Raw genomic sequence first — 123,860 nt, 5'->3', positions numbered from 1 at the left:
TTATTATCAATAATTATCTCTTAAAAGAAAAAACTTATTGTAAAAATCAAATTTCTTCCTAATTATCTCTTTGATCATCTCTTTTTATATAATTTTTTGTTATTTCTTGTTCTTCCTCCTGTTTTAACCTATTTATAGATTTTTTTTTAATTTTTGTAATCAACCTATATCACAGGTTAATTGTATTTATCTACCTATATAACAAATTTTTTTTCACAGTCAACCTATCATAAATTAATGTGTGTTACTTGTAGGTATATTATGTTTTTTTTCTACCTTTTAGTTAGGTTTCATATCTCACTTATAGCTATAATATACATTCATATATTTTGCTACTTGAGTTAGGGTAGAATGTTTTGCAGATAGATTTATGTTAGTATATTAATTTTTTTTTTGTTTATAAGATATTAATTAGATATTTTGGGGTTGAAAAATGCATAATATTAAAAGATTTTAATTGATTTTTAATATTTTTAGAAAAATATAAAAGGAGTATAAAAGAAATAAAAACATATAATTAGATAACTGGAGTCACTCCTAAAAACACTCTATGTTTTTGGACCTGGATCTAAAAGCCCCAAATAAAAAAGGACAATGTGTTGATGCTAGAAAGTAATAACTTGAATCAAAACAGTCACTTAGTACTACGGTCTAGTGGTACTTCGATTCACTTGAAAGTGAGGTCTAGGTTCGATTCTCGTTAAAGGTAAATTTGAACAACATTATTATGATTGGCCAATTATGAGGCTTAACTCACTCTCACATCCCCTTAATGTAGGTAATATCGTTTTGTTGAAATAAAGAAAAAAACACTTAAATCAAAACAAACTTTAGGATTCACTTGCACTTCAATCTTAAATAACCAGGCAAGAAAAAAAACGCTTCAAAAACTCTAACTTCAATGTTTCACTTAAATACATAGCATTATTATATAATAAAATTGAAAAATAAAACTTTTTTAGAGTGTTGTTATTGGTACTTCTTGTACATCTTAGTTTTACTTCTGTTATATTATGATTGCCACAGAACGCTTGAGTATAGAATTAATTCTGATGGGAAGCCTCAAGGTCTACACTTAAGGCCCTACAAAGGCACATATCTGGGTTCGTTTTGCTCTTCGGGCTCGGGTGATTAAAGTATAACAGTTGTAAAACTTATACAACAATGAAACAACCACTATATGTTCGAGTACTTGGTTAAGTTTTGATTGCAAGCCTCAAAGCTTACACCTAAGGCCCTACAAAGGCACATTTCATAGCTAACTTGGTCTCTCGGGCATATACAATTAAACTAAACATCTGTTTTACATCTGTCATGCTAAAGATGACAGTGGCACGCCTGAACACCTAAAGTTAATTTTGATTGTGGGCCTCAAGGCCTACACCTAAGGCCCCACAAAGGCACCTTTCAGAATTAACTTTGTCCTTCTCTTACAGCCGCCAATAAGCAGAAGCTTGACAGACAATATCAACCGGCGCCAACCTCTTGGGGAGCTGTGTACTCGTTGGCCAGGAAACATCCTCATCGGAAATTCCTCCAGACGAACATAGTTTTGGCACGCCCGGTGAGACCCTTGATCAAATCTTACTTATCAAAGAAATATGTCAAAAATACCTGAAGATTTAAAAAGGTCGGCTGTTCCAAAAATAATAATTAATGAAGACTTGCAAACTACCTTGTTGCAAATGCTGCAAAGATTGGAAAACGCCTTCGTAGGCTTCAGAAGGAAAACAGACCTGGTTATGAGACCAACTATTCCCATATCTTTACCTCTACTTGGGGAAAAAGATGATGGGGAAGAAGAAAGAAAAAAGTTTGAGGCCAGCTAGCCAGATGAAGAAATGACATTGGTAAAAAATTCACCTAGCCCATTAATATTCTTACAGAAAGATCAGGGGTAAGTCGAAGCAATGGTGGACAAACATGGAGATCCCTTTTCAGATACCCCAGTAAATATGATTAATTTAGCATGGGCCGAGAAGGGGAAAGGAAAGGTTGCAAAGGAGACAAAAGAAGAAAGGCTGGCTGAAAAATCCACAAAATGGGTGATCAAATTGCTCGAACATCCAAAAGCAGCCATAATCAAATGGATGGTTATGTGCAGTAGATGTCAATGCGAGTGTGAGCTCGAAATACCGCCATCAGGAGTCCTCATTGATCATGAGCTGATCAGAAGGAAAGAAGAAGAAGAAAGAAAAGAAGCCCGTGAGAAAGCTAGGCGGACAGCAGGAAGAGATACTTCCCAAATTGTTTTTCAGCAGTTGGGAGGGGATTCCCAACCTAGAACTTTATCAGAAATGTTTCGAAATCATGAAGCTTCTGAAAAGGCGGAAGACAAGGAGGCCAAAGGTCCAAAAGAGATGGAGATAGGACATCCTCAATATGGCCATACAGGAAGAGAAGTCAAAAGAAATGATAGGATAACAAATCCTATAAAAAAGGATAATCCTGCCCGTCTCGGGCGAAAATTGTACATGGTTGGAAAAAATGGGCAACCCGCCAAACAAATGGGAGCCTCTATGATTAGAATGGTCCAAAGGCAGCACAAAGCCTACATAAACTCTTTAAAGACTCTCGTGACGTCTGAAGCCTCCAAGAATCAAAACTTTGAAAAAACATCATCTGGGGGAAGTAGTCAGTTCCACTAGAGGAGTAAAAAAGAGGTGGATAGGGCTAATAGCAAAACAGAAGGCGAAGGAAACCATGTACCACAAAGCCTACACCTTGGGAAGTACAAGATCTTAAGGAGAGCTCAAGAAGATATGATAATGATACCAACTCCCGGATGAATGACAGAACCTATTTGTTTTGGAACTGTTTCGCCCGAAAGGAAACTCCCTTCTATATCATTGGTGGATCCTTTCGATGAAGTGCCAAAACAGATACCAGATTCAGGCATAAATCAACATGAAGGGGCACCAGAACCACTACTCCCAGAAGATGCGATGGCCTGGTTAGATGAGTTTATGGGCCAAATCGGGAGCAAGAAAGAAGACTTTCTAGAGCCTAGCAATTTTCATATCAACATGACGTATGTGTTATCCGCCATGTTTAGTGTCGAGCCTGATCAGCCCGCCACTATGGAAGGTGACTATTTGACAGCGGAGCCAATGATAGCCATGTCAGTGTTGAAGTAGCTGGAGAGGGAGAGTTGGGAAAAGCTGAATTATCCAAGACATCCAAGGATGGTCTATTAAGGATTTATACAAATAAAATGGTGTTCAGCCGCCCAAACATATTGCTAGCCAACCATCTTAAGCCAATATATGTTGCAGTTCATTTGGAGGGGGTGCCCTTCAAAAGGGTTTTGATTGATGGTGGAGCGGCTGTTAACATACTACCAGCCAAGCAAATGAAGAAGATGGGGAGAGGTGTAAAAGATCTCATTCCCACGGACCTCACGGTTTCAAGCTTCTCGGGCGCTATCACCAAAACTCATGGGATGTTGCCCTTAGAAGTGGACTTGGGATCCAAACAAATCATGCTGGCGTTCTTTGTGGATTACACTTCCACCTATAGAGCATTACTCGGAAGGGACTGGATCCATCAAAGTCTCGCCATACCCTCCACTCTACATCAGCAAGTTACTGTTTACCATGAGGCAAGGACGGAGGGACCAGGCTTTTGGGAGATGGTGGAGGCCGAATCACGACCATTTCTCCCTACAGCCAATGTTGTAGAGGCAAGTTTCTACAATCCCAATTTATGAATTCTGCAGTGTTCAGGAGCAGATAAGAACGGTCGCCCTACCAAGGTGACGGCCCAAAAACTCTTAGAACAAAGAATGCTTCTCACTAGAGAGAAATAGGATAGACCATGCATCGTTCCAACATCCCAACACCATCAATGACAAAACAAAAGAGAAAGGATCAGGTAATGGTAATTAGGTCCATGATCAAAATACTGTTGGTGTATGGGAGAGGAAGAAACCAAGAAAATGAGCTCTTAGAAAAAGAAGAGCAAGAATGGCAGTTAGGAACTCCGACCAGCCATGATAAAAGCAAATGAGAGCTTTGCGGAGAAGAATTGGATGCGGCCATACGAATGGCCGAGTGCATATATGACTTGGATGCAGCCATACGAATGGCTGGTCGGAGTTCCTAGCTGCCATTCCTGCTCTTCTTTTTCTAAGAGCTCCCTTTCTTGCTTTCTTCCTCTCCCATACACCAACAGTCTTTTGATCAAGAACCTAATTGCCATTACCTGATCATTTCTCTTTTGTTCTGTCATTGATGGTGTTGGGATGTTGGGACGATGCAGGCTCTATCCCATTCCTCTCTAGTGAGCAGCATTCCTTGTTCTAAGAGTTTTTGGATCATCACCTTGGTAGGGCAGCCGTTCTTATTTGCTCTTGAACATTGCATAATTCCTACATTGGGATTGTAAAAACTTGCCCTTGCAACATTGGCGGTAAGGAGAAATGGCCGTGATTCGACCTTCACCATCTCTCAAAAGCCTGGTCCCTCCGTCATTGCCTCATGGTAAACAACAACTTGCTGATGTAGAGTGAAGGGTATGGCGAGACTTTGATGGATCCAATCTCTTCCGAGTAATGCTCCATAGGTGGAAGTGCAATCCACCATAAAGAACGCCATCATGATTTGTTTGGACCCCAAGTCCATTTCTAAGGGCAATATCTCATGAGTTTTAGTGATAGTGCCCGAGAAGCTTGAAACCGTGAAATCTATGGGAAAGAGATCTTCTACACCTCTCCCCATCTTCTTCATTTGCTTGGTTGGTAGTATGTTAACATCCACTCCACCATCAATCAAAACCCTTTTGAAGGGCACCCCCTCCAAATGAGCTGCAATATATATTGGCTGAAGATGGTTGGCTAGCAACATGTTTGGGCGGCTGAACACCATTTTATCTGTATAGATCCTTAATGGACCATCCTTGGATGTCTCGGATAATTCAGCTTTTCCCAACTCTCCCTCTCCAGCTACTTCAACACTGACATGGCCATCATTAGCTCCGCTGTCAAATAGTCACCTTCCATAGTGGCGAGCTGATCAGGCTCGGCACCAAACATGGCAGATAACACATACGTCATGTTAATATGAAAATTGCTAAGCTCTGGAAAGTCTTATTTCTTCCTCCCGATTTGGCCCACAAACTCATCTAACTAAGCCATCGCATCTTCTAGGAGTAGTGGTTCTGGTGCCATTTCCTGTTGATTTATGCCAGGATCTGGTATCTCTTTTGGCACCTCACCGAAAGGATCCACCAATGATATAGAAGGGAGTCTTCTTTCGGGCAAAACAGTTCCAAAACAAATAGGTTATGTCCTCCATCCGAGAGTTGGCATCAGTATCATATCTTCTTGAGCTCTCCTCAAGATCCTGTACTTCCCAGGGTGTAGGCTTTGTGGTACATGATTTCCTTCGCCTTCTGTTTTGCTATTAGCCATCTCCACCTCTTTTTTACTCCTCCAGTTGAACTGACTACTTCCCCCAGATGATGTTTTTTCAAACTTTTGATTCTTGGAGGCTTCAGACGTCGCGGGAATTTTTAAAGATTTCATGTAGGCTTTGTGCTGCCTCTAGACCCTTCTAATCATGGAGGCTCCTATTTGCTTAGCTGGTTGCCCATTTTTTCCAACCACGTACCATTTTCGCCCGAGACGAGCAGGATTATTCTTTTTGACAGGATTTGTTATCCTATCATTTCTTTTGACTTCTCTTCCTGTATGGCCATATTGAGGATGCCATATCTCCCTTTCTTTTGGACCTTTGGCCTCTTTGTATTCCATCTCTTCAGAAGCTTCATGATTTCGAAACATTTCTGATAAAGCTCAAAGTTGGGAATCCCCTCCCAATAGCTGAAAAACACTTCGGGAAGTATCTATTCCTACTGTCCGCCTAGCTTTCTCACAGGCTTCTTTTCTTTCGTCTTCTTTTTTCCTCCTGATCAGCTCATGATCAATGAGGCCTCCAACTGGTAGTATTTCGAGCTTACACTCACATTGGCATTTACTGCACGGAATCATCCCTTTGATTATGGTTGTTTTTGGATGTTCGGGCAATTTGATCACCCTTTTTGCGGATTTATCAGCCGACCTTTCTTTTTCTATCTCCTTTGCAACCTTTCCTTTCCCCTTCTCGGCCCATGCTAAATTAATCATATTTACTAGGCCTTTGAAAAGGGATCTGCATGCTTGTCCACCATTGCTTCGACTTGCCCCTGATCTTTCTGTAAGAATATTAATGGGTTAGGTGGATTTTTTACCAAGGTCATTTCTTCATTTGGCTGGCTGACCTCAAGCTTTTTTCTTTCTTCTTCCCCATCATCTTTTTCCCCAAGTAAAGGTAAAGAAATGGGAATAGTTGGTCCCATAACCAGGTCTGTTTTCCTTCTGAAGCCTACGGAGGCGTTTTCCAATCTTTGCAACAAGGTAGTTTGCAAGTCTTCATTAATTATTTTTTCTGGAACAGCCAACCTTTTTAAATCTTCAGGTTTTTTGACATATTTCTTTGACAAGTAAGATTTGATCAAGGGTCCCACCGGGCGTGTCAAAACTATGTTCGTCTAGAGGAATTTTCGATGGGGACGTTTCCTGACCGACGAGCGCACAGCTCCCCAAAAGGTTGGCGCCAATTGATATTTTCTATCGGGCTTCTGCTTATTGGCGGCTGTAAGAGAATGACATAGTTAATTCTGAAATGTGCCTTTGTGGGGCCTTAGGTGTAGGCCTTGAGGCTCACAATCAAAATTAACTTTAGGTGTTCAGGCGTGCCACTGCCATCTTTAGCATGACAGATGTAAAACAGATGTTTAGTGTAATTGTATATGCTTAAGAGACCAAGTTGGCTATGAAATGTGTCTTTGCAGGGCTTTAAGTGTAAGCCTTGAGGCTCGCAATCAAAACTTAATCAAGTACTCGAACATATAGTGGTTGTTTCATTGTTGCAGAAGTTTTACAACTGTTATACTTTAATCACCCGAGCCCGAAGAGCAGAACGAACCCAGATAGGTGCCTTTGTACAACCTTAAGTTTAGGCCTTGAGGCTTCCCATCAGAATTAATTTTATATTCAAGCGTTCTGTGGCAATCATAATATAACAGAAGTAAAACTAAGAAATAGGCTGATTACTTGCGTCCCAAGTAACTTCGGACTTCTTGTTATCAAGGATTGTCGTGGATGGGTTAAGTCCACATAAAGTTCTTTTTTATGCCTTGAAACCAATGACTTTTGATTTATAAATCTTGTATGCTCGAAAGGTTAGAACTTAGATCTGGTCAAGCTATGAGTGTGGATTCCAACTTTATATTTTGCATGGTTGGGAACCATTAAACCGACTAGATCCAAGAACCAAGAAGCCTTTTAATCAGAAACTTGCTAGAAATAACTTGGATACAGATGGAAGTATACATCATATTACTAGATTTATGAATGAAAAGATAGAACAAAAAGGGTCGGGCAAGGTTTCACCTTGTCGGGCAAGGCTGATTGTCTTGCAACTTCTTCTCTTTGTGATTTACAAAGGGTTTGAGTGCTAAAAGTGGAGATTGGGAGATGAGTTTACAAGAGGGAATCGATACTACATCAAGATTCAGACAAGGTAACAGACCTTTTACAAAGGCTTTTAGTGAAGGTTGATCATGAAAAGGATGAAGGATTGGTGCTGACTACAGCTTCGTATGCAAATCTAGCTTGAGCAGAATTTGTGTATTTGTTTGTTTGATTGAGTGTCCTTATCTCTGATTTCTCTTTCCCTTTTTATAGATGATTTGGCTTGGCTGCTGAATGCGGCTCAAGGGTAGTGACTCATCAGCTTTTTACTTGTACTGCCATTGTAAAGTACTTTTAGGCTGATTAGCTGGCTAGTCTACACCACTTGACTTCTAGGTAGGTGAGCAAGTGGCTCAAGTGATCTGCACTTAGTCGGGAAAAGGGCTTCTTCCGCCTTCTGGGCTTCGGCTGAGCCTTGGGCTTCCTTCCTTCTATACCTTCTTCTGGGCTAACTTCCTTTTGAGCCCAAAGTTCCAGTTTTAATCCAAACAGACCCTCAATGCGAACCTTCACTAGGTATGATGGTTAAGTCCGACTTATCGGGGCAACTACCAAGATGGTGATCCTTCGACCAAACTTGTAAAAGTTCAAACAAGCTCAGAACGAGGAAACTGCCTGACCAAAGGTGTTGGGGATAGTGCGGTGTTTGACCAAAGGTGTTGGAAATAGTAGTTATTTGATGAAAATCCTTTTTCTCACGTTTTAGGAAACTCCACGTGAGTCCTGAGGAACCCATTTCCCTAGTTTTAGAAGAAAAAAACGCCCAAGCGAGATAAAGGGGAAGGTTGAAGATGATCTGTTGGCTGGGCATAAGAAGCTTTTGACTTAAGTTAATTGTTCAAAAATGAAGATTTGAACCAGAATTTATAGGAACATCAAATGATAGCTCAAAGGTCGTGGGAAGAGCAAGAAACGCGTGATTGCATTAATCACGTCCGGAAGACACAAGTTCCGAGAGCAGGCATACATGCGCATGTAGCTATTCAATCAATATTGGCACCTGGAATTCTAGCCTGAATATTAATTGAAGGGGGCACTGTTTGGGTTAAAACTAGAATTTTTTGCTCAAAAGGAAGTTAGCCCAGAAGAAGGTATAGAAGGAAGGAAATCCAAGGCTCAGCCGAAGCCCAGAAGGCGGAAGAAGCCATTTTCCCGACTAAGTGCAGATCACTTGAGCCACTTGCTCACCTACCTAGAAGTCAAGTGGTTTAGACTAGCCAGCTAATCAGCCCAAAAATACTTTACAATGGTAGTACAAGTAAAAAGCTGATAAGTCACTACTCTTCAGCCGCATTCGGGCAAGATCAATGCTGCAGGCAGCCAAGCCAAATCATCTATAAAAAGGGAAAGAGAAATAAAAAATAAGGACACTCAATCAAACAAACAAATACACAAACTCTGCTCAAGCCAGATTTGCATACGAAGCTGTAGTCAGCACCAAGCCTTCATCCTTTTCAAGATCAACCTTCACCAAAAGCCTTTGTAAAAGCTATGCTACCTTGTCTGAATCTTGTTGTAGTATCGATTCCCTCTTGTAAACTCATCTCCCAATCTTCACTTCTAACACTCAAATCCTTTGTAAATCACAAATAGATGAAGTTGCAAGATGATCAGCCTTGCCCGACAAGGTGAAACCTTGCCTGACCCTCTTTGTTCTGTCTTTTCATTCATAAATCTAGTAATATAATGTATACTTCCATCTGTATCCAAGTTATTTATAGCAAGTTTATGATTAAAAGGCTTCTTGGTTCTTGGATCTGGTCGGTTTAATAGTACCCAACCATGCAAAATATAAAGTTGGAATCCGCACTCATAGCTTGACCAGATCTAAGTTTTAACCTTTCGGGCATACAAGATTTATCAATCAAAAGTCATTGGTCTCAAGGCATAAAAAAGAACTTTATGTGGACTTAACCCATCCACGACAATCTTTGATAATAAGAAGTCCGAAGTTACTTGGGGCGCAAGTAATCAGCCTATTTCTTAGTTTTACTTCTATTATATTATGATTGCCAAGAACGCATGAGTATAGAATTAATTCTGATGGGAAGCCTCAATGCCTATACTTAAGGCCCTACAAAGGCACCCATCTGGGTTCGTTCTGCTCTTCGGGCTCGGGTGATTAAAGTATAACAGTTGTAAAACTTCTGCAACAATGAAACAACCAGTACTTGGTTAAGTTTTGATTGCGAGCCTCAAGGCCTACACCTAAAGCCCTACAAAGGCACATTTCATAGCTAACTTGGTCTCTTGGGCATATACAATTAAACTAAACATCTGTTTTACATTTGTCATGCTAAAGATGGCAGTGGCACGCCTGAACACCTAAAGTTAATTTTGATTGTGAGCCTTAAGGCCTACACCTAAGGCCCCACAAATGCACCTTTCAGAATTAACTCTATCCTTCTCTTACAGCCGCCAATAAGCAAAAGCCCGACAGACAATATCAACCGGCGCCAACCTCTTGGGGAGCTGTGTACTCGTCGGTCGGCCAGGAAACGTCCCCATCGGAAATTCCTCCAAACGAACAAGTGGTGGTGCTGAGCTTTGTGGTGGCAGCGATTGCTGGTTTATGGAATTATTTTGTGGTTATTAGGGTTACTGTTTCGGAGCTACTTTCAACGTTAGGGGGGTTGGCTCAAAATGGAAATCTGCACCAAAATTTTCAGAAAACATATTCACACTCAATAACGAATAGGAGCTTGAAAAGAACAAAAGCCATATATACATGGGTGAGAGGATGTAAAATAGGAGATATGATCTTTTCAACTGAGCTTCTGAGGTTGAATCTTGTAAGGTCGGCTCGACCCCCATATACGGATGGTATGATCATCGCTTGCTGATGCCAGCATGTGCGGTCTCTTATGATTCCAACTCACACAGTTCACGGTCATTGAATGCCCATGCAAAACCTCTATCGGCCTAGAATTTCATGAGTTCCAAATGTATACCTAGACGAGGTTCCATTTGGTTCATTGGATACAAGAATGATTTGTATCTCAGCATATGTAGGCAAATTCTCAAATTTGGGAAGCATACCTGTGAATTCTCACTACCACTGGCAATAAATGTGTTGTTCAATCCACCGAAGCAGGAGCGTATCACATACTTGCTCTGCTTGTGGCCCGTAAACTTCAGCGGCTTCTCCCACTCCCCAACGACATCCCACATATGAATCTCCTGGCTATTTAGGTTGACAATAAAGAACTTACTGTCTCCAGAAATTGAAAGGGATGTGATAGAATTGTCTTTAGAAATGACACGTTCGACATTTGTTCCCACATTTAAAATTTGAATTTCTTTATCAGAGAAAATGCTGATAAGATTTTCCCCATCTGGTGTCACAGCAAGATCTAAAATCTTGGGCATCCTTATCCCTCTCCATGCTTTCAACTCGCTGACATCACAAGTCGCTTTGAGTCAGGAAACCAAGCACATGAGCTGACAATAAGCCGGGATCCCCAAATGTATGCTTGCATGTACCTGTTTCCACATCCCATAGTTTGAGGACTTCAACATTTCCACATGTAAGCAACTTTGAGTCGTCGGGGCTCCATGCTAGAAAGGATACCGGTTTCTGGTGACTCCTCAGAGTATGTTGTAATGTCACCCTACCTTTCTCCAGCACCTGGCAAGGTGGTATGCAATTAGTGTTATATTTTGTCATTTTTAGCTGTCTAGATTGTAAGTTTCTCAACATAAACAACTCTTTAAGCATTCAGTTTATACGAACATGAAAGTTGGATTTAAAGTAATAATCATATATGTTAAGATCCCATATGGCATTTATATCCGCTTCACTTTATAAAAACTATATTAACATCGGCATAATATGTTTGGGAACAATATTAATGCTTTCACTGAATTACCAAATTTAATGATTAAACAGACACCTCTTTGGATCATGCATTCGTCCACGTGACACAACATAGTTTTTTCTGTTATATTGACGTAGCTTAAGAATAGATCCTTCCTAAAACAGAAAAACTATTTTTCATTCCTTGTCAATTTTAAAGAGTACTAAAAGCAAGATTTTCAATGATCTTGAAAAAAAATCTCCTTCCCACTGTTTTCCTAAATCTGCAATAGTTCTCATACAAATCCTCTCTTCTTATTTTTCCTTCCATATGATCTTTTTCGAGAAACTCCGCCTTGTAAGTTTATCTTACATTGCCGGTCCCAAGCCCGGATAAAGAAGGAGGGGGAGGGCGTCAGGTAGTCGACAGCCGGCACTCCATGATCACGTCGAATCCTTATGAAAATGAATCCAGAACGAAATCGCGCTAAAGCTAGGGCGTCACCCGTAAGTGGCGCGCTGTGTGGCCTGAGCACAGTGATAAGTGAGCAAGGGTCGCTGTATCTCCATCGGCACCCGGATACAGTGTTAAATGAGCAAGGGGGCTATAGAAACTTCTTTTCGAACGACTCCACTCAAAGTTGTTTAGGAGCATATGCTCCTATCAACTTTACACGGGACACACAAAAGAAGTACTTTGATCCTATTCGACGGGGAAGGGTGAAGAAGCTAGGACAGAAGGGTAGAGTTCAAGAGAGCAAAATGCGTTTAGGAACGTGGAATATAGGAACCTTGACAGGAAAATCTATGGAAGTAGTAGAAGTTATGGTGAGGAGAAGGATAAATATTATGTGCCTACAAGAAACTAAGTGGGTTGGTCGTAAGGCAAAGGATCTAGAAAACTCAGGGTTTAAACTATGGTATTCGGGCACAAATAGAACGAGAAACGGTGTTGGCATCATCGTGGACAAGACCTTGACACAAGATGTTGTAGATGTCAAGAGGGTAGGAGATAGAATCATGGCAATCAAGATTGTAATAGGACAAGAACTTATCAATGTGATTAGTGCGTACGCACCTCAAGTAGGGTTGGATACGAGTTCGAAGGAGAAATTTTGGGAAGACCTTGGAGACTTGGTGCAAGGAATTGCTCAAACGGAGAAGTTATTTATAGGAGGAGATTTAAATGGACACGTGGGCAGGGAGACAGGCAACTATGGAGGTTTTCATGGTGGCCATGGTTTTGGGGAGAGAAACGAGGATGGGGAAGCTATCTTGGATTTTGCAATGGCATATGATCTCTTCTTAGCCAACACCTTCTTTAAGAAGAGAGAAGAACATGTGATCACCTACAAGAGTGGGTCGTCAAAAACACAAATAGATTTTCTTCTAATGAGGAAAGGGGATCGTATAACTTGTAAGGATTGCAAAGTTATACCAGGAGAGAGCGTGACTAATCAACATCGCTTGTTGGTGATGGATGTACATATCAAAAGAGTGAGAAAAAAGAACAAGACTTGGAAGTGCCCAAGGACTAGATGGTGGAATCTAAAAGAAGAAAAACAAGCCATTTTCAAAGAGAAAGTAATCACCCAGTGTGTGTGGGATAGAGAGGGGGAAGCTAACCAAATGTGGGATTCCATGGCTAGTTGTATCCGAAAAGTAGCAAAAGAGGTATTAGGAGAGTCCAAGGGCTTTGCCCCACACCAAAAGGAATCTTGGTGGTGGAATGAGGAGGTACAAGCAAAGGTGAAGGCTAAGAAGGAATGTTGTAAAGCCTTATACAAGGATAGGACCGATGAAAATGGTGAAAGGTATAGAAAAGCGAAGCAAGAGGCGAAGAAAGCTGTGAGAGAAGCTAAGTTAGCGGCTTATGACGATATGTATAAGCGACTAGATACCAAAGAAGGAGAGTTGGATATCTATAAACTAGCTAGAGCAAGGGAAAAGAAGACAAAGTACCTAAACCAAGTGAGGTGCATCAAGGATGAGGATGGAAAGGTTCTTGCTACAGAGAACGCGGTTAAAGACAGATGGAAAGGTTATTTTCATAATCTTTTCAATGAAGGACATGAAAGGAGTGCTTCTTTAGGGGAGTTAAGTAACTCAGAAGAGTGTAGAAACTACTCTTTTTATCGTAGAATCCGGAAGGAAGAAGTGGGTGTAGCTTTGAAGAAGATGAAGCATAGAAAAGCAGTAGGCCCAGACGATATACCAATCGAAGTGTGGAAAGTTTTGGGAGAGACAGGTATAACATGGCTCACTGACCTTTTCAATAGGATTTTGAAAACGAAGAAGATGCCGAATGAGTGGCGAATGAGCACTTTGGTGCCTATCTACAAGAATAAGGGCGATGTACAAAATTGCATGAACTATAGGGGAATTAAGCTAATGAGTCATACAATGAAGCTCTGGGAGAGAGTCATTGAGCATAGATTGAGGCAAGAGACACGGGTTTCGGACAACCAATTCGGGTTCATGCCAGGGCGCTCAACCATGGAGGCAATCTATCTCTTACGAAGATTGATGGAAAGATATAGAGATGGGAAAAAGGATTTACACATGGTCTTTATAGATTTGGAAAAAGCGTATGATAGGGTCCCAAGAGACATTCTTTGGAGGATTTTAGAGAAGAAAGGAGTACGAGTAGCATATATCCAAGCTATACAGGATATGTATGAAGGAGCAAAGACTGCCGTAAGAACTCATGAAGGACAAACCGAAAGCTTTCCCATAACTGTAGGATTACATCAAGGCTCATCCTTAAGTCCTTACCTTTTTGCGTTGGTAATGGATGAGTTAACAGGACATATTCAAGGTGATATTCCTTGGTGTATGCTTTTCGCAGACGATATAATGTTGATAGATGAAACTCAGGAAGGGGTAAATGCAAAGCTTAACCTTTGGAGAGAAGTGTTGGAATCTAAAGGTCTTCGCCTAAGTCGATCAAAGACAGAATATATGGAGTGCAAGTTCAGTGCAAATGGAGGCCAAAACGAGTTAGGGGTGAGGATAGGAGATCAAGAAATACCAAAGAGCGACCGTTTTCGTTACCTAGGATCTATCTTGCAAAAGAACGGAGAATTAGATGGAGATCTCAACCATAGAATACAAGCTGGATGGATGAAGTGGAAGAGTGCATCCGGCGTGTTGTGTGACCGCCGTATGCCACTGAAGCTCAAGGGAAAATTTTATAGGACGGCAATAAGGCCGGCGATGCTGTATGGCACAGAATGTTGGGCGGTGAAGCATCAACACGTACACAAAATGGGTGTAGCGGAGATGAGGATGCTTCGTTGGATGTGTGGGCACACGAGAAAGGATAAGATTAGGAATGAGGATATCCGGGGTAAAGTAGGAGTAGCCGAAATTGAAGGAAAGATGAGAGAAAATCGGTTACGGTGGTTTGGACATGTGCAAAGAAGGCCTACTGACGCTCCGATTAGAAGATGCGACTATGAGACAGAGGTTCAAGGCCGAAGGGGCAGAGGAAGACCTAGGAAAACTTTGGAAGAGACCCTAAGAAAAGACTTAGAGTACTTGGATCTAACAGAGGACATGACACAGGACAGAACACAATGGCGTTCTAAGATTCATATAGCCGATCCCACTCAGTGACTTGGATTTTCCAAGTCTCCAACCGAGAAGTTTTCCTCACTCAGGAAATTAAGGGAACACTACCTCAACCTATATGCTCCACTCACAAAGCTTCAACATACAAGCTTCAACAAAAGAAAATTCAAAGAACTTAGCGAAGAAGGCTTTGGTGTATTTAACACAATACGTTGAAATGAAGGAAAGCTTATTTATTGATATCCCCGATAAGTTACAAATATGTACATATACTTGAGTCAAAATAAACAAACAAGAGGGAGCCTTCACAAAGGTTGCTTAGGAGAAGTCTCAGCAGTCGGTAGAGCCCCAGAAAGAGAAGGCACCGGAGGGGGATCATTCGGAGCCTCAGTACTAGACAAAACCCTAGAAGGAGGAGGCATCAGAGATTGATCATTTGGAGCCTCATTATGCGGTACAGCCTTAGAAGACGAATGCAATAAATGCCTTTGGAACAAACCCACAAATCTCTGATGATCAAGTAAAACCTGACCATCAGATTCCTTCATCTGGTCAAGCTTCCTCTTCATGTTTGTAGCATAGTCATGTGCGAGCCGGTGCAACTGTTTATTCTCATGCTTGAGCCCTCTAATCTCCTGTTTGAGACTCATCACTTCAGCCGCCAATGATTCAACTTGACGGGTTCGAGCAAATAGGCGTTGGGTCATATTAGACACAGAACCTGCACACTGAACACTGAGAGCCAGAGAATCCTTAACAGACAACTCATCAGACCGTTTGGAAAGTAGTCTGTTATCTTTGGGAGTGAGAAGGTTCCTGGCCACTACCGCAGCGGTCATATCATTCTTCATCACGGAATCCCCAACGGTAAGAGGACCAGTAGGGGAGACGAAGGATGGGCGCCATATGTTGTCTGGAGAAGGCGGGGCTGCCTCTTCAACAAGGTTCAAGTCAAAACGACGGTCGGAGGGGCCAGACATTTTCAAAGGTGTTGAAGAGAGAAGAGGTCGGACAAATCAAGATCTTAGAAGTGCAAGAATGAAGCTTCTACTGGTGGATATTCAAGTGTGCTTTGGAACTTAATGTCAGCCCCTATAAAAATCTGCACTCGACGAAGCTTCAGAAATCGAAGAGGCGCCTACTCAGAAATCGAAGAGGCGTTTGCTTTCTCAAAAGTTGGGCTGCTCAGAGACCACGAGGGTCGATCTCAGAAATCGAAGAGGTGTTTGCTTTCTCAAAAGCTGGGCTGCTCAAAGACCACAAAGGCCGATCTCAGAAATCGAAGAGGCTTGCTTTCTCAAAAGCTGGGCTGCTCAGAGACCACGAGGGCCGATTTTAGAAATCGAAGAGGCACCTACTTTTCCAGCCTTGTCAGCACCTGTCACACGCACACTTAGCTTTGCGGAAATTATGGGCATTCTGTCGAAGATTTCTGGCGAAGTAGAAAGCACATGAATCGTACTGTTCAATCACCCACTTCCGACACGCAACAGTAGCTCATGGGTACCACAGATAACTTTGCCAAAGTTCTCTGACAAAGTTGAGACACGTGAAGCTTGCAGCTCCCACTACATCGCTCTGACCAAGAAGGGTAAAAGAATTGCAAAGAAACAACACTAACAAAGTTTAGACACATAAATTTTGAAGGTCTAGCTACCATATTATTACCCACAAGGGTAAAGGAACAGTACCACTGCTGGATAATTGGAAAGTCCCGGTGTGTCAACCTCTGTGCTTCGTGGCAAGGTAGACTAGCAAACATGCCCAACCTTTACTCACATTCGAGAAAACACTCCTAACAAGATTGCTTGCTCCAAAATCGACGAGGCACCGCCCTCCGAATCTCGAGAGCCAGACTCCCAACATGATTAATTTCTCAAAAATCGAAGAGAGGGTAAAGGAACAGTACCACTGCTGGATAATTGGAAAGTCCCTGTGTGTCAACCTTTGTGCTTCGTGGCAAGGTAGACTAGCAAACATGCCCAACCTTTACTCACATTCGAGAAAACACTCCCAACAAGATTGCTTGCTCCAAAATCGAAGAGGCACCGCCCTCCGAATCTCGAGAGCCAGACTCCCAACATGATTACTTTCTCAAAATCGAAGAGAGGGTAAAGGAACAGTACCACTGCTGGATAATTGGAAAGTCCCTGTGTGTCAACCTCTGTGCTTCGTGGCAAGGTAGACTAGCAAACATGCCCAACCTTTACTCACATTCGAGAAAACACTCCCAACAAGATTGCTTGCTCCAAAATCGAAGAGGCACGGCCCTCCGAATCTCGAGAGCCAGACTCCCAACATGATTACTTTCTCAAAAATCGAAGAGACACCGCTCTCCGAATCTCGAGAGCCAGACCCCCAGCAGGATTGCTTTCTCAAAAATCGAAGAGGCATCGTTCTCCGAATCTCGAGAGCCAGACCCCCGATAGGTCTGTAATCTTCACACGCAACATCAGCTTTCCAGATACCACAAACCACTTTTTCAAAGGGCTCTGACAGAGTTAAAACATGTGAAGCTGGCAGCTCCCACTACCGTGCTATAACCAAGCAGGGTAAAGGAATAGCATTATTACTTGATGTTAGGGAGACTCCTATATATGTCGACTTCCATCCCTAACGGACAGGCAGACCTGCAAAAATGCTCAACCCTTTCTCTTATCTGAGAGGGCACTCCCAACAAAGCCTTTCGAAATATTCAGCTTTCTTTCCCCCCGATAATACCTCTGTAAACAAGCTATACTAGAGCAAGAATATCTCATATCATCAGGGTTAAAAGCAAGAGCATCCCATATCATGCTTTTTCCCTGTCTTTTCCTTTGGCCTTGTTCTTACCTGCAAGACAAGGAGAAAGAGAGCAATCAGTCAGCACTTGGAATCAAGCTTCCAACCAGGAACTGACTGCCTGGAACCCCTTACCTGATTACTTACCTGGCATTGCTCTCGAGTACTCATCTTCAACATGTTATGCTTCCAGGGAAGATACCGCATCTGCCTGAGGAACAGATAGGGCAAGTGAGAATGATACAAGGAAGCATGTGGAGACAAGCGTAACAGCACACGTGCCGATACATCCACTACTCTATCAAAAGCAAAAGTATCCCATATCAGCAGGGTCGAACGTACTCTAGATTTGATGGACTTGTTTTGACCCTCAAATTCTTCAGTCGGCCTTATACTCTGGAGGAAACCAGAAAACCCTCCAGCCCAGTTCAAGAATAAGCCTGTGGAAAGTTACTTCTTTAAAAGCAAAAGTATCCCATATCATCTCTCCTCATTTTTCTTCTCTTTATCCTTCATGCTGCCTGCAAGATAGGGAGAATGTGAACAATCAGCCGGAGCTCTGATTGCTTACCTTGTCTGTCACCTCTTTCAGCAGATCCCCCAGCTCGGCGACTTGGGGGACTCCTACTACATGGTTTGTATCTCGCTTGACCAAGCATGAAACTACAAGTAAGCTTCAAGTGAAATTGATACATTACCTTGTGCATCTCCACCAGTTACAGATATCACCCCTGGATGGAGGAAGAGTACTTCCAGAGAAAATGCCACATCTACCTATGAGACAGATAAGGCAAGTCAAGACGATACCACACTCCGGTACTTAGAAGTTTCGTGGCCACCAGATCATTCTCCCACAATATTTCCTAATGTCATTTGTACTAAATCATTCATTTGTACTCACTAAAGGAGAGTTTGAACCTATGTACTTGTGTAAACCCTTCACAATTAATGAGAACTCCTCTATTCCGTGGACGTAGCCAATCTGGGTGAACCACGTACATCTTGTGTTTGCTTTCCTATCTCTATCCATTTATATACTTATCCACACTAATGACCGGAGCAATCTAGCGAAGATCACAAAAAGTGACCGTTTTCGCTACCTAGGATCTATCTTGCAAGAGAACGGAGAATTAGATGGAGATCTCAACCATAGAATACAAGCTGGATGGATGAAGTGTAAGAGTGCATCCGGCGTGTTGTGTGACCGTCGTAGGCCACTGAAGCTCAAGGGAAAATTTTATAGGACGACAATAAGGCCAGCGATGTTGTATGGCACAGAATGTTGGGCGGTGAAGCATCAACGTACACAAAATGGGTGTAGCGGAGATGAGGATGCTTCGTGGGATGTATGGGCGCACGAGAAAGGATAAGATTGGGAATTAGGATATCCGAGGTAAAGTAGGAGTAGCCAAAATTGAAGGAAATATGAGAGAAAATCGGTTCCGGTGGTTTGGACATGTGCAAAGAAGGCCTACTGACGCTCCGGTTCGAAAATGTGACTACGGGACAGAGGTTCGGGGCCGAAGGAGTAGAGGAAGACCTAGGAAAACTTTGGAAGAGACCCTAAGAAAAGACTTGAGTACTTGGATCTAACGGAGGACATGACACAAATGAGCGCAATGGCGTTCTAGGATTCATATAGCCGACCCCACTTAGTGGGAAAAGGCTTTGTTGTTGTTGTTGTTGTTGTATGATCTTTTTCGAGAGTATATTATTGTTATATGAGCGGTGTCAAGAACCCTAAACATATACTTCTTATCCACAATTTCTTATGCATGAAGGCCACATTTCCACCAATTAAGTAAAATATTGTGTGGGTTAATATTTAATCGTTGAGAATGAAACTTCGGTACCAAAGCAATATTCAATTAGTTGAATAAATAAAATACTTATAAATTCTAATACAAATCACTCCGGATAGAATTCTATGGTACCTTCCTTATGCTCAGTCAAAATCTGCATCAGGTGAAACATGTGTTCATGTGTATGTGAGTCCTCCAATAGAAGAACATCTGAGCAAACAAAAGTAAAACCCTCATAACTTCAATTTCCAAAACATAAACATTATTGACAGCAAATCACACCTGAACAGTTTCAGTGGGGATCTGATCCCTACCATAGAAATGGTCAGCATAAAGTGAAACTGCATCCGACAAATTGTGATACATACATGAATCAATCTGGGACAAAACAGCAGTTTCAACCAGATGTTCCATCCTGTTCTCGAGCAGTGTGATTGGTGGAGGAAACAATTTTTCTAATTCTTGCAATAGTTTTTTACGCAACTCACAAACAGCAATATCATCTATTTTTCTCTGCTCCATTTCCTTCGACGACAGGGTACTGCGAGCAAGGTTATGAACTTTCCCTCTGTCTACATGTAATGTTGACACCTCTTTCTGCAAAATGGCCAGAGCCAATTTGTCATCCCCACATTTCAAATACTCCAAAAGACATTGTTTGAATACAAGAAACAAAGCAGCAGCTCTCGTATCATCTGTCAAATCATTGATGGTATTCAGGGTATCAACACAACCATCCCAATTCCCACTTGATATCTATGATTCCAGCATTTGAAAATCATCGGATTTGCATGAAATGCCAGACTCCAACTCCAAGCATGAAGCAGACTTCTCATAGCCAATTGAAAGCAGGCATTGAATTATTATCCTTACAAACTCATGTTTCTTAATTAGGCCTTTTGAGCCGAGCCTAGGAGAAACCTCCATCAGCAATGGAGTTCGGGAAATCCTAAGATGGTTTGATGAACTTCCTAGCCTTTTACAGTCTCCCCATTTCTTCCACCAGCCATGATAATCACAAGAGAAAACAAACACTCTGTCAAATGCCAAATTTCACACCTCCTATCTCGAAATGCCAGTAATGACAAATAGAAGATTACCAAAATAACCAATCCCGAAAAGAATTCGACTTTATATCTCTGAAACCAAATACCCAAACCTATACAAGACAACTGTACTCTGCGGAAAAGCTCCCTGAAACCCTAAACCTCCAATTTCGTAATCAAACAACAAAAGCAGCAAAACCAACCAAAGTTTAAACAAAAACGTACCAAGTCAACAGAAGCTCTCAAATCCCAATGCCCGAAAGTCCTCATTGAAAAAACACTAATATTCTGCAAAGAAGCTCCCTAGAACCCCAAACCTCCAATTCTGAATTCAAACAGCAAAACCAGTAAAACAAACCAAATCTCAAACGAAAACGTACCTGCGCAACAGAAGAGCTCAATTCTCAATGCCCAAAAGTCCTTTCTGAAAAAGCACTTATACGCCAACTGCAATTACCAGCTTTACCACCATAACCCACAAGCCCAAAAATACGGAAACCAACCCAAAAATGGTATCCACCCGAAATCCCTCAATACCCAAAAACCTTCAAATGGCAGTTAAAACCAGATTCAGGTACTATTGGACGCAATCAAAACGAACCCAGAACAGCTCAGAGCTAGAAGCAAATAACCATAGAGCCCGATACGCCGAAAACCGCCATGGCTGACGATGCTATTCGTTAAAATTCAACGTACCCGGAAAAGCTTCGAGCTCGAAGAAGAAGAAAAAACGATAATTCGAAAACCAGTATGAATCTTTGGCGGTGGGAAGATTGGATTGGATTGGTGGGGAGGAAATGGAAGAAGTGGTAAATTTGTGAGGGTGGATTGGAATTCTGGGAAGCAGTAAAGTGGCAGTCAATGGAAGAGATCGATAGAGTGAACGAGTACGAGAAAATATACAGAGAGCAGAGAGATCATCTTAACAAGTCATTTGCCGACGTTTTGAGGGAGAAAACCGGGTCCCAGTTTACCAGTTTATCGTATGGTTTTATCCAAGTCTAAAATACCGATCAGATCGGAAATATCGGTAGTTTAAAAATACGGTAATTTTGATGGAAATATCGGGATATTATCGATATCGATAAAAATTGAATAAAAACCATGGAAATTATAAGAAAAACTTGGAAATTTTTATTGAAATTTTGCAGAATGTTTATTTAGTCAATTATCTATTAGTTTATCACAAAACATTGGAAGGAAATGCATTGCATGATGGATTTAACTGATTTAAGTTGATTATATAGCAAGCTGGCAAACATTGTGAGTGTAGAAAATATATAGTAATTAATGAAAGAAGTTTAAACACATCATAATAATTTATATATAATGAATTAGTACAATAATTTACACTTTATACATTTCATGGTAAGATACATGAATGACTTAGTACCACATAGAGTTCCTATCAAGGTCTAAAATATCGATGATATCGGAAATATCGATAGTCCAAAAACACGAAAATTTCGATGAAAATATCGGGATAATATAGATATTTTAGACCATGGTTTTATCCAACGAGATTATAAACGGCACCTCGTTTTTGGTTATATTCAAAATAATTGGCAAAACATAAAATATTAGAAAATATATTGGTCTATAAAAATTAAATAAGGAAAACTAATAAAAAGGGTTTGAAAACTTTGAGTTTTAACGATAAGGATAAAATAAATGGTAAAGTGAATATACCAGGATTGACTTTTTAGTGTAAAAATGTGGTTTTTTGTTAAAGTGAACAGTACCATGAGCTTTTCGTTAAAGTTCTCAATTAAATACTTAGGCCTCGTTTGGCGGGTCGTATAAGGAATCGGATATGATTAATAATATGGATCCGATCGTTTGGTGTCCTCTCGTATTAAATAGTCGTCGAATTTAAATAGTCGCAAGATTAATTTAGTCAATCTACTTATTTAGTAGGGTATACACCTGCATAATAAATCCTTCCAAAAGGAGTAGATTATTAGTCTGGTTCCCTTCCCTCTCTCTCGCACTTCGTTCTTTAAGACACCTGACTGAGCACCAACAGCTGGGTGTACGTAATTCGATTGGAGACGACGGGGAGTCCCTGGGACCATGACTTCTTGGGCGCGCGCTTTTTCTCCTTGACAGTGGCGAGGACGGTGGGGATTTGGGGGAATGAGGTGGAGATTACGGTGAAAGCTACAAAGAGCTTGAGGAAATCGAAATTGGGTTTGTGGGTTTTATCGTTTTCATCATCATTGTTGGCGGGTGAGAGGTGGGAGGAGGAGGAGGATGAGACAGCGGATGGAGGGGTTTTGACGGGGTTTTGGTGAGGGGTATTGGTCAGGGGTATGGGGATAGGGAAGAAGATGAGCCCAAAAGGCAATGGTAGTCCATGGAGCTTCTCTCTCTATATCTCTCGCTTCTACATTTGATTAAGCGAAGGTTTTGTGGACGAAAAGGTGTGGCTCCATTTTTTAGCTTATTCTCTTTTGGGTTTCTGTAAGGGTGTTGGGGAGTGCGACGGAGAGATCTAGGGAAGACAAGACTGAATAGATGATTTCAATTTTTTTATTTTTTATTCTAAGTTTGATTTAAATAAAGGAAGATTTTGTTTTTGTTTTTAATTTGACCCATTTGGTGGTCGTGAATGTGTACTTTTTTTTCTTCCCATCAATCGTCAATTTTTATCTTAAAAGTAATAATACTTTGAATTCCTCTTTTCCGGTATAGTACCAAATACAGTATAAATTATACGATTATTAGTTCGATACTATACCAAACGTCAGATAAATTTAGTCAGTATTATCCAATGACTATTTATCATATCTGACTGAAATAGTCAATACAGTCTGAGCTGTCAAATGAGGCCTTAATGATCTAAAAAATATAATATGTTATGCATGACCTATGATAAAATAAAGCTTAGAGAGTGAGCATTGTGGATGCAAATTTCCGCCTTCTTCTTCTTGGACAAAATTGCACATACAAAACAATTAATACCTTAGGTTAAAACCAAGAGCCTCACGCGCCCACGATGAATTGGGGGGCTTTGGCCGAAGAACCTCTGATGCCAAAGTTAGAATTTAGAGAGAAAAGTATTTGGAGAGTTTTTGGGAGTTTTGCAAGAGTATGGAACTTAGCTTTTTAGAAGAAATAGGGTCATATATATATAGGGAATGGGTTGTCGCCGGCCCTTAAGTGTGTTTTGGGGTGTTATTTGGTGATTCAATTAGCAATTAATATATTAATTAGGTATAAATATATTAATTGGCTAATTATCATAATAAAAGAAATGTTTTGGGAGTTTTTTTGGAGGTTATGGAATGAGAATGGATGAGACAAATTTGAACTTGTTACCTATTTTGGGTACTTCTAATTTGGTTGATGGATGATTCTCCATTGCTCGCGTGTAGGAGACCTGGTATGCCTTGAGGGTAAATTTGTCATCTTCATCCAAAAATCCACGTGTCGCCTTGTGCTTATTTTTGGCTTCACAAATGCCCTCATACCTGTTGGGCTGCTCGTAAGAAAGGGCAGTAGGTGTAGAGATCTTCTTGATTTAGGAAACGCATGACTACTTCCTATTTTGATGTAGATTCCCTCTTTAATAGGAAATTAGATCCTTCTAGGAAAGAGAAATAAATTTCTCTCAAAGCCTATTTAAGTCCACCTTAAGTGGGTTATTAAATCAACTTTGGAGAGTGATTTATTCTACCCTACAAGAGAGAGAGAGAGCTTAAAGGATATTTGTTCCCCCTCCTCTAGCAATCTTCTACATCTTGTCCGTGCAAAAGATCGTTTTTCGTTGCTTTCTTCGTCTTCTCCACGCCGCACCGATGTAAGGAAAATTTAATTTTCCTTGTCTTCTTCTTGGGAGGTGCTGCCACGGGGTAGCTGTTGGGGTGGTGCGGTACGTCGACTGGCAGGGGCCAGAAGTCGACTTGTCATAGGCCAAAGAGGTGGCGTGGCATGGGTCATTGCTTGTGCTGCTCGACTTGATTAAAGCCAATGATTAGCTCGGCATGGGCCGAGGAAGTGGTGTGACATGGGCAACGGTTTAGGCTGCTTGCCAAAAATAAGAAAACTACTTGAGTTTGATTTCTCAGCTGTCGTAGATGAAGTAGTCAAGGATAAAGCTGCCAATATTGGAGCTGCTGAAGATGAAGTGTTGAATTAGTGAACTGTTAAGTGCAAAAATGGATGCTGCCCCTGACCATTTGTTACCTAGTTGATCTTCAAACATTCGATCTTTTAAGCTATGTGGCCTTCTCGCACTGAAGAGCTTACCCAGATGGGTGTCAGGGAATTAGTTTACCTTCTCGCACTGGAGAACAATTAGTTTACCCTCTCGCGTTGGAGAGCAATTAGTTTACCCTTTCATACTGGAGAGCAATTAGTTTACCCTATTGCGCTGGTTTACCTTCTCGCACTGGAGAGCAATTAGTTTATCCTCTCGCATTGAAGAGCAGACCATTTTAGGTGTAGGGGAATTGGTTTACCCTCTTGCACTGGAGAGCAGTTAGTTTATCCTCTCGCATTGGAGAGCAGACCCATATGAGTGTCGGGGAATTGGTTTACCCTATCACATTGAAGAGCATGGAAGTCGTTGTTGTGAGTGCAACTGAGGAAAACTAGACTGCTGGGACAACCAAAATAATCCTTAGCCTGCGAGGTCTTGTTTGGCGATCTGCTTGAGACTTCAAACTGCTTATAAACCTCGCGTAAGGATGTAAGCACAGTGAGCTGCTCCCAGAATTACTGTGCCATTATTAGGTGTTTTGTTGTGTGCCTTTTTTAGGCTTGGTTGACACGAGCCACATGGCAAGATCGGCATGACTAGGAGCTATGGTGCAAGATTGACACAATTATGAGCCACGGTGATAGATCAATGGCCGCCGGGAACCGTGGAACAGGCAGGCGTGGTTGTGAAATTAGAGATAAGGCTGGCTTAGGCCATGTTGTGTGCAGTGGGAGGAATTGTCTGGAGTGTTGAGAACAAGGTATGCCCTAGGTTCTTGGTAGTCGGGCTGGTGTGTCCTTCTGATACTCGTCTGCCCCCGGCGTGCCATTAGGCTAAGCTGCTGCGTTTGTCGAAACAGAAAAAGTCTTTATATCCGGCAATCTATGTGGGGTAGTCCTATTTGCTCGATCTTGTCTTTGAAAGATAACTCGCTTATGTTGGTCATGTCTCATCGAAGCGCTTTGTCAATAGCTTTGTTACGCGGGAAATTGCACAATCGCTTGGTTATGAGTATTTCTACTTCTTCATGAATTTGCCTTTGTTGGGGTGGCAGAGCCCTCAACTGCCCTCGGTCGTGACCTGTTAGTCTAGGCTGCTCTTCCATGTGTTCGGCTCTTCTATGCTCGGCTGCGGTCGGTATGATATGTTTCTATCAGGAGAATGAGTAACTCGGAGGTTGCTCTTCCGTGAGTGTATGTTTGTCCGTGGGCCTAACTGAGAGTGCACGCTCCTTCACGCGCTAAGACAGGAGTATACGCTATCTCGGGAGTCCAGTCAGAAGTATACTCCGTTAGAACGCTAGGTTTGTGACTGGTCGAATGGCTGCTTGCCAGGACGCTGCTGGAGAGGTTCTTCGTCTACCATTGTCCTACTTCGGGAGACCTTGTCTAGGGTAAGTTACATCTTGGTGCACTGCAAGAGCTGGTTCACCAAAGTCGTCTGTTGTGCAAGGGCGCTCGTCAACTCTATGACTTGTCGAGACAAGTGTTGTTCGCCACTTGGATTGGAAGAGCTTGGAAGGAATATGCCTCATTAGGCAGTGGACGCGAGATTTGAGTTGGGAAGTGTCAGATCCGTGAGAAAAATGTGGTGAGAATGCCCCCGACTCGATGGTATGTCCGGATGGTTGATATAATCTTGGGTTGACTTGGGCTGTTTGGAAAGCCACGAGAGCAGACTGGGCCACGAGAGCAGACTGGGCCACGAGAGCAAGCTGGGCCACAAGAGCAGGCTGGGTCGCGAGAGTGGGCTGCTCGGCGGGAGCAGGCTAGGCCACGAGAGCAGGCTCCTCAGCGGGAGCAGGTTGCTCAGCAGGAGCAGGCTGGGCCACGGGAGTGGGCTGCTCGTCGGGAGCAGGTTGTGCCACGAAAGCAGGCTCGGCTGCGAGAGTAGGTTGCTTGTCGGGAGCAGGCTGCTCAGTGCATGATGCATGCGAATGTGAGGCTTGGGCTCGGGCCCGTGCAAGCTTGGATGACACGACTTGGGCTCGGGCCCGTGCAAGATTGGATGGCACGGCTTGGGCCATGGTGGAACCTCGTAATGGTGGTACCACTCTGCCTATGACCACATTTAGCCTCGTGGATCGCCGTGGTCCCATTTATTGAGTATTAGAATTTTCACTTATGGAATTTTCTAAATTTTTCTAGCAATTATATTTTTCTTATACATTTTATCAAAGAACCTTTGCAAATAAAAATTTCTAAAATAAGAACGTATGAAAAATATTCAAATGGACTAGAAAATAGAGAAAAAACCTTTTTATACGAGAGTCTTATACGAGTATGGATTTCAACTCTCAATGAAAGCACCAATTTGTGGATGCAAATTTCTGCATTCTTCTTCTTGGACAAAATTGCACCTACAAAACAATTAATACCTTAGGTTAAGGCCAAGAGCCTCACACGCCCACGATGAATTTGGGGGACTTTGGCCGAAGAACCTCCGATGCCAAAGTTAGAATTTAGAGAGAAAAGTATTTGGAGAATTTTTGGGAGTTTTGCAAGAGTATGGAACTTAGCTTTTTAGAAGAAATAGAGTCATATATATAGGGAATGGGTTGTGGCCGGCCTTTAAGTGTGTTTTGGAGTGTTATTTGGTGATTCAATTAGCAATTAATATATTAATTAGGTATAAATATATTAATTGGCTAATTATCATAATAAAAGAAATGTTTTGGGAGTTTTTTGGAGGTTATGGAATGAAGATGGATAAGACAAATTTGAACTTGTTACCTATTTTGGGTACTCCTGATTTGGTTGATGGATGATTCTCCACTGCTCGCGTGTAGGAGACCCAGTATGCCTTGAGGGTAAATTTGTCATCTTCACCAAAAAATCCACGTGTCGCCTTATGATTATTTTTGGCTCCACAAGTATAAACAAATGCTATTTTAGTTATATTTGATATTGTTATCTAATATTAAGTTAGTTATATTTTCTTTTCTTTTGGAAGTGAATACGATAGCTTTATTGAACTTCAAGTGAACTACAATTTTGGAAGAAGACACCCGTTTAATAATAGTATGAGGATCCTCAAACCAAAATAGGAAATTACCAATTGACAAACCAAACTTTGCTAAACGGTGTGTCAAACCAAACTTAGTTATACTTGATATTGTTAAGCAGTTTTAACTCTTTCGATCATCTTATTAATTTTTCATGGAGTCGATACATTATCTGGACTCATCCATTACAATGAGCAGTCATTAAACTTTAATAGTTCAAAGACAAACAATTATGACATGACGGACCATCCACATAAAAATTGTGTTATACATGTGCGTGTGATCACCTACATTTTCCATTTAAAAAAAAAAGAATACCATGTACAATTAGTTATGTGAGACCATATGTTCTACCTCTTCGGAACAATGAATCTGATAATAAATTGTACACTACTGGCACTAGGGTGGTTCCCAACCAAATTCTCAAAACCACTATGTTGTCGAAATCCTAATGAGAATATATGATCTCTCACGCATTCATATAACGCAATTTTTTCAAGTTCTAAGTTGATGCAATAGGGTGCAAGGCCTTATATGTGACTCTATTCACTATAGTGACTCAGACAGTTAGCAAAGCACTCAAACTGATTCCTAAGCGCTTATAAATAGGCCACTCGACTCCTCTCAAATGGTTAGACACTCGAAACCCTCTCAAAATACATAACCTACCATCTATCACTCATTTCTAACTTGACCATTAGAGCACTTTCGCCGAGAATAGCCTCCTGATGCTTGGTTTCACAATCTCTCCCATGTCTTTGTCCTTGCAGGTTCACTTTGGCAACTTGCGTAGATTTTGGTCTAACAAATTATGTTGCCAAAGTAAACAATGTAAACGATAATCACAACATTTCCTTAAGTATCAAATCATCTTCAAATAAGATAAGATATGACCGTCAAACCATTAACTGAATTATTTAACGGGTGTATAGGCATAATACAAATTATTTATATGTTTGGTAAGATGTGGTGGTTAAAACCATCGACCAATGTAGTTATAATTGTATAAAGTTCAAATTTGAATCTTTTGAAAGCATTTGCTCCCCCATTTTCAATCAAATCAAAACATAATTGTCTCCAAATAAACAATTAAATGTCAAAGATAAAAACAGAAATCAGGTAAAACGGCCGCGTAACTCGCGTTTCGTTAGGTAGGACCCTTCCCAGACACATCCCACCCACTCGCACAATTTGCCGCGTGGATCAGACGGCCATCATTCAATTTTACCGAAGCCAGCGATGTTGCTGGAGCTCTACTCACTCTTCACTCACAGACAGCAGCAATAAAGTCTCGCCCACCTCATTCCCACTGTCTCCTCCAACCTCCCTCCTCCTTCCTCCTCCAGATCTCTCTCTCTCTCTCTCTCTCTCTCTCTCTCTCTAAAACACCCACATTCTCTCTCTACACCTCCGCCTCCGCCTCTCTCTCTCCTTTTAGATCTTTCCACCGCATTTCATGGATCTACAGTCCCCACACACTCCCCCAGTCTCCGCCTCCAATTCTCTCTCATAGTGTTTAGTCGCCGCCGCCCTTTCCACTGTTTTGTGTAGCTTAAAACCATGCAGTCTCTTGCTCAATGCGACGGAGGACCTGGCCGCCGGGTACTGCCTCGCCGGAAACCTAGAAACCTCAGGCGACTTCTCCGCTGACAGTCTCTCGAGCTCCAAGGCGGCTGCTTTTGACGATGTTCTGTGTGAATTTCGACAATGCGAACTCCGATTCTGCTTCTGCTCCTTGTTCTCCTCCTGCTCAGCTTGATTTTCTGCTGCTCAGGTTATTATTCAGCTATTTATACTGTGCATTGTAGTCAAATTGTGCTTGGGTGTTTAGTTTATGTGATTTTTTTGGCTTAAATCTTCGGTTTTTGCTCGAGAAGTAGCGGTGTATGTAGAAAACTGACGTATCTGTTTTTTTGCTATTTTTTGAATTTCATACTATTTCAGGCGATTTTTCTCTAAATACTTACTTGTCTCCCTCTCAATTGCCAAACCAACCGTTGTCTATGAAAGATTTCTCAATCGAACGCGGTAAGGATGCTACTATTTGTGCATAATTCATTTGCCAGGCTCAACCTTAATCAGTACAATTTGTTAGCATAAATATTGTATGTGATGAGCATCCTTTGAGGTCGACAATCATGTAGTTCTACTTATGCGTGGTCTTGCATATTCACCGGTGTTCTAGTTATACGTCTTGTTGTGTCGAATTTACTTCTTTTGACATCTATGCATATATAACATGTGGATGACATGGGTTGTCCTACTATTTGCAGCAAGGTCAATTTTGATGAGTCTTCCATTTGCTTCAAAACGATCCAAAACATGGGTGGTCAAGCCTTCTTTGGGAACCCTTGCACCTGCACGTTCCCCAATTCATCTTGGTATGTATTATTTTCATACTATGAATACCTAGATGTTCTAGTGTCGCCGACATTACTGTGATATTAACTTATCAATTACAGGTCCTAGCAGTTCTCCTTCACCACGGCGTGGTCATCATCGTCATCGTCATGTGAGAGTGGAACCCCATGATGTTGCTCCAGCACCATCAAAGGACCCAGGTAATTATATGCGGTTTGCGATTTATCATCAATCGCGATGCAGTCAATGCCAGGTGCCAGTCATCTGTTACAACATCCAGAAAATCAGTAGATATTCAGTTGAAATTGTTTAATTTCTATTATAACCGCAATGGGGTGGCCAAGAATTCATTAACTGGCCCAACTAATCTTCTAGTCCCTTATAAAACCATTCCTCTGCCGAGGCAAGTTAAATGTTTTAGAAGTTCTAATTATTCAATACAACAAAGTAATGGTCTGTTTAGTTGCATATTTTGGAAGATCAGTTTGAGGCTTTACCTTGTTTTTCAAAATTGGAAAGAAAATGTTTGAGGCTTTACCTTCAACTCTGGGTTGGGGGTGCTGCTGGTAACTTTTTAGCACAGCTGCTGCTAAAAAAGGGACTCGGATTCATGGAAACCAAAAACTTTTGTTTGTTTAACCATGACGTGACAAGATTATTTTACCTCAGAATATTGTTTCTCTTAGCAAGTATCTTACCAGTTTATTTATGTGATCATGTTACTTCTGGCAGGTTGTGATCAAATTTGTGTAGAGCCACTTACTGCATCTCCATTTGGTTCACCTTGTGGTTGTGTGTTTCCCATGAAAGTCAAACTCTTACTGGACATAGCTCCTTACGCTATTTTTCCAGTAATGAGTGAGCTAGAGATTGAGATTGCTGAAGGCACATATCTGACGCAAAGTCAAGTGAAAATAATGGGTGCAAGTGCTGATAGTCAAAATCAAGGAAGAACAGTGGTGGATATTAACTTGGTTCCACTAGGCGAGAGGTTTGATAATACCACTGCGATACTGACATATGATAGATTTCAGCATAAGAAAGTGCCTCTAAATTTGACCCTTTTTGGAAACTATGAAGTGGTATACATTAGTTATCCAGGTACTGTCCTCAATTCTCATGCTAATGTGTTGGCTTATCATTTCAATGTTGTTTGAGTTGACACTGAAAGAGTTATAATCAGGGATACCTTCTTCACCACCATACGAGATTTACGAAGGGCATGGACCAGCTGGAAGTGCTGGAGGTCTCCCTATCACTGCAGATTTTGGCGGCAAGAACCAGAGGATGAATATTAAAACGATTATGATTATTGCTTTGTCTGCATTTGTACTCCTGGTGGTTCTCCTTGGGGCTATCTGGGTCTTTGTGCAATGGAGGAGATTTGGAAGACCATCTAGCGCTGTCGGTCCTGCATTCACATCTTCTATTCACAAAAGATCTGGTAAGCATGTGGCTTTAATAAATTTTGAATTCAGTCCCATGGTAAATGACTTTAGACTGAGTGATTGGATATATGTGTGTAATGCAGCAGGTATGGGGTCTATCTTATCAAGTAGTATTGCAAGCTCCACTTCAGTGTCCCTAATGTCCACCATGGCTACTAGTATTCTCTCTGTCAAAACATTTCCACTAGCTGAGCTTGAGAAAGCAACAAATAAGTTCAGTTCCCAGAGGGTTTTGGGAGAAGGGGGATTTGGACGTGTTTACCATGGAATTATGGAAGATGGGACTGAAGTTGCAGTCAAAGTGCTTACAAGGGATAATCTAAATCAGAATGGAGACCGTGAATTCATTGCAGAAGTTGAGATGCTAAGCCGATTGCACCACCGTAATCTTGTGAAGTTGATAGGCATTTGTATTGAAGGGCGGACTCGCAGTTTGGTATATGAGATTGTTCGCAATGGAAGTGTTGAGTCTCACTTGCATGGTAAATTTTTCTTATCAACCTTGATCTCTTTTGGCTTGAAGTTATTTTTCTGAATTAGAACTACCAATCCCACTCTAAATATTTAACCACAGTGCATCAACTAACTAGATGTGTGTTATGATTGTTTTTCAGGCGTTGACAAGGTAAATGGACCTCTTGACTGGGAAGCACGGATGAAGATTGCCCTTGGGGCAGCAAGAGGATTAGCATATCTTCATGAAGATTCTAATCCTCGTGTTATTCACCGAGATTTTAAGGCTAGTAATGTTTTGCTGGAAGCCGATTTCACGCCCAAGGTTTCAGATTTTGGGTTGGCTAGGGAAGCAACAGAGGGAAGTCATCACATCTCTACGAGGGTCATGGGAACTTTCGGGTAATTATAGTTGCTTAAGCTATCACTATTTCAGGAGTTCGCAAAGCTTTTTAAAGTGCGATGTGTTTCCAACATTTTCGTTAGTCTTATATGGTGGTGATAAACAACATAGTTCACTAGAAATTGGGAACCTTTAGTGAATGATTAATGATACTTAGGGAACTAATTTAATTAGAATTTTATATCCTCTGTCCAGATATATGTAAAAATCCTAGTACTATATTTTGGTGACTGATGAAATAATGTTTGCTTTAATAGTCTTCTCTTGACCAAAGTGATGGATTTTACAGGTATGTTGCCCCAGAATATGCAATGACAGGGCACCTACTTGTCAAGAGCGATGTTTATAGTTATGGCGTTGTGCTGCTGGAACTTCTCTCCGGAAGAAAACCGGTTGACATGTCCCACCCTCCGGGACAGGAGAATTTAGTAACATGGGCACGACCATTGCTAACGAGCAGAGAAGGTTTGCAGCAGTTGGTGGATCCTGCCTTGGCTGGAACCTATGACTTTGACGACATGGCTAAAGTGGCAGCCATTGCTTCCATGTGCGTTCACCCTGAGGTGACCCGCAGACCTTTTATGGGTGAAGTTGTGCAGGCTCTAAAGCTGATATACAATGATACAGATGAGACTGGTGGGGACTGTTATAGTCAAAAGGAGTCTTCTGTCCCGGACTCTGACTTTAAAGGTGATCTTGCTCCATCTGATAGCAGTTGGTGGAATGCTGGCGGACTCACTCCCCGGTTAAATTATGGGCAAGCATCTTCGTTCATCACAATGGAATATAGTTCTGGACCGCTTGAAGATATGGAAAACAGACCGTTTTCAACTTCAAGTCTGGTAGGGGATGAGATATCTTTACCAATCAGACACGGCAACAGATCAGGGCCATTGAGAACAGTCCGAAGCAAGCCAGCATTCTACAGAATAAGAGGAAGTAGGAGTGAGCACAGTGGACTGCTTCCCAAGCAGCGCGCTTGGAACGATGGCTTCTGGGTTTGAACAATGTTAATTTAATTTTTTGCATTTTGTACAGCTCAAAAGGGACCTAGACGGCTTTTTAGTAAAGCCGTCGGTGTAGATTAGGGTTGGAAAATCCTGCGGATTCCATGTTTGGAGGGGGGGGGGGGGGAAGAAGAGAGAGAGAGAGAGAGGGAGAGGAGAGGAGAGGAGAGGACTATTGGCTTCTAATTTTGGAATTCTTGATTCATTTGCATACAAGTTGGATGGAGAATGTACGTTCAATGCCCTATTGATACCCCCTTGTATCTGTTGGCTAGTTTGAAGATGAACCACACCACAAAGTCTTGGTTATCTTTTTCTACAATTTTTCTTCAATGATACGTAACATCGATTGATATGAAAAATGAATAGTTGATATTGAAAATATAGGATCCAGCATTTGTGAAACTCAAATCTAACGGCTAAAACATGAATCATTGAAGCGGGACCATTTTTCTGTATAAAAATGAATAAAACGTGTCATGTAAAATACAGGTCTAAATTCCTCCCTTCTTCTACTAGGCCTCCGTGGTGTTGTCAAGTGGAGTCTTTCCTGAACCAGGGTCAAGTCAACAGCGTGTTGCATGGGCTTCCAGAGTTGAATTCACTTGAACAGCGACGTCGTTCCTTCCACGGCACGAGAATCTTCTACGCGCCTGCCTGTGAGGGAATAAAAATATGATTTCTTTGTACGCAACTTCCAATGCCAACTTCACCAACTCCTTCTCTCCCCCTCCCTCCCCACCCCGCTCCGCCAGGTCTCCTCCCTCCTCCTCCCCTCTGACCACCGCACCATTCTCCTCCAACCATTTCATTAACCAACCAAAATTCTACATCTTCTAATCACAAATATTCTCAAGTTCTAACTAACAAGCTTGACTTTCAGGTTCAAAATGTCTCACGATTCTCTCCCACGTCTCTCTGAAAACCAAATCGTCGTAAGTTCGTTTCCATTGATTAATTATCGTAGATTTTACGACCGTTATGCCCACTGGTTGCTGAATATAAATACTAAGTGAATGCGCAGCTCGGCGTCGGCGGGGTGGGCGTTGACTTTTTGGCCGCAGTGCCCTCTTATCCTAAGCCGGACGAAAAGATCAGAACCACCAGCTTAAAGGTAACTCTGATTTACCCATTAAATTTACCCCGCTGTCTCTTTAACTTGAATCGACTCAATAGCTCGGTGAATCGCACGATGGTGGCTAGGGGAGATGGGAAGACTCAACTTTTTTCGCATGCCAATGGCTACTCCCAATTGCTGTAGCTTTGCTTTGATAAATGGTGTGTTGGTTGGTTTCTTAGGTTCAAGGAGGTGGGAATACGGGTAATGCCTTAACTTGTGCAGCTCGTTTGGGTTTGACTACGAGGGTGATTTCCAAGGTCTTAAATCCTAACCCTTTCAATATCAACTTTTTTCGCCGAGCATTGGTGGTTTTCTTGTTGTTAAGTTTGTAACGTGTCTTGAGCAATGTGAAATGATAGATTGCAAATGATACGCAAGGCAGGGCTATACTGGAGGTGCTACGGAACGATGGTGTTGATACTTCTTTTATTGTGGTAAGGTTCAAAAGGAAAGCCATTCATGATCTTCATTTCACCTGCGGTGTTTTTGTCGGGCAATTATGATGTTATTAGTGATGCTTGCTGCTTAAATACTGGTTTGGTTTGGTATTGAGGTCCTTTCATAAAAAGTGGATATAAAAAAAAGCTGAGCTCAAAAAGGTGTTTGGTAAACACTTAAAAACAGCTTATTTTCACAGTTTTAGATGAAAAAAAGCTGAAAACGTGAAGCAACAAAAATGAGTTTTGAAAACAAACTGAAAACATGAAGCAACATAAATCTATGATTATATGTTGAATGTTGGATTATGATTTCTTGTTAAACATTGGATTATGTGTTTAAGATAAAGTTTATACATTTTGTTTTTTTTTTAAATAAAGTATATTTAGTAATTCACCTTTATTTGTTAAAAAAATTAAATTAATGGCACATCTAGTATTATACCTTTTTTGTCATTTCACACCGTTACAATTGTTTTACATAAAAGTTTACCAAACACTCCGCTGCTTTATTTCACAGCTGCTTATTCTCACAGCACAGCATAAATAGTTTTTTTTTCAAATCACAGTAATACCAAACCAGCCCAAGTTTCAGAACAAATAGAACTTAGACTGCTGTGCAATCTGAATATTGCTATCAACTTTCTGAGCTGAACCTGTCTTGTTTTCAGGTTTCTGAGGAGGGTAATTCACCATTTACCTACATTATTGTAGACAACGAAACGTAAGGACCTTTTCTCATATCTGCTCTCTCTCTCTCTCTCTCTCTCTCTCTCTCTCTCTCTCTCTCTCTCTCCCCACACACACACATGTGCATGCACACACAACCTTGTGGCAATCTGATCTGTTGCATATGGCCCTAGCCGGTGCTAGGCACTGACCCTTGCGGGGAGGGGCAGGGTTAGTGGATTAACTGTGAGTAGGGGCATTGAAAAATGTAGGCACTGACCCTTCATTTTGCAATGGAATTTCTCTTTACTGTAGCATCTCAAAGGCTTTCTAGATTATCATTCTCAATTTGATTGTCATTTCCAGGAAAACCCGTACCTGTATTTTTACTCCAGGGTATCCTCTCATGATGCCGGATGACCTTTCCCAATCAAGTTTATCATCTGCGTTGGATGGAGCAAGAATTGTTTATTTTGATGTACGATGGCCTGAAACTGCTTTAGTTGTTGCGCAGGAGGTGACTGTTATCTTCTAGTTCTAGTATTTGATTCTACGTTTTTAGTTTGGTAATTTCCAAATAAATTTGTTATTAACCAAAGAGAATAAGTCAGCATAACTCGATTCTCACAGGCTGCTCGGAAAAATATACCTATATTAATTGATAATGAACGGAAAAGAGAAGGGTTGGATGATCTTATAACCTTTGCTGATTATGCTGTATGCTCAGCGAAATTTCCACAGGCAAGTCAGCTGTTCTTCCCTGAACTATTATTTCTTGAAGGAAACTAGGACTTGTTTTTCCAACTGAACATATATGTTCGATTTTTTTCTTTGAAACCCCAAAAACAAGAGACAAGTCGTTGGTTTCTTTCTTGTCCGTTGCCAAACAATTTTCAGCCGAGAAAGCCAGTAAAGGAACCTTTTCTCCGGATAATGAGAGGTTTTATAGAGAACTAATCTTTTTATACCATATTATTTTTAAGTCTTAAGCATCTTGTGGATACATGTTACACTTAGGATGTATGGTAATGTGTTGCTCTGATTTTGACAATTAACTTGGAACACATTCAGAAACATTTTTTTGCTATTCACTTTTTCTTCAATCTCTTGGTCTGCATTTAAAAAAAATTTCGTACAGGATTTGCTCTACATGCATTGTATATCTTCATCATGTTGCTTAAGCTTAACGCCCATAGATCATTTGTGTGGGCAGGCATGGACAGAAGCAGCATCTGCTCCTAGTGCTCTTGTTTCGATGCTTTTGAAATTGCCAAAGCTCAAATTCGTAATTGTGACATTGGGAGAAGATGGATGCATTATGCTTGAGAGAAGTGTGGATGGTAAGTATGTATCCAGGGTTTATTGAGGAGGAAAGCACTGAAAAAACATAAAGAGTACGAAATGATGGCTTAGACTGTTGTAAAGATAGTTTGTTTCATCTGATTTGAAACTTTTACAGGTTTTCATTGACATTCTGTTTCTGGCAGAGATACCAGACATAGAAGAAATGGATGTCGACAGCTTATTGGGATCGCTGAAGCAGAGAAAGAATGATAGCACAGCTATCCCAACATATGTTTCATCGGTTAGGAACTTGAACTTCAAAAAAGACTCATTTCCGTTTCCCATTATAACAAATCAGCCTGGACCTGCTGTATAGTCCATTTTAAATTAGGATCTATTAATTTGCAAGTTTTTTTCCATTTTAATCGTTTTAGCCAGTGACAAAATTGAGAGCCAACGGAATAGGGACTGTTTGTGGGAGGTTGCTGGTGGGAACAGCTGAGAAAGTACCTCCAGAAGAACTCTTAGATACAACAGGTGCTGGAGATAGTTTTGTTGGAGCAGTTCTCTATGGTATGTTTACTCCCTCTCTCTCTCACACCCGCCCACGCACACACACGTTCTTGTTTGATTTCACGAAGTTGAATTTACTTCTTCTTGCAAATTCTTCTCACCATCCGTTGCCAGAATCTGTTAGTTTATCTATCGGAAGATGTCATCTCTACCGTGTCTTGGTACTCTTTTCACTAATGGGATTGTTGCTTTATTGTAGCTATTTGCACCAATATGCCACCAGAGAAAATGCTGCCGTTTGCTGCTCAAGTGGTAAGTAGGGGCAGTGTTTTGAAGTGGTAGGATGTTGCAACATACTTCCGTTTGTGACCTTTTCTTTTTTCTCTGGTGTGTTTCAAATTGCAGGCTGCCCTCTGCTGTAGGGCTTTAGGAGCTCGAGCTGGCCTTCCACACCGCACAGATTCACGTCTGGCATCATTTTTATCTTAAGAGCATCCCAGTGAGGGGCTCTATATAGCCCATTTTAGAGCTCTGAGGAATCTTTGGGGGGCTTTATAAAAGAATATTTCCAAATAAGGGGTTATATCTTTCAGGCTTTATATGGAGCTATATATATTTATTTATGTTGTAATTTGATTAAGTGATGATTTTTTTTTGTGTGTTAGCTTTTCTTAAGTTGATTTTTGGACTTGCTATCTTAAATTGTTTTTGTGAACCCTTCAAGCTAAAAAGTTCAAATTGTGACAAAGTTAGATTTCATCATTTATGAATCGTTTGTTGAATTAGATTCTCTTATCTCAATCTCATCCGTTGAAAGAAACAAACCCCCATTTCACCATTTGAAATAATTTGATTTTCACGTATAACACAACAATTTACCTAGCATCAATTGGTAAATTAGTATCATACAATTTTGAAAAAAATTATTTGATAATGTCACCCACAATGCCCATGAATGTAAAATCAATTTGAAATTTTAATTCTTATGGAATTTAAAACAATCATTAATTAGCCAAATTGCAAGAAAAATAAGTAAGAAAAAAGAATTTAAAAAATAATAAAAAGAGAGTATAAGTGTATTCGCAAGTGAAGGGAGAATGATAGAATTTTGCTCACATGAGTTGCTATTTTTTTTGTGGGATCCACTATTTTTTTGGGCTAGATGTAGCCTAATTTTATGCTACCCAAGAAAGGAAGTTGCTAGCCCCAGTGGTGGATCTAGCCCTATTTTTCAGCTCATTAGGGATGAAATTTCTCACTAAGGCTAGAAATGTGGTAGCCTTATGGAGGATAAAAACCCCATTGGGGATGCTCTAAGATTTCCCAGGAAGTCCTACATGATTGGCAAAGTTAATTGGAAAAGTGAAATTTAGGCGAGAGCATGTGCTATTAATAGAATTTTATGGGATAATTTTCATTGTATTACTTCTTTGAAATATATACATATACAATCCTTATTCCATAAGAAAACAAATAATAAAGGTCATAAACAATATCCTACCTAATAAAGGATTCCTAATATTTACAATATTTTACATTCCTTTTTTTTCCTAACATTGACTCACGTTTTACACTTCCCCTCAAGTTGGTGCATAGATGTCACACATGCCCAACTTGACAGGTGAGTTATCAAACTTTCGACTACACATGGCATGAGTGAGAATATCTGCAAGTTGCTTTTCTGACTTCACGAACGGAATTGAAACAATATTCTTCTCGAGCTTCTCTTTAATAAAATGTTGATCAACCTCCACATGTTTTGTCTTATCATGCTGCACTGGATTATCAGCTATATCTCTCGTTGACTTATTATCACAATATAGTCTCATGGTCACATTTGGTTTGAACCTAAACCCCAAAGAAGTTTTTGAAGCCAAATAATTTCACAAATATTGTGGGCCATGCCTCTATACTTAGCCTCAGCTGAGTATCTCGATACCACCTTATATTTCTTACTTCGCCATGTAGCCAGATTTCCTCCTACAAAAGTAAAATACCCAGAAGTAAATCGTCTATCACTTACATTCGCTGCCCAATCAGCATCTGGGAACCCCTCAACCCTCAAATGTCCGTGCTTCCCATATAGAACTCCTTTCCCTGGCGCAGACTTCAAAATATGCTAGGATACGCATAACAGAAGCCATATGATCTACCCTCGGTGAATGCATAAATTGACTCACTATACTCACAACATAGGTGATATCCGGATGTGTATAAGCCAAATAAATTAGTCTTCCTACAAGTCTCTGATATCTCCCTTTATCAACTAATTTCTGATTCGGATCCAAACATAGATGATGCTTTTCAACAATAGGAGTGTCTACCGGCTTACACCCCAGCATACCAGTTTTTTTTAACAAATCCATAACATACTTATGTTGAGATAAGAAGATACCTTTCAGAGAGTGAGCAACTTCAACCCCAAGAAAATAATTCAAATCTCATAGGTTCTTCATTTCAAACTTGGTCGCAAGATTACCCTGCAACTTCGAAATCTCATCGAAATCATCTCCAGTGATAATCATGTTATCTACATAGATGATTAAGGCTATCACTTTTCCCTATCTTCGTTTAACAAACAATGTGTGATCATAATGACTTTGATGATACCCAATCTTTTTCATAACTTGAGTAAACCTATCGAACCATGCACGAGGCAATTGCTTAAGTCCATAAAGAGACTTACGCAATTGACATACTCCGGTATTTCCACCAACACTATACCCATGAGGAAAATCCATATATACTTCTTCCTCCAAGTTCCCATAGAGAAAAGCATTTTTCACATCAAACTGTATTCATCTTGGCAACCGGAGAGAAAGTTTCCTGGTAATCTACACCATATGTTTGGGTGTATCCTTTAGCTCTCAACCTTGCTTTGTATCTGTCTATTGATCCATCGACTTTGTATTTGATCGTAAACACCCACCGACATCCAACTGTCTTTTTTTTTTCTTTTGGTAAAGGCGTCACCTCCCAGGTATTATTTTTCTGTAACGCCAACATTTCCTCATCCATTGCTTTTGCCCACTTTGGATCCTTTAAAGCTTCCTCCACATGGGTTGGTACTTGAACAGACTCCGTATTGTCCACCAAAGTTTGGGGCTCTAGTGCAAGACCATTGCATGAGACATAGTTGGCTATTAAATACTTCACTTTCCCTTCCGGAGAAAACCTATTAGGTGGCACACCTCGATTTTGTCTCGGTGGCAACTTATATGGACTTACATCATTACTTGCATTAGTTACATAATCATCCACAATACTTACCTCAGGTATATCCAGAGAAGACGTATTGGGCTGCACTGTGGATCTAAAGAAAGAGAGGGGGTACATTAGCAGATTCGGCAAGTGTTTGCCGTGAATGCGTACTACTCTCGGCAACAATCGACCGTGGCTGCTCTGATGATACTTCGGCAGGTTCAGGCTCCCGAGGCCTAATATGCACAGCATAAACCGACTGAACCACCTCATGAGGCTCGGTAGAAACTGTCCGAATAGCCTCACCTGCTTCGGCAGAAGCTACCTGAAATTCTAAATCCTTCTCGGCACATGTTTCTCCACTGGCAGGTGCGGTCTTTGCAATAGTGTCTCCCCTTAGGTCCAACCATTCCATATCACCACTAGAGCTCTCCCCCTGGTGATTTAAAGATAAAGATACGAGAGCATTAAAAAAACTCCGATTCAGAAAAGGTTACATCCATGGTAACATACATATGCCGAGTCTCAAGGTGATAACATTTATATATTTTTTGGTGAGACAAGAAACCCACAAACACACATTGTAGGGCACACGGATCCAACTTAGTGCGATGAATTTTCTGAATATTTACATAAGCTACACACCCAAATACCCGAGGAGTGAAAGTATTAGTGGACACCACTTGAGCATGTTGAGTAATGACTTGAAGAGGTGTTCAAAATTCAACAACCCGAGATGGCATACAATTAATCACATAAACTGCATAAGTGGCTTCAGGCCAAAACACAATAGGAACAGATGCTCCAAGAAGTAGAGCACGTGACATTTCTAAGATATGGCGATTTTTCCTCTCAGCAACCCCATTTTGCTGCGAGGTATAAGGACATGTCGTTTCATAGAGAATGCCTCGATCACGAAGAAACTCCGACAACTCAAGATTAATATACTCACCATCATTATCGAAACGTAGAACTTTAATCACAGACGAGTATTGTGTCTGAATCATCCGAGAAAAAGATCTAAATACCATATCAACGTCACTTTTATTTTTCAACACATATAGCCAAGTCATACGAGTGTAATAATCAACAAACGTAACAAACCACTTAATCCTAGAAGAAGTAACAACGGAAGAAGGCCCCCAAATATCAGAGTGCATAAGTTCAAATGGCAAAGCTCTTTTATTCATACTAGGAGGAAACGAAGCATGATGGCTTTTAGCAAGAATACATACTTCATAATGTAAGTCTAATTCATTTATTCCACTAAATAGACTAGGTAACATATGTCGTAAATACCCAAAAGATGCATGCCCTAACCGACAATGCAATAATCACACTTCTTGTAAATTACTAGAACGAGACACTCGAACTGCATTAGCTCTGCCAGGAACGACGTCATCCACATAGTACAACCCCTCTCTCTTAGTGTCACGCCTAATTATCTCCTTGGTTTGAATATCTTGAAGTAGACAAAATGATGGATACATTAGAACAATACAATCCAATTGTTCAGTAACATGTGGTATGGATAATAACTTATGGGATAAAGAAGAAACAAGTAAGCAACGATGTAAATGGAGAGATGGGGTGAGATTCATGGTGCCCGCGCCACACATTGGTGCCATGGTACCATTGGCAGTTGCTATGTTTTTCCTGTGAGTTATAGTCATGTATTGAAACATATTTTTATCATATGCCTTATGATCCGTTGCACCAAGAGTCCAGAATCCAACTTGTATGTTGCTCAGTTTCGAAGGCTAAAAGAACACGTCTTATAGTACCTGTGTTGGAAGACGAGTCACCCTGAGTACGAGTCAACAAAGTTTGCCTAGAATCACTAGAGCTAGGCTCGGCCCCCTGGGCTATTGGTGTAGCTGCGGCAAAGGAGGCACGGCCTCCACCGAATCCTGCTGCTCCACGTTCCTTGGCACATAATTTTTTCTTAAATTCTGGAAACCAATCAGGCACCATATGCTTAGCAAAACATGTATCTTCAGTATGACGGGTTTGGCCACAGAAAGTACACTTCAAATCATCTTTATTTTCTCGGGTAAAGGGACGAGAATTGAAAGATTGATGGACGGGAAGTTGCAGGTGGTTGAGAGACCATGGCCATGGACGGCATCCCCTATTGGTTGTTACTCCCACCCATCATAGTGGCATGTCGTTGTGCTTCATGCCTAAGAACAGAAAACACCTCCTCGACTTATGGTAAGTGACACGCCCTGATCCCAATGTTCGCAGGACATCGGGATGGTCATGTGCTGGCCGACACCCGATTGTGACGAAAACCATTTAATGAATGCATAAGCTGAGAACATGTAATCATGCTTATAAATTTCGTTCGAATTACATAAAACAATAATTGTTTATGAAATGTAGCAAGATAATAAGATGTGACTATTCATTTATGCGTGAAGATAGTGATATAAATAATATTCAACTGCTAACAATGAATTGTTATGATAATGCATGACATGCTCAAAGCATACATCTAATTTAGAATACAAGCGAAATGTGCTATTACAATGATATAAAAGAGGAAGAGATGGCACAATATCACTGGTATGCGAAAACCTCGTAGTTTGGGTCGTATTCCTCGTTCCTATGTCCTGAAGGGGAGTAAAACAAACATGAGTGGACCAAGTTGATATATACATAATACTGAAATAGTTATCAACATACTAACCCCCGAAGTTTTATGAAAACTTAATAGCATAATATGTAATAGGTTTTTCCAAAAACCCTAGCATGCCATAAAATCTTCATAAAACATATCTTGTATATAAAGTGCTAACTAGTGGTATCAGAATCTCCCATACGCACAGAACAGTGCCCTACACATGCCCACCTGAAGGCAATATAAGTATCATCGCCCGTAGGCAGAACAGTGATTACTAGATACGCACAAAACCATTTAATATACTTTTTCCAAACATAGGTACATATATCTCAAAAACATCTTCATAACATATAGTCATCCATCATATATACTATAAAGAAGTGTGTAAAAACATGTTTGTAAGCAGTATATAGTCATCCATCATATATACTACAAAGAACATCAATTCAATAAAATATGGTAATTCAAAATATTCTCAGTAAGCATAATATCTCATAAAACGTAGTCATTAAATCATGTTTTTTATGTATGCATTTCTACTATTAAAACATGCATTTTAGAAGGGGTCCACTCACAGATACTCCGTCGTCGTAGAGCCGTACGAAATGGGTGTGACGGAATCGTCGTTAATAATTGCACCTAAGCACATAAAGGACACAATTAATAAAATTCTATTCAAACAATTGAATTTGGGAAAACAAACATAAAAAAACTGGTCCAGGATGTTGAAATTAGCCTAGGAGAGGTCCCAAATGAAACTTGAAAGGTAAACAAAAGTCAACGTTGACTGGTCAAAGTCAAAGTCAACATTGACGGTCAAAGTCAAAGTTAACAGTCAACATTGATCAGAAAGTCAACGGTCAACGGGTCACTGACCAGTTACTTAGCCGGGGTTTGGTTCAGGTTGGGCCGAGGGTTAGTGGATCAGATTTATGGCCCAAAGGCCTGAGGTCCAAATAGGGTTTTGGGTTTGGGTTTCCGCAGGTTGGGCTTAAGTTCTACGGCCCAAAGGCCCATTTCTCTTCGGCCTATAGGTCGGTTTCTTTTGGGTTAAAAAAAAGAGAATAAATAAATAAAATAAAACTAAATCGGTTGGGTTTGGGTCTGACGGCTTAAGGCCCGAGTGTTAAACAACCCAAATGGACTCTAATTAAAAGGGTTCGGGGTTTGGGTCATGAAAGGGTTTGGGCTCGGATGCAATGGCTTGAAGGCCCAAACTACACGGCCCTAAGGGCCTGGGTTGGTTTCTCGCTGAGGAAGAAGGCCGGAGCCTTTTGAGCTCTAGTCGACGGCAAAACTAACACCCTAAGGTACAATTTAACCATGAAATTGAAGGTGGCGGTGAGAGGGAGAGGTTCCTTACCTTTGATTGCTGTGAAATGGATGAAATCGGCCGGAATTTGGGTTCGAAGCTCACGGGATTCGCTGGAGCTAGTTCTCGGCTTTGCCGAGCTTCACAGAGGTTAGGGAGAGTGAAAGAGAGTCAATGAGGGTGGTGGTGCTGTTGCGTCGTAGTCGGGGTGTCACGATTTGGGTGTGTGTGTAGATCTGGGTGAAAGAGAGATTTTTATAGACATCAAAATTTCGGTGAAATAAATGTTGACCAATAATTAAAATTTCAACATTCACGTGTCATATAAATTTTACACGTAGCATGTGACTCAACGAAAAATCGAAAATCATCGGAAAAGTCATCAAATATGACATGTGTCAACAACCGGCAAAAAATATTTATTTCATCTGATTATTTAAATCTGAAAATCAAGTTTTGGAATTCTATAAATAGGAAGGTATTCATTTTCATTCACCAATTCACATCACACCAAAACCTTGAAGCTTTGAAACTCTAAAACTCCCAAGCAAATCCTTATGGATCAAGAAAGCTCTCTTCGTTCTTCGTCAAATCCTCCTTCAAGATCAAGCCCCAATGACCCTTGAAGAACTTCCACCAATTCAAGATCAAACCCCGACTGCCCTTGAAGAAAGTGCTTATCGTTCCATCATCTGTTCATCTTAAGATCAAGCCCTAATGGCCCTTTGGATCAACAACATCAACAAATCCACACATCTGTTCATCCTAAGATCAAGCCCCAATGACCCTTTGGATCAACAACATTAACAAATCCACACATCCATTCTTCAAGATCAAGCCCAAAAGCCCTTGAAGATCCATTCATCCCCGTTCTTCAAGATCAAGCCTAAAAGCCTTTGAAGATCCATTCATCCATCAACCTTCAAGATCAAGCCCTGAATGCCCTTGAAGAAACTTCCCTCAACCTTCAAGATTAAGCCTCTAAGGCCCTTGAAGAAACTTCCAACCGTTCATCCAAGATCAAGCATTGACGGCCCTTGGATCAACAAAATATCCACAAGTCTACATCTTACGGAGATCGAATCAGAGGATCAAACTAAAAAGAGATTGTAACCCCAAATTATTAGTACAAAATATTATTTTGTACACGTGTTCTTATCTCATTTCATCGCAGGAAAATTCGTGTTTACAAATTTGGCACGCCCAGTGGGACAATCTGTACCTTTCATCTCTTTCTCTGTTCAAGAAATCAAAGCACACCTCAAAATCAATGGCATCAAGCAAGGGACAAGCCGTTCTCGCAACCACCAAAGGAAGGAGCTTGAGCACTTCTGCCGCGAACGGAGAATCCAATGGCGCCACAACCACTCATCAACACATCGTTTCAAAGTTGGTGCTGCTGAAGGAGCAAGGGGAGCATTAAAGGCGTGAGCCCATCATCAACCTGACCTCACTGGGGGCATCGAAGCATGTTGCTGAGGAGCACAACTAGCCCATCATCAACGAGGTTCTTCGTCAGCACCCTAGATGTCTGAAGGAAAGTCGGGTCTATCGGTTGCACAAGTCATGACCATCGGCGTTACCTCCATTGAAAAACAACTAGCTCAAATAAGTGAAGCAATTGCAAGGCTCACAAGGACCACATAGGAGAAAGACTTGCAAATCACCGCACTCATCAACCGATTGGAGGCGTAGCATGACAAAAAAGTTGACCACGACCCAAGGTTGATCCACTACAGAGAGAAGCTGACGAAGAAGATGAGTCTCTGGTGGAGAAAGTCGAGGAGAAGCCAGACCAAGCAACGACACTCATAAGCTCTATTTCCATACAACATATCCAGGACATGATTGCCAACACCATCAGAACACAGGTGGGAGGCACTTCGCATGATGCACTGTTGTACTCAAGGCCGTACACCAAGAAGATTGATAGCTTGCGGATGCCGACGGGGTACTAACCACCAAAGTTTATGCAGTTTGATGGAAAGGGAAACCCAAAGCAACATGTCGCCCATTTCGTCGAGACTTGCAACAACGCGGGGACTAAATGAGACTACCTCACAAAGCAATTTATCCGCTATCTGAATGGGAATGCGTTCAACTGGTACATGGACCTAGAGCTTGAGTCTATCAACAGCTGAGAGCAGTTGGAGCGGGAACCTCAACCGCTTCTACAGCACCCGCCGCACTGTAAGCATGCTGGAGCTCACAAATACAAATCAGTGGAAGGATGAACCAGTTGTTGACTACATCAACTTATGTCGCACTCTAATTCTCGAATGCAAAGACAGACTTTCGGTGACCTCATCGATCGAGATGTGTGTTCAAGGCATGCAGTGGGGATTACACTACATCCTTCAAGGCATCAAACCAATGACCCTCGAGAAGTTAGTCACCCGCGCGCCATGACATGGAGTTAAGTATCGCCCATCATAAGAAGAAAGAACCGATCGTCGACTATAAGAATGACAAAGTTTTTGGGCCAAAGATGGATAAAGCTGCATGGAAACCTACTAAGGAAGCAATGACGGTCAACACAGCTCCCGTCAAAATCTCTACACGAGGCAATGCGATTCAAACCGAAGCTTTTTGTGATCAAGAGATGAGTAGACGTACTTTGAAAGAGCTTGAGGAGAAGACTTATCCATTCCCTGACTTTTATGTGGTTGCCATGTTGAAATACTTGCTTAATAAAAAGGTGATCGACTTACCTGAGTGCAGACGGCCGAAAGAAATGAATCGTACTGACAATCCAAGGTATTATAAATTCCACCGCTTCATCAGTCATCCGACGAAAAAGTGCGTCATGTTGAAAGATCTCATCATGAAGCTGGCTCAGAAAGGAATCATTGAGCTAGATCTTGACGATGTGGTGAAGTCAAACTATACCACCGTCACTTTTGGCTCTTTTGACTCAAAATCTTCACCTCAACCGCTGGGGGCATACTCCAAAACCATGTCAGTTAAGTCAAGTAAAGTTGAAGGATGGACTCATGTCACTCCAAAGAAACTGCACAAGAAGCATACATCTCCTCCACAAGTTCACCAATCGGAAATGGGGCAAAGTGGCTCTCGTCAACCTTCAAAGCTACATGAAAGCGTTGAGGATGATGAAATCGTGACACAAAGATCGTCCGTTGCCATCACGATGCTTGACTTCTTCCCCAAAGACTTCTTTAATCACTCGATCAAGACTCCTTACTATGAAGATTGCAAGGAATGCTTCTCCAAGATCGTTTGACAAATTCACCAAAGCTCCTCGTTCGCATGAGCTTAAAATACGACAACCAAAGCTCCTCGTTCGCACGAGCCTAAAAGGCGACAACTAAAGCTTCTTTCCTGCACGAGCTGAAACTGCAAACGGCACCAAACGCTCATTGCCTGCACGAGCTGAAACTGCAAACAGCACCAAATGCTCCTTCCCTGCACGAGTTCAAACTACAAATGGCACCAAGGCGTTCCTTGCTTGCACGAGCTAAAACTACGAACGGCACAAAATCCACACCAAAAGCTATTTGTCCATATGAGCGTAAAAGGCGACAACAAAAGCTCCTTGCCTGCACGAGCTGAAACTGCAAACGACACCAAATGCTCCTGACCCACAAAAGCATAAACTGCATACGACACAAAAAAAAAATATGCATTTGAACTACATTATGCCTTGATCTCTTCTTTTGAAAGGTACGTAGGCAGCTTGAACATTCAACTTTGAGTTCAGTCACATCAAAAAAAAAAAAAAGGTTTTATTGAAGGCTCGACTAATGAAAGTCAATTTCATTACAAAGGCAACAAATATCTCTTTGTAAAAAAATAAAAATTAAAAAAAATAAAATAAAAAAATAAAAAAATAAAAAAATAAAAAGATAAATAATTTAAAAAAATACATAAAAAGAATTAGGCCCATTTCACCACCACAATGGTTTTTGGGCCAACAATAATTTCCAACCTCAACTTCACCGAGTTGCTTCTCTTTCCTTGTCCATTTCAAGCTCGGGTCCAGTTCATCATCATCATCATCTGCCAACCCAGTACTCATATCCACCCAGCAAAACTTCAAATCGAACTGTCATCTATTGGGGAGAGGGATGACATGATTGGCTTCATAGCCACTAGCCGTCGCAAGAAATTCCATCTGCTTTGTTCTCCTCATACAATGCTTGTTCGGAATAAAGGGCAACAATTTCATATTTTTCTTCGAGTTCACCAGCAATGAGCCCAACTCCCGTGGCCCATCCTCACTCCACCCAAACCCCACCTGCTATACATGGTGCGCACACCCGGAGCAAGTGGACCTCCAAGGCAGCCACACGACCTTGTCTTCAGACACCTTCTTTTCCGCTCCTCCGTCTTCTTCCTCTCATAAAAATGGCGGAGTCACCCACAAACAAAAGGAAGACCTGCAAATGCACAAGATCTGGATGCAGAAGTGGTGTTTCTCTTTCTCTTTCTTCCGTCTCTGCTCTAGGTAGCCAAAATGTCGTCGGGGATCGAGAGGTCGAAAAAAACAGAGATTGTTGGTGGGTCACTAGACCGCAAGCGCATCACGATACGTTGGGCAAGCACCTAGAAAAGTCCACCCCATCCACGTCGAAGGCATTTCAAGACTCTGCAGCTCTTTCTCTAATTCCTGCATCATATTTCTTGAGCTTTTAAGTTCAAAGTTGAGACCATCAAATGATTCCTACGACTCCGCCTTGCACGCTTAGATCAATATTCACTCTCGGCCGGCGAAGAAATCCATCTCCTCTTGCTCAACAATTTATGCCATCTCCACATCTATCTTCTTCTCCATCGCCATTGTTGAATGCAGTCGCAGACTGCTCTCTACTCGATACGCTTAAAGTTGGGGAGGCAGCGTCGAAGACATTGACACCACCTGATTATCTCTGTCCGCATCAAAATCAACATCTTCATCATCATCATCTCATCGTCGTGCTGCCTTCGTTCTCAAACAAGTACTCGGAGGTGGATTCCCCAAGCTCAGAAAAATTAAGCTTAATATGGTGCTCCAATGTCTTCAATATCGGTCTAATTTTGCTTGCTGCCAAGTGTAAAATGTTGAAATCATTGGATTTACATGATTGCTATTTTGGAGATCAAGGCTTAGCTGCTGAGGAACAAGCGGCAAATGGTGATCCCTTCCTCTGCGATGGCAGACACTGCAACGGGTGAGCAGCAGACGGTGAAGGGACGGTAAAGCAATAAGCAATGCATTGGTTATGCAATGGTTGCGCAGTGACAGTTCAATCCTATATATATATATATATATATATATATATATATATGCAGAAGAACCCAGATAAGCAAAAGAAGTGCGGTGACTGTGTAAATGCAGTGTGGTGACTGTGCAAACAATAATCCGCATGCAGAGAAGAATGCAGCACGGTGATTGTGCAAGTAAAAAATGGTCCGCATGCGGATAATAATGCGGTGCAGCGCGGAAGCCCACCGAGGAACCCAGCAGTGTCAATCTACCATACTCATCATCGAAACATACACACACACACACACACACACACACACACACACACACAAAAAGAAGATGCATGCTACTATTAACAAGTCAAGAAGAAAAAAGAAAAGGGTGGTGGCGACAGAATAATTGAAAAGAAGAAAGTAAGGGGAGGATGGCACATTAGGTACTGCCTTAAAAAAAAAGGTGATGGGATGGTGCACAACACCATCTTGGAAAATATGATTAAAAAAAAAAGGAAGTAACACATCTTAGTGAGATATATGTTTTATTTGCATTTAGCACAATGCACTGAATAAAATAAAGCTCGTTTATTGATATCTCTAGAAATTATAAATATGTACAATAAAAAAGAAAAAAAAAGGAAAGAAAAGTAAGCCTTCACAAAGGTTGCTCATGTGACGTCACAGTACTTGGCAGAATTCCAGGAAGAAGAGGCACCGGAGGTTGATTATTCGGAGCCTCAATACTTGGTTGAACTCCAAATGACAAAGGCAAAAAATGCCTATGGAGTACAGCCACAAACCTTTGATGGCCACTTTGAATCCAACCTTCGGAGTCCTGCAGCTGATCAAGCTTTCTCTTCATGCTCGTCTAATAATTATTTACAAGCATGTGCAAATCTCTATTCTTGCGCTTCAGCTATTTGATCTCTCATCTAAGATTTGCCACCTCGACCGTCAATGATTCAACTTGGCAAGTTTGAGCAAGTAGGCGTTGGCCCATATTGGACACAGAGCCCGCATATTGAACACTGAGAGCCAAGGAGGTCTTGGACAGCTAACTTATTGGACCGTTTTGAAAGCAACATATTATCTCTAGGAGTAAGGAGATTCCTAGCTACTACTGTAGCCATTGTTACATCCCTCATCATGGACTCTTCAACTGTAAGAGGGCCATTAGAAGATAAGAAGGATGAACGCCATATATTACCCTGACGCGGTGCACCTGTATCACTCATGATACTCAAATCCAAGCAAATGTTAGACGGGTAAGCCATTTTCAAAAATGGTTAAAGAAAAAGGTTGGATGGAGTAAAATCTCAGAAATACAGCATATACAATTTTCACGAGCGAGTAATCTTTAAAGTGTGCATGTTGGATGTGATCGATACCTCTATAAAAGGAGAGGTAACACAGCCACCAATTCAAAAATCAAAGAGACACCACTCTTTGAATCTCAAAAGCCGGATTTTCCTGCATAAAATCCGTCAACACTTTTCAGACGCAACCTCAGCTTGTCGGATAGCACATGCAACTTTGTCAAAGATATCTGACAGATTTGAAAACGGGTGAAGTTCATTATTCCAACTACCACACTTTTGCCGACAAGCGTGGGTGACAAGGCCACATTCGCACCACCAATTGCTATTAGGAAATCCCTATATATGTCGACCTTCATCCTCTATGGCAAGGCACACATCCAAAATGCCTGACTCTTCTTCCTTGCCAAGAATACATCTGCAACCAAACCTCTCAACATACTTAGCTTTCTTCCTCCCTGAAAATACCTCTTCAACCAAGTCACACCAGAGCAAACATATCTCATATCATCAGGGTCGAAAGCAAGAATATCTCATAGCATGTTTTCTCATTATCATTTTCTTTGTTCTTGTTCTTCCCTGCAGGACAAGGAGAAAGAGAACAATCAGCTGGCACTTGGAATCAACCTTCCGATTTGGAACCCCCTTCCCTAATTGCTTACCTAGCATTGCTCTCAAGTACTCATCTTCAACCGTTGATGTACTTTGAAAGAAGATACCAACAGATGAGGCAATTGAAAATGATACATCGAAGCATGTGGAGACAAACGCAACAAATACATGTGCTAATTCATCCGTTAATTCTTCAAAAGTAAATGTATCTCATATCATCAGGGTTAAAAGCAAAGGTATATCATATCATGTTTTCCCCTGTCTTTTCCTTTGTCTTTGCTCTTGCCTACAGGACAAGGAGAAAGAAAGCAATAAGTCGGAACCTGAAATCAAACTTCTGATCTAGAACTGATTGCCCGGAACCTTTGCCTAGTTGCTTACCTAACATTGCTCTCTAGTGCTCGTCTTTAACTGTTGATAGGTCTCGAATTTCCTCAACGAATACTTCAGGACAATTGATATGATGTCAGCTATTTACACTTAAGCTACCAAGCATGGATGAGACGCTGAGAGGTGATGCTCTGAAGGACCATTTAAAGGCAAAAGGTTGCGCACCATTTCTACTATGCAAAAGAAACAAGCAGAGAAGAATGCAGCACGATAAGCTGGAACAAATCACTTTAGCACGACGCCCTTCCCTGCAGAACCGCATGATCCAGAAAAATGAGTCTAAGTTAAATCTTAGCCCGCCGTCATTGCTCTAATCAAAGAGCTCGAGAAGCCTCAATAACCTTTCACTGACATCGTCACCGAAGAGCAACGCCTCGCCGTGCAACGCCTTTAAATCACCATTGCTTCTTCAAGAGCAAAAATATCTCATATCATCAAGGTCTAAAGTGAAAGTATCTCATATCATGCTTTCTCCCTATCATTTTTTTTGTCCTTGTTCTTACCTGCAGGATAATGAGAATGAGAGTAATCAGTCGGCATTTAGAATTAAGCTGCCAGTCAGGAACCAACTACCTGGAATCTCTTCCCTAATTGCTTACCTAGCATCGCTCTCGAGTACTCACCTTTAACTATTGATGTGTTTCCATAGAAGATACCACGTCTGCCTAGAGAACAAATAAGATGGGCGACAATGAAACATCAAGCTTGTGGATAATCAACAAACGCGATAACTGCATGTGCTGATCTATCCCCAACAAAGCCGAATCTCACTTGCCAAGTGAAACCATTCACGGTCTTATTTAAATTTCAAAATCAAGCCTCGAATGCATGTAAAGAAATCACAAGTCCGATTCAAAATCCAGTGTCCACCACTTTTGAAGATCATTCTGTTAACCAAACTGCTCATGGTTCATATGAAAATGCCGCGAACTTACTTGATCTTTCAAAGTAAACTTTTTGCAGCCTCTGACCTTATCCCCTGACCCTCTTCAGTATGAATTAGAAAGATTGAACAAAGAAACGGACCATCACCTCCACCTCGTGCTTGCCGGCCATGTGTCCAAATCCTGAAACCGCTCAGGGTCCTATTTAAATTCAAGCTCAAGCCCCTACGCCCTTGAAGAAATCACAAGTCCGATTTAAAATCAAGTGTCCACCACCCTTGAATCAAATTCAACTCCAGATAAAATGAGTAAAGTCAGACATTTGGTGCAAGTCTGGCAGAAGAAACTCCCTAGCCCAGTTTAAGAATAAGCCTATGGAAAGTCAACAATTAGAGGAAACCAGAAAATCCTCCTACCCAGTTCAAGATCAAAGCTATGGAAAGTCAACAAGCGTAACAAAATACGTGCTGATTCATCAACTACCAAAGATCATTTACCACGTGAAGCTCCTTGTGGTCAAATTCCATTCAAGATCAAGCCTCGACAGCCCTTGAAGAAATTTCAAACAAAATTCAAGAACAAGCCTCAACGGCACTTGAAGAAAACTCCAACCCAATTCAAGATCAAGCCTTGATGGCCTTTGAAGAAATTTTCAGCCCAATTCAAAATCAAGCCTCGACGGCCTACATTAAGGAACATCAAAACACATCTTCTACACGTGACAAGCACATGTATACAACGCGCCTTGAAGTGGGGGCATTGGTAGACATCAAAATTTCGGTGAAATAAATGTTGACCAATAATTAAAATTTCAACATTCACGTGTCACATAAATTTTACACGTAGCATGTGACTCAACGAAAAATTGAAAATCATCGGAAAAGTCAAATATGACATGTGTCAACACCTAGCAGAAATGATTTATTTCATCTGATTATTTAAATCCAAAAATCAAGTTTTGGAATTCTATAAGTAGGAAGCCAAGGCATTCATTTTCATCCACCAATTCACATCACACCAAAACCTTAAAGCTTTGAAACTCTAAAGCTCCCAAGCAAATCCCGAAGGATCAAGAAAGCTTATTTCATTCTTCGTCAAATCCTCCTTCAAGATCAAGCCCTAACGGCCCTTGAAGAACTTCCACCAATTCAAGATCAAACACCGACAGCCCTTGAAGAAAGTGCTCATCGTTCATCATTCGTTCATCTTAAGATCAAGCCCCAATGACCCTTTGGATCAACAACATCAACAAATCCACACATCCGTTCATCCTAAGATCAAGCCCCAATGGCCCTTTGGATCAACAACATCAACAAATCCACACATCCATTCTTTAAGATCAAGCCCAAAAGCCTTTGAAGATCCATTCATCCATCAACCTTCAAGATCAAGCCCCGAAGGCCCTTGAAAAAACTTCCTTCAAACTTCAAGATTAAGCCCCTAAGGCCCTTGAAGAAACTTCCAACCGTTCATCCAAGATCAAGCCTCGACGGCCCTTGGATCAACATCCACAAGTCTACATCTTATGGAGATCGAATCAGATGATTAAACTATAAAGAGATTGTAACCCCAAATTATTAATACAAAATATTATTTTGTTCATGTGTTCTTGTCTCGTTTCATCGCAAGAAAATTCGTGTTTACAATTTTGTCCGAGAGAGTGAGAGGGTTTGAGTGAGCTGAGAGAGAGAGAGAGAGAGAGAGAGAGAGAGAGAGAGATGAGTGAGTGAGCTGAGAGACTCGGGGGAAAGAGAGAGGGAGATAGGTTTAAGGGCTGACACGTGGCAGGCAGTGAGTGGAGGAGAACTAAAAAGAATCTGGAAAAAGGGATCCGAATAGAGTGAATAATTAGGGGACTTAAATGTAAAATTTCATAAATTTTAGGGGAGAAATGTGATAATACAAATACTTTGGGGAGGGATTTAATAGTAAGGGTTGAGTACGTAGAATTTCACTACGTACTTTATCAAAGATTTCATCCAAACCTACCAAAAAAGTATACACATGATCAATTTGAATTTCTTCTCGAAGTGTCTTGAAATCGGTAGCACATTCCATCTTGATTGGTCTCCGTTAATCTAGCTCTTGCCAAACAAACTTGAGGTCAACATAATACACACCAACCAGCTAACTCTCTTAACGAAGCCTAAATGACTTAACCTTCAATTCATAAATTTGAGAAATATCCGAACCATTATAATAGGTCCGAGCCACTTCTTCCCAAACTTCTTTAGCAGTACGCAGGTGAATAAAAATCCCATGATAGTTGGTTCCATGGAATTGATCAACCATCCTTTTACTATTGCATTCCCTGTGTCCCACGTCTCATACTTAGCACTATCCTTAGCAGGTTCCTTGGTACTCCCTGTCACAAAGCCCTTTCTACCACGTCCAGCAAGGTGCATCTCCAATACCTTGGACCAAAGAGGATAATTTGATCCATTCAACTTCACGGTGTTCAGTACAGCAAACGCATCGTTTTGAATAACAACGGGACTCAATACAGGATTGTTGGTTGGTGTGCGGGAACCACCTTCCAACTTCAAGGTTGAGTCATCCCCTATATTTGCCATCTCGACTTACAGAGAATAAGGGAAAAAACACAACAGTAGCAAAATACTATGCTGCAATCAAGAACCACACAGCAACAACAAGACAGTGTGTTGTACACGGCCTGACCAATTTCTGGAACAAACAACGCATGAACCAGTCAACCAAAAGCAACAATAGAAGATACAGTTTTCTAGGGTTACGTCAGTTTGGCTATGATGCTAAATAGAATTTTACGAGGTAATTTTCATTGTATTACTTCTTTGAAATATATACATATACAATCCTTTCCGTAAGGAAACAAATAATAAAGGTCATAAACAATATCCTCCCTAATAAAGAATTCGTAGTATTTATAATATTTTACATTCCTTTTTTCCCTAACATTGACTCACGTTTTACACTATTTCCTCTCATGAGTTTGAAATTTTGTAAACTATTCTCTTGGCGAAGAATATATCGAGTTCCTTGTAATGGACAATGTAAATTATCTTCAGTCTACATGAATTTTAGGCATTGTCTTGTCTGTAATTGCAGTGTTCTTCCCTGTCTATATTATCTTCTCATTCGCCTGTAATTTGACTTGGTGCTAACCGACAACTAAGAGACATTCGGGAGGTACCAGTCGACATGCGCCTCCGTGACTGACTATTTCTTTGCTGCTTCTACCTTTTACGTTGTATTGAATTCTTTGTCCCCTGAGACCTCGTCCTGCTTGATATCCCCACAGTGCTCATCTGCAAGGCTCGTCCAAGGGGGAAAACTCTCGAGACGGCTGTATCATCGTCATCTGCTTCGAATTTGATTGTTTCCTTTCCCTTTCCTTCAGTCCAGAAAAAACAACTTCCAGCATTTGTATCTCCATGAAATCGCAGCATTGGATTAGTGGTCGATCTAAACTCAGAGTAGTTTCACTAAGTTGTTCTGTTATAGTTGAAGAAACTAATTATCTAAAATTAATGAGAAATTAACCATCAAAGCACGACGGTCTCATGAATTTCATCAGGTTGAATCCAATGTCTAGAACTCGGAATTAGATAAGGCCAATCCAGAAAAGCTAATAAATACAAATCAGATCAGATGGAAAGGAGCTTCCATGATACATGAATATGCTTCTCTTCTGCTACAGAAGAGGCAGTAACACACCCCCTACGCGGCTACACTTAACCGATAAACGACCAAAAAGGAAAGACAGCATCCTAACTCCTACCTACGAAACACAAAAAGCCCTTCCCTTTCCACCACACTGTCCAAAAGTCCTAAATCTGATGAATCATGGAGCGAATCCAACGGCCTACAACAAGCTATCAGCCCTGGTGGGCAGCCTCCTGAAGAAATTCAAAGGCTGAGAAGGCAGCTTGCTCCTGAACCTTGGCGGTCGCAGCACATACAATCCCAGCAGAACCACCACAGCCTTAATTGGCACTGCATACAACACAAAAGTGGCAATCAAGCAGAATATCACAAACAAGAATGTGGCTCTCGGGTCTCTCCAGCTCAGGAGTGCTTGGAATCGCTCGCCTTGCGAAGCCATGTCACCAACAACAGTTTGAATCCTCCCTGCCACGCTCCTTAGCCGGTCATACCTCATTCGAACAACCTCAGCGCTCCGGCTTGTTGGAAAAGAATCGAATTCCTCATCCAATTCATCAGCATAGACACTCTCAGCGTGGGAAAGGCGAGTGTCCATGTGGGGTGGTTGGCGCGGTCTAGACCTATAACGCCAAAGTCCCACTAAGGCCATGTAGAGCAAAATCATTGGGAGGATGAGGTCTGGATATGCAACCAGCAAGAGGAAAAGTGCAACAACTAAAGCTGAGATAACCGGGCGGTTCCAACTACGGATCAACTCCACCCATCTTCCCATAGCAACAAGTCCTGAAACAACATTCATTAGTCGAAAGAAGTTGGCTTTGCTCCTTCTCATGCTCCACATATGGGAATCGTGATCAAGCATGTATTCAACCACCTCTCTACCCAATGGCGGCTCTGCCCGGCTAAGCCTAGAGGCCACCACATTCATCGCTTGGTACCTCAAAGTCTCCAACTGATTCACACTCAAAGGGTTCACAAAATGCATCTTTGGAAGCAGCGGCATTGTGTACATGTGCAGTATGTTAGCCATATTGGCACACGAAAACCGAATAGCCAGATGAAGCTCACCCATTTTCTTGACCCCTGAAGTGTGCAGCATCATGAGGGGATACGAATGAGTATAAACTCGATCAGATTCCAGCGTAGACAAGCGAATTCTAACCTTCCCAATACGCAAATCACGAGCTCCTGGATTGTTGGCCAAGTTCTTGCCAATCCGGGAGTTATCAAACACCCCAATTGTGACAACTGTGCACGGATCATACACCTCCCAAGTGTACTGCTCGTTCCATTTCGGGGACAAGCTTTCTACAACGGTGCGAGTTCGAACCCATTTTTGGCCATACTTTGCAACACAATAGGCATCACTACACCCGCCTTTGCCTTCTTTTATTTTCATTGGCATAAGCCCCGTTGCGCCCAAAATCCCCATCTCAAGCACACCAATGTGAGACTTCCACAGCCGCTTGTCAGTCGGCTTAAGATCACTGCTGTACATTGTGGCCTCATCTAGCACATGATAACCACCATCAAGTGAAACCCGGAGATGGATTCTAGAACCAAACCTTGTCATCATTTTGGACTCTGCTGCTCCTCCATTGCCGAAATGGTGGTTGTCAAGGTTGAACCATCTTGAAACGACGGGCTTTTCATCTGTTCGCCTTTCTATTGCTTGCACCGGAAGTAGCACTCTTCCCACCACCTCATCACGCCCCGGCCCAACCCTATCCTCAATAGCAACCAATAAGTAGTCCTCTATTGGCTCAGCCACCACAAACATCATCTCCTCATTCCAAAAAGGATTAGAGAGGCTCCTCACGCTACTAGGCTGTGCACTTCTAGTCCTCAAAACCTGGTTTCCCACCTGAACTTTCGCGGAAAGCTCAGGAAACCTCATCATTGTAGACCCCTTCTCGCCAGGGACAATGTCTTGAGCTTCGATAATCGACACTCTAAGATACCACAGCCTTGGGGACAAATAAACCTTGGACTTTATCGAACAAAGCCCGTCAAAATTCACATTGGCAGCCTTCGAATGCCAAGACTCGGCAAATGCCTCATCAGCCTGAGTCCCAAACCAAATTGAAAGCATAACCTCTCCTGCTTTCGACTTGTCCCCCTTCTTATCCTCCATTCTGTACCACTGCGGAGCCAACTGACTATCCGGGGGAACCCTCCTCGGAACCTCATTCAAATCAAACCAAACACGGCCCAAGAAATCATCTTTGTTGCTCTCTTTCACAAAAATCTCCACCATTGATGACTGTATGCATTCCTTCGAAAAGGCAAAAACCTGACCCCACTCAACATTGTTCAAACCAACCCTCTTAGTAACCCCTCTGTAGTTCCCTAACTTCACTTCCGCCACCAAATCCCCGACGCCAAACAACGAGACATCTTTCGCTTTCACAACCCTCACATACAGATACTGCATTTGCTCAACAAGGTCATAAGTCGAGCTAGTTTTGTCCTTCTTCATAGACTCACCGCCGAGCTGCGGCCGAGTCTCCTTAAGCGAAAACTCGCCCAACCCATTTGAGTACACACTCCCACCCCCACCACCGCCAGTCCCTCTGTCGCCGGCGGCGGAGACACCAATCCCAGGCCCTGGATTAATCAAAACAGGCTTATTTATCATCATCATCTCACCTGCATTTTGCTGCTCCTGATTCTTGAACCCGCCGTTGTGGTTCTGGTTCTGCTGAGTCGGCTTCGATTCCTGCACCAGCTGCTGATTCACCGCCATAGCCGAGTTCCCCCCCTGAAGCTTGTTCTTCTTCTTCGAAAACCCGGAACCCGAGACAGTAGATGCAGAAAGAGAGGAGGAGGAGACTGTTCCATTTCCATTTCCATTACCCCCAGATTCCTTGACCTCCTCCCTCGTGGAAAGGTAGAGCTTCAGGCTGATTTCTCCTCTGATGTGAGAAAATAAGCTCCTTTTGTCGAGAGTGAAAAGCTGGGGGACCTCTTCGCCCTCTTTCCCAATGTTGGAGCCCGAAACGCGGACTTTTCCGAGGAAATTCCTGCTGTTGCTGGACCGCCGCTCGTTGAAAACGTTGGCTTCGATGGTTCTGTAGGGAAGGTCGGCGACGTCTTTGACGTGGAAGACGAGCTTTTCGTTCCAGATAGGGTTGAGGTCTTTGTATTTGACTTGGGTTCGGAGGCGCTGGTTCTCGAACTCGATTTCTACGAAGGGGGAGGAGGAGCCTTCGCCGTCTTTCGGCATGAGGTTGTGCGCCGCCACCACCTCCACCACCAGCTTTTCTTTGGCGGTGGTGCTCACGGTCATGGCTCCGGTTGTTTGATGAAGAACGAGAAAGCAAGTTGAGACTTGAGAGAGAGAGAGAGAGAGAGAGAGAGAGGGAACAATGGGACAATGCAGAGGCAAAAGACAGAAGAAGATGTTGAACAGAGAGGACAAAGAAAATGGAGAGGGAGAGAGAGAGAGAGAGAGGGAACAAATGGAGAGGCTCAAGAAAGCTCAAAATTACAGTGAATACAGACGAGCGTGCAGAAGAGTTATTCCACTGTGGAGAGAGAGAGAGAGAGAGACTGCTAAAGAGTACAGAGATATGGACTGAGTTGGTAAGCAAAAAAAACAGTCAAATTTCCAGCGTCTCACTTGTGGCGCGTTTTGTGTACGCACCAGTGAGCAAGAACTCAAAGGAGGGAAACGGTTGGACAGATTGGATATAGTGGGACCCAACTGCATTCTTTAACGTTAACCTACCATGCAAACCAGATTACCATTTCTGTAACCCTGAATTAATTGGTGGGGTCAACGGACTTTTTATGTTGTTCGGGTCGGGTAAAGAATGTGATCTGCATCCACAACTCACAACTGCAAAAGTAACAAATTAAACAATTTTTTGGTCCTTGTGATTACTGTGCTCAAAGAACAGGTAAATAGCACTCCTTGTTTGGCTAAAGAATTAAATATTTGTTGTTGGTTCCCATTAATTAAATTAAATATCCGTGTTCTAAAATGCTTAACTACTATTGCGATTAATCCTTTTTATTTAAAAAATAATAAAGGACAACTAGATATGCCTAGACATCCACTTAGCTGGTCTAAGCATTAAGCCCTTGTCCCACCCCCCTAATGCCTAGAGCCCTTGTAGAATCTTGGCTAGAATGTCAAAATAAATTGTCCAGAGTAACTAGTATCTTCATAGTCATCACTACTTTGGGTAATTACTTAATTAGTACGAAGTTCTTCTTAGAGTCAGTGATCACATAGTTTTGTTACCATGTACAATACATTGATAATTTTTAAAGCGTTTGATCATATGTAATTTATTGCCTAAACGTATGTTTTATAAGTTTGAGAACTAAGCTTAACTTGCATAAAGTCATATTTGTGATGAGTTGTAGCCCGTTGACACTGATAGCTTGCATTTTCTTCTATAAACACAAGTTAAAAAGTAGTATAATTTGACCTGAGTTATGCTAGGTAGATAAACTATTTAGACCAACTTCATAAACTATATGATGTGTTGCTGACTCACTAATAAGAAATAAGCACGTTAATTATCACTTGAGGAATAACCAATCAGCAACAACCACTCATATGGTTTACAAAAATTGAAATAAATGGTTGGTCTTCCTAGCATTACCATCTCACCACCTGAGTTTTTATTCGAAATGGGAAGCAAAATGTTTTATGAAAAGCTAAGCTGAATTATAGGATGTTTAATAAGCACCTCATTGAGGGAAAAGATATTTTAGTATATTTGGAATACGTACACCATATCTAATACAAGTAGATAAATATTAAATAACATATCATATTTTTAATAATAGTGTGACACGCAATGTACAAGCTTATATTCCCAATGAATGGAAAAATCTATCCATTGAAGAAGTAGAACATTGAGAAATGCTAAGGAGCTTAAGACCATCTCCAACTCATGGGATCAAGCTTAAAATATAAGTTTTAAAACCCCCCAAACCATCTCCAACGATTGGGCTAAAATAAGCTCTGGGGAGAAAATATATCTTTGTGCTAGATTTCCCTTGGGATTTAAACATGACTTAAATTATTCTGAACCCACCAAACTGTCATATTTCAAATCTTATTTTGTCTTTTTTACTTATAATCTAACGACTATGATCAAATGAGATCAAATCTAAGGGTAAAAAAAAAGTTTTGATGGCCCAAAATTAAATCTAATGTTTAAAATAATTTAAGAAAATTATTAAATCAAATTTAACTTAAAACTTTATAAATACCCATGTATTTGTATGATTTTTAATTACTTATCGGAATTTAAATATTTTTAGATCAAAATGTTAAAAATAAATAAGAATAATGTACATAAATTTTTTTTTTTTAAAAAGGCTAAAAATCATTATTTAATAATTTCAGGCTAAAATTTTAAGTCATAAGGGTTGGAGAAGAAAAGTAATTTTTGGGTTGTGACCTTAAAATTTTCTGGCTTAAAATTTTAAACTTTATCCCTCAGGATTGGAGATGGTCTTAGAAGTGGGATAACATCATAGCAGAGAGTTCATATGAATCACACTTTACTTAAGAAAGTCTCCTTACCATTTCTCTAATTTAATATTAAACTCGTCATATATAAGAGTCAAACCTAATATTTCGCACTATCCCAATTTTGAAACAAAATAAAATATCCATTTTTGTTGAAAAATAAATGTTAAGGAGACTTTCTTAAAAGTAGAATTCTCTATAAATAATCTGTTACCTCATAGTTTAATGCTAATTCATGTGTCGAGCCACTTAGTACTACAGTTTAGTGATATTCCTCTTCACTTGTAAGTGAGAGGTCTTAGGTTTGATTCTCACAAAAGACGAATTTGAACCACATTATTGCTAACCCATCGTAAGACTGAGCCTACCCCTCCTCTTTAGTGTAGATAATATCATTTGTTAAAAAAAAAAAATCATGTGCCAACATTATAAAATCATATGCAAAAAAACAAGATTTTAAAAATCATTAGATGCTAGTCAGGTAGGAGGCGGGGGGGGGCAGGGGCCTAGCGCTTAGGCGAATTTATGTAAATTTATTATATATCTTGTAAATAAGTGTCTATTTACACCTTAAAAAAAACTATACTTGTATGGATAATAAAAGAATGATAAAATGCAAAAATAGAAGTAGAAGAATACATAAATTATATACATCCATAAAGTTCAATATTTAAAAAACAGTAAGCATATAATCATAATGAAGAGGATTTGGATGATAAACTAAATTCTTTTTGTTCATGAATCATGATCCTTGCATTGGATTGAACATAAACTAAATTATTTAACCTTGTTGTATCTAGTTTATTTCTTTTCTTTGTATGTATCCCCTCAAAAGTGCTATAATTCGTTTCACTATTGGATGAACTTGTAATAAATCCATCATTTGCAAATTAGGTACACAATTTCCATAAGTATACCACCATGAAACCAAAAAAGAAAAAAAATCACACAATTAATAAAAAAATTAAAAAAAAAAAAGCATAAGACACCGCCTAACTCTCCGCCTACGAGCCGCCCAGGACTGCCTAGCTCTAGACTGATTTTTCAAAACGATTTGCCTAAAATTGATACGAACCTTCACCACCTAAATCGATTTTTAGAACACTAACAAAAAAATATATAAGATAGTAATCCATAAAAACTTCTATTTCAAAATAAATCTTCTTAGTATTTGTCTCGTTGAAAAAGATGAAGTCGTCATATGAAAATGGGTATAGGGTTTATCAATTGGCACACGCGTGCCAGAATCCACAGAGAGAATCCAACAGTACCTAAACATTTTAAAATATCTCGAAGTCCGAGGTTCTTTTTTGAAGTGAACTACTTTCTTGTCTTTTCATTTTCTCCCCAAAACAATTTATTTTATTTTATTTTGTATTTATTTTGTATTATTCTTTCCTGTTTTGGAGAATGTTCGGTCGTCGCAACTTGGAGGCGCGTGTTACAAGTACCCGTTATACTGTTACGCTGTACGCAACTTGGCTGTCATGTGGGGTCCCAACACTCTCCTCGTAATTTGCAATTCTCATAACCGTCGATTCTATCACAGCTTACGGTATTTCGGCCCATTCTTAACTAAGGAGTTTCAAATTCGATCCCATAAAAAGTTTAACATCAGTTTATCGGAAACACGGTCATACACATTAAATGTACATATAAGTGGTTAGATATTTAAAAATAAAAAGTATCATCTATTTGTGTTATGATAGATGATATATTGAAACGTGTTATTGATATCTTGAAAAATTTCTCCGCTTTATAATGCTATTGTATGACTAAACTAAATTATCACAATGTATTGTAAAATAGTGTTGTGAATAAAAAAATATATATCAATTGAAAATGTTTGTACATTGATATCGCGATCGTAGATTTACCATTACACGTATCATAATATAATATATATATATAACTATTATTAATACTCTAAAAAATTTATTTTACACTCTTTATAAGTATATTTTTCATAAAAAATTTAGAATACTAAATGAGATTTTTGAATTGCTAATAACAATTATATATATATATATATATATATTATATAATTGACATGTTGAATATATTTAAGTCAAATGATAACCAACTTTTGTTGTATTGGGTACTAAACATTTTACTCCCGTTGGTGGTCATTGATCTGGTCTCAAACACAGAAAAAATCTTGAAGTTTGACTCCTCTAACTTTCACATTTTTTCACACGGCTGGTTTTGTTTTCTTCTTTTAAGTTGAGTCTGTCAGGCACCTAGATGGTGATGAAGAAAACAGTAATGAAATCAGACGGCTACGAATGAAACTACAAATATTATATATATATATATATATATATTTTTTTTTTTTAAGAAAGCTCGAATGAAACTACAAATATGATGCTACCATTAGTTTGCATGTTTTAGCAGCAAGGAACGTGGTGGCACTGCATGCATTTGACCTCAATGTCTTGATGTGGACTCACCGCAAGAGCAACTTTCATGTTAGGATTATTCCGTTGTCATGGCCTTGTATTCTAATCCGCTTTGCAACGGTCCCGATTGATGGATTGTTTACGGACTAGTTCACGCTGGGAGGACTTCATAAAGATATTTTGTCAGGAATTTGGATCCTCAAAGTTTGAGGATAGCGTTGAAGTTTTGTTCAAATTGCGTTAACACAGATACTCTTAATGATTATATCACTGAATTTCGTAGACTCGCAAGTTGGACTCGTCATGTAGGACCAACTTTGCTAAAGAGTTGTTTTATAGGGGATTAAAAAGAGAATTAAAGTATCTTAAATGGATGAGAATAGCTTCTTTATTATTGTATTTTGTTCTTTATAGTCTGAATATGATATGAATTCAATCCAATTTTAAGGTAGAGATGAGAATGATTCTTTTATTATCCGAATATGATATGAATTCAATAACCTAATTATAATAGGCTTAAATGTCAAAATGGTCCTTGTGTTATAGTCATATGGTCAATTTAGTCTCTGTGTTTTTTATTTGGCTAATTTAGTCACCATGTTTGTCTCTATTAGCCAATTAAGGACATTTTATTCAAATCTTTTTAAAATTTCATAAAAAAAATTAAATGCGATATAATTACCCTTTCTCTTCACAAAAAAATGAAAATCAATGAGAAATAACACATAAAATACATAAAACTTCCAATTTGAAAATGATTAAGGTTGTGATATAGAAAAGAGAGGGGGTAATGTTAGGGAAGGGGTCGGGGAATTGGAAGGAGAATAAATTTTCTTTTATTTTTTAATTTTATTTCATTTTTAAATATTTTAAATCAAATAAATCATTTATAATAAAAAATTCAGAGAAATTAGATGGAAATGTCCTTAATCGGCTAAGGGAGATAAACACAAGGATCAAATTGGCCAAATTGAAAACACATGGATTAAATTGACCCAATGACTAAAACACATGGATCATTTTAACATTTCCGATCCAATTTAATACGTACTATTTGATTTTGTATTATTATTATTACTTTATATATATATATATATATATATATATATTATATACTTGTGTGAAATAGTACGTTGTTTAGGTTTTTTTAGCATTCAAAATACGCGTATAAGGATCCTATATTATACTAGTGATATATTTTTTTAAAGTCTTAAATTAAATCCTATAAGGATCCAAATCGGTATGAAATCGATGTTAATTGGGTATGGATCGACAAATCAGGCTTGATAATTCGAACAAGATCTGAATACGACAACCTGATTATATGGATCCGAATATAAATTGACTGATCTGATCTAAATCTGACATGTTTACAAGTCTAATGTGTTGTGAAAGTAACTGTGTTTGTGAATTATATAGAAAAATTGCTAGGGGGCCAAATTAACTTGTAATTGCACTTTTTTGAGTACTTTTTTTTTATACAATAATATATTTTCATTTAATGTGTGGAGAAATAAATTAGTATTGAACTCATCATTCACGAAATTATAATCTAAGACAGACAATTTGCAAAAGAAGAGAAACATATTAAATCGTAGGGCTAAGTGAACACTTTTTAGTACTTTTAAAAATAAAAATAAGCAATTATCAAAGGGTAGCCAACCGCAAAAAAGAAAGGGTTTTTATCACATATGGTCTCCGAGATTGATCAAACTCATCATTTTGGTCCTTCACTTTTAAAATCAATCAATGTCGTCCCTAACATTCACTACCGCATATCAATTTGGTCCTTTCATTAGATTTCGTCAACTATTTTGTTAGTTTGTATGCGGGACCCACAAATCCAATGAAATGGTGACACGTGTATTACACAAAATAAAGGTTTTTATTGCAAATGGTCTCTAACGTTGATCCAACTCCTCATTTTGGTCCTTAAGTTTCAAAAATCAATAAATTTGGTCTCTAACTTTCAATACCGCATGTCAATTTAATCCTTCCTTTAAAGTTTCGTCATTATTTTTCATTAGGTACCAAAATGATAAGTTTGATCAATCTTATGAACCATTTGCAATAAAAACTCAAAAAGAAAAAGATGATAAGGTAACATAAGCATATTCCAAGTCCAAATTCAAACTTTTTAATCCTTGGCTAGGATAAAGTGGTTGTGCATGCCTATTAGGTAAAATAATAACGGATTTATAATCATTTTAATTGCAAAAAATTTAGTGTAATAATTATGGGATTAATTACACTAACATCCTCTGAGGTTTTTTGAGTTTTCACAAAACTCCCTCAGGTTTAAAACATTACACTAACATCCCTTCAGATTTTAATACACTTTCATAAATGCCCATTTGGTCAAAAATTTGTCTATAAAAAGACAAATTTACCCTTATAATTTATTACTCAAGAAAACAAAAAAACTTATATAAATAAACAAAAAAAGAAAATCAAATTAAGAATTACATAAAACATTGATGGTTGATATGTTGAACGAGGGATCAATTGATAGAGGTTTTGGAGGAGGGCAAGGATTTGGAGTCCGAAAACGTAAAGCTTGAGCCTTGTGGTTGGATTTTTGAGACTGGTCAAGGATAAAAGAAACCCTACTGGGCTTTTGCCGGTCTGAGTTTGCTCAAGACAATTTGTTCCCACGAATCAGTCAGGAACTTGGTTGTGAGCGTTGGGCCAGTTCCTCAATTGATCGAGCTCTTGTCCGGTATGAATCACTAGTGTTTGGATAGCCCTTTTCTAGAAGTTTTGTCAATACTTCCTGACGAAGGCAGGCATTGAAAGATTGTGCCAAGAAATTTCCCAGTGTAGTTAGACTACTGATGAAGGTTTCAGAAAGCTGCACTCAGCTCACACTGTCGATCTCGTGAGCGGTGTGCAAGCTCGCACGGGACGGATGTGCTTTGCTTGCGGTAGGGGCGGGTTTGGCAGCCCAAGCTGCTGCTTGTAATTCAAAGTGGTTGAAATCCTGTACTGAAGCAAAGAATTGCCGAGCTCTTGAAGTTGTGTAGTCTAAATACACCGCTGCACTATTCATTTCGAAGTGTAAGCTTACTGGAACAGTACAATGAAGAAAAAATGGCACTTTGTTGTTTAATGTAATTTTTAATTTTCTTTTCTTTTCTTTTTCTTATTTATTTATAAAAGTTTTTTATTTTGTTAAGTAATTAATTATAATGGTAGATTTGTCTTTTTATAGACAGATTTTCAATCAAAATGGCATTTGTGAAAGTGAATTAAAACCTAAATGGATGTTAGTGTAATGTTTCAAACCTGAATGGTTTTGTAATGCACTGTTAGCTAGGGTTTTGAACAAGCAAAAAATGCTCCTTTATCTAAATTCAACTCGTCAATATTAAAACAAAGAATCTAAAATGTCTACGATAGCAGCAGCAGCAGCGTATCTCAAGCTCGTCACATTCCTATAACCAAGGCTGCGCAGAAGCTTATTCTTTGCCGTTTTACAAGGTCTTTATTGTATGATCTCTCTCAGTTTTAATCTCTATCTCAATTTCCAGAGAAGAATTTTGTTTTTTTTTGGTTTTGTTTTTTTTTATATGTAATTTGTGTTATACAGTTATTTATCAATTAAGAAGGTTATCAGATGTTAAGAGTCTTTATCTGCTTGTGTAATGATATGTAATGGCTACATCGAGGGAGGGAAAATCGAATTTGGAACTTCGAGTGCAGGGGGAGGATGTCATGAAAACACTACTAGAATTTTGGCTAAAAGCCACTCTTTTCATTGGTGTCTATTGTCAAATGTGGACACTCTCATTGGTGACAAACCTCAATGGCCACCAAGCAGCCACTAAACTAGAGAACATGTCCTATGTAGAGGACTCTATTGTAACAATGGCTACCAATATTGCATTGGTGTCATCTGCAAACAATGCCACCCTAATTCACATTGGTGGCAAAGTTGCAAATTGTGTTTTAAAAAAAAGGATGCCCTGTGTAGGCACCCAAATTGGAGTATCATATTTCTTTTTCTGTTTTTGTGAGAAAACAAATTGTAATATCATTAAAAGTATAAGAATACAACTATAAATTTGCATAACTAATATTTTATACAATTTTGTACAAATGTTGGAGCCAAACTTTAAAAAGTCTTCGAACCCTTTGTTTCCAAGAGCTTAATCATCTCAATAACTTGAATCTGATCATCAGCTGCAACCTGCACCCCAAAATCAAACCCATAAATTTCGTAAGAATAACGTTTAACTCAAGTCCAACTGTTAAAGTGATTAGAGTTGAGGACAACACTAAGATATGATCATATAAATACCTGGGAAAAGTAGATTTTCAAGGGGTTTGCAGTCATAATTTACCATACAAAAATCTCCACAAATTCACTGCAACCCTTCTGCAACTTCAACTAAGAACATATTAAATTGACAAGTTCATGAATATGCAGATCACCTTCAACCTTGAAACAACAAATGATCTCCCAATCTGCGTGGGTATTCAAGAATAAGATAAAGAAAGCATGGATACTATATTTATGACCGATGGGCAGAAGACAAGATACAAACAAAGCATTTACATATGAATGAGGGAGAACAGAAATGAGAACGGAATATCAGTGAAGAGCGTGCGCATACTCACACATGTAAATGCATTAATATTTTCTCTTTTTTCAGAAACTCAAAAAACAAGGAATCCCCATGACGAAGGCATCCCCATTACCGCCGAGAAGATTGCAACCTTGGTGAAAGCTGCCAACGTCCCCGTCGAGCCTTACTGGCCTGGCCTGTTCACCAAGCTCGCTAAGAAGAAAAACATTGAAGATCTTATCCTGAATTCTGGTGCTGGTGGTGCTGTTGCCGCTCCTGCCCCAGGTGTACGAGATGCTACGGAGGATAAGAAGGAGGAACCTGAGGAAGAGAGTGACCACCAGTGGTGAAGCCAGGAATTGTAGAGGGGAGGGGCGAATGTAAAAGAGTGCAAAGTTAAAAAAAATGGCAGCAACCAAATCCTATTGTATAGTAATGGCGTCCATAATTCAATCATCTACATTTAAAAACCCTTTCTAAGTGGAGACATCGCTGCCAATATTTCTTGCTTTATAAAAATCACATTAGAAAATATAACAATAACAGCAAAATGCAACATTTTTTACTATACTACACTCCAACCACTCATAAATATCAAACCTACTACGCGAAAATTTTGTATGAGGATTAAAGCACTGTTTCTTATAATATCGCTCCATTACATAACTGTATAATAAGAAGAAAAAAAATGACTTAGACTATTAATTCTAAATTCTACTATGACTAATAACTAATTAAACTAACAATTGAATTAATCAATGATCAATAATCATATAAGTTATCACTAATCAACAATAATTATGTTGATGATCAACAATTAAATTATCAGTAATAACAATTCCAATAACCAAGAAACAATAATTCAATTCATTCAAAATTACAATGTGGTGAATTACTTTAATTCCTTTTGGTTCAATGTAATTTTTAAAATTCTTGAACTACAATTTATAGCATTTTGAATGTTGTACCATTTTGAGGTGTTCTCTTTTATATATAGTATAATAAAACATTACAACAAAAATAAAAAAGAATAAAAAGTGATATTGGGGTTAATACAAAATAAAAGGAAATAAAAAGAAGTAGAAATAAGATGGCGGACTATTTAAAGGAAAACGCGTAGCAATTAAAAAGATGGTGGGACCATCTCAAATGAACCGGGCAATAATGAGACCAAAGTCATCTGCTTCCTCGCAGCCGGCTCTGCAAAAAAAAAAAATTCAGATTCCGCATAGCTCTGCCTAATCCCTTCTAGTCCCACCTAGGCATCCTCCTATTGTGCTTTTCGATTTTGTGACTGATTAGGAGGGGGTAGGTTTTTGAACGAGAACAGAGGGGCGAATTGTTCCTCCTGGGCTTCAGTTCCGGCAAGAGGAGGGGCTGACCCAGATATCCAGTCCAGTTTTCCGGCGAGGGGAGTGGCGGCCGCCACTCCTCACCCTCACGTGGCTTCGCGACTAGTGACGACGATTGTCCAATTTCCGATTTGTTCAGTTAGGAGCTCCTTTCAAACAAGACAGTGACGTCCAATTTTCAATTAATTTCCTGGTTTTTACTACTTAGTTTGAGATTAGTTACCTTATGAATATTATAGTAGGGCTTTCTTTTTTTTATTTTTGGCTTATGATAGCGTTGCTATATGGACAAATTGTTGTTCTTTTTTTGGTCAATATAATTATATATTCACGGACAAATTGTTCAAACTCATTTTTTTCTCCCACCGAGCACCCTAATTTTGAACATATAATTTGTGGTTGCAAATTTCTTCCTCCTCGATCTTGGACGATTTTGCACCTACAAAACAATTAACACCTTAGGTTAAGGCCAAGAGCCTCACGCGCCCACGATGAATGGGGGGAGCTTTGGCCGAAGAACCTCCGATGCCAAAGTTAGAATTTAGAGAGAAAGAGTGTTTAGAGAATTTTGGGATTTTTGCCAAAGTGTTGGACTTAGCTTTTTGGTGAGAATGGGAGTATATTTATAGGGATAGGAGGTGGCTAGGGTTTTTAGGTTTAATTTAGGTTTAATTAGCCAATTTATTATGATAAATTTGCTAATTAAACATAAAGGGAATAAATGGATGGTTATAGAATCAATTAGCTAGCTTAATTGGGGTAGTAAAGTGGGAAAAGATAGGGAAGGTAGAAAGCTTAAGGGGATGGCCGGCCATGTGATGTTTTAGGGTTGAATTGGTTGTATTTTGTGGTTATTTGGATATAATGGATGGTTTAATTGAGAATTAATGGGTTAATTAGGCAATAAACCCATTAATTAGCCAATTAACATAATTTAAAAGGAATGTGTTTGGGAATTACCTTGTAGAAAGGATTTGATGAGATGGACTTTGAATTGTTACCTATTTTGGGCACTTCTGTCTTGGTTGAAAGAGGGTTGCCCGCTGCTTGCGCGTAGGAACCTCGTTGTACTGCAAGGATATTTTTATCCTTTTTGTCCAAAAAACCCACGTGTCGCCTTGTGAATATTTTTTGCTCCACATAATTTGTCTCAATTTCTGGGTAAAAAAGTTTGCCATATGGTCCCTGCAACTCAGTTCTTAATTGTTTCCGGTGGAAATTCATACAGAGCTTTCTGACTTTGTTTCCTGTTGAATTTAATGTTTGTGTATAATGCGTATGTCGATCTTTACCTTCTTAAATTTTATGATTTAAGCTTCATCTTAAATCAAAGGATCTGGTTGGGGATGAGAGTTTCCTTTTCACAATTCTCTGCTCACACGATATTTGGTTGGAAACAAGAACTTTCTTGTCACGATTTTATTATCCCTCTCTTCCTGTGACATTTTATAAGCGATGAGAGCTTCCTTGTTACGGTTTACTGTCTTTCCCTTCAAATGATATTTTGTCGGGGTTGAAAACTTCCGCGCCACTATTTTTGCCCAATCTTTCTATTTGATCTCAAATTAGGAGAGAAATATGGAAATGAATCGATGAGTAATGAAACTGTGACGTGCATGGTTGTATTTTTCCTTGTTGAGAGCAATGAATTGATCCTTCAATCATTTTATTGGGTTTGGCCTCATCCTTAATTCTCTTGTAAGCAAAGACCTCTTCTAAGGTTTCAACCTGGTAAACCCTTTTGAACATCTTCCATTCTGTTAGTGAACTAGTGGGGATTTTTGACGAGCGACATCACAACTTTAAATACACAAGTTCCCCATGGCCAAAAAGAAGACTCCTGTCTCTTTTTTACCCTATAACAATGCACCAAATTGTCCGCACCATTTACTGTGGTCCTTGCCAATCTCATGTTATAACACTTATATCTATTTAGTAATACTAGCCTTTTTTTAATTTTTTTTATAAGGGAATTGTTATTAGCACTCCAAAAATCTCATTTGGCACTTCAAACTTTCTATAATTAGAAGAAAAAAAAAACACTTAAGAGGAGTGTATGATAAGATTTTTGGAATGCTAATAATAGTTCCCTTTTATAATACACAACATCATTTACAGTTAACTGTCACACTCGATAGATTAGTAACATCATCTGGCTTCGCCCACCTCCAAACCGGCGGACGCGGGCAACCATTTTCCAGCCACCTGGGGTGGGGCTTTAGCTTACAATAAAAGAGAAAAGCCATTGTTTCTCCTATTTCTTTGTGCAATGGTCTCCATAGATTTTGGCATCAATTTTGATTGAACTGATGAGTGTGATGACTCTGTTGTAAACTGAAATAGAAAGGAATGAAGTTACCCGAAAAATGTAGAAGCCTTGAGTGGTGAATGATTCTTGGGATGAGTCGCGGACTAAGTCGCTCTCTTTAAAACGTTTCGCGGCTCTGCCCAAAGTGTGCAAGCAGTTCACAAACACCACGTCGTCCCCAGGATAAAACAGCTCAAAACCTTCTTCTGATAAGGTTCTTTCTTGCACAACGGAAAAACCTTTGAACTCACACCCTTTCGATATGTTGCTACTAACTCAATATATGTAAAACTTGTCGTTTTTTTTCTTCTTATACTTTTTAGATCTTACGGACTTGTCTCTATATGTATTTATATATATATATATATATATATATATATATATAATAAAAGAGACGTTGGGTGATGTAAATGATTTAAGGGAAAGAAAGCTACAAGTAATCAATGCAGAAGAAAACAAAACGGACTAAATCAAAACGTCCAAATCCCAACGGAATAAAAAATCATGTAAAAATAGATTTGATCTTTTTTTCTATTCAAAGAAAGAATCTCATCTTTAAGGTGAGAAGCTTTCTCACGTTTCTAGTGAATTAATGATCCTGATCAAATAATAAAGTTAATGACAATTTATAAGGTTAATAACAATTTACGTTTTATATTCAATGTTTGTAATAAAACAAATCATAAATATATTTAAATATTAAAAAAAAACATAACTGCTCTAACAATCCCCCACTTGTTTTTATTTGAAATATATATCAAACAACATATCATAAAGCTATGCATAAGTAAATGTGTTTCTCAACTTGAACATGTACATAGTGTTAGTGATCCAAATTATACTAGAGTAACTTATAGTTTTGAACTCTATCTCTGACAACACCACACACATAACTTTATTAAGGTGAAGTTTAAAAAGCCAACACATTACGGTCATGTGCTTATATCCCAGTATAGTGAACGCTCTAGAAACTTGCCCAAGATTTCATAGGAAACGACCTCACTTCCACATTCACATAGGTAAGACTATCAAGGATATTCTTGTAGCTAGATATCCCACTCAACATAGACTATAGATCTTACTAAGAGAAAACAAATCTCAACCTAGAAAACGCTTCAGGATGTCATGCTTCTTAGGGATGGACATGGAATAATATTCCAAATTAAAATTAGCAAGACTTCACTCATATCACTTGTGACTTGTTATTACCCTTTGAACCTATTTCTTGGGATCTCCAATTTATAGGTTGGGTTGCTATCACAAATGACTCAATTTTCTACGGGCTTTAGTCTCATCCCTTTCGAGGTTTTCCAAACTTTTTCTCGTGCTAGTCCTTTCGTCAAAGGATCAGCCAAGTTTTCTTCAGACCGTATATGATCCACTCTTACAGCTCCTTTAGAAAGGTAATCTCTTACAATGCTGTGCTTACGGCGTATTTGTCGCCTTTTCCCGTTATAATAACGGTTTTGCACTTTAGCTATTACCCGCTGTGTTATCACAATGGATCAAAACTGCTGGAATCGATTTCTCCCATAAAGGGGTATCTGACAGTAGGTTTCTCAACCATCCTGCTTTTTCACTTGTCGTAGCTAGCGCTATTAATTCTGATTCCATAGTAGACTGCGCCAAGATAGTCTGTTTCTTCGACTTCCATGACACAGCCCCGCCACTAATACTAAAAATATATCCACTAGTGGCTTTAGAGTCATCTAAAAGGGTATTCCAATCAGCGTTGCTGTAACCTTCTAGGACATCAGAAACTTCTCATAGTGTCATCTGAAATTCATCGTCCTTTTAAGGTATCTCATAAGCCTCTCTATAGCATGTCAATGCTTCAAACTGGGTCTGCTAGTAAACCTATATAAAACTCCTACGACATAAGATATATCAGGCCTAGTGCAATCAGTAGTATAACGAAGACTATCAATAATGCTTGCATACTCAAATTGTTTTTAACACTGTCACTAGTGCTCTTGAACAATTTTACACTAGGATCATAAGGAGTACAAGCTGGTTTACAATCAAAATAATTATACTTTCTTAAAAAAATTTCTATGTAGTGAGATTGATCTAAAGAAAACCCATGTTCAGACCTAGTTATTTTCAAACCAAGTATTACACTAGCTTCACCCAAGTCTTTCATATCAAAATTAGCACATAACAAAGATTTGACATTATTCACAACATGAATATTTGAACAAAAAATGAGCAAATCATACACATATAGGCATATTATAGTGCATATATTATTTTCTGACTTATAATAGATGCATTTGTCACTTTCATTTATTTTAAAACCATTTGAAATAACCAAACTATCAAATTTCGCATGCCATTGTTTAGGAGCCTGTTTTAATCCATAAAGTGACTTATCTAACTTGCAAACTTTATTTTCTTGTCCTGGAATAATAAAACCCTCTGGTTGATCCATATATATTTCTTCCTCTAATTCACCATTTAAGAAAGTTGTTTTAACATCCATTTGGTGCACAACAAGATCATGGATAGAAGCTAAAGCAAACAATACACGAATAGAAGTTATTCTAGTCACAGGTGAATAAGTATCAAAGAAATCTATATTTTCTCTTTATCTATAACCTTTGGCAACAAGTCGGGCTTTAAATTTTTCAACTGAACCGTCAGGTTTTAATTTTCTTTTAAGAATCCATTTGCAACCTATTGTTTTGCAACCAGGTGGAAGATCCACCAAGTGCCAATTTTGATTTGACTCCTGGGATCCATTTTATCATTTATAGCTTCTTGCCACAAATCTGCATCTAAAGAAGTTAAAGCTTCTTGAAATGTATTAGGATCTTCTTGTAAGTTATATACATGAAAATCAGGCCCAAAATCTTTAGCTATTCGAGCTCTTTTACTTTTCCTAGGTTCTAATGCAGATTGACAATGTTCTACAATTGTAGGTTCATAAATTTTAGAAGAATTAGAACCCCCACTATTTCGAAGATTAAAAGAAAATTTATTCTCATAAAAATCAGCATCAAGTGACTCAATTATGAGATGGTTTTTCAAATCATAAAATCTATATGCTTTGTTATTACATGCATAACCAATAAAAACACATTCATATGCTCTACCAGCCAATTTCGATCTTTTTAGATCAGGTTTACGAACATAAGCTAAACAACCCCAAGTTCTGAAATATAACACATTTGGTTTCTTATTTTTCCAAATTTCGTAAGGAGAAATATTTGTTTTTGAGTTAGGGATTCTAATTAACACATAACAAACAGTCAACACAATTTCACCCCACCAATAAGAAGCAGCTCCAGAACTAAGTAAAGTAGCAACAGTCAATTCACACAGAGTTCGATTTTTTCTTTCTGCTTTACCATTCATTTCAGGAGAATAAGGAGCAGTAGTTTCATGAATAATTCCATGAGACTTACACATATTAACAAATTCAGTAGATTCGTATTCTTGTCCTCTATCACTACAAAATCTTTTAATCTTACGATTAAATTGATTTTCAACTTCAGTCAAGAAAGTTTTGAACATGTCAATAACTTCACTTTTATTTTTCATAAGATAGACAAAATAATAATTCGAACAATCATCAATAAAAGTAATAAAATAACATTTCCATTTCTAGTTAACACTCTATCAAATTCGCATATATCGAAACGAATTAAATCAAGTGGTTCAGATTCTCTATTGACAGATTTATGTGACATTCTAGTGATTTTAGCTTGACTACAATATTCACATTTTTCAAAATCATTCAATGATAAGTTGGGTAAAAAACTTAAGTTACTCATGTTCTTAACCAAGCGTTTGTTAACATGACAAAGTCTAGCATGCCAAGTATTAAACGAAGACAACATGTAAGACATTTTATCAACATTCAATCTAAACATTCCATCAGTAGCATATCCCACAAAAACCTGATTTTTAGTAAGAATATACATATCTTCTCCAATGGTTTGAGTAAATCCAGCCTTGTTGAGAAGAAAGCCCGAGACCAAATTCTTCCTTATCACTGGAGTGTGCATCACATCTTTCAATATCATGGTTTTTCCAGAGGTGAACCTCAGCTCCACTTCTCCAATACCAACAACATTAGTTGAGTGCGAATCACTCAACAACACCTTCATTCCCTCAGCCACATAATAGGTCTTGAAAAGGGAACGATCATAGCAAACATGACAAGAAGCGCTAGTGTCCACCCACCATCCCTCGGATCCATCAACTATGCTGATTTATGATATCATTGCAATCAGATGCTCATCAACAAGATTTGCCCGAGAAGCAAAGTTTGCCTTATAATGCATGGCAGATTGAATACGTCTTAAAATTGTTGTAAACTGAAATAGAAAGGAACGAAGTTACCCGAAAAATGTGGAAGCCTTTAGTGGTGAATGATTCTTAGGATGAGTCGTAGACTAAGTCGCTCTCTTTAAGACATTTGACGGCTCTGCCCAAAGTGTGTAAGTAGTTCACAAACATCATATCGTCCCCAGGATAAAACAACCCATAACCTTCTTCTGATAAGGTTCTTCCTTGCACAATGGAAAAACCTTCGAACTCACACCCTTTCGATATGTTGCTATTAACTCAATATATGTAAAACTTGTCTTTTTTTTTCTTATACTTTTTAGATATATATATATATATATATATATATATATATATAATAAAAGAGACGTTGAGGGATGTAAATGATTTAAGGGAAAGAAAGCTGCAAGTAATCAATGCAGAAGAAAACAAAACGGACTAAATCAAAACGTCCAAATCACAACGGAATAAAAAATTATGTAAAAATAGATTTGATCTTTTTTTCTATTTATAGAAAGAATCCCATCTTTAAGGTGAGAAACTTTCTCACATTTCTAGTGAATTAATGATCCTGATCAAATAATAAAGTTAATAGCAATTTATAAGACCATCTCCAACCCTGGGCTAAAAGCCAAATTTCCCCCCAAATTACCCCCCCAAACACTCTCCAACCCATGCTAAAATTTTAGGCTAAATGCCAAATGCTATTTCTGGGCCAAATACCCCCCAGCTTTCCGCCCGGGCTAAATGCGAAATGTTTATCGGAATTTAAATTTTTTTAGATTAAAATGTTCATAAAATTAATTTACAATAATCTACATATTTATTTAAAAAAAAATTGATTTAAGAAAAAAATTTAGGCTAATTTCATTCTTTAATAATTCCGGGCTAAAATTTTAGGGTAGAAGGGTTGGAGCAGAAAAGATGTTTCTGGGCTAAAAGCTAAATTTTCCGGACTAAAAAATTTGGCTTTTAGCCCAAGGATTGGAGATGGTCGGTTAATAACAATTTACATTTTATATTTAATGTTTGTAATAAAACAAATCATAAATATATATAAATATTTAAAAAAAAACATAACTGCTCTAACAGACTCTGAGTGGGTGGGGACTGCGATTTATTGTTTTTGAGAAGAATGAGGAGATGCGGAAGAAGAAGAATAAAAGGATTTGGGAGGGGGGTTGAGTTGGATTCACAGTTGAGATGGTTCTGCCAATTTTTTTTTCTATTTTAAGTAGAGATAATTTAGGAATATTATAAATATACATGGATGTCCAGAAAAATATATAAATTTAATTGTGGGTGTCCAAATTTTTATATATAAAGACAACAACTTTTTTTGGGGTCACAAGTTTTACCAATAAATTTTGAACAAAAATGCCCCAAAACAAAAAATTTCAAAAGCAACCTAAAATAATGCACAAATAATATAGAGGTATTTTCATCATTTTAACCGTACTTTTTAATAAGAGTGGTGTTAAACCCACCCCATTGTTTTATCACTCCACCCACTTTAAAATGTAAATTCCAGTGACAAATATATCCTCTTATAAAATGACATTTAAGGACTTAAACAATAACCACTAACATTTTGCCAAACCAACGTTAGTTGAAATAGCAAAAAAATAAAAAATAAAAAAAAATTTAAAAATCCACCCTATACAAACCCAACCAGTCCACACCCGCACGGCTGCGTCGATGATAACTCCTCCCTCTTCAAATTCCATCTATTGTGTATGTAAAACTCGATGTGCTACTATCTGAGTATATTCGGTTGAAGCCATTGATAGCGACCATGGGTAAGAAAAAGACCATTCTAATCGTTTCGCACCCGTACCTGCGAAACCCTTTTCCTGCATGATCTCTTGTATAGTAGCCAAACTAAATGTGTCAATGACAACGGAGATTAGTCATGCTTCCTAGAGAATCGGGTTTGGTTTCTACGGAACTTGCCCTTTCGTCTTCTCTAAAAATTGGTTTCATATCATATTAGTAGCATGAGCCTCTTCCTATGAGTAAGATGGGCTTTTTCTATCCAAGAACAAACAAGGGAAACAGCATTAATGTATTCATTCTTCAATCATTGTTGCCCCAAGCCAAGGAGCTTGCCATCTCATCCCATGGTTGGTTTTTTTTTTTTTTTTTTTTTTGAGATAAATATTTACATATATATCATACATACATATTTATGTATACATATTACAGAAAATAAAATGTAAAGAACTTAAAGATATTTAAAAGGTTATAATTGGAATTATGGTGGGTGGGAAAAAAGTGATGTTATTATTTACCTTTTTATAGTGGGTGAGAATATAACGTGGGTGAAAAGATAAGACAATGGGGTGGGCTTAGTACCACTCTTTAATAATTATTATTTTTTTGTACAGTTTTTATTTTTTTAATTTTTTTATAATTAGTACCTTACAATAATCTAGTAATAATGTGATTCAATCAGTTATTCATTAAATATTATTTTCTCTATTTTTAAACACGTTCAAAACATCTTAAGAGGCGTGTAATGTCGGGTATAAAAAAGTTTTTTGCACGCGCATAATAATATGATTAAATTAGTTATTAAATGATTTTTTGTTTTGTTTCAACAAACAATATTATCTAGATTAAGGGGGAAACAATATTATCTACACTAAGGGGGAGATGGATGGGCTTAGCCTCACAATGGGCTATCAATAATGTGATTCAATCAGTTGTTTATTAAATATTTTTTTTCTCTATTCTTAATGTAAATTCAATAGAATGTAAATGGAAATTGAAAGACCCATTTTATTATGTGAATTCAGATACTTTGGGAGATTTTTTCTAGCATGACCTAAGATTATTCATTTACTTCAAATATTTGACTTTCTTTTTTGTCAATTCACGTATATAAATACATTTAAAACGTGTAAGTCGTGCGTAGCATGCCATGATTAAAAAAAAAATGTCTTTTGCACACGCGTGAACTCGTTCATGAAGGCTAGTAAAAAAAGAGTGTCCTAGGAACCACTCTTGAAAATTTATCCTCCTAAGCAAACAAAGAACATTTTAAGGCATGGTTGGTCCAATGAACTCCCACATTTTGAGGCCCGTTAAAGAAAAGTGAGCCCACTAACTCAATTCTGGGCTTCTTCTAACCCACTCAACTCGACTTGAATTTCTAATCTAATTAACCCGACCCGTTATGACGGATCCATACCAAATCCCCCTTGCGCCTGTGAGGGTTTTAGACGATTGAGCAGAACAAGAAGCTGAACAAAGGGCTTCAGGGCATCAACCCTCGAGAGACCAGACTGAACCAGCAATAACCGTAATGGGTATGCTTCGTTTTCCGATTTTTCTTACGCATTTTCTTGGCATCCAAACAGGACATAAAGTTCCTTCTTTTTCTATTTTTTTAATGTTTTTAGTGGTGTTCTTCAAAGGGTTTATCTTTATCTGACTTAGTAGCGGCAATTATGTTGGTTTATTAGGGTCGTACAAGTGTGCTATGGACTTATGGAGGAAAAATCAAGTAGATTTGATTAGGGTTTTGCCCAGGATGAGATTGTGGGGGCAGAGGGCTTTCCACACAGAGGAGGTCAAGGCTGATCAGGTTTTTTTGTATGATTTGATTGATTTGCATTTCTGTTTTACTCTAAAGGGTTCACATTTGTTTGCTGAGTTACTGTTTGATTGTGATGCAGTTGCTGGCAGTAGTGAGATCAGGTTTTGCAAGTCAATCTGCTGCTCCTGGAAGCCATTTGTCCAGGGTGAGGTAATTGTATGATATTGGTTTTACTATTCTGTTTCTTTCGCACATTGCACGCTGATGTTTGTTTTCTCGTAATTATGCAGGGCGTGGCCGGAGCTAATGGTTGGTGACTGTGTTTCCAATTCATATAGTTGATAAGTAGTCTTGTGCTTAGAATAAGTATTTCAACTTTCTTCTGTTGGTTAGTTTAAGCAAAATAATCTCTGGTGGCTTCTTTTTCGCTTTCTGTCGTAGATAGTTTTTGTTCAACTATGGGATGTGAAAGAGATGCTTAAAGTGGATGACTTTTTTTCAGTCGATCAAGCCTTCTGTTAAATGACTTCATTTAGAGTATTCATATGATATACCTGTAATCATTAAATCTTATCTTAGTTTTTAGCTTTGAATATACAGCTTGGACAGGAAAAGTTCATTAGTTAAACTTTCTAGGGTCTGGACGTATATGTATGCTATATAGTTTATGGATAAAAACCAGGAAGAATTTGGTGCCAAAAGTTTGCATTCGTATTTAAGTCTGAGGTGTAATGATACACTCCACTTGTGGGGAGTAGGGAAAGATCATATTGTTTTGCATTATCTAGTAGTTTATTATTTGCAGTTGAGTTTTATACAATCATCTTCCAGGAATTCCTGTTCTATATGGAAGGAATCCCGCCAAAGCGTTTATGCATGCTTCTTGGCAACAGTCACAACTTACAAGAAACTATGGAGAGAGTACCACCATTCCACTCTTTAGCAGATCCTTTTCATCAAAAGCTACACGGAAACAACAACAAAGTTCATCTGAGGTTTGAGTTTGAACTGATTTTTTATTTAAATTTACATGTGTGTTATGTCCGCATGTTTGTGGCCGGGTGATTTAACATAGTCAAACATCATTCTTGTTTGGTTTGATCCATGGTCTATGTGCGTGATCTGAAGCTATCACTTGCTTCAATGAATACAAATTATTAGGTTGAAGAGGTCAAGGGATTTTCTAGGCATCTCAATAACTGTGTTAGATGGAAACATTATGATTTTCTGTATCAACTTACTTCCTCAAGACCGTCTGTGCTTGAGATTGCTAAACTTGCTTTTCACTTGATACTCAAACTCAACTTTTGGTTTCTTAATTCTTCAACCATTTCTTTTTCCAGAATAAGAAAGACGTATCTACTGTAGAGGATCCTTTTGATGCTCCTACATACAACATCCCAGAAAAGCCTGTGACATTTGTAGAGGGAGCTTCCTACAGTCTTGTCATTCTTGCAGGGCTTGGAGTTGCTGTTGCGGCAGGATATGCTGTTTTCAAGGAGCTTATTTTTGAACCAAAAGAGTAAGGAGACAAAAAAACTTTATGTTAATTTTCTAGATATGATATTTGATTCTGTCGTAAATTGAAAAATTGAATTATTCGGTATTACTCTATGATGACGACATGGTCCTTGGCAGGTACAAGATCTTTAACAAGGCTCTTAAAAGGATTCAAGATGATGCACAGGTTAGTATGTCATTATTGTTTCTCTAAAAGAAGTGTGGGGTAAATAATTTCTCTTTATCCTGGAACCGTGATTTCCTGAAAGGGGTTGGGACTTTATTTATCTGTGCATTGGCAGTGAACCATGAAAATATTTGTAAATTTGTAATATGGGTGGCAGTTTTTTTCATGTCCAACACTGGAAAATTCAAGAGCTACATAATTAAGGCTATCAACGTATAAATTAAATGTATGATCATCCATAGATATACTAGCTACAATTGCATATAGGACTACAATTGCTTGGGGAGAGAAACCCGTATTTTTTATGCACTTCATGGGATTTATGAGCCTTTTCTGAATTAAATACTGGTCAATATTACGCATAATCCTCTTCGTGTGTTTGTTTGTGAACATTGTGTTGCCGATATTGTGGCTTAAATGACCTTGATTTGCCTTTTTTATCAGGTTAGGATGAGGGTCGGATATCCTATTACTGGATACGGTCAAGAAAGTAGAAATCGTGCTGCTCGCCAACGCATTCCCAACAGAATATGGCACGATGAAGAAGGCGTAGAGCATGTAGAGGTGATTTCTTATCGTCAACTTCACCACGTTATTTGCAATACAAATTGATTCCCAGACCCTCATTTTGAATTTTGTCATTGATGCAAATGACCTCTCACCATTTAGCCTAAATTTTTTTTTTAACTTGTGCTTCTACCAATTGAGCGCAGGTAAACTTTCATGTTCGTGGGCCGCATGGAGCCGGGAAAGTATTTGCGGAGATGTTCAAAGACGGAACAGACAAGCAATGGAAGTTCACATATTTGATCGTTCAGATACAGTCACCTTCTCCGGCACAGTTGATTCTGGAGTCTTATCTGCCTGCTTACAACGCAGCCAACTAGTCACAGCGCATGCTCACGTCTGTACCAAAATGGCATCGGGGTAGGATCGATATAGAGTTAGTCCTGTTAATAATTTTTCTCTTCTTTTCCCCCTAATATCCCCAAAAATTGAGCTTAAACTTGTCCCAAATTCTTAATCAACTCACATAAGAAATTTAATGAATTTTATCCGGAATTTTGAGCAGCTCATTATTTAGCAGGGAAAAGTTGAAATGCATTGTTCCTTCCTACTCACATTTTATCACAAACTTTTCTCCACCTCCAAGTTTTTAAGATTTTGATATTGATCTAATTAAATGTTTAATTATTGTTAATCAGCTTTTGGTCCAACTTTTGGCGCTGTCATGTTAGTTAGTTAGTTAATCTTACAAGGATCTGGATATAAAGATGTGCTTTGAATTGTATAAAATCTACGTTATATAAAAGCTAGTAGTTGTATGTTTATGTACGTATTGTTTTCCCACCAACTTAATTAGGTAATTTATTCAAGGGATTACATTATGGTGAAGTGAAAAAGTTGCAACGTGTTGCTTGCAAAGGTAATGTGTCATTAAACTATCTCGATTTAGTGAAGTTACGTTATTACCTTTCCAATTCCAATATTTTGCTTTTCCTTTCACTTTCTGTAGAGATTTTTCAATGTGATCAGTAGACGGGATGGTACACCACGTGTTACTATACAAATGGTGGGATATGTGTTTTAAAATGTTAATAATTTAAAAATTAAAATCCCTCACCACTTATATAAAAATATGTGGTGTACCACTCGTGTTCTGGTCACAATGAAATATTTCTCCACTTTTTGGACCTCTTATAAATTAATGCTAATTTATAAAAATAAAAGTGATGTAACATCAATTGAGTAGTGTGTTTCTTTCTTTGCATTTGAATTTGAACTTATCTTTTTGTAAATTAGATTAGTCAGTTAGTCAATTTTTCAAAAACAAATTGAGAGTACACAAGAAGTATAATTTTATCATTTTAGAAACAATAGTGATAGTAAGTTAAATAGTTAATTGTAAAAATTGATGAAAATTAAACCCGTCCTAAAATGCATTTATATGATCCTGTCATTGCATTATAACGCCATCTGCAAAAAAAAAAAAAAAAAAAAAAAAAAAAAAGCCGAATTAGTTATCGCCCATTTTCACAGAAAGGAAATAAAGCAAATCAGTATAAAGTGTGGATTTTGATTGCAATCTTCGAAATTGGATCCTCTCCTGAGCACAAGCTCAAGATCCTGTTGATCAGTCCACGTAAATCATTGAATTTTGATCAAACGATTACAAATAGAATATTTTTTTAAAAATTATAATAATTGTAGTCGTTAAATTTTAATCCAACAGCTCACGTGAGCTGATCAGGAAGATCTTGAACTTGTGCTCTGAAGAGGATCCAATTCCGCAATCTTCTAATTGATCCTGTGTGTCAAGGCGGTCTTTATCGTCCACTTTCTTCAACAAAACTGTAGCAACGGCTGTGATTGCACCGCATGTGGGTCCCTGGTCTGCACCGTTAGCTTCTTGACCCCATTAGATGTTGACATTTTTCGTTTTGCACGTCCTCAAGACTCATATGTTTGATGGTGTCAACACGTGCCCAAGAGCGTGCTCACGAGTGCCTTAACACGGAAAATTCAAACCCACGCTCACTTTTGCACGCGCTCGGGTTGATTGTCTTTATTTTCTAATTTTTTTTAACCAACGATATTATCTACAATAAATGAGTGGAGTAATCAACTAAGCCTTATATTAGGCTAGTAATAATAATGTGGTTCAAATTTTCTGTTGACGATAATTGAATCTGAGACATCTTACTTATAAGTAAGGAATAATAACAATAAATTGTAGTATTAAATGAGTAATTTGATTTTTATCGTCCTTAGAATATCCTGCTCTCTTTCATATGTTATTATAGGACAATAAAAACCTGAATAGGAAAAGTATTAGTCTAATCAACAGAAATAAGAAGTATAATAGAATCTTGATAATTTAATTCTTGATAAATTAATAATTTAATAATATTTTTTGCCATTCCCAACTTGACGATGATGTGCTAATTTTTTTTTAAAGTAAAAAGAATTTATTAAGAAAGCATTAAGAATGTAGGTATGACAAACATGTAAAATGTAACAAAGAGGTCACATACTCCAAAAAATATCACACAAATTTACAATTACAAACTCATAAATGCAATATAATTTTCAACCACCATGGAAACCCATATCTAACTAATAAGAAATATAACAACCTTGTGAGTCGTAGAACCACCTTAATAAAATCACAAGGAAAAGACTACACCACCTTTGATGACGTTGTTAGCAAAAAAGCACTGCTACAAGTTACCTCCAATGAATATTGAGCTTCTTCCTCACAATCATTTGCCATGAACACAAACCAACAAAAGAAAAAAAAACAAAAATCAACCTTAACTATGATCAATAGTCGCAACTTAAATATTTGAGTTTGATTTGTAACCCATAGCCATCACAAAGGTCCTCGATAAAGCGAGAGTGCGACAACAATCACGAAAACTCTACTCGCCCTAGTGAAGGAGTGACCACAACTAGAAAAAAAAACGCGAAAGAAAATAGAAGGAAGATACCAAGGAAGATTGTCGCCAACCCCAAAGCCAATTGCAAGGGTCGACGACTGAGGAAATTTTCCCTTAGATTTTATTCTATAGATAACGGCTAGGGTTTTGCGTTGGTGAAACGAAGAATGAGAAAGATTTAGTTGACTATTGTTAAATTAATAATTTGCCAAACTTAGAAGATAATACAATAAAAAAAACATATAAGTCCCACGTAATATATAAATTAATAATTTCCTGATACATAGTGTTTATGATTCGACTATAAAGCCTTTATAAAATATGACTCAATCATTATTTATTTCTTCTTAAAATTGATGTCACTTTAGATATAATCTCTAACTTTCTAACATGATGAAAAGTGATGGTGTGATATTCAACAAAAAATTAATCAACATCATCACAGCATTGAGAGCTTCTTTTTGCTAAACGGGCTCTATAGTAGAACTATCATTCTTCGACTTCATCATCTTAAACATGTAACACCATCTATTTAATTAATTAATAAATTAATGATTTATCGATTATTTAATATTTCTTTAAATTAATAGATTTTGTTGGTCCCGATGCTAATGCTATTAATTTATAGAGGTTTGGCTGTAGTTTGACAAACAGAAACAATAATAAGGCGCGTGGTGACTTCAAAGCCACGTGGCTCCTTTTTATTGGGAGTCCTCAAGTAACTTGGGACTTTAGCCATTTGACTAGGTTTAGCAGTTTCCATCTGTTGTGTGCTGTGCTGTTGATCCCGCGTGTAGCTTAGTATATTTGTCCCCTCCCATAACTACCCACAAAACTGAGTTATTATTACGAAGCTAGCCTTCTATATTTCAACGGACATTCATGCATTCGCGGCCACTTACTACTATGGTCTATGGTCTAGTGGTATTATTATTTATTTGTAAATGAGAGATCTTAAGTTCGATTCTCTTTAAAAATTAATTTAAATCACATCCTTAATAGTCCATTGTGAGGTTAAGCCCACCTCATTTCCCTTAATATAAATATTATCATACGTTAAAAAAAAAAAATTGTGTGCCCTCTCTCATGATCTAGATTTTGGTGTAGTTCCTTATATCATAAGTTCATGGAAAATGCTTGAAAACTACGTTTTTTTGACATTTTATAGATCATATGATGTGACGGTTAATAGTTGGTTATATTCTTTATTGATTTTTTTTTTAAATTCAACCAAGGACCACCATATCATTTGGTGACGATACAAATTTTATATTTATTGTTGATTCACAAATCTTCTATATCTGACCTGATCACAACGAAAAATGTTTCAGCTAATGAGCTATATCATAAATAGATAAACCGATGAGTCTAATCGGTAACAATATTTGTATTCTTTGTCGAAGCCTTAGAAATCACTACGTCTAACCTAAAAATTATCAAGAAGAAGCATAGCAAGTTTGTTTTTTAGTATTATAAAACTTAAATAAACCTATAAAACTGTACTATGACAAAGTAAAATACAAATATGATTGCCGATTAGTATTACGATCTAGTTAGTATTTATTTTCACTTCTTAGCTTTAATTCTCGTTAAAGATCAATTTGAACCATATTATTGATAGCCCATTAGACCTACTCCAATCCTGGGCTAAATGCCAAATATTTAGCCCAAAATTCCCCCCAAACACCCCCCAACCCAAGCTAAAATATTGGGCTAAAAGGGGAATGCTAAAGTTGGGCCAAATTCCCCCCCAAATTCCCCCCCCCCCAGCCGCGTGGACTCGCCAAGTTTTGGGCCACTCTCGGCCCGTGGACTCGCGCACGCGCCCCACGCCCAGAACGTGCAACCGAAGCCCGACAAGAGGGGGTCCCACCGTCAGGCCCTGTCGGCCACGCTTCAGAGCCCCAACGGCTCTTTTCGAAATCCAACGGGCAGGATTTAAGGACCGTTGGTTGATCCAATGGTCCAGATTCAAACTTTATTTTTAAAAAATATATTATTTTAAAATACATTGAATCCAACGGTTGAGATTGAATATACTCAAATCTAACGGTAAAAAAAAAGATCTAACGGCCCAAATTTAAATCCAACGGCTAAAATAATTAAATAAATTTATTTAACACAAAATTTACCCAATATTTATCGGAATTTAATGATTTTTCAATATTTATCGGAATTTAAATTTTTTTAGATTAAAATGTTCATAAAATTAATTTACAATAATCTACATATTTATTTTTTTAAAAAAATATTGATTTAAGAAAAAAATTAGCCTAAATTCATTCTTTAATAATTCCGGGCTAAAATTTTAGGCCAGAAGGGTTGGAGCAGAAAAGATGTTTCTGGGCTAAAAGCCAAATTTTCCGGGCTAAAAAATTTGGCTTTTAGCCCAAGGGTTGGAGATGGTCTTATGAAGTTAAACATATCCCCTTCTCCTTAGTGTAAATAATATCGTTTGTTAAAAAAAAATATAGTGTCCCTTTTATTTGTGCTTGAAATTGAGAAGATAACGCAAAACAAATAGTATTAGCATTTAAATGCTAGCCAAACAAATGTAAATTTGATGTAGGGATGGGGAGAAAATATAGAAAAAATAACAACCTTTCGTAAATTTTAGGATTTAATGAATTAAAATATTTGTCCTACCAAAAATAGCAATATTCATCATAACATTTCCTTACAAAGTCATGCCATGTATATGAATGATACACTGTATTTTTTTGTAAAGTGATTAATTGTAAATGAAAATTGATTCTACCAAATACAAATCATTTGCACCATTTTTATGTCGTGCATGGCCTGTGTGACGCTGTGAGTTTAAAAAAAAAAAATTTTTTTACTAATGTTAAATCTTAAAATATTTATAAATTCTTTAACATTTATGTTACCAATAAAATTACGATAAAGCAGATGATTAACATTCGCGAGTGAAAGCGTTCAATATCACTACTCCCAGCCTTTACAATGACCTAGCTTCTCTGCCCTCCCGCTTTCCATACACTCCCATCTCCTCCTATTTGTGCAATCATGGTTAAACCACATCAACATTTTATATTACTATTGTTTTTTGTTTTATTATCTCTAAAAAAATATATATATAAAATGTAACGTAACTTAACCGTGACTGTATAAAATAAGAGAGAATAAGAATGTACGGGAAGTGGAAGGGCAGAGAAGCCGGGTTCCTTTGCAAAGCATTTGACGTCTAAGTACGAAAAAAAGTTGACAAAATAGAGAGAGTTTACCGCGTCCGGGATTCGATTAAAAGGTCAAGGTTTTCAGACAAGTCCCGTGTGAACTCCAGCGGGACCGTGTCTTAAAATTGCGTAATTACCGTCAAGATCCAAGGGTAGTTTCGGAAACTCAGGAAGTTAATAGGCGTTTTATTTTGTTAATTAAATCGTTAATTGGAACAAAATTATGTTAATAAACCTTTACGGAGTCCCGAAAAAATAAAAACCAAAGTCGCCAGAACAGAAAAAAACAAGAGCAAGAAAATCTAGTTGGAAAAAAACAGAGGGGGGCTTAATCTCTTCTGCAAGTTATTTGGATTTGTTGGAGGGGTTTAAGCTTCTCATTTGTCATTCAATATTTTTGATTAAATTATTTTTTGGAAAGAAATATCGGCAAAAATTGTAGTGGAAGGAGGAGAAGTTGGAAGGTTTTGTGGTTGCTGGAATTGGATTGTTTCTGTGGGAAGGGCTGGGAGTAGATCCAGAAGCAAACCCAAGTCCCTGATCTGATCAGTTTATCTGTAAAAATGGTATTTTTATATATTTTATTTATATTTCTGTTGATTTTTTTTGGATAGTTTATTGGTTTGGAGTTCTGTGATTTTGTTATTGTATGTAGGTTGTGTTTAAAGATTGGAATTTGTTGATGATTTCATGGTTGTGTTTGGTTTTCTTGCTTGTGGACTGATCTGTGTTTGGTTTGGAGCAGAACAGAGATTTGATTTGCTTTCGTTGTTTTATGTTTTGTGTCATTTGGTCTAGATGAATGTCATTAGGATTTGTTTACTTATGCTGTCATGTTGAAATGCCCGTCCGGATTTAGTGAGCAACCGCTTCGAGCTTTGTCTTCGGCAGCATAAACGTATTGGCAACGTTGCTTAAAGTTTCGGAATTTAATTGACAGGAATGAGACTTTATAACTCAATGTGATTTGAACTGAAATGCCCGACTGTATTCAGTGAGCAACTGTTTCGAGCTTCTTCTTAGTAGCATTGACATATTGGCAACACTGTTTAGGGTCTAGGAATTTATTTGACTAGAGGGAGACTCTGTAACTCAATGTAATCAGTAATTTGGATGTCAGTTTCTGGGGTTGCCCTGGCAATGACTCATTGGTTCAGCTCCCGTATGCAATATGTACTAGTATTCAGGCTGCAGATTTCACGGGCATGCCTAAATCAGTCACTGAACATCAGTTAGATTTGTTTGGCAGTAGGAATATAGAGTCTTGGAAGTGAAACTGGTAACGATGTGGTTGTTTTTGAGTTGCCAATAATTTTGAGTTGAGTTGAACTTCAAAAGGTTCATTATTCAGCTTAACTCATGCTGAATCTAGCTTATTTATCAGTCAGCTCATTTAAACCGCTGACACTCTTTTCCCGTTTGAGTGGTTAACTATTTTTTTTTATCAATCATCAGAGAATGCATTATTTTCTTCATCTTCTTCATTTTGGATTGGATCACTCCTTTTTTTTTGTTTTTCTCAATTGCACATATGCTGACTCTTCTGCTTAATTCTGTTGAGTTCCTTTGTTTTAAAAATTAAAAGAAAATCTTTCGGATACACTATGTGTTGTTGTCGTTACAATAAATTCTTGTTCTAATAATCCACTGGGTATATTAACTATTGGGACTCTATACTCTAGGCTGCTGCTATTAGTCTTGTGGTTGGATCTCTTGTTTGGATCGAGGATCCTGAAGAAGCTTGGCTCAATGGTGAAATTGTGGAGATTAAAGGTGAAAACTACAAGGTTCTCTGCACTTCAGGAAAGACGGTGGGTGCATTTTATTTTTGTTTACTACGAATTTGTGCATCCCGACCTCTGTAATTATGTTCAATGTTGAATCATTTAGCCTGTTCTGATAGTTCTGTGGATCTTCCTTGCTTTCCCTATTTCTCGTAGGTTGTCGTTAAAGCCTCAAATGTCTATCCTAAAGATGCTGAGGCCCCACCCTGTGGAGTGGATGATATGACCAAGCTGGCTTATTTGCATGAACCAGGTGTCCTAGATAATTTACGGTCAAGATATGATATCAATGAAATATATGTAAGTATTGACTAAATTAAATATGTTCTTCCATCTTCTTGCGTATGTGAGTGTGCTTTTAATTTTAACTTTTAGTATATGAAAGCCAATGATCTGATGTACTAAATGCTGCTTCCAGACGTACACAGGGAGCATTTTGATTGCTGTGAACCCTTTTTGTAGACTACCTCATCTGTATGATAGCCATATGATGGAACAATATAAAGGGGCTGATTTCGGTGAACTAAGCCCACACCCGTTTGCTGTTGCAGACGCAGCATATAGGTACATTTTCACATTCTCACTGCTTATTTGTTTATTTATGTGATCTCTTCTTGTCCAGTGGTGTAAGGTTCCATTGGTTTGGTTGGTTACAGACTTATGATTAATGACGGAATAAGTCAGTCAATATTGGTTAGTGGTGAGAGTGGGGCTGGTAAAACAGAAAGCACCAAACTGCTTATGCGCTATCTTGCCTACATGGGAGGGAAAGCTGCTGCTGAAGGGAGGAGTGTTGAGCAGCAAGTCTTGGAGGTACCAAGGATTTAGAACCTCAGTTTAAGTTGCAAACAGATATGAGAAGTCATAAGATTTGATACAATTTATGGTCCACAACTATTTACTTTCTTATCTCTGTTTTTTCTTTGTATGATGTTAATATGTTTTGGTTTCTCTTGACTTTCAGTCAAATCCTGTTTTAGAAGCATTTGGGAATGCGAAGACTGTTAGAAACAATAATTCCAGGTGAGAGGGTCTTTATTCAAAATGTTTCTTCACGTCTTGAATTTTATGTTTACTACATGCTCGATTTGGGTATAACTTTATTTGCCTGTCTTGATTGCTGCAGTCGTTTTGGTAAGTTTGTGGAGCTTCAGTTTGATAAGAATGGGAGGATCTCCGGGGCTGCAATAAGAACATACTTGCTTGAAAGATCGCGTGTTTGTCAGGTGTCCAGTCCTGAAAGAAACTATCACTGTTTCTACATGCTTTGCGCTGCACCACCTGAGGTAAATGAATCTCTTAATATGAAATTAAATTCAAGGAGAAGCAGAAACCCTTAGTCTCTATGTTTTCAGGCAAAGTTCAAGGTTTCTTCTCTAACAATTTGGATTGGCTTTTCTTTGTCATCTCCAGGATGTTCAAAGGTTCAAATTGGGACACCCAAAAACATTTCACTATTTGAATCAATCAGATTGTATTGAATTGGATGGGCTTGATGATGCCGAAGAATACATTGCTACAAGGAAGGCAATGGAGGTTGTTGGAATAAGTACTGAAGAACAGGTATTAATGATAGAGGGTACCTTCAAGTGTTAAGACTTCTCAGAAGTGGCCTTGAATTATAATTAACCTTTGCAATTGTATTTAGGATGCCATATTTCGAGTTGTGGCAGCAATTCTACATCTCGGAAACATTGAATTTGCAAAGGGAAAGGAAATGGACTCGTCCATGCCGAAGGACAACAAGTCTTTGTTCCACCTAAAAACTGCTGCTGAGCTTTTCATGTAATTATGCAATTTCATCGACACATTGTCACACACAAACTGGTGCTCTTATATTAAGTTTGCTTCTCCATATTCTATAAATTAATGAAATGCATCCTTTTCTTTCAATGAATTTTGTTTAGGTGTGATGCGAAGGCGCTAGAAGATTCTCTTTGCAAACGTGTTATTGTTACGCGTGATGAAACAATCACAAAATGGCTGGATCCAGAAGCCGCAGCTGTCAGTAGAGATGCTTTGGCTAAAGTTGTGTACTCGAGATTGTTTGATTGGTAAGCTTCTATACGAAAAAAAGCTTGACTGAAGATATAGCAGTATGGTCTTTCCTTGGTTTTACCGTTTAACATTTGGAACCATAGTTGAAACTGAGGTTACTTATGCTGGTATCGCTGTAATTTCCCTTGTTTGTGCAGGCTGGTGGATAAGATTAACAATTCAATTGGTCAGGACCCTGACTCAAAGTTCTTAATTGGAGTTCTCGACATTTATGGATTTGAGAGTTTCAAAACTAACAGGTGCTTCATTGGTATTCCTTTTGTTTACATAATTGACATGAAATAGTTTCGTCAAGTGAAGAAGTATCCCCCTTCATCAAGTCATTGCTCTCATGATCATATAGCAGTCCACTGTGCCCCACTGCACACGCTAGATTTCAACCAGATCCTATTGAGTATTGTAAATTTATCGTATTAGGTACCACTTATATGATCTTCCCACTCTTTACGGACAGCCTAGGGTTGGTTGGAAAATTCACAGTTTGTAAGAGAGACATGATGGTCCTAGTATCCATAAGATGCATTGATAATATGATTTACATTTCAGCTCATTAGAGTGTGATGATCCATTTATTAGAACTTGTTTGGTCTTTCTCCTGATGCATGGTTGCTTATGAATTTTGCAGTTTTGAGCAATTTTGCATCAATTTGACGAATGAGAAGCTTCAGCAACATTTCAATCAGGTTTGTCGGTCAATGGACTCCCTATTTTCTCTATCTTCAGCACTTATTCAGTACATCTAATTTATGTTGCTTATTTTATTTGGGCAGCACGTTTTCAAAATGGAGCAAGAGGAATATACAAAAGAAGAGATTGATTGGAGTTACATTGAATTTGTTGACAACCAAGATATCCTAGATATGATTGAAAAGGTTTGTGCTGTCTAACTCGAATACAGTAATTTCTTTCTATGTTGCTATTTAACACCATGTATTTATATGTATATTTAGTTTAAATTTTTTGTGAATGTACTGTCCAAGTACTTGTGTTGATTTGGTTTTTTGTTGTTATAATTATTCACATATTTTTATGATGATTCTTGTGTTAGAGTTCTTATGATGTTTTTAAATTTAACTCTGTTTTATTTCAGAAACCTGGTGGCATAATTGCTCTTCTCGATGAAGCTTGGTAAGTGAAATAGTTTGGATTAGCCTGTCGTTTTATGTCACGTTGATTTCCTTGACTTACCATTGCTTAAAAACTATTTTGATACTCTTTTATGGTGCGATAACTGAGGCTTATTTTTTGTAGTATGTTTCCAAGATCGACACATGAAACATTTGCTCAGAAGTTATATCAAACATTCAAAAATCATAAGCGCTTCACCAAACCAAAATTGTCACAAAGTGACTTCACAATTTGCCATTATGCTGGTGATGTAAGTATACTTGTTTGCTGACCTCTACGGTTACTGCTAGTTTTAGGGATTAATGTAATATTTTGTGGTTATAGAGTTTAGTCTTAGCTGTACCAAGTAACAAGGTTAATATAACTTTCAGGTCACTTATCAAACTGAATTGTTTCTGGACAAGAACAAGGACTATGTGGTTGCTGAGCATCAAGCGCTTTTGAGTGCTTCTACATGTTCCTTTGTCTCGGGCATGTTTACGTCGTTAGTTGAGGATTCATCCAAGTCGTCAAAGTTCTCTTCAATAGGTTCTCGGTTTAAGGTCTGATATCTTTTTTTATTTTTTTTATTAAATTCTGTTTAAGCAAATGATTTGTATATTTTCTTAGTTTTGTGAGTTATTAACACCTCATTTGTACTTTATGCAGCAACAACTGCAACAATTGCTTGAAACTCTCAGTTCTACGGAGCCACATTATATTCGGTGTGTAAAACCCAACAATGTTCTTAAGCCAGCAATCTTTGAGAACAAAAATGTTCTGCAACAACTTCGTTGTGGGGTAAGAGAATGTTGATATCTTTAGGTTGTTTTTTTCCTGATAGTGTTGTAATTAAGATTCCCGGCATTTATACATGGTCTGAATTCAGGGGGTCATGGAAGCAATCAGGATAAGCTGTGCTGGATATCCTACTAGAAAAGCTTTTGTTGAATTTGTAGACCGATTTGGCCTCCTTGCACCCGAAGTTCTGGATGGGAGGTATTTATACTTTTTGTTATGGGTTGGGGGGTTTTAAATCTTGATTGGTCACATCATTGAAGTTCCTAACCTTTTTTCTTTCCGCTTATGTTATACTTTAGCACTGATGAGGTCAATGCTTGCAAGAAACTTTTAGAGAAGGTGGGCCTAGAAGGCTATCAGGTAAATGCTGATCCAATAATCAATTTTGCTTCTCAGCTTGAAATTCTAATACAGTGATGCTCTCTTTAGAAGTTGGACATTTTTTTTGGGTACTGTTGGTGTCTTAATTTAATCCTTGACGGAATGATGTATTTAATTTATATTATCCTCTAGGCAAAATAGTGTTCTCTCAAACTAAACCTAACCTACTAGCTTATTCATATTTTCAGATTGGTAAAACGAAGGTCTTCCTTCGGGCTGGTCAGATGGCGGAATTGGATGCTCGTAGAAGTGAGGTCTTGGGAAGATCAGCTAGTATTATTCAAAGGAAAGTTCGTTCTTATTTGGCTAAAAGAAGTTTTATTTTGCTCCGTCTTTCTGCAATACGACTCCAAGCTGCTTGTAGAGGTAGATTAATTAGATGTTAATTTGAGTTTTCAAGAACTTTTGTCTATTGATTCCTTGAGGCTTATTGCTGTGATGTTATGGTCATGTCAATTGTAGGACATCTTGCTCGACATGTCTATCAGGGCATGAGGAGAGAAGCTTCCAGTCAGATGATCCAAAGGCATTTGCGCATGTATCTTGCTAGGAAAGCTTACAAAGAATTGTATTGCTCTGCTGTATCTATTCAGACCGGTATGCGAGGGTTAACTGCACGTAATGAGCTACGCTTTAGAAGGCAGACCAGAGCAGCAATTATCATCCAGGTAAAATGATAAAATAGATCAATGTTATAAACAAAATATGCAGCTCTATTTTTATTTTGTTTTTCTTAGCCATGTGGAAGTTACGCATGAAATTCCAATACCACTTTTTTGAATTTCAAAATGTTTCAAGGAGTGATTTAAAACTTTAAATGTCTATCATGCCTTCCTATTGCTATATCTGGCTATCTGGCTAAAAAGATCTAATGTTTCATATATTTTCCCTAAATGATTCTCTTTGATGATTGTAGAGTCACACTCGCAAGTTCTTGGCACGGTTGCATTATAGGAAGACAAAGAAAGCTGCAATTACCACACAATGTGCTTGGAGAGGAAAGGTTGCTTGTATGGAACTACGAAAGCTTAAGATGGTAATAAGCTCTCTTTTTATGTTTTCTTTCATAGCAAGGTCTGTTCAATGAGACATATGCATTATTAGGTTTAAGTTTGGACATTTTAACTGAAGAATGGAATCTTTTGGAGATGTATCAATCTACAATGTTTGGAGCCAGATAATTTTCCCAAGTGCTACCGAAATAAAATTTCTTGTCACGTTTCTTTAATTTTGTTTCCCTTCTGTAGCAGCTGAGAAGTTAAGTTTGTTCTTTCGACTGTTGGCAATTAAATCTTAGAGGGTCTCATTTCATTATTGTTATATTATGCAGGCTGCAAGGGAAACGGGAGCTCTCCAAGCTGCCAAAAATAAATTAGAAAAGCAAGTTGAAGAATTGACATGGAGATTACAGCTGGAGAAACGCATAAGGGTATGCATGATAATGAATTTACTAAAATGCGTGTAAAGTTGTTATACAGGTGTTTTGGCTAGGCATACAACAACTTAGATTGTTCTTTGCATCATCTTCTTGAGCAAAACTACTTTGGGGATGGTGGTTCTTGCTATCCTGTGTCTCTCATTTGAATGCTATGTTCTCTTGCTTGTAGGCCGACTTGGAAGAAGCCAAAACACAAGAAAATGAAAAACTACAGTCTGCTTTGCAAGAGATGCAAGTTCAATTTAAGGAAACGAAGGCGATGCTTGAGAAGGAGCGTGAAGCCTTAAAAAGAGCAGAAAAAGTAGTCTCGGTAATACAGGAGGTTCCAGTTGTTGACCATGGCTTGATGGAGAAGCTAACCAATGAAAATGAACAACTTAAGGTAAAGGGCTCAAAAGTATAGAATTTGTTGTCCAGGACTGTACTTTGATATTTTAGAGTTGATACATCAAGAATGTACGCTAACTTTGGGGAAATGAACTCGGACATTTCTATTTGCTGATAAATTTTAACCTTGCATCCCTATTTACTTGTGTGTCTTGCTGATTAATATGTTGCAGGCTTTAGTGAATTCACTGGAGATAAAAATTGACGAAACAGAAAAGAAATATGAAGAGGCAAACAAAATGAGTGAAGAAAGGTTGAAGCAAGCTTTGGAGGCAGAATCACAGATTATTAAGTTAAAGACGAACATACAAAGGTTATTTGAGTAAGCTTCTTTTGTCTGAATATCGTTCAAATTGCGACCAGTCATCACTCTCTCGCTCACTCTCTCTCTCTCCCAGTTATTTATTTCATAGTGATTGTTACTTTCATTCGCAGGCTTGAAGAGAAATTTGCTGACATTGAGTCTGAAAACAAAATTCTTCGGCAACAGCAAATAAGTACACCTGTTAAAAGGGCACATGAGCACCCACCAATTCCACCAACTCCAGAAACTCATGTAGCACTCCTCTCTTATGTTTCCCTGTCCTCCCTCCCTCCCTCCCTCTCTCGCTCTCTCTCTCTCTCTCTCTCTCTCTCTCTCTGTGTCTCTCTACACACACACACACACACCCACCCACCCACCTCTTTATTGATTTATGCTATTATTTCACAGAGAGTAGAAAATGGTCACCATTTGAGCAAAGAGAGCAGAGCCAATGTAATTTTACTTCTCTCTTCTCTGTTGCTATCACTCTTCTTTTATCTTTCCCCCTCATATATCCGCTCCCTATCTTTTTAGCAATTGACAGAAGCGTCTTTGCAGGAACCACAAAGTGCAACACCGAAGAAGTTTGGCACTGAATCTGATAGCAAGTTGAGGAGATCACTTGTTGAACGTCAACATGTATGTTCTAACTAATACGAACATCCTTTGATTAGGTTGGCTTCTTTTAACATTGTGCCTGGTCCTTTTCCACAGGAGAGTGTTGATGCTCTTATCAATTGTGTCGTGAAAAACGTTGGGTTCAGTCAAGGAAAGCCTGTTGCGGCCATTACCATCTACAAGTGTCTTCTCCACTGGAAATCTTTTGAGGCTGAAAGGACTAGTGTGTTTGATCGCCTCATCCAGATGATTGGTTCCGAAATTGAGGTAATTGCATTACTTTGTATAAGGTTTTCTGTAGGAAGTGAAAAACAAAACTGAAATCTGATGCTTTTAAGAATGAGAAATATGACAGAAATTATGCATAATCAATTAATCTGTCTATTGATTCCAGAACCAAGACAACAATGATCACATGGCATACTGGCTATCAAATACATCTGCATTATTGTTCTTACTCCAACGAAGTCTGAAGGGTGCTGGTGCAAAGAAACCACCCGCTCCAACATCTCTCTTTGGGAGGATGACCATGGTATCCAGATTCTTCAATATAATCTTTTTTCTACTTTCTCTTTGGTTCTTTTTGCTTTATATTTCGTTTGGAATGCATTATTATTTTGATTATTTCTTGGACATTTCACTCCTGTTTATATAATATGGTTTTGAAATTGCAGGGTTTTCGCTCATCCCCTTCTTCTGCAAACCTTGCACCTGCACTTGATGTAGTACGCCAAGTGGAAGCCAAGTACCCAGCATTATTATTCAAGCAGCAGCTTACAGCATATGTGGAGAAAATATATGGCATTATTCGAGACAACTTGAAAAGAGAGTTGAATCCATTGCTTTCTTTGTGTATCCAGGTACGCTGAATTTATTTGACTTCTTGTCTGACTGGAAAAAAAAGAATCTTAGTCCTACCAAGAGGTGCAGTGGCTGTGATACAATTTCGGATATAAATCCAATTCATCTCTTGTGGTTTTTGACTTTTTTTGTCTTGTTCCTAAACATTTTTGAATGAGTCTCTGTTGAAATTGGTTTCATTATCCAATTGTTTTTGTTTTCTTCACTTTGAACTTTGTTTTTTCATCTGTCATACAGGCACCAAGAGCGTCAAAGGGTGTACTAAGATCTGGTCGGTCCTTTGGGAAAGATTCTCCAGCGAGTCACTGGCTGAGCATTATTGACAGCCTTAGCACTTTCCTTAGCACATTGAAAGAAAATTTTGTAAGAAACTTATTGTACTATTATATACTAATTTTGGCTAATGCCATACATTTTACTTCGTGTTATTCCTATCTTAATTCTTTTTTTGGGGTTTCAGGTGCCTCCTGTTCTTGTCAAGGAGATCTTTACTCAGACTTTCTCCTATATTAATGTTCAACTGTTTAATAGGTAAGTACTTTTTTCTGCTTGGATGTTTCATTGGTTATGCCGAAAAGTTCATTTATACCGGAGCATGTTATTCTTTTCCAGTCTTCTTCTACGTCGTGAATGTTGTACATTCAGCAATGGGGAGTATGTGAAATCTGGATTGGCTGAATTGGAGCTGTGGTGTTGTCAAGCAAAAGAAGAGGTGATTCTCCCCCTTGTTAGTAAATTGCTCAATTCATCCTTATTTATTTTCTGACTTTCATTGGCTTCATCTCCCTGGATTCCAGTATGCGGGCTCATCGTGGGATGAACTTAAGCACATAAGACAAGCAGTTGGTTTCCTGGTAGGCTTAACCCCCTTTGTGTCAAACGAAACATATTTGTGTATTTGTCATTTTGTTAGTAAACTCCATATTGTAGGATATATCTCTCTCATTATAATTTATTTCATTAAATAATTGGCGATGGAACTTATTTTATCTTTAACTCACATTGACTAACAGGTCATACATCAGAAGTACAGAATTTCATATGATGAAATCACCAATGATCTGTGCCCTGTGAGTCTCTCTTTCTCTCTCACTCTCTCTCTCTCTCTCTCTCTCTCTCTCTCTCTCTCTCTCAAATGGTCCAGCTTATTCTCCAAAGACACACTCCCACTCAACCAACACTTTTTCTCTCATCTCTCTCTGATATTAATTCTTCATTTCTTCAGATCCTGAGTGTTCAACAGCTGTACAGAATATGTACTCTCTATTGGGATGATAACTACAACACCCGAAGTGTATCTCCAGATGTAAGTTTGTTTATGACGATATCTTCTTTAGTTAGCAGTATTTGGATTCATATCGTCCAGGGATTTTTATTCTTAACAATCACCATATTTATCATTTTACAGGTAATTTCCAGTATGAGAGTACTTATGACTGAGGACTCGAACAATGCTGTCAGCAACTCATTTTTGTTGGATGACAATTCCAGGTGAGCTTTCTTTTTCTCATGTGTTCTCTGTTAATTAATTACTGGAAGAGTTTGTATGACAGAGAGTGAAGGAAAATGACCATACACGTATAAACTTGCATGAATGCATGCAAAGCAATGCATAAAATGAAACCATGCTTTCTACGGGATGCAATCTAAACTATCTAGCGATTGAACGTTTATTTGCTTTATTTAATTTCCATTTACCCAGTGAAGCCTGGCACTTTGAATTGTCACTAATCCGTGCTTCTTAATATAGCATCCCCTTCTCGGTTGATGACCTCTCTACGTCCCTGCAAGAGAAGGAGTTTTCAGATGTCCAACCAGCAGAGGAACTTCTTGAGCATCCTGCCTTTGAGTTTTTACATGAGCGAGGCTAAGGAAGCTTGGAATTGATTTTCCCTAGTTTTCTCTAGGTAGGACAGTAATTCAAATTCTATTGCATTTGTTTGTAAATCTTTTTTCTTCCTTTTCTTTCCCCGTTTTATATCCATGCCCCTTCAGTAAAATTCTTTATTCATTCTTTTATTTGGGCATTCCAAGTGTAAAATCCTCGCCGTCGAAAGGGGAAGCAGATACATGGAAGTGGGTGTGCATTCTTTTTTCTTTTCTCCTTTGTCTAGTTTCTTCTGCCAATCTATGCAGGAAGATAGATATTTGGAGTACACATACTTTCTTGTAGTGTGGTGGCTGAGCTATTTCTCTCTCCACCAATTTTTTGTTTGTACAAAGAAACAATATATATACAAGTCTTACTACATAATTTTAAGGTGTTTTTTGGATCAGATTCTGGCCTTTTTTCTGCAGTTAAATGACAGTTTTATTCATTTTTGAACTTTTTGTTTCTGGCTCAAAAGATTAAGAGTCTGTTAACTAGTGAGATTCTCCTCGTGCTGTCGGGTTCGCCTTTTATGGGAGCTGAAGTAACGATTAGACGTGAGAGGGCTGGGAGACGATGGACGTTTACACCGGCCCTGCCAAGAATTCATGCTTCCAGGACTGCAGTGTGTTGTATGAGGAGGGTGCTAAAAAGAACATAAGAGATGGAATGCCTATGGTGTTTCCCAATTCCATTTGAGTTACAAAATGGGGCTATTTCTACGTCCACTAAAAGCAAATTGTATTGTGGAAGTTTGGGTTCCTCTACCCAAAACCTACTAAACAATAAATGAATGGGGATATCCTTGAACTCGAATGAATATCAAATTGAGGGATGGTAAATTATACAAGGTGGCTTGATCCATATAATGTGATGGTAAGTTCCCATTCCGATGATAAAATCTTACCTATGGGCAACAACGTTATTCTTCTCGTCACGGAACTTGTCGTGTGATGAGAGATAAAACTTCTGTTTAGCCTATTTAAGGAAAAATTCGATCCTCTCGCCAGTCATATACAACTGTCGACACCCAAGAGTTTGTCTCCTCAAAAAACCTAATTGACAATTTGACATGCAATAAAGCCCTCTTGTGCATCACCATCTTTGACTTCAATTTTTTCTCTTCCCAACTGTTTCACCTCTCTCTAAACCCTAAATGTAAAGTCCAAAAACATTGAAATCAAAGAACAAGTTGATGAAATATTTAAATCCTTGGCAAACTTGACTTCCTAAACATAAATGCACACGGACATCTTGAAAAGCAAAGCAAAAATTGATTCAAATCCTTTTGTTTCTCCCTAGCCATGAGGATTTCACATGGCACTTGCCGAGTACCTCCATGTATTTCACAAGGGACTTCACCGTGCCCTTCTCAGCCACAAGAAAATCCTCATTCCTCACTCTGCCTCTGGACCATATAGCAAGTTTAGACTGGACCACCCTATGATTTTCTTCGTACTAGTACAACTGGCCCTTCGTCTGCTTGGTTTGTATAGCTTGCTAAACCAGTCGTATTGCACCACATTGGACCCTATCCACTATCCACTGAAGGCTACTTTGGGTCCATGTGGTTAAATTATGAGGGTCAGCTGACTCAACCAATTTTGTCACTCCGGTATTTTGGTCCATGGCTTATAGGTCCCCTCACTTTTCTCTATCTATTCTCCTCCTGCCACTTGGAAATTAGACAAAAACCACACATCGTGTTATGCAAGCAACAAAATTTTATCTGGCTTTATTGGGTCCATTTCTCAAGCATTTGTGTACACAGTTACAAAACGTTTTCGTTCGAGTGCGTTAGCATGTTATGTTGTTAAACTATTGATGAAGTAGAATTACGTCTGGATGTCCTCCCTAAAAATTTTAGTTGAAGTTTGTTCAAGTTGAATAAGTAATAAGGTTAGTACAAAAAGTTATCTAACATTTAGCGGTTATCTCAAATTGGTCACAACTTTTTAAAATACTTTCAATAACTATTAGGTCATTATCGTTAGTGATAACGTAAGAAATATTGAAGCTGGTTAACTCTCACATATCTATGGAGCTGTGAATTCCCAAAACGGCCCCTTTTAACAAGTATATTTAAGGTTTAACTTGGCTAAATAAACTCAATTTGAGGATTCATAGCTTCATAGATGACATGTCAATGAAAATCAACTTCATTATTTGCCTAGATCCTCACTTCACACTAATGATGCTATCAGTTAACGTTGATGACCTAATGAATGTCGAATTTTCTAAACGTTGAATGGTTACTAGCTCGTACAATAACATACAAATTGATAAGCTTCATTTGTATGTTTGCTGCCCAAACCCTCATCTCTATCAATTCCTTTGACTGTAATGATACAAGTTAAGATTCATTCTTTATATAAAAAAAAAAAAAAAAAAACCAAACTATGTAGCCGACGTGATTTAGAATTCGCAATCCTTAATAATAATGTACTCTAAATTTGTCTTTTACTCGATGGAGGATGAATAAGATGATGTTGACCTAATGGGAGAAGTCCGAGTGTGTCACTTTCATTATCACATGGCACATAAAAAACATCCAAGTTGAACCTCTCTTAATTTTTAGATCATCATTTTCATATGGCTTATCATATTTGTTTCCAATTTGTGGTCATGATATATTCAAAGTTTTCCAATGATTGCAGCCAAGAATTCTTATCATCGGTTACGTTACGACAAAATGTTACTGTGAATCGTTTATACATACGTAATGAGTGCTATTTGTAATTAATACATTACGCGTGTTAATTTCAAAGTATTTTAGGTTGTACATATTTGGGCAAGCATGCCTCTATTGGTGAAAGACAAATTAACCAAGCTTTTCAAATATCTAATTTGTCACTAGTATAACTGTATACGTATAATAGTATAAAGTTTCCAAAGTAGCCAACTGTCGTCCTCGATGCAGAATCTGACAGCTGACTAAAAAGGTTTTGAGAAGGAAACGTTTTGGTTAGTAGCACTAATGCTACTAATTAGCATAATTAAGCATCTCACACCGCATGTTGATTTTTCAATAACTAACTAACTAACTAATTAATTTATATACTAAAAGATAATGGGCTGGTTTGAAACTTCTCTTAAAATGGCTGAAAATGGTTTTGTCGAAATATTTTTTGGACCAATCTGTACAAATTCAAGTGAATTCTAAAAAAAATACTTGCAGTGCTTCATACGAGCACATAACTGGAGCTTTTATAACCTAAAAATGTTTTTTTTAAAAGCATTTTCAGTAATTTTAAAAACACTTCTAAACGAGCCTAATGTGGTTTGCCACAACTATACCAAAAGAAAATAGCAAAAATAAGAAATAAAAAATCCAAATGCATTGATTTGGTCATAGTCAATGGTGCCCCTCTTAATCAGTATAATTGAACAATTATATGGATTATGGAGATTAATTAGTTGGTTAAAAATCAAGGTTTATAGGTGATGATGGGTGGCTGATCATATATCTGTTGCACATGTATTAGTTGGGTAAAATGGAATTTTAATTTGCTAACAACAATGGCATTTGACTAATTTCTCACTAACAGTATAATTGAAGTCACTAATATTATTCCAAAATTGTCTTTACAATCGGCTGATCCATGTGGTCTCATGTGTTTCAAAGAATCGAGATCTCTTTGTTCCTAACTGGTCAAACTCCATTCAAGACGTAATCGTAGGCTAATCTCTAATTATATATGGTTTAAGGGTCACGTTCTGGTTTGAAACCCTAAACGAGTAGTTTATCAGAAATACTATAAGATGCTTGCAGTTAATGTAGTTGCAAAGTTAGTTAAGATCACCCATTCATGTTAGAGAGTAGTAAGCTTAACGATTTTGTTCAAAACATAATCCACATATTCAAAGGTAGAATCGCCGACTTTCTCCGCATTTAGTTTCTTTTATTATTAGAGTTTGGAAAATATTTCTTATAATTTCAAAATTTTCCCTCAATATAAATGGTCAAACGGTATATTAATTAGTACGTTTTTCTTTTATTATAAAGATTTTGAATCTCGAATGTCTAACCTAATTCTACTTATTCTTCTACATTCTACATGCGTTCATCACTAATTAAATTTCAGTGCCTTACTAATCAGTTAATAAAGCATTATTGGAAAACGTTGAGATCTATAGCATTGCCCTCTATTCACTTGATGATGATTATATACCTCTGTATATTACCATCTAAGTTTTTCATCAAAAATTGATTTGGCATAATATTAAGCGTGGTGGTTGCAAAGTTTGGTTTGCACAAATACTAAACAAATGGTTGACTTTCCCCACATAAAACCCAAGTGACTCTACCCTCTAATTTTTGGTATTTTTGTTTTTTCTTCAAAATACTAACCCCACCATAAAGTTTTGACTTTCCAAATGGGGAAATACCCGGGTCTCACCCACTAATATTGGTTTGTAACTATGAGATGGGTCACATCACATGGATTGAATTTGAGTAGTAGCTCTTATTGTGGCATAAATAAATAAATAAATATATAAGAAAAAACATAAAAAATAAATAAAATTGGTAGCTCGCATGACAAGATACTTACATACATTTAATTTCTGGACGGTTAGGATCATTCAGCGACGATCATACTCCATCAAATTTTCTGTAGTTGCAAAGCTAATCCAACGTGTCGAAGCCGGGCTTAGATATAGTGCCTGACATGTGGAACTCTGCATGCAAATACTGAAGCCATGAAACATTCATAATAATAATAATTTTTTCCGGAGTTTCTTCTCTACATTCTGCTCTGATCTACAGTAGCCAGGGTTCGAGGACAAATGTAGCTAGGGTTCCGAGGACCAATTTTAAATAAGATGCATTATTTTTGTTAATAATTCAGTTGTATGGCAGGTTTGGGAGGATTGAGGAGCATGAGGCGGCCAATGGAGATTGACGTGTATATGTGCATGAATCTCATAGCACCTAAAACACCCACGTAGACAAAACATTATTTTTTGTGTTGGGCACGTAGATGTATTTATTGAAGAAGTTCCAACCTGCAAAACTTGGTTTCTCGAGGAGCCTTGAGATTCTGACAGAAAATATGAGTTTAAAATTCTTGGAACTGTATAGTGAAGAATGTGTCCGAAGAGGGAAGCTAAAATAAGGCAGCATCATATTGTATCGCTACGATTGAATTGAATATTATGGGTTTATTATTATTTGCACCCAGTAAATATGGAATACTTTCACTCCACACTTATGGTAGAGCATGAATATTGAAACGATGTTATTAAGTTTTGAGATTTACATAGTAAATCTGTTCATTTTAATAAAATCAATAAAGTGGTGACGTTCACCGCCACCACTTGAAGAATAAAATTACATTCGTAATTTGAAGTTGTTTCCAAATTGATCCAGCGTTTTACAAAAGATACATGACCTAGGAAAATTACAATTTTGTTGTAGGTCTATTTGATGAAACAATCTAGGGTTGAGAGAGAGAGAGGGGGAGCCGGCTATGGTTAGAGAGAAAAGAGATTGATTTAATTGTGAGGTGTATTTGATTCACAACATTTAATAGGTAATCTACTCGTAATAGGAATATAAGATACATTCCCATATCTACTTGGATTTACACAATCAACATTCATATTCTAAATATGACTACAATACTCCCCCTTGAGTGTGTAAATACTCAACAAACCATCGCATCGGATCTTCAGCAGTTAAGGTAGAATAGTTGATGAAGTCATTGGCACAATGGGTGATCACGAGTCTCAAATTTAAGTGAAGTATGCATTTGTAGTAAAACTCACAAAATCTCACTATGGTAAAACCCAAGGCATGGGAAAAACCCATAAACTAAGGAGAAAAGTGAGAAGTATGCATAATGTCTAAAACAAACGTCAAACATGACGAACGTAGTGAACTCAACGGAGCATGATCATCCCATGATGGGTGCCTTATTAAAACCTCGTTAGGTAGCAAAAACCTAGTGGAAAAAATGCTCCTAATTGTAGGAAAAGAGTAAATTAAGATTATGTGAGTATGCTTCTAGATACTCCCTCTGAGTTAGACATAACTTCTAAATAAGAGAACTACAAGCGATTCAACTCAAATAATTTACGCATACCAATTCCTTGGATGAGCTTCTGAAATGTAGACTTGGGCAATGACTTGGTGAAAAGATTGGCCAGGTTATCCTGGAAACATATTTGCTTGACTTCAATGTTCTGATGTTGCTACTGCTGGTGTGAGTAAAAGAACTTCGGCGCTATGTGCTTGGTGTTGTCTCCCTTGATGTATCCTTTATTCAATTGCTCGATACATGCCGCATTGTCTTCAAAGATCGTCGTAGGAAGGTCAACGACTGATGTAAGACCACTAGTGCTTCGAATATGTCCCATAACTTCTCTCAGCCAAAAGCACTCACGCGATGCTTCATGCAGGGCGAGAATCTCAGCATGGTTAGACGAAGTCGTAACTAGTGTTTGCTTGGTAGACCTCCAAAATATAGCTGTGTCTCCAACAATAAAGACGTAACCCATTTGAGAACGTGTTCTATGTGGGTCAGACAGATATCCAGCATCTGCATAACCAACAAGGCGAGAATCAATCCAAGGACCATAGGGGGCGGCAACACTCGAAGATTCGTGGGTATAGAACAAGGTCAAATCCGTTGTACCCTTGAGGTAGCGGAAAATGTCCTTAACACCATTCCAGTGCCTGCGTGTGGGCGCATTGCTGTATCTTACCAAAAGATTCACAGCGAAGCAGATGTTAGGTCTAGTGCATTGAGCCAAGTATATTAAAGCCCCAATTGCACCTAGGTAAGAAACTTCGGGTTCCAAAATCTCTTCCTCATCCTTCTTTGGATAGAAAGGATCTCGTTTAGCATCTAGAGTCCGAATGACCATATGTGTACTCGAAGGCTTCGCTTTATCCTCATTAAAATGACGCAACACCTTTTGGGTGTAGTTCGATTGATGTACTAGGATTCCATCCGAACAATGCTTGATCTCTAAGCTGAGATGATACCAAGTTTTCCCAAGATCCTTTATCTCAAATTCCGATTTCAAGTGTGCAACAATTTCTTCAAGCTTTGCGGGAGTCTCAATGAGGTTCATGTCATCGACATAAACTGCAATGATTGTAAATCCAGAATGTGACTTCTTTATGAACACGCATGGGCATAATTCATTGTTTCCATAACCTTGACTTGTCAAATATTCACTCATACGGTTATACCACATCCGCCCAGATTGTTTCAACCCGTAGAGTGACCTCCTCAACCTAATTGAGAGAGTGTTCCATGGTCTAAAACTATTTGAACCAGTCAATGGAAGTCCTTATGGAACTTTCATGTAAATTTTCTTATCTAGATCCCCATAAAGATATGCGGTTACCATGTCCATAAGTTGCATATTCAGTTTTTCAGAAACTACCAAATTGATTAGGTAGTGGAACGTTATAACGTCCATTACGGGGGAATACGTCTCCTCATAATAAATCCCAAGGCGCTAAGAGAAGCTTTGCGCTACAAGGCGTGCTTTGTATTGCACTATTTCATTCTTCTCATTACTCTTCCTCACGAAAATCGACTTGTAGCCAACAGGCTTCACACGTGGTGGTGTAGGAACGATAGGTCTAAACACCTTACGTTTCGCGAGCAAATTGAGTTCGACCTGGATTGCTTGTTTCCAGTTTGACCAATCGGTTCTATGTTGGCATTCATCAACGGAACGTGGTTCAATGTCATCGCTAAGCATGATGTCAGTAGCTACTGAGTACGCGAATGTATCGTCAATGATCATCTCATTCCTATTTCAAACCTCATCCAATACTGCATAATAAACCAAAATCTCACGATTCTCGGGATGCCGGCAAGTTTCGTCTGAAGCATCACCATAATATAGAATAACCTTATGTGTTGGAATGGATGAGTGAGCGATGGTCGGATTTAAACTAGGGGTCACTAGTTGGTGCCATTTTCCTCTTTCGGGGTTGTGAATCCTTTGAACCAAAGGGTCTGCCATGCTTCAGGGTCGGAGCAAATGATTGGCTAACCGCTAATATACCTTGTCGCATGGAGGGTACGATACGGCCTCCCCACCTTCGGGGACAGTCCGGCCTTCCCAGACGGGTTGTTGACTTACATGGGGTACATCTGTCCTTGCAAGTGTGTTTGCAGCGGGTATATGTGATCTTGTCACATTTCCTAGATCATTAAAAGCATCCGACATACTTTGAGCAATGCTCTAAAGATCTATAATTTGTCGCACCTCAGTTTCAGAATAGGCAGTGCAGGGAACTAAATGAGACATAGTGGGAGCATACCACGACAATTCGCGGCGTTCTACGTGAACGTTAGGGGTACATCTGTCCTTGCAGGTGTGTTTGCAGCGGGTATATGTGATCTTGTCACATTTCCTAGATCATTAAAAGCATCCGGCATACTTTGAGCAATGCTCTAAAGATCTATAATTTGTCGCACCTCAGTTTCAGAATAGGCAGTGCAGGGAACTAAATGAGACATAGTGGGAGCATACCACGACAATTCGCGGCATTCTACGTGAACGTTAGCATGCTTATCTCCCCCTAACGATGGGAAGACTGTCTCATCAAAGTGTCAATCTGCAAAACGTGCGGTAAAAAGATCTCATGTCAAAGGTTTTAAGTAGCGAACAATTGACAGTGAATCATAACCAACATAAATTTCCATTTTTCTCTGATGACCCATTTTGGTACGTAGCGGCAGCGCTATTGGCACATAAATGGCGCACCCAAACACCCGTAAATACGAGACGTCACACTTGTATCCAATGACCAACTGTAACGGTGAATGTGGTTAAGTAGTGGTGGGCCTTAGGCAGACCAACATAGTTGCGTGCAATATTGCATAGCCTTAGGTAGATACTGGCAGTTTGGTTCTCATAACCAAAGTCCGAGCTATCAATTGAAGACACTTTATGAAAGCTTTTGCCAGGCCGTTTTGGGTGTGAACATAGGGTACATGATGTTCCACATCAATTCCTATTGACATGCAATAATCGTCAAAAGTCTGTGACATAAACTCTCTAGCGTTATCTAGTCGAATTGACTTAATCGGATAATCAGGGTGGTGAGCCCTTAGCTTAATGATTTGAGCTAGGAGTTTAGCAAACGCGACGCTGTGTGTGGACAACAAGCAAACATGTGACCATCTTGTCGATGCATCAATCAACACCATAAAGTATCTAAATGGTCCGCATGTTGGTTGGATAGGTCCACAAATGTCCCCTCATTTGAAGAAACTTAGGGGGGTCGTGAATAATCTTTGTATATAAAGGTCCCTAAAGAACACGCTTTGCATGACGGGAGTTCAACATAGGGATGTAACTTATGCCCGTGTGAAGATTTGAGGATACGACACATCATGTCATGTCTAGGATGTCCCAAACGGTCATGCCAAAGCAACAAAGTGTCCTGAAAATCAGGCATAGGGCCGGCCACACTGTGGGCTTCTATGCCGCAAATGCTTGTGATATACAACCCACTCGGTAAACGTTCCAATTTCTCGTGAATACGCTTCTAGCCATATTCGTATAAAGTGGTACAAAGAAATTCAGAACCATTATCTTCAGTGGTTTCAATATGATATTGATTATCTCGAATATCTCTAAAACTCAGCAACGTTCTTCCGTAACGTGGAGAATAGAGTGCCTCCTTAATGGTCAAGATTGTATCATTAGACAACATGATACGTGCTTTTCCGTATCCTTCAATCAGGTTGGATGAGCCTGAGAGAGTTGTCAAAGGAGCTTTCTTGGGTATTAAGTTAGTAAAATAATGTCGTTCATGCAAGATGGTGTGCGTGGTTGCACTATCTGCTAGACAACTAACTTCCCCACCAGACATACCTAGAAATAAATTGATTGAATTGGTCACATGTATAAATATAAGTCCATTCATTCAATTAAGCAATTCAAAAAAATAATATCCATTCCAATTACAATTCATAATTCAAAACAAACCAAACCAAAACTAAACAAATTATTCCAAATACTTAGAAAAATTGTTCAAAATTAAACCATAAACCTAGAAAATAGGGGGGTAGGGCCGACCACTCCTAGTGGGTTCAACCACTAGGGGTAAGCACCCTAAAAACATGTCTAATTTATTCATCCATAGGCGCTGACGCCTCATGAAAATCCGATATCTCCATTGATGTAGTTGCATCTTTCGAATGATCCATATGTGCAAAGTTAGATTCACGACAGGAATGATACTTGGCAATAACCTCAGGAGAAGCTTGGCATACGCGTGACCAATGATCCCTTGATCCACAGCGATATCACATGTCCAGTTCAGTAGAAGTGGGCTGAACAAGAGCTTTGCCTTTATTCTTGAAGTTTGGGGCCTTAGGGGCAATTGGTGGATGCTGTTAGGTTACATTTCTTCCCTTAGGTGCGGCACATTGTTGACCTTTGGCCCGTGGTTGGGCTTGCTGCCCATTGCCACGGCCACGATGATTCTTTCGTCGTTTATGGCTGGTAGAATATGTTGCATGCGTTTCAGGCGCGGCGTTCGAGCCAGTGGGTCGAGCTTGATGATTCTTCATTAGAAGTTGGTTCTGCTTTTCAACAAGAAGTAAAACAAAGATCAAACCTGAAAACTTGGTGAATTTTTGTGCTATATATTGTTGATGCAGGAAAATATTGACGCCATGGAAGGTCGAATAGGTATTCTCCAGGAGATCTGATTCGGTTAGTTCCACTTTGCAGAATTTCAACAGTGAACGGATTCTACAAACTTCAGAGTTGTATTCATTCACAGACTAAAAGTCGTGGAAGCGAATATGCTGATAGTCGTGTCTTGCTTCAGGCAAATATATGCCTTTCTGGTGATTGAAATGGTCGGCTAGAGCAAGCCAGAGGGTGCGTGGGTCATCCTCAACAAGATACTCATTCTGCAGTGCATCATGGATGTGTCTTCGTATAAAGATCATTGCAGTAGCCTTCTGAGCTTCATCAACAAGTTTGTCGGCGATAGGTACCTCGATGATGACTTTAATACCCTTTGCAGTCAGATGGAGCTTCACATCTTGAACCCACTTTAGATAGTTTCTTCCAGAGACTTCTAAAGCGGAGAAATTGAGCTTATTTAAGTTCAACATGTCCCTAAAACAGAGGGAAAAACGTGAGTAGTCATATGGTAAGCCATATACATATATCGTAGAACATACAGGTTCTATAGACATGTATTGGTTTAATTTATGCATGAAAGCTACATGTTTCATGTGGTATGTTTTGAATGAAAACTTCAGTTTTCAAAGGCACTAAATTTGAAACTATAAGTTCAATTTAGTTTTATGAACAATTAGTTCATAATGAGAGGTTCCTGCAAGAAACACATAATGCAATATACTAGTTTGAAGATAATGGATTTGAGGTTCTTCGGGAACTCAAGTGTGAGAGCTTCGTTACTACGAAAGTATTCAAAGTATAAAAATAAATTATTGAATTGTTAATGTCCAAAAAGTGATATTCAGGTCAATAATTTTGGATTCATTATCAAATTAATGGACTGCAGGTCACTTTTAATTAATTCAATAAATCGGGTCATATGAGGTCGATTGTAGAAGTTAAATAATATTAAAATAATATTATGGGTCGAAAATATAGCCCCAAAAATCATTTAGTCTTGGTGCCGTGAGAAAAAATTTCGGGTTGCTGCTAGAAGCAGCCCGCAGGGTATCTGCAGGCCACGGGTCCAGGGATAGGGCAGGATCAAAGGCCTACGGGGTGGCTGAAAAACCCTAGCCGTAGCTAGGTTTCATGTCTGGGCTGAAGGAGGGCACGGGCAAGTCCAACGAAAGTTGGCCGTAGGTTGGGCGTGCGAGGGTTAGGCCCAACCTTGTGGGTTAGTGCGGGCTGAGGGAAAACTCCCAGCCAACTGGGCTGGATTGGATGAAGGATGCAGGCCTAGGCTGGAACCTAAGCTGAAGCTTGGTGCAGTCCAAGAGGGAGCAGCAGGCCACGGGTCAAAGTGCAAACGGGCTCAGGGCTTCAGGTCCATCAAATTGACCGCAGGCCGAGGCCTGGTGGTGGCGTGCACAATGATGGTGGTGGGTGTGCCGCACCATGCCCAATTCCATTTCCCTTTTTTTTTTTTTTCAAAAAATCCCTTAGGATTTAGGAAACCCAATTTTGCTTCTAATTTATTTTATATAATTTGACTCACAAATTCCACATAATAATTTAATTGTGCGATGCATGAAACAAATATATGAACATATACAATATATATATCGGAAGGAAAATATAAACATAGAAGGGTTCATGCATCATTGGGAATGTTTTCATGCTTCGTGGACGTTTCAAATATCTTCTTTTATTTTAAGCGTACAAGATTAGCAGAAAACGAATAAGCCTTTGAATTTGGTGGATGATAGCCTCCTCCTACGATGCGTTAATTCCTCAGCTTCTAGCAAGAGCGTGCTGATAATGTGTTGTAGGTCTATTTGATTGAACAATATAGGGTTTAGAGAGAGAGAGAGGGGGCCCGGCTATGGTTAGAGAGAAAAGAGATTGATTTAATTGTGAGGTGTGTTTGATTCACCCCATTGTGCCTTTATTTATAGTAGTAGGATAGGTAAAAACCTTTCCCTTTAGGATTACAACATTTAATAGGTAATCTACTCCTAATAGGAATATAAGATACATTCTCATATCTACTAGGATTTACACAATCACATTCATATTCTAAACATGACTGCAAAACATTTATTATAATCTAGAGTTTTCTTATATATAATTGGTCAGGGACCAAAATTTTGTTACGACTAAGTGAACATTATGAGGAAATTGTAACAATAGGTTCTCAATTTTAACTCAATTAGTAATGGTTTACTTTAACTAAAAATTCATGGTCATTAGTCTCTTAACTCATCAAAACATGCAGTTATGGTTATTTTCGCCAACACCGTTAGAACTTCCGTCAAAATGAGTCACATGCCACGCATGTGAGGCTGAATTACGGGGCAAATATGGAAAACCAAATGAGAAAAATTATAGCAATAGTCCCTCAATTTTAAACCATTGGAGAAAAAATCCTTTAACTTTTACCCAATTGGAGCAATAATCCCTTAACTTTAACCCAGTTGTAGCAATGGTCCTTCCAATACGACTCATTTTGACGAAATTCTAACTGAGTTGACGAAAAGAACCATAGTTGCACATTTTGATGAGTTAAGGGACCAATGGTCATGAATTTTTAGTTAAGGGACCATTACTCCAATTGAGTTAAAGTTAAGGGATCATTGCTACAATTTTCTCGAAACTTACTCTTATATAGGATACCACTAAAGAGATTTATTGTATATGGGATCTTTTTTCTATTATGTCCGTCATAGTTTCACCATATAAATGCTTGCGTTCAATGCATAGAGCTACCTAATCTTTAGAAGCGATTTTAAATTGGTCTAAAACTTGTAAAATAGTAATTCTAAATAATTATCTAACGTTTGAAACTTAGACATTTGTCTGTCGCTAGAGCATAAGTATTGACGTGAACAAATATATATTGAACGGTATGTTTAGATGTTCGCTACACGTCATCTATAAAGCTTTGAATCTACAAACGGACCGCTTTTTAGCCAAGTTAATGTTTGGCTTAAAAAGGTGACTTTGAAAATTCAAAGTTCTATAAATGTCGTGATAGTAAAAATCTAAAATTATCTTTCAATTTATTTTGTTTATGCAACTATTCAACGTTGGTGACGTTATCACCTAACGCTGATGATCTAACAAATATCTATTTTTTGAATTTCAAGTATTTATCTAGAATATTGAGCTTACCAGTATACATATTGAAGCCAAAATATTTCTAGCTTCAGAATCATGTTTACAGCTTATTTGCATGAATTTTTTTATACTAGAAAGAGTGCTTTATGCGTACATGCATTAGCTATAAAATAAACTAGACCTAAAAAAGCACTAAATTGAGCTACACTATTAAAGTAGTTCTTTGTATCTATACAATTTTCAATTAAGATAATTAAGTCAAAAAAATATTTTTTTGTAGCTAGTAGCTACACCTCTATTAAGTTTATCACATCACAATAATAATAACATTTGCTTGGTAACTACACTTCTATTAAGTTATTATCACAATAAAATTAAATTTTGTTTGGTCCTAATTACATTATTACAATATAGAGGTTCTATCATAACTTCAAAATCTTAATTATAGTAAAAGATATTCAAGAGTATTATATATAAAATATACATTTAATCCTAATTAATCAGATGAATTTATTTAGTGAGTATGGATTAGTCAAGTCATATTGTTATACTAAGATGATAATACCAATTAGTATATGAGTTAAGTACCACAATGTGGGAAAGGGTATTTACTTAATTATATACTTATAGGAGTTTATGATTAATTATAATTGGAAAAACCATGTGACATCTACAATATAAAACTTGGTTTATACGACCTCTAATCCCATTTTTTAATCAAAACTCCTGAATCCTATCTCACTCTCACTCTCACTGTCGAACTTGGAAGACTATCTATGAACGGATTTTGATGGGGTTTGTGGTACAGTTACAACGGAAGGGGGCGGCACCTAGGATAAAGAGAAGGCTCCAATAGAAAATTCACATAAAAATTTGGAAATAAATAACATAAAATATAAAGCCCGATGCCACATGCAGGCCTATGGTAGCGCCAGGTGCAATGACCCTAAAATGGTATTTGGGTGATTAATTAGGAGATAACTTGAGACTTCATTCAAACTGTGTTACCGACCTCATCAACCGAATGTATCCTACGATAACTGTATACTAAATATTAGACTATTCGAAAAAAAATATGATGCAGTGATTGATGGTATTTTTTTAATGAGTTATAGAAGGAATGAAACCAACGGTCACATCGTAAGTTCTATAAATATGGTTTAAAAATTGATATTTCTGACAATATTATGTGGGGTGCGATTATTGATGGTTTCTTTTGACTATTATTGACACAATGAAAAAAATTCTATATCATTTTATATATATAAGACAAAAATACATTTTAAAATGACTTATTTGGACTGCCACTAATAGCTCCTTTTATATTATAAATTTATTATTATATTAAAACGTACTTATACCTGTTGAAAATTTAGTTATAAAATTGAAGGAATGAGCATTATTTATTTTTGACAAGAGAAAGCATTTAGTTTTAATTTTTTTGGGTTAGATGCGTTTTTATGTTCTTTAAACAAATGATAACGATAATTACACCGAAAAAATTCAAACGTAGTTACATAAAGTAATCACATTATTCTGACCAACTTGACTTAACTTATATTTGGTTTAAATTTTATTGCTAGTGAAGAAACAATGATATCACACTGGAAATTTATGAGGTCATCCACTTCCAAGGGCTCAATGATTCGATTTAACAAACACAAAGTCCATGTTCTCGTTCACATGCATGTGATTAACACAATGCTGATTATTGGGGAGTTGGAATCCTTACTTAGTTTAGGGCTCTAATTAGAATCGTATTTATAGCAACTTTGAATAATATATATATATATATATATATTTAAGTATAGCTTTTATATAACAAAATTGGGTAGCACATGCTACACTGTACTAAGTTAACATCTTTAGACAAGTTAAAAAACAAAGGAATTTATATAGAAAAGCCGTTCCAATGCAAATTGAAGCCTAAAACAAAACTGAAATAACTTCCTAATTTAGTACTTCAATATGATCTTTTTTCACAACAATATGAATTTGAGGTACATCAAATTAGATTTATGAGAATAATAGATTTTTTTTTTCCTTCTTTTCAATCAAGAATACAAGGATGATCAAAATTTCAAGATATATAATAAGTGTATGAAGATAATATAAAAGCCTAATTTAATATGAGGCCCCAAACTGCATGTCTCATATTCGCCTTGCTTTTAGGCCGCCTCTATAATACAGTGATGTAAAAGCTAAGTAATAATTTTCGCATTTTCGAAAGTCCGATACATTAGTACAAAAAAATAATAAAAACATTACTCTTATCACATATTTGTACCATTTTTTTAATAGAGATGAGACTCATATGTGTTCGGGTCTTAACTCTATTAGAGAGATGATACAAATAATAATACAAATAGATAGTGTAGCATTACTCAGAGAGTAAAATTCAAGAAATGCCAAGTTCCTCCTAATGGGGTTATACTCTTTAAAATTGTTCTACTTTCCAAAGAAAGGATGAGTTTTTATTGTGATCACACAACACTAATTGGAAACTTTACACAATTTCATTGGAAATAAACTTGTGATTCTTTTATTTTAACAGATGCTTATTTGGCCGGCCATGTTATATTAAAAATGAACCATTAATTGTTTAAAGTCAATTTGACTAGCTAGTTGATCAAAAAAAAAAAAAAAAAAATCGACTGACAAGCAATTTCATGTAAAAAAACTACTCTTTGCATTTTCTTTCAAGAGAAAAAAAAAACCCTACTCTAAAGTAAAAAGTAAAGACCATGTCATTTATTGCCCTCATTAATATGTTGACCTAAAAGAGAATGTCATGAATTTTAGGCTTGACCAAAACCCTAAGCAAAATGTTAATACTGGTATCATATCATCACTAAGATTTTATGTTCGCAATACAAATATGTAGAACAAATCTAACCACATGCGATAAATATTCCTACTCGAATTAATTAATCAAATTTTGGTATTGCTTGTATTTAGTGAGCCACATGAAAGAAAACACATATGGAGTTTTAATTTTGGAAAGAAGATCTTTCAAATCTTTCCCAAGGTTGTTATGTGTCCAAATAAGTTGGTATAAGATTATCTTTGTATTTGGAGCCGTTGATTTGTGAGGTAGGCGAGGTAGGTATGTATATATATATATATATTCTCCTAACGTTGTTTAAATCATTGGGTAGTCGCCAACTCGATTATCTTTTTTGCTAAACAATAATGAGATCAAGCTTTAAAAAGTTGTTGTAAGTGATATGAACATGGAGAGAGAGAGAGAGAGAGAGAGAGAGAATCATACTCTCTTGTAATCTTTTGGGGTCCCTTCTTAATCATGAATTAGACCGAACCCTAAATTTTAAATTTTATATATTCCCTTTCCTACCAAATAAGAGAAATGGAAAACGTTGCTTCTGGTTTGACCAAGAAAGAAGTCTGAAGACATGTTCGTAGACTACAAAAACTAAATATGTGTGTAGGAAGATGATGAATAGGAAAGAAGGATAAAAGAATATATTTATGTATACCTAAAAGGAAACTAAAATCTTTACCTGCCCTCTAATTAGATTTTCTGGATAATAATTAAGGGAACTTTAACGACAAACTCATGGTACTGTTCACTTTAACGAAAAACCACATTTTTACACTAAAAAGTCAATCTTGGTACTATTCACTTTACCCTTTATTTTGTCCTTATCGTTAAAACTCAAAGTTTTCAAGCCCTTTTCATTAGTTTTCTTAATAATTAAGACGTTCACCAAAAAACAAATTAAATAAAAAATTGGGTTTTTATCACAAATGATCCCTGAAATTGACCAAACTCATCAAGATTGTCTCTGAAATTGAAAATCCATCAATGTAGTCCCTGAAATTGGGTATCGCAAATCAATGTGGTCCTTTCTTCACAATTTTATCAAAAAATCTGTTATGTGCTGATGTGGCATATGATTAGGTCCCACAAGTCTAATTAATATTGCCATGTGGATTAAAAATACTTAAAAGAATAAAAAAACAATTTTTATTTTTGGACAATTAAAAACTTTTATAAAAAAAAAAAAAAAAACAAGAAGATTAGGAGTCATCTTCTTCTCCCGGCCAAGGAAGCTACACCCTAACCCCTTTGCTTCCGCTCCGAATCGCGAAACACCTGCCTGATATCCAGAAGCCCCAAAGCACCCAATATCGCCTCCACCCACACTATGAAGCAACACATTAAATCGAAAATATAATAAAACAAATTAGAAAGTGTGAAATTACGGAAGAAAAAGCAGATTAATGGAGGAATTATTGTTGGAATGCGCAACCCAACCTCTGTCATGAGCTATGTTGATGCCGCCGATGATAAGAGGATACCTGGGCTCCAGCTTGTGCAAGTTGAACCCGTGCCTGACCCGAAAAGGCAAGAGATAGGACGGAGTGGCGGGAGTTGGAGCTTGGTCGACCTCGAATGACGTGCTCGCAGAGGCGCAAGCTACGGGTCTGCTCGGGTGATTACTCGGATGGGAGGGAAGAAGATGATGAACAATAATCATTTTTTTTCCTCCGTTTTTTTTAAGTTTTTAATTATATAAATTAATATTTTAATTATTAAAATATTTTCTAATCCACATGGCAATATTAATTAAATTTGTGAGATCCATTCATGTGCCACATCATCATATAACATATTTTTTGACGGAATTGTGATGGAAGGACCACATTGATTCATGATACCTAATTTCAGGGACTACATTGATGGATTTTTAATTTCAGGGACCATCTTGATGAGTTAGGTCAATTTCAAGGACCATTTGTGATAAAAACCCTAAAAAATTCATATGGTATATACAGGACCATATTCCATCTTTTACATGTGTGCTTATCTATAAGTTGTTTCTGTAAGAATGGAGGTAACCAACCCTATTGGTCTGGCATTAGGCCATCTCCAACCAAAGGCTGGTCAGATGGCTCGTTTTAGCCCTCTGGTCATTCAAGAAATTAATATTTTAATGAACAGTACAAGCCATACTTCATCTCTAACCGAGGGCCATAGGGCTCATTTTAGCCATGTCACAAAAAACCGTCTCCAACCAAGGGCCAAACATAATTTATTATTTAAAAACTACAACTTAAATTTAAATCCAACTAAGTGACATCAGCTAGCCGTTGGATTTGAAATTTTTTTTGGCTATAAACAAGGAGGATATTGGGCTATAATTCACATAACTTTGAATTCAATCTATTTCAATTCAAGTTGGCAATGAATTCCAACTTTGGATCCTTTTCGGATTCCAACTGGGGGTCCTCATCCAATTCCAAATTGGAAGAAAAATGGGCGCAAATGAGACAAAATGATGAGGAGTCTGATGAAGAAGTTCAAGTAATGCGCAACAAACAAAACATAGTAGCAGCCATGGTTGCGGCCATGGTGTGTCAGCCAACTGACAAACAATCTCAATGGGGTGGCTTTGTTGCTGGTCGCTCTTACAAACCACGAAATAGAGCGATGATGCATGCCAATCTGATGAACAACTACTTCAACCCTAACTCAGTGTACACAAAAGAGGATTTCAGACGTCGCTTCCGGATGAGGCGTCATGCCTTCGAGCATTTACTTCGTGATGTCCAGCAGGTCAATCCATACCTTCGACAGAAGCGGGACTGAACAGGCCGCCCTGGTTTCTCACCTCATCAGAAGGTTACTGTTGCACTTCGAATGATGGCCTATGGCTCCCCAGCTGATTCAATGGATGAAACCCATGGTATGTCTGAGTCTATATCCCTTGATACTCTTGAACAATTATGTGACACAATAGTTCAGGTTTACAAAAACGAGTAACTCCACAAGCCAAATCAAGAATATTTGAATCGGCTCATTCACAGAGCTGAAGACCGTGGGTTTCCGGGCATGATATAGTCATTAGACTGCATGCATTAAGATTGGAAGAACTGTCCCATCGGATGGCAAAGAGGCTTCTGCAGAAGGTTGAGAAAGCCAGCTGTTATGTTAGAGATGGTTGCCTCATATGACACATGGATCTGGCATGCTTTCTTTGGAGTCACTCGATCCCAAAATGACATTACAGTTCTTAAGTGTTCACCCCTCTTCAATCGATTGACAGAAGGTAAAGCACCTTAACTTGAATACTACATCAACGGCTATCAATACAATATGGGGTATTACTAGGCAGATGACATTTACCCAAAGTGGGCGACACTTGTCCAAGCAATTCCAAACCCTAGGAATGACGCGAAAAAGTTGTTTACCTTACACCAAGAGGCATACCGGAAAGATGTTTAGAGAGCTTTCGGTATTCTACAAGCATGGTGGAAGATCATCAACGAATCAGCAAGAAGGTGGAGTCGACAAAATTTGGATTCCATCATGATGTCTTGCATCATATTACCCAATATGATAGTGGAGGATGAGCGAGATGGGTATATTGATGGAGAGTCCGATGATGACCAAGAAGATCCAAATAGGTCAAGAAGGGCTCGTGCAAAAATATATGATGGGCCTAATTTGCCTTTCAATCCAAGAACTGGTAGTATCTCTATAAATAAGTACATGAGGCACTATAGAATGATATGTTCCCGTGTCACAAACAAGTACCTACAACAGGATCTTGTTGCACATCTTTGGGCAAAAAATAGCATGGAGTAGGCGTTTAAGTTTTATGTTGTATAATTTTTATGTTGGTTAATGTTATTTAATGTTGTTTCATATTGTTTAATGTTGTTTCATGTTACTTAATTTAATTTAATGTTGTATAATGGCTTAGAAAGTTATAGGAAAAAAATAGAATTTAAAAAATATATGAAACAAATTTTGTAAAATAGAAGTTATAGGATAAAAATATAATTTAGAAAAAAATATAAAACAAATTTTGTAAAATAGAAGTTATAGGAAAAAAATTGTGTAAAAAAATAAAACTGTAAATAAAAAAATAACGGCTAGCTGACGTCAGCTAGCCGTTGCTTTTGAAATTTGGCCTAGAATTCCTGTCGGATATAACCGACATGAATATATTTAATAATATATTCATGTCGGTTATATCCAACAGGAATTCTAGAATTTCTGGCCTAGCCTGGGGCTGACTGGATTGGGCCAGTCGGTTGGCCCTTTGGTGTCACATCCCGGCTCGGGGCGGACCACTTCCCCGGCCCGCTCCACCACCGTAGCACGATATTGTCCGATTTGGGCCCCGACCACGCCCTCACGGTTTTGTTTCTGGGAACTCACGAGCAACTTCCCAGTGGGTCACCCATCCTGAGAGTGCTCTGGCCTCCTTCTAGCTTAACTTCGGAGTTCCTACGGAACCCGAAGCCAGTGAGCTCCCAAAAGGCCTCGTGCTAGGTAGGGATGAGAATATACATTTAAGGATCACTCCCCTAGGCGATGTGGGATGTAACATTTGGCCCTTTCAGATTTCGTGGGGCCCACAAGCTCTCTAGCCTAGCCTTCGGTTGGAGACGGTTTTCGGACTATTTTCGGCCCTCTAGCCTTCTGGACCCTTCGGTTGGAGATGGCCTTAGTGTTTCGATTTTGAGATATAGGGCAGGTGCATGTTGTCAAAACTTGAAATTTGACCACAATAAGTCTAAAATCTCTAGAAGAGTTGTTATATGTGTATTTTGATATGCTAGTAACATATATAATCTCATGAAGAAAAATACTTAAAGTGCTTTGAAAAAAAAAGTAGAGTAATCTTAGAGAGACTAAATTTCTAAACTACATAATGTGTCATCAATATAAAATAAACATGTTAATTAACATCTAAGTAATAATCAAATCATCAATAACCACATCATTTAGTTTATAATATTTAGTTTAAAAATTGGGTAATGCTAGGGAAACTTAATTTGTAGACAAAATTTTGTAAACTAAATGACATGGATGTTGATGATTGGATTAATACTTAAGCATTGATAAACATGCTCATTTATATTGACGACACATAATTTAGTTTGCAAATTTTGTTTACAAATTTAGTTTCCCTAGCATTACCCTCAAAAATTTAGTTTGCTGAGCATTACAAAAAAAAAAGGAAGAAGGTATATATAGCACTAAAGAAGGTATATCTAGCAAGCACTTTTAAGTGTTTTTTTTTTTTTAGAAAAAATTTGAACTTTTTTTTAAACACTGTCAGAAGTACATTTAATAACCTCAAATATACCCAAAATTTCCAATTCTTTACTTGATCTCCAACAATTAGGTAATCGATATGTTGCATATTACCAGCTACCTTATTATTAAAATTTGGGTGATGCTAGAAAGATTATCTTTTTAGACCATATTTGTAGACTATATGATCTGGTGGTTGATAATTGAATTATTTTATTAAATCATCAAATTTGAATCCAACCATCAACCGTCACACTTAGTTTACAAAATATGATCTAAACCATTTAAAATTAGGGTAATGCTAGGTATATCAAAATTTTAAATCAAATTTGCAAATAAAATGATGCGTCATTATATGAAATAAACATGTTAATCAACACTTAAATAATAATCCAATCATCAACAATCACATCATATGATTTATAAAATTTAATTTAAAATTTTGGTCTCCCTTAGCATTACCCTTAAAGTTAACCCCAACTATAATGCCCTAGCCTCCACTTGGCATCAGCGACATTCCCATCTCCAAGACCATTTATGACTCATTTACGTAACCATAATTGGAATCAAAATATGAAATTGAATTTCAATTATGGGAAACCTGGTGCTTACCAAATATGGAGGAATCAAATAGTTTGTGAGACCTACATGAATTTTGGAATCTAACTCCAAAAGTTGGAGGAATTAGACTCCCTACATTCACGTGGTATTTTGATTACGGGAGAAGGGAGGAATCGTGAATCCACTTATTGTACCTATTATACCCTCACATAATCTCTAAATTCCAAAACTTACCCTCCAACCCAACAGCAATCTAGGTGTTCTTTCTTCTTCCTCTACGCGTCCTTCACACAACTGCGGCCATCCACCACCAGAAACCCCTACCGTTTTACCTTCCCCTCACACTAGCAACCTTCCCTTCCCATGAAATTAGTTACCAACAATTCATTGTACAAGAAGTTAATGGAGAGTGGGAAAGGACCTTTTGTGGCTTTCAATCAAAGAAAAAAAGTTGAGATCGAGAAGAGTTACAGTGGATGGGTGGGTTATTTTCTTGTTTGGTCTGTGGGGTGGGAAGGTGAATTTGGCTAGAGTTTTTCATTTGTCTTTTAATTAGATTATAAACTACTTTATTTAAATAATGAAGTTATTCTTTTTTTTCCTTTTTTTATTATTTTTATTTTTTGAACAAAAGATATTATCTACACTAAAGGAGAAGAGGTCGGGTTTAGCTTCACAATAGGCTAGCAACAATAATGTGGTTCAAATTCGCATTTGGCGAGAATCGAACCTAAGACCTCTCACTTAAGTGAAGATAAATAAGATGAATACCACTAGACTATAGTACTAAGTGGCATAACTAATTAAATTTTTATTAAAAATAAATATAGGGATGAAATAAAACAAAAAATAACAAGGGCATTTTGGAAATCATATGGATTTATATTCCTGTTAAACAGCTTATATGAACTCAGTTACTATTCTAATTTTAGAATATTTAAGTAAACAGTTTCAACAGAAATTTGATTATGACTTCTTTTCATTCGAACTCCTCAATTCAA

At 38.3% G+C, this 123,860-nt stretch overlaps 8 protein-coding genes and 2 long non-coding RNA genes across 18 annotated transcripts; 5 read left to right on the top strand and 5 right to left on the bottom strand.

Moving 5' to 3' along the window:
- Nucleotides 1-2,789: 2,789 nt before the first annotated feature.
- On the top strand, nucleotides 2,790-3,709 carry LOC114825134 (uncharacterized). Its single transcript, XM_029103499.1, has 2 exons — nucleotides 2,790-3,121; nucleotides 3,226-3,709. The coding sequence occupies exons 1-2, from the start codon at nucleotides 2,790-2,792 to the stop codon at nucleotides 3,707-3,709; spliced, it is 816 nt and encodes a 271-aa protein (XP_028959332.1).
- Nucleotides 3,710-10,175: 6,466 nt separating this feature from the next.
- Nucleotides 10,176-21,086, bottom strand: LOC103435775 (WD repeat-containing protein WDS homolog). 6 transcript variants are annotated; one of them, XM_029102557.2, is made up of 4 exons: nucleotides 20,737-20,931; nucleotides 19,780-20,062; nucleotides 19,598-19,675; nucleotides 10,176-11,141 (listed from the first exon to the last, which is right to left on the bottom strand). In XM_029102557.2, exons 1-4 carry the CDS (start codon nucleotides 20,779-20,781, stop codon nucleotides 11,125-11,127), a joined length of 423 nt encoding a protein of 140 aa, XP_028958390.1. In that variant the 5' UTR covers nucleotides 20,782-20,931; the 3' UTR covers nucleotides 10,176-11,124. The 6 variants fall into 6 exon arrangements, with proteins under 6 accessions (XP_028958390.1, XP_028958391.1, XP_070678666.1 ...); XM_029102558.2 differs by having other exon boundaries at nucleotides 19,834-20,062; nucleotides 20,737-20,924; XM_070822565.1 differs by lacking the exon at nucleotides 10,176-11,141 and having other exon boundaries at nucleotides 19,509-19,619; nucleotides 19,748-20,062; nucleotides 20,737-20,814; nucleotides 20,892-21,086.
- A 7,871-nt stretch (nucleotides 21,087-28,957) lies between these two features.
- LOC103435776 (receptor-like serine/threonine-protein kinase ALE2) lies at nucleotides 28,958-33,713 on the top strand. Of its 2 annotated transcripts, none has more exons than XM_008374190.4 (9): nucleotides 28,958-29,493; nucleotides 29,664-29,747; nucleotides 29,993-30,100; nucleotides 30,182-30,280; nucleotides 30,813-31,181; nucleotides 31,264-31,524; nucleotides 31,612-32,010; nucleotides 32,143-32,383; nucleotides 32,674-33,713. In XM_008374190.4, exons 1-9 carry the CDS (start codon nucleotides 29,427-29,429, stop codon nucleotides 33,386-33,388), a joined length of 2,343 nt encoding a protein of 780 aa, XP_008372412.1. In that variant the 5' UTR covers nucleotides 28,958-29,426; the 3' UTR covers nucleotides 33,389-33,713. The 2 variants fall into 2 exon arrangements, with proteins under 2 accessions (XP_008372412.1, XP_008372413.1); XM_008374191.4 differs by having other exon boundaries at nucleotides 28,979-29,493; nucleotides 31,615-32,010.
- A 166-nt stretch (nucleotides 33,714-33,879) lies between these two features.
- On the top strand, nucleotides 33,880-38,199 carry LOC103435778 (uncharacterized). Its single transcript, XM_070822562.1, has 13 exons — nucleotides 33,880-34,146; nucleotides 34,275-34,326; nucleotides 34,416-34,505; nucleotides 34,691-34,768; nucleotides 34,871-34,945; nucleotides 35,620-35,672; nucleotides 35,984-36,134; nucleotides 36,248-36,358; nucleotides 36,831-36,957; nucleotides 37,105-37,202; nucleotides 37,336-37,474; nucleotides 37,674-37,726; nucleotides 37,820-38,199. Exons 1-13 carry the CDS (start codon nucleotides 34,067-34,069, stop codon nucleotides 37,901-37,903), a joined length of 1,191 nt encoding a protein of 396 aa, XP_070678663.1. The 5' UTR covers nucleotides 33,880-34,066; the 3' UTR covers nucleotides 37,904-38,199.
- Nucleotides 38,200-56,460: 18,261 nt separating this feature from the next.
- LOC103435949 (multiple C2 domain and transmembrane region protein 10) lies at nucleotides 56,461-60,107 on the bottom strand. The gene has a single exon (XM_008374378.4). It carries the CDS (start codon nucleotides 59,886-59,888, stop codon nucleotides 56,799-56,801), a length of 3,090 nt encoding a protein of 1,029 aa, XP_008372600.2. The 5' UTR covers nucleotides 59,889-60,107; the 3' UTR covers nucleotides 56,461-56,798.
- An 8,428-nt stretch (nucleotides 60,108-68,535) lies between these two features.
- Nucleotides 68,536-69,692, bottom strand: LOC139195949 (uncharacterized). The gene is made up of 2 exons (XR_011581031.1): nucleotides 68,793-69,692; nucleotides 68,536-68,681 (listed from the first exon to the last, which is right to left on the bottom strand). It is a non-coding gene; the product is annotated as an uncharacterized lncRNA (long non-coding RNA).
- A 564-nt stretch (nucleotides 69,693-70,256) lies between these two features.
- Nucleotides 70,257-71,810, bottom strand: LOC139195948 (uncharacterized). The gene is made up of 2 exons (XR_011581029.1): nucleotides 71,373-71,810; nucleotides 70,257-70,851 (listed from the first exon to the last, which is right to left on the bottom strand). It is a non-coding gene; the product is annotated as an uncharacterized lncRNA (long non-coding RNA).
- An 8,375-nt stretch (nucleotides 71,811-80,185) lies between these two features.
- Nucleotides 80,186-83,303, top strand: LOC103419941 (probable mitochondrial import inner membrane translocase subunit TIM21). The gene is made up of 9 exons (XM_029102555.2): nucleotides 80,186-80,324; nucleotides 80,481-80,602; nucleotides 80,694-80,759; nucleotides 80,845-80,863; nucleotides 81,386-81,549; nucleotides 81,898-82,076; nucleotides 82,193-82,241; nucleotides 82,686-82,805; nucleotides 82,955-83,303. The coding sequence occupies exons 1-9, from the start codon at nucleotides 80,321-80,323 to the stop codon at nucleotides 83,126-83,128; spliced, it is 897 nt and encodes a 298-aa protein (XP_028958388.1). The 5' UTR covers nucleotides 80,186-80,320; the 3' UTR covers nucleotides 83,129-83,303.
- A 5,786-nt stretch (nucleotides 83,304-89,089) lies between these two features.
- On the top strand, nucleotides 89,090-100,893 carry LOC103428015 (myosin-6-like). Of its 3 annotated transcripts, XM_008366107.4 has the most exons (40): nucleotides 89,107-89,444; nucleotides 90,561-90,689; nucleotides 90,819-90,962; nucleotides 91,081-91,226; nucleotides 91,319-91,475; nucleotides 91,627-91,685; nucleotides 91,789-91,948; nucleotides 92,076-92,225; nucleotides 92,311-92,447; nucleotides 92,570-92,716; nucleotides 92,858-92,959; nucleotides 93,346-93,403; nucleotides 93,491-93,592; nucleotides 93,811-93,848; nucleotides 93,972-94,098; nucleotides 94,220-94,390; nucleotides 94,497-94,628; nucleotides 94,717-94,826; nucleotides 94,928-94,988; nucleotides 95,198-95,375; nucleotides 95,472-95,677; nucleotides 95,926-96,045; nucleotides 96,340-96,438; nucleotides 96,617-96,829; nucleotides 97,008-97,156; nucleotides 97,270-97,390; nucleotides 97,547-97,591; nucleotides 97,697-97,777; nucleotides 97,853-98,023; nucleotides 98,151-98,288; nucleotides 98,431-98,616; nucleotides 98,855-98,980; nucleotides 99,078-99,148; nucleotides 99,230-99,329; nucleotides 99,415-99,471; nucleotides 99,631-99,687; nucleotides 99,843-99,923; nucleotides 100,026-100,108; nucleotides 100,368-100,524; nucleotides 100,652-100,893. In XM_008366107.4, exons 1-39 carry the CDS (start codon nucleotides 89,442-89,444, stop codon nucleotides 100,486-100,488), a joined length of 4,536 nt encoding a protein of 1,511 aa, XP_008364329.2. In that variant the 5' UTR covers nucleotides 89,107-89,441; the 3' UTR covers nucleotides 100,489-100,524; nucleotides 100,652-100,893. The 3 variants fall into 3 exon arrangements, with proteins under 3 accessions (XP_008364330.2, XP_008364329.2, XP_008364328.2); XM_008366108.4 differs by having other exon boundaries at nucleotides 89,090-89,444; nucleotides 97,008-97,147; nucleotides 100,368-100,893; XM_008366106.4 differs by having other exon boundaries at nucleotides 100,368-100,893.
- Nucleotides 100,894-106,682: 5,789 nt separating this feature from the next.
- Nucleotides 106,683-108,683, bottom strand: LOC139196203 (uncharacterized mitochondrial protein AtMg00810-like). Its single transcript, XM_070821873.1, has 3 exons — nucleotides 108,519-108,683; nucleotides 108,273-108,334; nucleotides 106,683-107,733 (listed from the first exon to the last, which is right to left on the bottom strand). The coding sequence occupies exons 1-3, from the start codon at nucleotides 108,681-108,683 to the stop codon at nucleotides 106,683-106,685; spliced, it is 1,278 nt and encodes a 425-aa protein (XP_070677974.1).
- Between the last annotated feature and the right edge of the window lie 15,177 nt (nucleotides 108,684-123,860).

The sequence above is a fragment of the Malus domestica genome, chromosome 05, assembly GCF_042453785.1.
Source record: "Malus domestica chromosome 05, GDT2T_hap1".
In the NCBI taxonomy this organism is placed as follows: Eukaryota; Viridiplantae; Streptophyta; class Magnoliopsida; order Rosales; family Rosaceae; genus Malus; species Malus domestica.
This window is presented reverse-complemented; position numbering and strand designations above follow the sequence as displayed.

Bases quoted from the DNA above. Each gene is read 5' to 3' on its own strand.
- LOC114825134 (XM_029103499.1), top strand. From the start codon at position 2,790: ATGACAGAACCTATTTGTTTTGGAACTGTTTCGCCCGAAAGGAAACTC. The intron at 3,122-3,225 runs GTCAGTGTTGAA...AATGGTGTTCAG, and splicing joins GCGGAGCCAATGATAGCCAT to CCGCCCAAACATATTGCTAG.
- LOC103435775 (XM_017332086.3), bottom strand. From the start codon at position 20,781: ATGAGGACTTTCGGGCATTGGGATTTGAGAGCTTCTGTTGACTTG. The intron at 20,063-20,736 runs GTACGTTTTTGT...GCCATTTTGCAG, and splicing joins TGAGAGCTTCTGTTGACTTG to AAAGAGGTGTCAACATTACA. The intron at 19,676-19,779 runs GTAGGGATCAGA...TTGTTTGCTCAG, and splicing joins TTATGCTGACCATTTCTATG to ATGTTCTTCTATTGGAGGAC.
- LOC103435776 (XM_008374190.4), top strand. From the start codon at position 29,427: ATGCGAACTCCGATTCTGCTTCTGCTCCTTGTTCTCCTCCTGCTCAGC. The intron at 29,494-29,663 runs GTTATTATTCAG...ATACTATTTCAG, and splicing joins CTTGATTTTCTGCTGCTCAG to GCGATTTTTCTCTAAATACT. The intron at 30,101-30,181 runs GTATGTATTATT...TATCAATTACAG, and splicing joins ACGTTCCCCAATTCATCTTG to GTCCTAGCAGTTCTCCTTCA.
- LOC103435778 (XM_070822562.1), top strand. From the start codon at position 34,067: ATGATTTCTTTGTACGCAACTTCCAATGCCAACTTCACCAACTCCTTC. The intron at 35,673-35,983 runs GTAAGGACCTTT...TGTCATTTCCAG, and splicing joins ATTATTGTAGACAACGAAAC to GAAAACCCGTACCTGTATTT. The intron at 37,727-37,819 runs GTAAGTAGGGGC...TTCAAATTGCAG, and splicing joins TGCCGTTTGCTGCTCAAGTG to GCTGCCCTCTGCTGTAGGGC.
- LOC103435949 (XM_008374378.4), bottom strand. From the start codon at position 59,888: ATGACCGTGAGCACCACCGCCAAAGAAAAGCTGGTGGTGGAGGTGGTG.
- LOC103419941 (XM_029102555.2), top strand. The intron at 80,603-80,693 runs GTTTTTTTGTAT...ATTGTGATGCAG, and splicing joins AGGAGGTCAAGGCTGATCAG to TTGCTGGCAGTAGTGAGATC. The intron at 82,077-82,192 runs GTAAGGAGACAA...GGTCCTTGGCAG, and splicing joins CTTATTTTTGAACCAAAAGA to GTACAAGATCTTTAACAAGG.
- LOC103428015 (XM_008366107.4), top strand. The intron at 92,448-92,569 runs GTAATTATGCAA...AATTTTGTTTAG, and splicing joins ACTGCTGCTGAGCTTTTCAT to GTGTGATGCGAAGGCGCTAG. The intron at 96,439-96,616 runs GTATGCATGATA...TCTTGCTTGTAG, and splicing joins AGCTGGAGAAACGCATAAGG to GCCGACTTGGAAGAAGCCAA.
- LOC139196203 (XM_070821873.1), bottom strand. From the start codon at position 108,683: ATGTCGGATGCTTTTAATGATCTAGGAAATGTGACAAGATCACATATA. The intron at 108,335-108,518 runs GTATATTAGCGG...GTGATGCTTCAG, and splicing joins CGTACCCTCCATGCGACAAG to ACGAAACTTGCCGGCATCCC. The intron at 107,734-108,272 runs GTTTGAAATAGG...TCTCTCAATTAG, and splicing joins ATTATGCAGTATTGGATGAG to GTTGAGGAGGTCACTCTACG.